At 35.0% G+C, this 101,295-nt stretch overlaps 18 protein-coding genes and 1 long non-coding RNA gene across 36 annotated transcripts; 7 read left to right on the top strand and 12 right to left on the bottom strand.

Annotated features, from left to right (window-relative positions):
* The first annotated feature begins 2,679 nt into the window (after window positions 1-2,679).
* On the top strand, window positions 2,680-9,720 carry LOC140835529 (probable WRKY transcription factor 14). The gene is made up of 3 exons (XM_073201018.1): window positions 2,680-3,523; window positions 8,942-9,082; window positions 9,402-9,720. The coding sequence occupies exons 1-3, from the start codon at window positions 2,952-2,954 to the stop codon at window positions 9,718-9,720; spliced, it is 1,032 nt and encodes a 343-aa protein (XP_073057119.1). The 5' UTR covers window positions 2,680-2,951.
* Window positions 9,721-19,162: 9,442 nt separating this feature from the next.
* LOC140834878 (patellin-4-like) lies at window positions 19,163-21,556 on the bottom strand. Its single transcript, XM_073200065.1, has 6 exons — window positions 21,540-21,556; window positions 21,176-21,491; window positions 20,159-21,095; window positions 19,946-20,070; window positions 19,724-19,853; window positions 19,163-19,647 (listed from the first exon to the last, which is right to left on the bottom strand). The coding sequence occupies exons 3-6, from the start codon at window positions 21,083-21,085 to the stop codon at window positions 19,387-19,389; spliced, it is 1,443 nt and encodes a 480-aa protein (XP_073056166.1). The 5' UTR covers window positions 21,086-21,095; window positions 21,176-21,491; window positions 21,540-21,556; the 3' UTR covers window positions 19,163-19,386.
* A 1,055-nt stretch (window positions 21,557-22,611) lies between these two features.
* On the top strand, window positions 22,612-24,832 carry LOC140834875 (monolignol oxidoreductase AtBBE-like 15). Its single transcript, XM_073200062.1, has one exon. The coding sequence runs from the start codon at window positions 23,008-23,010 to the stop codon at window positions 24,682-24,684; it is 1,677 nt and encodes a 558-aa protein (XP_073056163.1). The 5' UTR covers window positions 22,612-23,007; the 3' UTR covers window positions 24,685-24,832.
* Window positions 24,833-25,198: 366 nt separating this feature from the next.
* On the top strand, window positions 25,199-26,980 carry LOC140834876 (berberine bridge enzyme-like Cyn d 4). The gene has a single exon (XM_073200063.1). It carries the CDS (start codon window positions 25,274-25,276, stop codon window positions 26,870-26,872), a length of 1,599 nt encoding a protein of 532 aa, XP_073056164.1. The 5' UTR covers window positions 25,199-25,273; the 3' UTR covers window positions 26,873-26,980.
* A 521-nt stretch (window positions 26,981-27,501) lies between these two features.
* LOC140834877 (putative RING-H2 finger protein ATL21B) lies at window positions 27,502-28,930 on the bottom strand. Its single transcript, XM_073200064.1, has 2 exons — window positions 28,261-28,930; window positions 27,502-28,102 (listed from the first exon to the last, which is right to left on the bottom strand). The coding sequence occupies exons 1-2, from the start codon at window positions 28,895-28,897 to the stop codon at window positions 27,645-27,647; spliced, it is 1,095 nt and encodes a 364-aa protein (XP_073056165.1). The 5' UTR covers window positions 28,898-28,930; the 3' UTR covers window positions 27,502-27,644.
* LOC140835527 (putative germin-like protein 2-1) lies at window positions 28,904-30,543 on the top strand. Its single transcript, XM_073201016.1, has 3 exons — window positions 28,904-28,909; window positions 29,801-29,852; window positions 29,987-30,543. The coding sequence occupies exons 1-3, from the start codon at window positions 28,904-28,906 to the stop codon at window positions 30,541-30,543; spliced, it is 615 nt and encodes a 204-aa protein (XP_073057117.1).
* Window positions 30,544-31,367: 824 nt separating this feature from the next.
* LOC140834874 (probable receptor-like protein kinase At1g30570) lies at window positions 31,368-35,932 on the bottom strand. Its single transcript, XM_073200061.1, has 3 exons — window positions 35,793-35,932; window positions 34,563-35,148; window positions 31,368-34,420 (listed from the first exon to the last, which is right to left on the bottom strand). Exon 3 carries the CDS (start codon window positions 34,237-34,239, stop codon window positions 31,708-31,710), a length of 2,532 nt encoding a protein of 843 aa, XP_073056162.1. The 5' UTR covers window positions 34,240-34,420; window positions 34,563-35,148; window positions 35,793-35,932; the 3' UTR covers window positions 31,368-31,707.
* LOC140834873 (WPP domain-associated protein-like) lies at window positions 35,388-41,624 on the bottom strand. 6 transcript variants are annotated; one of them, XR_012118772.1, is made up of 7 exons: window positions 38,798-41,624; window positions 38,089-38,215; window positions 37,263-37,364; window positions 37,014-37,091; window positions 36,242-36,388; window positions 36,088-36,134; window positions 35,388-35,983 (listed from the first exon to the last, which is right to left on the bottom strand). XR_012118772.1 is itself a non-coding variant. In XM_073200060.1 (5 exons), the coding sequence occupies exons 1-4, from the start codon at window positions 41,233-41,235 to the stop codon at window positions 37,029-37,031; spliced, it is 2,730 nt and encodes a 909-aa protein (XP_073056161.1). In that variant the 5' UTR covers window positions 41,236-41,624; the 3' UTR covers window positions 35,388-36,388; window positions 37,001-37,028. The 6 variants fall into 6 exon arrangements, 3 of the variants coding, with proteins under 3 accessions (XP_073056161.1, XP_073056158.1, XP_073056160.1); XR_012118771.1 differs by having other exon boundaries at window positions 36,088-36,388; XR_012118773.1 differs by having other exon boundaries at window positions 36,106-36,388.
* Window positions 41,625-44,149: 2,525 nt separating this feature from the next.
* On the top strand, window positions 44,150-47,656 carry LOC140834868 (phosphoribosylformylglycinamidine cyclo-ligase, chloroplastic/mitochondrial). The gene is made up of 9 exons (XM_073200054.1): window positions 44,150-44,271; window positions 44,558-44,935; window positions 45,205-45,299; window positions 45,714-45,815; window positions 45,897-45,956; window positions 46,394-46,566; window positions 46,761-46,863; window positions 46,935-47,093; window positions 47,287-47,656. Exons 2-9 carry the CDS (start codon window positions 44,584-44,586, stop codon window positions 47,455-47,457), a joined length of 1,215 nt encoding a protein of 404 aa, XP_073056155.1. The 5' UTR covers window positions 44,150-44,271; window positions 44,558-44,583; the 3' UTR covers window positions 47,458-47,656.
* A 188-nt stretch (window positions 47,657-47,844) lies between these two features.
* LOC140834871 (two-component response regulator 24-like) lies at window positions 47,845-50,664 on the bottom strand. The gene is made up of 2 exons (XM_073200056.1): window positions 49,000-50,664; window positions 47,845-48,907 (listed from the first exon to the last, which is right to left on the bottom strand). Exons 1-2 carry the CDS (start codon window positions 49,252-49,254, stop codon window positions 48,731-48,733), a joined length of 432 nt encoding a protein of 143 aa, XP_073056157.1. The 5' UTR covers window positions 49,255-50,664; the 3' UTR covers window positions 47,845-48,730.
* A 188-nt stretch (window positions 50,665-50,852) lies between these two features.
* LOC140834869 (uncharacterized) lies at window positions 50,853-52,264 on the top strand. The gene is made up of 2 exons (XM_073200055.1): window positions 50,853-51,177; window positions 51,433-52,264. The coding sequence occupies exons 1-2, from the start codon at window positions 51,090-51,092 to the stop codon at window positions 52,254-52,256; spliced, it is 912 nt and encodes a 303-aa protein (XP_073056156.1). The 5' UTR covers window positions 50,853-51,089; the 3' UTR covers window positions 52,257-52,264.
* Window positions 52,265-53,309: 1,045 nt separating this feature from the next.
* Window positions 53,310-54,796, bottom strand: LOC140834872 (uncharacterized). The gene is made up of 3 exons (XR_012118770.1): window positions 54,667-54,796; window positions 54,233-54,295; window positions 53,310-53,530 (listed from the first exon to the last, which is right to left on the bottom strand). It is a non-coding gene; the product is annotated as an uncharacterized lncRNA (long non-coding RNA).
* A 3,418-nt stretch (window positions 54,797-58,214) lies between these two features.
* On the bottom strand, window positions 58,215-60,068 carry LOC140834867 (tyrosine decarboxylase-like). The gene has a single exon (XM_073200053.1). It carries the CDS (start codon window positions 59,905-59,907, stop codon window positions 58,375-58,377), a length of 1,533 nt encoding a protein of 510 aa, XP_073056154.1. The 5' UTR covers window positions 59,908-60,068; the 3' UTR covers window positions 58,215-58,374.
* Window positions 60,069-64,688: 4,620 nt separating this feature from the next.
* On the bottom strand, window positions 64,689-69,092 carry LOC140834866 (putative hydrolase C777.06c). Of its 4 annotated transcripts, none has more exons than XM_073200050.1 (10): window positions 68,797-69,092; window positions 68,442-68,577; window positions 67,776-67,903; window positions 67,223-67,370; window positions 67,043-67,148; window positions 66,546-66,604; window positions 65,862-65,897; window positions 65,669-65,778; window positions 65,126-65,187; window positions 64,689-65,042 (listed from the first exon to the last, which is right to left on the bottom strand). In XM_073200050.1, exons 1-9 carry the CDS (start codon window positions 68,994-68,996, stop codon window positions 65,130-65,132), a joined length of 981 nt encoding a protein of 326 aa, XP_073056151.1. In that variant the 5' UTR covers window positions 68,997-69,092; the 3' UTR covers window positions 64,689-65,042; window positions 65,126-65,129. The 4 variants fall into 4 exon arrangements, with proteins under 4 accessions (XP_073056151.1, XP_073056153.1, XP_073056150.1 ...); XM_073200052.1 differs by having other exon boundaries at window positions 64,689-65,037; XM_073200049.1 differs by having other exon boundaries at window positions 64,689-64,952.
* A 580-nt stretch (window positions 69,093-69,672) lies between these two features.
* Window positions 69,673-76,415, bottom strand: LOC140834865 (solanesyl diphosphate synthase 3, chloroplastic/mitochondrial-like). 7 transcript variants are annotated; one of them, XM_073200042.1, is made up of 13 exons: window positions 76,262-76,413; window positions 76,035-76,187; window positions 75,124-75,216; window positions 74,868-74,948; window positions 74,715-74,786; window positions 73,738-73,869; window positions 72,918-73,004; window positions 72,091-72,162; window positions 71,695-71,780; window positions 71,306-71,438; window positions 70,742-70,831; window positions 70,202-70,300; window positions 69,673-70,050 (listed from the first exon to the last, which is right to left on the bottom strand). In XM_073200042.1, exons 2-13 carry the CDS (start codon window positions 76,185-76,187, stop codon window positions 69,871-69,873), a joined length of 1,278 nt encoding a protein of 425 aa, XP_073056143.1. In that variant the 5' UTR covers window positions 76,262-76,413; the 3' UTR covers window positions 69,673-69,870. The 7 variants fall into 7 exon arrangements, with proteins under 7 accessions (XP_073056143.1, XP_073056145.1, XP_073056142.1 ...); XM_073200044.1 differs by having other exon boundaries at window positions 75,124-75,202; XM_073200041.1 differs by having other exon boundaries at window positions 76,035-76,415.
* A 1,013-nt stretch (window positions 76,416-77,428) lies between these two features.
* LOC140834864 (uncharacterized) lies at window positions 77,429-80,093 on the bottom strand. Its single transcript, XM_073200039.1, has 3 exons — window positions 79,401-80,093; window positions 78,800-79,097; window positions 77,429-78,075 (listed from the first exon to the last, which is right to left on the bottom strand). The coding sequence occupies exons 1-3, from the start codon at window positions 80,037-80,039 to the stop codon at window positions 78,065-78,067; spliced, it is 948 nt and encodes a 315-aa protein (XP_073056140.1). The 5' UTR covers window positions 80,040-80,093; the 3' UTR covers window positions 77,429-78,064.
* A 1,458-nt stretch (window positions 80,094-81,551) lies between these two features.
* Window positions 81,552-83,403, bottom strand: LOC140834863 (F-box protein At5g46170-like). The gene has a single exon (XM_073200038.1). The coding sequence runs from the start codon at window positions 83,157-83,159 to the stop codon at window positions 81,993-81,995; it is 1,167 nt and encodes a 388-aa protein (XP_073056139.1). The 5' UTR covers window positions 83,160-83,403; the 3' UTR covers window positions 81,552-81,992.
* Window positions 83,404-84,455: 1,052 nt separating this feature from the next.
* Window positions 84,456-89,053, top strand: LOC140834862 (glycolate oxidase 1-like). Of its 4 annotated transcripts, none has more exons than XM_073200034.1 (12): window positions 84,456-84,522; window positions 85,699-85,872; window positions 86,030-86,154; window positions 86,629-86,675; window positions 86,800-86,877; window positions 87,087-87,211; window positions 87,386-87,452; window positions 87,548-87,610; window positions 87,695-87,764; window positions 87,860-87,960; window positions 88,315-88,419; window positions 88,680-89,053. In XM_073200034.1, the coding sequence occupies exons 2-12, from the start codon at window positions 85,736-85,738 to the stop codon at window positions 88,863-88,865; spliced, it is 1,104 nt and encodes a 367-aa protein (XP_073056135.1). In that variant the 5' UTR covers window positions 84,456-84,522; window positions 85,699-85,735; the 3' UTR covers window positions 88,866-89,053. The 4 variants fall into 4 exon arrangements, with proteins under 4 accessions (XP_073056135.1, XP_073056136.1, XP_073056137.1 ...); XM_073200035.1 differs by lacking the exon at window positions 84,456-84,522 and adding an exon at window positions 84,830-85,046; XM_073200036.1 differs by lacking the exon at window positions 84,456-84,522 and adding an exon at window positions 85,104-85,291.
* A 7,481-nt stretch (window positions 89,054-96,534) lies between these two features.
* On the bottom strand, window positions 96,535-98,742 carry LOC140833584 (9-cis-epoxycarotenoid dioxygenase NCED2, chloroplastic-like). The gene has a single exon (XM_073197918.1). It carries the CDS (start codon window positions 98,651-98,653, stop codon window positions 96,839-96,841), a length of 1,815 nt encoding a protein of 604 aa, XP_073054019.1. The 5' UTR covers window positions 98,654-98,742; the 3' UTR covers window positions 96,535-96,838.
* Window positions 98,743-101,295: the final 2,553 nt, after the last annotated feature.

Here is a 101,295-nt window from a genome sequence, read left to right as displayed (position 1 = left end):
CCTTGGGCGCACATCTTCTACATGGATATATGAATCAAAACGTGAATTCCCACCATCAATTTATCCTTTTAATTTCACTCATGAACATTCACTAAGACTCGGTAATCAATCTGAAATACATATCTCGTGAGTTACTATCCGAAAAAATCATCCACTATATTGTTCGACGATCAAGATTTTTATCTTTCGATTTTTCTGTTTATCGATATATTCCGACAATTGGCTGTTTAATTTTTATGACTGATCAAAAGTTGCATCTTTCGAAAAGAGTTTTTTCTGGTTGAAGTTGTTCGAAACTTATGTCTGATCAACTTTGTCACAAAAAAGGATCAACTTTGTCACAAAAAAGACTAAATGTCTTGGCTATGTTATTGATAAAAAAAAATGATCCAGACAATTGATTATTCAAAATTAATTAATACTTTCGCTTCCAAAACTATGAAGTAAGCATTATTCACTTTCATATTTTGTTTTTATGATCTTGACTTTGTTAATATTTGCTTGTGGCATATTGTTTTAGATTACATATTTTGTCTATATTTTATTTTTAAAATTTCATGTTATTTATAATGTCATATTTATGGACGAAAAAATATATGAATATTAAGCTTAAAAAAAACTATTTTGTTCGTCTCATTCTCCTATTTGAATGATATCAATCCGGCATTGTTTTTGTTTTAACGAAATTTAAATTATTATTATTTTCATTTTATATATCATCCTCCCGCATGTAGTGAGAAGACTAAGGACATCAAAACTAAATCTCAACTATCGATCACCAGTTGTGTACAGTATGATCTTCGATCACCGCCTGTTAATCTTCTTAATTTTAAGTTAAAATTTATTTTATTTTATGTAAAATTTAAATATTTATTAACAGGAAAAAATTAAACAAAAAAAATAAACCTTAAAGACACCTAAATATCCTTTAATTGTTACTTTTAAAATAAATAATTTCTAAAATTTATATGTTTATTTTTAAATTTTTTTATGTTTACATGTTCTTTGATATATTGATTGACGTGATATAACTAAAATTATAGTAAAATTTAAAAAAAATTTCCACATTTAATTTCGTACTAAAAACGTTTAAGTTTATAAACCTTAAAACTTGGCATCTCCCCTTTATCACGCGTTTTAGAACCTTTTTTTTAGTAGGTCTTTTGTGAGACGGTATCACGAATCTTTATCCGTGAGATGGGTCAACCTATATTCATAATAAAAAGTAATTCATAGATGACCCAAATAAGAGATCTGTCTCACAAAATACGACCCGTGAGACCGTCTCAAACAAACTTGTACTTTTTTTATACCCTTACCTAGATCTTGCAGCGGGTATGAGACGATAAAGCATAAAAAATTGGATAAGGCCACGATCGGAAATGGTGTGTGAAATGGCTTGCTGGCGCTTAGGAAAAAAATATTGAAAAACAAACAATTTACATTTCAAATCGAAAGTAGCAAAGGGTTTCACAGGTTGAATCCACGGAAGAACTACATGTAGAATAGCAAATATGATGTTGGGATCCTTGCTCGTTTGGTTCATCATGCCATGATCAAGAACAGATTTTGAAACTTCGAGATGTCTTCCGGAATAAATTCTTCATGGAGATACATCCCTTTTATTGAAAATTTTGTAATTTTTATTATGTATGTATGTCTGCTAACTATTTTCGTATTACATCAATGTGACACTAATGCGGTGTTGATGTGATGCTAACATGTGTAACACATTAAATTTTTTATTTCGTATGTAAAATAAGAAAACATGTTCTAATTCTCTAAAATAAATTAATAAATTATACTCTCTTTGTCTCACTCATATATGCTTGTGTGTGTTTTCACACATATTAAGAAAGTGTTTGGTAAAGTAAATGTTATGAAATAAATTTCACGTAAATGAGAACATTTAACCAATAAAAATGGCGGGCTTTCAACATTAACTAATAAATATAATAATTAATACTTTTGCATTTTAAAATTAAATGAACAAATTGATAATTAGAAAAGCAATTTGAATAGGGATAGATTATTAAAAGAATAAGGAAAATAATATTAAAATAAAAACTAAATTAAATAATTGAGACGGATGAAAAAAAATGAAGCTTATCCTATCCTATAAATACAATAATTACATGGAAGGACCTTCTGATTCTCGTGTTTATTCTTAATGGGAACGCATTTGGAGTATTTTTTTCCGTAATAATTATTAGTTCTTAAATCACCGATATATATCTAACTTTTATAAAAATACGAAAGATTCACAATTATTTAATAATATTAAAATATATTTAAAAAAAAATTCTCTATATGAAATATATTAACCCGTTTACCCATAAGCAGCACAGCCCCGAGATACAACGTTTTGGAGCGTTTCTCCGAGAATTGCGGCTGCTTGCCCACCCTCTTTATTTTCCTATCACTGATTTCTCGAAACTGACCTTTTTTCTCTAGTTATGGTAATGCACTGCAACAGGAGACATGGCCAGAGAATGTTAGATTTAATATAAATAATAGTAAACAACAATAACCATTTAAAATAATGATATCTTAATTTATCAGCTACGTACTGTCGCACTGATTTGACCCTCTTAATTGTGTATATAAACAAGATGTTTACAATCATTAGAAAAATCAACAATGCTAGCTCAAACCCTAAAAGATGTTAGGGCCGGGAGTGCTGCTGATTAGTTTTATGTGTGTTTCTTTTCTTCAAATTTATCTTTTTTATTCTCTTCTTCTGGCCTATGTCGCAGACCTGTTAATACCAAAGTCAGCGCCTTTCTCTTATATCTTGATCAGGTTGTTTTTCATGGTCAACTTTGTTATCATAAAGGTTGTTAAAGAACAAAAATCATACACTATTTCGCCAATATATTTGAGAACTTACTTGGTCGAATGAGATCTCTGTGGTTTGATAAAGTCTATGCGGCTACTTTTCTTCGAGAGTGATGATGGAGAATTACCAAGGTGATTTAGCTGATATAGTCCGCGCCAGCGTCAGCGGAGGCAGCATAACTGGAAATTCGGCCGCCTTCACCTCCCTCACAGAAATGCAGTTTCCCAGCAACCAAATCGGCTGTTTTTCAAGAAACCACTGGGATGATTTCGATTACCCGTTCAATCAGTTGGGAGATCCGCTCCGCATCGATACACCAGTATCTGGATTTGTCCTCAACCCGAATACGATGAAGTCCGACAGTTCAACCAATGGAAGGTTTGAAGCTTTGGGAGGATCATATCGCAACCCTAGTGTAAATCTTGCTCATCATATGATTATGGATGATGAGATTACGAAAAGACCTTCTGATAATTTGTTCTCGAGGATGCTGCAAAACTCTTCGGATCCTAAGTTTCCTGCTGTATCTCCACGTGATCCCCTGGTGGTGGCTGCTGCTTCTTCCTCCATGTTACTATCAAATGATCAAGTATTGACTTTCCCAGATTGCTCCAAATTAGGTTGCTTTGTGGAGAGCCCAGGTTTGCAGATCTCGCCTCCGCGAAATACGGGGATTAAAAGGAGGTAGGTGTCGTCTCTCTTTCAACCGATCGATTCATATTATCTAATCAAAGTTTTAGCATAATTCCTATATTTTATGCAACTAATTATAAAGCTCGCACGTTCCTGGTTTATGGAGGAGGATCTCAATATAGAATTAGGTTTCCAAAATATGATCTTGAGTTGTTTTAATATGCACGCAAAGCAAGATTGCATTGCATTTTTTTAAATGTCACACTTATGTGGTTGAATAAGTATTTCGAAGTTGTATATATAGATTTGGGTTATTATCTCTCTTGAACTAGTTTTTGATATTGAGTTTGGTTTATTTATCAATCTCAGAGCCTTTGTAAACTTTACGCTCTTCATTCCTGGAAGTGTAATGGTGTGTTAAATATCACATCGACTATATTAAGCACTTCGTAGTTATATATATATATATATATATATATCTATATTAATATAAATATATGAATTGAATTGTGAATTTACATAAATATCCTTACTTTCATTTAATATTAATCATTAATATATATTTTCATATTAATCATTAATACATATTTTCTTTTTCTTTTTCTATTTCATAAAATTAAAATTAATTAATTAAAATCTATCTATATCTATATTATACTAATATAAATATGTGAATTGAATACATGTTTTCTTTTTCATTTTCTATTTCATAAAATTAAAATTAATTAATTAAAATTAAATTAATCTATCTATCTATACTAATCTATACTAATATCTATATATGAATGTGAATTGTGATTATATTGACATCAAATTCACACAAAATCACTTTATTTTTTTTCCCAAATTCACAGAAAATCACTTTATTTTTTTATATTACAATTTGTCATATTAATGGTGTTATTTAAGTCATTTTTTATTTTAGTTTAATAAGATCATTAATAGTGTATTTAACTCAATCAAACTAACTATTATTTTAATTTACTTTAAATTTAATTTTAAATACTTAAATTTATACATTGCCGTCAGATAATAATAAGAAGACAAAAGAGATGAGTCGGATTGAATAAAAATAAAGTATTAATAAATATTAAGGTCATACAAAATTTCTTTCTCTCATTTAGAATAAAAATATTTTCAGACTCCTCATGTGTCAATAGAAATATACGATTGAGAGAAATATTTTTCTGTAATAGATTTCAAACACTGTTTTTAAGTTATTTAGTCAATTTTTTTATAAATGGTGCTAAATAAATATTACTAAATAATATGCTCTATTTGATCATTTTTTGTTCTTGCAATGAGAGGTGTTTTTTTACCCTAGCGTTAACATGTTTGATTGTTATATGTCATTTGTATTGATCATGTAATTGTGTTTGGATTGTTTTTGTTATTTGTTTGTTTGCACAAAGAAAAGAGAAAACAAAATCAAATATCCAACAAAAATGATTATTTTTCAATTTTTAATTATTAAGATATTTTGTTATTTTTTAAACACATAATGCATGTTTTCTGTTTGCTTAGATTACTTAGTTTAAAGTGACTTAGAAAATATTAAAAAATTGAAATATTTCTTCGTTTTTACCTTTTGTCTCAGAATATCAAGAGATAATATCTTTTATTTATTGGGACAAATATATTTCCAAACTTCTGTATATAAATCAGTATTTAAATTTTTTACGACATTATTATATTATCTAATCAATTTTTTTACTTAGATTGATAGAAAGCATTTTAATTTGAGTTTTTATGTTCTTGTTTATATTATTTTTGTAATATTATTTATTATAAAAATAATAGGTGAACTACAAAAATTGGTAGGTCTAAGAGTCCTCTGGTAACGACAAATATGGATAAATTATTAAAATATATAATATCCAGTAGATTTTTGGCATGCGATTTTGTTCTAATTCAATGATTATGCATGATTCTAAATTTTAATTATATCATAAGTTAACGCATGTTTTGTTGTTGCTACATATATTTTATCAATAGTCTAATATTTTTCTATTGTTTAAGAAAAATTGTGTGACTTTGTATTATATTTTTACAGCTGTTTTTTTAAATGGTTTTATTATGATTTCAAGGCACCATTTTTCATTTGTGTTTTTTAAAGAAGTGGAATGAATATCTATAAAACGATGACATTAGTAAGACGTCTTCTCTTTATTTAAAAAAAATATTGGAAAATTTATACAAATTGTAAATAATATGGGTTAATATTTAATTTGAGAGTGATTTATGCTTTTTATTGCTCGTATATACTTCAATTTCTTTGTTATTGTACTAAATAAATTATTTTTGAACTTTGAGTTATCATTTTTTTTCTTATCGAGATTGTTTGTGTTATGATTTTTTTATTCGTTTTGGTTAGTATTGTTGGCGGTAATTGATTTGTCTGATATTATATGATGTGTCTTGTTGTTTATATAAAAATAAGTATGAGAGTACACCAATCAAACCACGTATTTTGGGTCTTCTGTTCTATGAAGAGAATAATAAATGGTTTCTGTGAATTATATAATTTCTTGGTTTTTCATATATATAGTCTACGAAATGCGTCAAATTTTGAACAAAAAAGTTTCAACAAACATAGTGGATGGAAAAAAAAGACATGTTAAATAAAAAAATATGTTGTGTATTACTATGTTGGGTGCGATAATTGTCCCTGTTTGGTAGAGCGGTCGAACCGTGATACTTGAGCTGCTGTGCAGTTTAACAGATTTGAGTTGCACAATTACTACTAGCTATAGTTTTTGGTAAAGCGACAAACTCTCAGTCTTACAATTGGTATCAGAGCCAAGGTCACGGGTTCGATTCTCATTGATTACAAGGAGTGCAATTATAGGAGGAAGATTGTTGGGTGCAATAATTGTCCCTACTTGGTTGAGCGGCCGAACCGTGGTGCTTGAGCTGTTGCGTGGTTTAAAAGATTTGAGTTGCACAATTACTACTAGCTATAACTTTTGGTAAAACGGTAAGTGCTCAGTCCTACATACTATGTCCTAATTTCTGTATGATATAATTCAAGCACATTTTTTTTATAGATATTTGAAATTAGGTCCAACTAAGTAACATGAAACATATACATATATATTAAATCATATTTAAAGCAAAATTTTAAGATCAAGAATGATTCAGATTTAAATTTCAACGAAGCACAATGAAGAAGAAATTGAAGAATTGTATGTGTGCATTAAGTGTTATAATGATTATGTTGCTACTTCATGGTTGTGCGACATATAAATGTCAATATTTTTCAATAAAATAGTTTTTCAAAAAGAAAAAATTCTTCATTCAGAAAAAAAATACATGAAAAACAAATTGTACATAATTTTCATTCTATTTATAATGGTATGAGAACAATTCTAAAACTTTGCTGACACAGTATAACAGATGAATTATGTTCATTTTATTGAGACATCGAGTCAATTTCACTTTATTTCCTCCAATATTATCTCGATATATTTCGAGGTGATACGAGATTGTTTTTGTCTCTTTTTTAAGTCAAAGTGTCTAACCAGCTAATTCATAACATATATGATGTAGCATAGAAAACTCCTTGTCAAGTAAATTCACTAATTAGCCAAATATTGAAATTCAAATAAAATTCTACAATATTTCATCAAATTAATTTTGACTATCGTAAAATGCTCATGAAATCTAAATGGTTATATTATTAGATGAGATATTGAATAAAACAAATACTTTGACATATATTAGAATGATATCTCATATGCATATCTTAATTACATAATTCGTATCTATTCTCAAGATTTTTAAAATACAATAAATAATTTTGTATGTCGTTCTACAAGATAAAATATTATAAAACAAAATATAAACTCGCTAGAAGAAAATTTGTTTTGTTTCAATGAATAATATAATATTATGTTATAAACGCAACAAATGAGATTGAAACTATATCATCCTCATGACATGATGCACGCAATCATTATTGCAAAGCTTCCAAAAAATGACGATCAAAGATGATTTTCTTGAATTGTGTCAAATTAAATGAGGACACAATTCTAAGATATAGTCATTTGAAGAGATTTCAAGTAATTTTTCTCACAGTGATTGAGAAATAGTTGTTGAAAATTTATTAATCTTATAGCTATAGACGATCAGATATTTGCTGAGCATACCAAAATAGTTATATGCATATAACAAACATAACAAACTACGACAAAGACAGGGGCGGATCCACTGTAGGGCCGGAGGGGGCCACGGTCCCCTTGAATTTTTTTAATTTTTTTTTACTATGTAAGATATATTTTATTATTTAGTATATATATTATTTGACCCATAAAAATTTTAAGTATCTATAATTAGTCTAATGGTTAAAGACTTTCGAGGTTTACACATATGGTCCATGTTTAATTCTTTTTATACGCTGTTTTTTGACATTGTTCTGTAATTTTTTTTTTGAAAACCTAAATAACGGGCTTTTACAAAGTCCCAACTTAAAACATTTATAGTTGGTTAATACAAACATAATCAAGAAAGCCATTTGAAATAATAACCTTTTGCAAAACATCTGCTATATTGTCGACTGACGAGTGAAATATTGTGGGACGCGAGTTCGGAGACACATCAGAAGGAAAGACAAGGATTCTTGGAATTTTTTCTACGTTCAGGAATTGAGGTAGACCGGCCCCCCAAACATATCGTTCTGGATCCGCCCCTGGACAAAGAGTTGTTGAGTTGTCAAAATCAACCAAGAAGCATATTGGAAAGTGTGTCAAGTGGATAAGATAATTTCTCTGATTCATATACCGTCTATGGTCATGATTTTTTATTTTTTATGGCTTAGTTTGTTTCATTTGATAAATGTTATTAACCATGTTTTAATTCATTTAAATATTATCAAAATTTCGTACATATATTTTCAGCAGTTTAGGTTTTTACGTGCAACGCACGTGCATTTTTCTAGTATATATATATATATATATATATATATATATATATATATATATATGTTTAGACAATCTTCATCTCTTGAATTAGTTTTTTTTATTGATTTAGGTCTAAATCTCAACCTTAGTTTATCTATCTATCACAAGATACAAAATCATTTTAGCTAAAATGAATCTTGATAAGATATAATCAGACGTAAAACGCAGATATTTATGCGGCCAGTGTACCTGTTTGAGGAATTCGCTTTCATGTTATGCCCATGTAATTTGAGCATACTGTATCTCGAAACCCACATGACAAAAGAGTTCTGTGGTTTCATCTGTTGAGTCCATTTCTCCATTACTTTCGGCTTTTTCAAAGAAAAAGCTACAAAAAGCTGGCATGCAGAAGCAGAACTGCTGATCGAGCAGCTCTGCACACCACTGGAAATGATGATCCTGGTGAATTGACTAGCTGCTCCATAGATAAAGAAATTAATCGCGCGGTTTCAGTACTCGATGATATTTATACGACCGAAGAATCTATTGTTTTGATGCAACTTCAATTCAGGAAAAACCAGGCGAAGAAGGTTGTTTGCATACCAGCTCCGGCGCCTGCAAACACCAGGCATACTGGAGAAGTTGTTCCTTCTGATCTTTGGGCTTGGAGAAAGTACGGTCAGAAGCCAATTAAGGGCTCCCCTTTTCCACGGTAATTAGCTTTATTTTGTTCCTCAAAGAGCAATCCTTAGCTTTGTGTAGTTATATATGTTACTGATTAGACCTCGGAGGGAATCATCGCCAAATTTCAGTTTATTCAGAATTTCTTTGATGATATCGAAATAAGTATTGATGATACTGAATACATTGAATTCAATATTGTGACTAATTATCATATACTTAGCTTGCTTAATTTCGTTTTCCTTTCTACTAATTAAATGATAAATTTTAATGAAGCTGGAGACCATTCAAATCCGATTTATCTTCCTAACTTTTCAGCTTTTATTTGTGTTGCATGTTCGAAAATCCAGGGGTTATTTTAGGTGCAGTAGTTCCAAGGGATGTTCAGCAAGAAAGCAAGTGGAACGGAGTAGAACCGACCCTAGTATGTTGGTAATAACCTACACTTCGGACCACAACCATCCATGGCCAACACAAAGAAATGCTCTCGCGGGCTCCACAAGATCGCATCCAATTAAAACTAATCATGCTGCAAGAAAATCACCGAATTCCCAGGCCCAAGAGCCCCCAAGCCCTGACGAAGAAAAGAGAGAAATCACTTCAAAAAATACAGCAGATTTTGGGAATTGTTCAATCTTGAAAGTGGAAAAGGATCCATATATAGACTGATAAGAATCAACACAAGGATGATCCCGTAATATCAGCCAAAGAATATGGAAAGATTTCAAATTTGAAAGATTGTCTCAATTATACACCTTAATATTAGGGATTGAACATATCACTCCTAATTGTCTAAATTTAGCTTTATGTACGTTAGTTTATTCATTATATAAACATTTGTATACTGTAGTAAATGTTGGGAAAAAGGAAATAATAAAAGAATCAACCTTGTTCATTGTTTCTCTTTTCTCAAAATTCAATATGGTATCAGAGCAAGGTTCAAAACCTTCGTTCAAAGAGCCAAACCTTTCTATTCAGTCCTTTCACCAATGCTCCAGTTTAATATCCATAAAACTCTCCATGACAAATTTTCTTCTTTGGAAATCCCAAATACTACCTCTGATTCGAAGTCTTGGATTGGAGCATCATATCAATGATTCAAAAAAACCAGCAGATGAACTTGTAGATTCTGCAGGTAATCATTGCGCAAATCCAGAAAATGTGCAATGGACTCTCAACGATGGTCTTCTCACAGCATGGCTTCTTGGAAATATGAAGGAAGAAGTGCTTAGCATGATTTACGGTGGGGATACGGCACACTCGATATGGCTATCTATCCATGAGCAGCTGTTGCCTGACACTGAAGATGGAGAAGCCCAATTGAAAAACAACTTGTATGGATTTTCAAAAGGCAATCTCTCACTCGAAGAGTACCTTCGGAAGTTCAAAGAAATCTGTGACCAACTTGCAGCCATAGGAAGGCCGCTCACAGATGTTGACAAAGTCTTTCAAGTTTCAAAAGGACTTGGAAAGAATTATAAAGATATCAAACTTGCTGTTTTGTCCAAACCACCGTATCCATCATTTAATCAATTTATCATGCTGCTAAAGAACTTTGAGCAGGAATATTGCACCGAAGAAAAACAGGAAATCGATCATAACCAGGCTTTCTTCAGCCAAAGAGGAAGAGAAAGAAACCATAATCGAGGAAGAGGAAACTTTAGGGGACGAGGCCCAAATTCCTTCAACTACAATCGTCCGAATACTCAACCTTCAAGTAGTCTCACTCCACTAAAGTCAAAAAGAGACATTGAGTGGAAAGGACAACCAAGCAAACAAAATTCAAACAAAGAAGCTTGTCAAATTTGTGGTCGAACTAATCATATTGCTCCTAAATGTTACTACAGGTACGACTATACCGAAGATGGTGGAAATACTCAAGAGGCTTTGGCTGCTATGAGTCTAAACAATGGTGATGATCCCAATTTTTACGTTGATTCCGGAGCAACGGCTCACATGACAAATCAAGGAGGTAACCTACAACATATAAAACCTTATTTTGGATCTAGCTCTATTTATGTAGGTAATGGGCAAGCTTTACCTATCACGCATATGGGTAATGCATTGCTCAATACCTCACAAGGTAAACTTGCTTTAAAAAATGTCCTTGTAGTACCCACACTCAAAAAAAATTTACTATCTGTCAGCCAACTTATTGATGATAACTCATGTACCTTTGAATTCAACTCTTGTGGTTTTGTTATTAAGGATCACAACCAACAGATCATGGCCAAAGGGCATAGACAGGGAAAACTCTACACTCTTGATGAAGGGCAACTTGAAGCACTCACTGCTATTAAATCTCAAGGAGCCTCCTCAAAAATCTGGCATGCTCGATTGGGGCATCCAAATCTTCAATTTTTAAAAATTTTAGATAATAATAAAGTTATTAATATTTCAAATTGGTTGTCTAAGGACGTGTTATGTGTTAGTTGCCAACTTGGGAAGCGATGTAAACTCTCTTTCAATAAATCAGACTTTATCTCTAAATTTCCCCTTGAAAAAATTCACAGTGATTTATGGGGTCCTGCCCCGTTTTTATCTTCGCAAAAATTCCAGTATTATGTAATCTTTATTGATGATTTTACTAGATATACATGGTTATATCCCTTGAAGAAGAAATCAGATTTTTATGAGTGCTTTTTAAAATTTCAAGCTTTTGTGGAGAATACTTTTGACAGAAAAATCAAGACTTTCCAAAGCGACGGAGGTGGTGAGTTTACTTCAAAAACCTTCACGAATCATCTTGCCAGGTATGGTATCAAGCAACAAATCTCCTGTCCACATACACCAGAACAGAATGGTTTAGCAGAGCGTAAACATAGGCACATTGTTGAGACAGGCTTAACACTTCTTTTTCATGCCAATGTTCCTCTTAAATTTTGGGTAGATGCTTTTCTAACTGCAGTTTATCTTATAAACAGATTGCCCATCTCCTCTACTGGTAAGAAAACTCCATATTTAAAATTATTTAACAAACAACCAGATTATTCGGGACTTAGAGTTTTTGGAGCTCAATGTTTTCCATATTTAAAAACACCTGGAATGCATAAATTTTCTCGAAAAACAATCCCCTGTGTTTTCTTAGGATATAGTACATTACATAAAGGTTATCGTTGTCTTGATCCTAATACTCATCGTATCTATATATCTCGTCACGTTGTTTTTAATGAAAACCTTTTGCCCTATTTATCCCAAAAAATTTCTGAAACTTCTACGTCTGAAAACTTATCTATTACCACTTTCCCTACTTTTGATGAGTGGCTCTCAAGAAATATGTCTGTCCTCTTGCCTACAGAGATACAATCCTCCAAACAATCTGTTACTTCACCATCCGATCACAATTCACCTTTTAAACAATCAAAATTTCTTACTTTCGATGAGGATCCACCGACCACAGCCCAAGAACCATCTGTCAACCACGAACCATCTACTATCACTACCAATATTTCAGATTTATCTCCCACAACTATATCAAATCCCACCACTCCAACTCAATCTCGAGACACCCATTCTCCATTACATCAAGATAATATACACTCGTCCACATCCTCTCCTTTTTCCCATGATATCCCAACAACTTCTCCTCCTATACGCCCTATTCGAGAAAAACGTATACCTTCCTACCTTAAGGATTATGTTTGCTCATCTACTCATCGAAATATAAACTTTCATGATGCACTTCTTGTTCACATCAGTGAACCAAAATCCTTAAAGTCAGCCCAAAAATTTGAAAATTGGAGAGCTGCCATGTTAGAAGAAGTTGAAGCTCTACATAAAAATCACACCTGGACACTTGTCTCTCGCCCCACCGATACTAATATTGTTGGAAGTAAATGGGTTTATCGCACAAAATTTAAGGAAGATGGTAGTGTGGATCGGTTCAAGGCCCGCCTTGTTGCCAAAGGTTACACTCAAATTCCAGGCTTAGACTTTGGTGAAACTTTCAGCCCCGTTGTAAAACATACAACAATTCGTGTCATTTTATCTCTTGCCGTCCACTTTCAATGGCCCCTTAGACAGTTAGACGTCCAAAATGCCTTCCTTCATGGGGTTCTCAATGAAAGAGTCTATATGGAGCAGCCACCTGGTTTTGTGGATCCACGATTTCCAAATCATGTCTGTCTTTTACACAAATCTCTCTATGGTCTTAAACAAGCACCTCGTGCTTGGTTTGCTCGATTATCTTATAGTTTGTTATCTCTTGGTTTCCGTTGTAGCAAAGCTGATTCATCATTATTTATTCATCATACTCACACTCAATTTATTCTTTTACTTGTCTATGTAGATGATGTTATCGTGACCGGCAATGATTCCGCATTTATCTCTCAACTCATATTACACCTGAATAAGGAGTTTAAACTCAAAGACTTAGGACGCCTTCACTATTTCTTAGGGATTGAAGTTAAGAATTTCTCTGGTGGTCTCATGCTTTCACAAACAAAATACGCTCGTGATCTTCTCACCAAAGCAACCATGTTGGAGTCCTCCAAAATTAGCACTCCTACTGCTCAAAAATCCAACCCTCTTTTGAATGATAATCAACTGACTGATCCTACCACCTATCGTCAACTATGTGGCTCTCTACAGTACCTCACCTTTACTCGACCTGACATCACACATGCAGTGAATCAAGTCTGTCAACATTTTCAATCTCCTACGATGAAGGATCTACGTTCTGTAAAACGAATTCTCCGCTACATCAAAGGAACTATTTCCTATGGTTTACGATATTTATCTCAAAGTGCTCTTGTTCTAAACTCTTTTTGTGATGCAGATTGGGCAGGTTGTCCGGAAACTCGACGAAGCACCACAGGCTATTGCATTTTTCTTGGTTCAAACCTTATTTCCTGGGCATCTAAAAAGCAACCGACTGTCTCTCGATCTAGTGCTGAATCTGAATATCGTGCCCTAGCCTCTAATGCTGCTGAAATTACATGGCTTCAACACCTTTTTCATGATATCGGGATCCAGTTTCATCGTCGTCCTTTGCTCCTTTGTGATAATAAGAGTGCAATATCCATGTCTCATAACCCGGTGTTCCATGCTCGTACCAAACACATTGAAATCGATTATCATTTCATTAGAGAAAAAGTCACTACTGGTGCTCTCCACATACGCTATTTACCGACTCACAAACAAATTGCTGATATTCTCACTAAAGCGCTTCCACGAGACGCATTTGAAGATTTTCGGTACAAGCTCGGTGTTCATTCACTTTCACTACCTACCTTGCAGGGGGGTGATAAGAATCAACACAAGGATGATCCCGTAATATCAGCCAAAGAATATGGAAAGATTTCAAATTTGAAAGATTGTCTCAATTATACACCTTAATATTAGGGATTGAACATATCACTCCTAATTGTCTAAATTTAGCTTTATGTACGTTAGTTTATTCATTATATAAACATTTGTATACTGTAGTAAATGTTGGGAAAAAGGAAATAATAAAAGAATCAACCTTGTTCATTGTTTCTCTTTTCTCAAAATTCAATATAGACAACCAGTTAGAGATGGACGGCCATTATGAAAACTTTTATGGAGATTTTGTAGAGATGGAGCCCGACCCATTAGATATTTTGTTGACGCGGAGATTTTCCTGTGATGAGGGATGTGAAAACAAGACTTTGGATCCTTTCAGCTTCTATGATTGTCCTGCAAACTACAATTATCCAGACACCAGAGCGCAGCAGCAGCAGCAGCAGCACCACCTACCCGGCCCCTAAAAGAGATTCACAAGTTGTCATTGGACATACGATTGAAGCCCAAACTCACTCAGTACAAACTACAAACGCAGAATCCCACAAACTTTTAATTACTTTTTGCTGATTTATTTTCAATTAATCACATGCAGTTGGCTCATGCAAAAACATGTGAATACTCCGTTATAATTACATCACTTTCACGTATACTTTTACAATGCCCGTTAAGAATTAATTAATTAGAATAAGTGGTTATTGAAATTGAATGCATGTGATGGGACGAGCATGGAGTGGCTTTGTAACGGGAATAACGTGGATGGGACAGAAAGTTGAGGAACAGAAGGATTGAACAGTTGAGAAGTACAGACAAGACTGGAAAACTCGATGAAGAGATTGATGTTCGATGGGACTCCTCCCATCTTTCAGAGTGGGATCGATATACATTTATTTTCATGATATGATCATTATTCATTGTTCATCTGGGGCTGGATTGCTTATACGACCAAAACAAATCTGTGCATCATAAAAACACGAAATAAATATTTTTTTATAAATAAATATTTTTGGTGATGTGCAACAGAAAAAGTATTACTTGAGAAAACATTAATGTTGTTATTAAAACCAGAAAAAAAAAATTATTTTCTTTTGAATGATGTGTTTGGCGGTGGTCTAAAAAAAATTAAATTGGAAAATTTGTTTAAATCATCATATAAAAAATTATATATAGTTATTGATTAAAACTTGTGTGAGACGGTCTCAAGAATCGTATTTTGTGATACAGATCTCTTATTTGGGTCATCCATGAAAAAATATTATTTTTTATGCTAAGAGTATTACTTTTTATCGTGAATATCAGAAGGGTTGACCAGTCTCATAGATAAAGATTCGTTAGATCATCTCACAAAAAACATACGCATAATTATTCGAATAAATAAGGGAATAAATAGATTGATTAAAAGTTATATATAAGTAAAAAGTTGCATGTAACGCGTGAACCCTAAGCTAGTAATTTAATGTAATGGTGCGTGGAACTGTTCAATTAATTCAAGTCATTATTTTGATTTTGATACGAAAAAACATCTTCCACGTACTATTTAGAGCCTTTAATTCGGAGACATTGGTTTAAGAACATGAAATCCTCAAATAACTACATTATCTACGTACAGTCTAAATAGTGTGTTTGGTTGAGTGAATTAAATAAAGATAGATTAATAGTCCAATATTTATCGTTAAAATTTTAAGTTGTTTTAACAATCATTTTGACCTGGTTTAAGATCCAATTTTATGGATAACTATTTGATTAATAAAATTGGATCTTAAATCGGGTCAAAATGATTATTAAAACATCTTAAAATTTTAATGATATATATTTGACTATTAATCTATCCTTATTTAATCCACTCAATCAAACACACCCTTAATTTTATTATTTTTATCCGAATAATAATTAAAAACCATAAAAATATATCAATCAACTCGATCTATTAATTATAATGATTCATATAAATAATTATAATTATTATTTTACACATGCACAAAGTGCTTTGTTCGTTAGTAATATAATGATGCGTGAAATGGTTCAATTAATTCAAATAAATATTTTGATGGAATCGCAATTTGCAAAAATATCTCCCACATCCTATTTATAGTCAGTAGGGACGGTGCACCATTCATTTTCAATTTTAAATTGAGTTATTTGTATTTATCTTTCCTATATTTTATTCATGTGAAAATAATTGTGTTTATCAATTATTTGCGCTATTGGAAATTTAGTATTTTCGTAAAAAGCGCTTGGCTTTTTTTGAACCTGCATTTACGAACTTTAAAGTTAGTGCGGTCAAAACGAGTTAGATTATTAACATTTTACTACTGAAAGAGAAACCCCGTGCATTTTCCACAATAGCCAATTAAATATTCAGACATCGATTTAAAAACTTGAATCTTTTATCGAAAACGCTTTTGGAACATTTTGTCAAAAAGGGGCTTAATTGGCACTTTTTAATACTGTATCCTCGGCCCATGAAAATGAATTGGAAGAGGGACCGGGGCTATAGCACTATATTTTATTTTTATTTTTTGAATTTTTTTCCATATTTTAATAAATGTTATTATTATTTTTGTATTATTTAAATAAATAAACTTTGGTTATTAGCATCTAGTTTTGCTTTGTATGCGGTCTATTACACACTTGTGATTTTATACAACAATATCAATAAAAATTCTTTTGGATACCATAATATTTTTATTTAAATTCTTTTGGATACCTTAATAGTGAACGTAAATATAGATTTATGCATGAAATTTCCACCCTTCAAATTTAAAAAGCCTCCAAATTTCTCCATATGGTTTATCGTCAGTTCATCGTGGCTCTACTGATGGAGGGCTTGCAGAAATTTTGTTATGCGAAGTGATCCATGTTTCATCAACTCCAACGAAGAAGAACACCTGTGACTTGTGACTGTTTTATCCAAATCGATATACGATCGAGATATCTCGCATTGGGAAACTCAAACATCACATATTTCGATAGAAATTAAAAGCGATCCTCCAGGCCCTCCTCTCTCTATTATCCGATCCTGCCATTCATTGATATTGCTTGCTCAACGTCCTCGGAAGTTTTAAAAGGCATCCAAGAATTGAAGAACTTTTGCTTCTCATTGTTCTTGGCCCTAGCGCTGGTTTACTGCTTTGCTCATTCGATCGATGCAGCAATCTCGTGCGGCACCGTGGACACGAAGGCCACCTCATGCATCACGTATGCCACGGGGAAAAACGCAAAACCCTCGAAAGAATGCTGCGCGGGGCTGCAGTCGCTTGCTCAAAGCGTGAAGACGGTTGCCGACAAGAAAGACATATGCAGGTGCCTCAAGGACGCTGTCAAGAACTTTGCAGGCGTGCAAGACAAGTTGGGCAAAATTCCTTCGGCTTGCAGCATCAAAGTTGGTTTCCCTGTCTCCATGAACACTGATTACGAAATAAAAACCTGTCTGCCGCACAAAGCCTCTTCGCCGCTCTAGGTATCCCAGATATCTGAATGGCAGTGTCCCAATTGTGAATTCCGTGAAGTTCAAGATATCTTGCTTGTTATAGTCGTCAATGCTAGCCATGAAGATGTTCGATTTAGAGGAATTCATGCTTAGGCCAGCCATGTTTCCGAATTGATGAAGGCATGGATACCCGGAAAATATCCTATATTCTTCCGGATCATAATCGGTTTTGAGCCCGGATAGCTGTGAGCTCCCGGGATATTACCAGCAATACCCCCGGGCAGCCAGGAAACTTGAGTAGCATGGGTCCGTTTGGGAGCTCGAGAGGATAGAACTCGGGTATTCCAGTACAGGGAACATAACGTAAGCCATAAACATGAGACATCATGGCTTGGTCATCATTAGACGATCCTTTAGTGTGTAAAGAGTGACCGAACTCCATCAAAACAAGCATGAGTATCAGACCCAACAGTGTCACTAAAAGCAGAAAGCATGGACAGTCATACCCTCAGTAGTAGTGGTTGTACACTTAAAACAAGGTCATCATTGATTTTTTTTACTATAAATATCAGGTTTGTTTAGTATTAAAGCTCTCATTCACTCACATATTGCCTACAACATTTATTACAAAATTCTCCCTATAACCGTTGACTGACTTGAGCATCGGAGTGATCACGCTGGAAAATCTTCCGACGCCCATTAACGTTTTTTCTCCCTTGAAAGTGCAGGTCAACTCGACCTGGTGCAATCGTCCACCAAACTTTTGCCCAATTCACCCGGTTTTCATCTTTATTATTGTATGTTTTTGTTTGATTCATCAAATTTTCAGGTTACACCGAGGTTTTCTTGGGAATCGATTAGAGCTTGTTAATGTGGAAGCTGTTTTGAATAAGACTGTAGTACTTTTTTGAGAAAATAAATGTTAGTGGGCTTCAATGGTTAAGGAGTTCAAGCTGTTCTTTATAGAGATTCAATTCTCTTTTTACTGTGTTCTGAGATTTTATCAACTGTCTGAGAACCGATGTTCTAGATAATTTAAGTAATTATTAATATGAATTCTTGGTCATTTAACTATGACGGAGAGACTATATTATTGATAATTTAATGTTGTGAACATAAAATTTGAATCCTCTGCTAATAATGACAAAGAATCATAAACACAAGTGAAGAAAACAAAAAATGCCCTTCTTCCCCGGCTAGGTGGAATCAACTGCTTGATATTTCTGAGATCAATGTGAGGGATGGTTTATTGTATTTAAAGATAACTCAATCTGATAACATTAACAAATACTTTTATACGTTATTTAATACTATGCAGGTGATTTTTTAATACAGTCCGACAATAGTGGAGGCTAGCTTCAATTATGCAGGAAGCCTTCTTTAAGTCAGATGGATTCTCAATATGCTGCCATTAGCATAAGGAGACAAACTGTTATTCGCACAAAAAGATTATTTCTTATTGCCTGAAAATATCATTCGAACAAAAGAATCTCAAACAATCATGCGACCAGCACATTTAGTCAGTAGAACGGGGTAAACCGAAAGGAATAAATAATAACGACTAAACTAATGTGAATCAAAGAAGGAATCTCGAAAAAAAAAAACATCTCAAGCCGCCATTCAAGCAAAAACACTTTGCAACATCACGAATTAGAGTTTTTCAAGATGTAGCTGTAGAAGTAGAACACCTTCTTTTTCTTCCCAGAAGTATTACCAATTGTGATGGCAATTTTGCCTGGTTCTTTATTCTTGAATGTCCCGTGAAATGGTGGCTCTTCCGAGCACATCTTCCTCTCTTTCTGGATAATCAGGGTATAAGAGTTTTCATTATCAGGCACAAATTCTACCGTGCAATTCACCTCCCAACCTAGAACTAAGATGTCCCAGGTGATTCCTGTTCCAGCCTGTAAATCATGAAACATTAAGCATCAATCTTCTGGAAAATTTCGAATAGCCCTTTCCATTAATCATTTTAAGTACCTCTGGTATGGGAATTTCAAAGCTTGTGGTCGATCCAACTCTGATCAGCAATTCAGAAACTTCATCATCAAGTTTACTTTCCCTCTTCATTCCACCATACTGGATAGGGATTTCTTGAATCGGAATATACCTGTCTCATCACAGATGCAGAGTTCTTCATCAACTTCTACTGACACAAATATTAGGAAACAATACACGTGGAAGTGGGTAAGTTCAACTCACTTGAGCAAGGTCTCAGTGACCTTAGACGGTCGAGCAAAGACCAATTTGCTCTTGCTTCTTTGAGTCAAGAAAGGAGATATCAGGGAATGGAATGCATAATACCAGAATGGAACATTAACAAAAATCTGCAAGAACGGGACCGCTCGTAATGAATTAACACAGAAAAATTTAGAATGCAGAAGAAAAACCAGACGAAATGAAGTAAAAACTCACACTTTTTGCGACAAATTCGGGGTAATTGTCCTGGAGAAGAGCAACTGTTTTTCTCACCACAGAGCGAACCTCCTTCTTGGATGGTCCAGGAGAGTTCTTGAGATCATTTAATTGAACAAAAGAACTCACGCCACCAGGCTTAAAATTAAGTTTTTGAATGCCTTTTTCCATAAGCTGGACCCTCCATCTCAAGAACTGTTCACGCTTCTCCTCTGTCGTGAGTGTCTTTTGATAGATCTCTTCATTGTCCAAGACCCCAAAAATGTTATAACAAATGGGATGACCCTGGCTATCAATGCCGCTCTGGTATGCAGCAGATGTAAGATCAGAGCCGAACTCTTCATCCAAGATCGAATCAATCTTAAATTCTATTCTCCATTGAAGCGTTTTCTGGAGCATCTGGAAGGCATCATCGACCTTGAAATCCCTGGCCCTCAAGAATTTCAAGAGAACTACATCAGTACGATCATCCCCTTTACTAGGCAACAGGGGTACTCCCCAAATGGAAATATCTTTAGCCACTTCAATATTTGCGTCACTTTCTGGAGTTTTGGCACATTCGTTGGGTTTTTCTTCAGTTCCCTCATAACCATTTTCCTTCTCTTCTTCACAATCTTCTTCATTTTCTCCTGAGGGCTTTTCCTTCTCCTGCAATTCTTCTCCAGTGGGTACGTCAGCCACTTTCTTTTCTCCTTCCTTATCAAAGAGCGTGCTCCCGGAAATCGCTTCTTCCAGTTTCGATTTCAGCTCATCCAACGCCTTCCTCTCATGCTGTTTCAAATCAGACATAAAATTGCTCTCTTCCCTGTAAGAATTAATCTTTTCCACCACCTTTGATTCGCAAGCACGATCCTTTTCATTGCAAACTTGTTCCACCACCTTCTCCTCCGCCATCTGCATTGTCTCAGCTTTCATCTCAACAGTCATGGCGATTTATCTAAAACCCAATAAACCTATCAGCATAAAAGTAGAATAAAAATCAAATTACACTAACAAGTTTGCAAGAATGATTTTTACCTCGAGCTTCTCCGAAACGAGCTCCCTCAAAGTTAACTAGCCGAGCCTTCGTCTTTTCTTTCGTCCGCACAAGGGGCGGCTTGTTTATATAGCCCTTTGAAGAGGGGCCCCGGAACGGTAAAGAATTTGTTGTCACCGCATGTTAGGAGCCGTTAAGATTCTCTTCGTTCGTACCAGCCTGGATTCCAGCGGAGTAGGATTGTCTGAATCAACTGCGTTTACTAAAGATTCCTTCGAGGTGTCCAATAATCATTGTGGAATGGGTCAAAATGGGTTTGTTGAAGGAATGGGGCTTGGGCCGATTTTTAATCGAGCCCTTTACAAATATTGTCTCATCCATGTTTGTTCGAAAGTTGCTAGAGACCCTTAAGTCCATATTTTATGTAAATGAAACAAAATTATTTTACCAATATTATCTTATTTTAAACTCCCACCATTTCAGTATCCAAAGTTAGGGGTGAGCAAAATTTCAGTTAAATCGAATTAACCGACCGAACCGAGACAATTCGGAAATTCGGTTCGGTTATTTCGGAAATTCGGTTTTCAAATTAAAAAAATTCGGTTATATCGATTAATTCGGTTCGGTTACAGTTTTCAAAATTTTTAAATCGGTTAACCGAATTAACCGATATAATAAATATTATTATTTAATAAAAAAATTTATTTATCAATTTTTATAAATATTTTAATTTTTAATTTTAAAATTGATATAATATGTATTAATTATGTTCAAATAAAACTTATACATTTGTGATGTGTGTGATTTTATGTTTTTATGATTTGTGTAAACTATAGTGTTAAAAAAATACATATATAATTAAAGTTAAATCACAATTTTTTTTAAACTAATCGGTTAAGGTGACCGAATTAACCAATTTTAATTCGGTTCGGTTATAGCTAATTCGGTTCGGTCGGTAACCGAATTAACCGAATGCTCACCCCTATCCAAGGCCCAAACATCAAAGAATAATCATCCACGAAACTTTATGATTTCCTCCATGTAAAACACACGATCTTGGGCAGAAACAACAAGATAGCCTTATAATCAGTAGGTAGGTCATATTTACTACAAAGTAACCAAGTTAATCAGTACTGCCGCCAATCATGCCGGTTCAAATACACCATGGTAAAAACTTGTGTGAGTCGGTCTCACGGGTCATATTTATGAAACGGATCTCTTATTTGGGTTATCCATGAAAAAGTATTACTTTTTATACTAAGATTATTACTTTTTATCGTGAATATGGGTAGGGTTGATCCGTCTCACATATTAAGATCCATGAGACGGTCTCACATGAGATCCACTCATGCACCATAGCGCATCGGCCAATTAGAAATTTTATCCATAAAGATTCCATTTACTTTACTTTAAAGGTTTATCCTTGGCCACTGTATTCAAGTTTAACTTAATGAGCAAGGAGTTAAATCACCCAAGTGCAATATTTTGGGATTTACAGCATAATAGAATAATGAAAACCAGCTTTTTTTGTTTTTCTACTTAGAACTGTTTGCAGGATGTTAATAGAGTTGTTTTCCCATTCAATAGAGTGTGTTATTTTCCTCACTTTAGACATCCTTAAAGCAAAAAATAACATTAATTTGTAGTTTAGAAGGCAAGAATGAATATTCGGGCAGAAAACCTCAATTATGTAGTCAAAAAGTGATCAGATACTTGGAAATTCATTAAGCATAAAATAAGGATGATTTTCTTACCTCATCATTACATTTCTAATCACCCACCTAACAAGTATTGAACCATAGACATTCGCATTATATCATCTAGGCTCGTCAAGAACCCACAAAGTCCATAAATACCTCAGTCCCCCCTTCACATGAAACACACAACTAAAAAATTGCATCACATCAGTGAAAAAAACTCGATCATGGGATCCTCAACCTCTTTATTTCTTACATTGAACACGATTCTGCTCTTTTCTTCATTGGTTGCTTCACAACCAATTCTTGAAAAACTCTACCAGTGCATTTCTCTAAATTCCGACCTCTCTATCCCTTTTTCAACAGCTTTCTTTGCCCCGGACAATGCTTCATTCAACTCTATCCTACAATCTTCTGCGCAAAACTTGAGGTACTTGCTTCCTTCTGTACCTAAACCTCAGTTGATCTTCACTCCGTTGACAGAAAATCATGTTCAAGCAGCTGTTATTTGCGCGAAAGAGCTTGATATCCAGTTCAGAGTGCGAAGCGGAGGCCATGATTATGAAGGCCTTTCTTACATGTCAGAAATGGAGCAACCATTCATAGTTGTAGACCTTTCAAAACTTCGATCTATTGCTGTAGATATCCAGGATAACAGTGCATGGGTTCAGGCTGGTGCAACAAACGGTGAACTTTATTACAGAATTTCACAGAAAAGCAAGACTCACGCTTTCCCTGCCGGACTTTGCCCCAGCTTAGGAATTGGAGGGCACATAACTGGAGGAGCATATGGTACCTTGATGAGGAAATATGGGCTAGGAGCGGATAATGTGATCGATGCACGAATAGTCGATGCCAGTGGCAGGATTCTTGAGAGGGATTCTATGGGGGAAGACCTTTTCTGGGCTATTAGAGGAGGCGGTGGAGCTAGTTTCGGGGTGATTCTTGCATGGAAGGTTAGACTTGTTCCTGTACCAGCAACTGTCACGGTTTTCACCATTCCGAAGACCTTGGAACAGAACGCAACAAAAATTCTCTACAAGTGGCAACTGGTAGCTGAGAATATTGATGAAGATCTCTTCATCAGAGTCATTATACAAGCTATAGATGCTGCGAAGAAAGGTGAAAGAACTATCCAAACTGCTTATAATGCTATGTTTATTGGAAGAACAGAGAGGCTTCTCCAGGTGATGGATGAAAGCTTCCCTGAACTGGGATTGACCCGAAAAGATTGCACCGAAATGAGTTGGATTCAATCAGTGCTTTACATTGCTGGTTATCCAAAAAATACGCCACCCGAGGTTTTGCTCCAGGGCAAGTCGTTATTTAAGAACTACTTCAAAGCCAAATCAGACTTTATCAGAGAGCCAATACCAGAGACCGGGCTTGAAGGGTTGTGGAAAAGGATACTCGAAGAAGATTCACCATTGATCATATGGAATCCGTATGGTGGAATGATGAGTAAGATATCAGAATCCGAAATCCCTTTCCCACACAGAAAAGGGGTTCTTTTCATGATACAATATCTCACCCTTTGGAATGATGAAAAGCCCGAATCCGAAGCCAAGCACATGGACTGGATAAGGATGCTTTATAATTACATGGCCTCTTATGCTTCCATGTTTCCAAGAGAAGCCTATGTGAATTATAGAGATCTTGATTTGGGAGTGAACAAGAATTGTACAAGTTTCATAACATCGATTTCATGGGGTAGCAAGTATTTTAAGAACAATTTTATCAGACTATTGAAGGTAAAGACTAAGGTTGATCCCGATAATTTATTCAGACATGAACAGAGCATTCCAACTCTTCCATTGATGAATCAGAGAACGGGAAAGATAATGATTCACTAACAAAATAGTTTGTTATATATATTCAGGCTACGACTTAAGCTATGCTTTAACTGATGTCCATTTTCACAATCTATTTTGTGTTCTATTTGCAGTTTGATTGTCCTAAAAGTTTTATATTCCACTTCTTGTAATTGGATTTTCGGTAATATCCCAGCTAGTACTTTAAAAACATGTTACATGATTTCAGATAATTTCTTTTCCTCAAATTCTTTAGATTTTGATTCTTATTTTGATTACGGAATTGCATATTTTAAGAACATTTTCATCTGTTTGTTTAGTTTACCTCTTAAAATTCATGAATACATGGAGAAATGGACCAAAAAATATGAAGTTTTGGAGTGCATAAAAAGCAGCTATATTCGCTATTATGTACGTTATGAATGCTGTGACATTTAAGCATAAATTTACTCTACATTAATATTCTTTAAAATCAATCCATACTTATTTATCATTTACTATTACCACTTTCAGTTACCGCACAAGGACTTGGATTAAAACCGTTTCATCATGGAAGCTTTACATGTTACACAACGCATATTAATACACATTTCGGTTTGGAAAACACATTTTTACAGAACAGTGGATTGAAATGTTCCCTCCAGTGTCATTAATACTTGTCTTGTTTTGTTTTCCTTCAATAGTTGTATCTAAAGCCGTCCATGACCACCATGAAAGCTTCGAAAATTGCCTGTGGAACAAGTCTGGCTGTCTCTCCAAACAGCAGCCACCTATCCTCCACAGCATTTTCTCGAAGTCTTATTGGCCTATTCTCCTATCAACTATGCGAAATCTTAGATTCAATTTCACCAACACTCGTAAGCCTTTCTACATAATCACGCCAGAAAATTATGATCAAGTAAAAAGGGCTGTCGTGTGCACGAAAAAATACAACATTGAGATAAGAACCCGGAGTGGTGGCCATGACTATGAAGGCCAGTCGCTGACCGGTCCAAGACCATTCGTCCTTCTTGATTTACAGAATCTGAGAAAAGTGGATGTAAATGTGAAAGATCAAACGGCATGGGTTCAAGCCGGTGCAACATTGGGTGAACTCTACTATTACATTGCTCAGAAGAGTAAAACCCTTGGTTTTCCAGCTGGGGTTTGTCCTACCGTTGGTGTAGGCGGTCACATAAGTGGAGGAGGACAAGGTACCTTGTCAAGAAAATACGGTTTAGCAGCGGACAATGTTGTTGATGCACTAATAGTTGATGTCAAAGGGAGACTTCTTGACAAAAAAAAGATGGGTAAGGATGTGTTTTGGGCTATTCGAGGCGGTGGAGCGGCGAATTTTGGAGTTGTCGTTGCTTGGAAGATCAAATTGGTTGAAGTCCCACAAAAAGTGACAGTTTTTACCGTACGCAGTTCCTTAGAAGAAGGTGCCACCCAGCTTGTTGCAAAATGGCAAAAAATAGCATACCGGTTGCCTGAAGATCTCTTCGTAAGATTACACTTCGGTCCATACAAGAACAAGAAAGGCGATGCATCAATGCTAATTGCATTTAGGGGGCTTTACTTGGGTACAGTTCGGCAACTTCTACCAGTGATGAAAAAACAATTCCCTGAGATGGGGTTGAAGGCTAGTCATTGCCAAGAAACAACCTGGATTGGTTCTGTGTTATATTTCGCGAAAGGGGTCATAAAAGAAAACTCCACGAAAGAGTTGTTAAATTGGAAAGAAACAAATCCTGTGTTTCAAAAACCAAAATCAGATATTATGACAAAGCTCATGCCAGAAAGTGCTCTGAAGAAACTATGGCGAGTCTACTTGAAGGGGATTCCAGGGGTGCTGATCATGACACCCTATGGTGGGAAAATGAGCAGTATTCCAGAGCATGCAACGCCATTTCCTCACAGGGCTGGAACTTTGTTCAGCATATTGTACTTGTCAGATTGGAACAGAACCTCGATGGAGGTAGCGAAGGAGAAATATGGGTGGCTTCAAGGGATTTACAAATTCATGGGAGATTATGCTTCTAAGCCAAGAACCTCGTATCTGAATTATAAAGATTTGGACTTGGGAAAGGATTACGAAGGAATTGCCAATTACACACAGGCTTCCACCTGGGGTCAAATGTATTTCAAAAATAATTTCAAGAAACTGGCTGAGGTGAAATATCGGTTTGATCCGGAGAATTATTTCAAAAATGAGCAAAGTATTCCACCACTGGAACCATACTCAGATTAGTGTGTCAAATTCCTTTGGTTTGTTTGCTTCTTTTCTTATCCTCATTATCAGTACCCTTGCTTAATTTCTTGTTACAAATCATGTTTGAATCGCTTTGCTAGTCTTGGATTAAAGAATAACTTTATCATCAGTATACAGTTAAGGATTGAGGTTTTAATATACCTTCCATTTTATCAAATGTTTTTCTTTTGTATATGTTACTTAATTTAATAAAAATCCAGAAACTAATTTTGCTTTTATAAAAGTGATTCGAATAAAAAGTTAATATTAAAATAATTTATTTATCAAACTTTATTTACTTCTCAATTTCAGTTTTTTTTTTGTTTTCAAATATAATAATCGTTTTTTTCATAATTTATAAATTTAATCACTAATTTAAAAACATAATTAGGAAATTTAGAATAAAAAACACGATGTTGATGGTTTACAATTTTTCTCTCGTGTATGGGAAATTATTGGTGATAATTAATGAACGAAATAAATGTGATGTTGCAAAACTCTTTTTTTTTTTTTTAATCAGTTACTAATTTTAAATTTATTATTATATAAATTTTATCACAAAAATTTATCAACTGCGGGATTGATACCGAGTAAAATTGAACAAAATGTGTTAATGTTTACCCTCGGGTCACCCTGTTTTTTGAAGTTTTTATTGGGATCATCGAGGGCATCGTGTTATGTACGTATGTAAACAAGACCGAAACATTTACAACAAAAAAGAAGGAAAAATGGAAAGATAAATCAACAGTGTAGGATTCGTAGTCCAGTGAGTTCAAACAGTAGCATTTCTGCAAACTGGGCATGAACTGTGAGTCCTCAGCCACTGGTCTATGCAGCTGTGGTGGAAGCAATGCCCACACTGAATAATGCTCTTCAGAGTCTCTGTGGGATTGTATTCTTCCAAACATATTGGACAAGTTGTGCCATTAGGCCCGGGGATTCGTCGACTTTCTCCGAGGAGGATTGTTTTGAACCTATTTGCGGCAGCATTAGTACCAGAGCCTGCAGTCACATTGGAGGGTGGGGGCGGCGGTGCTCTCCGAACAGGAAAGCGTCTTTGATTTCTGTTTCGAACAGCTCGAGCTAGGCAAGAAACTCGGTCAGCTATCCATCTTATAATATTCCTTATCCAGCGTATGAAATGGATTAATGCCACAAACAATACATACAGCAGAAACACAAATACGTTCGGTAGAACAAGGCTTAAGAAAACTATCAGCACAACATAACCTGTAAACAAAAATACACCGGTTATCAAGGACGGACATATTACATTCTAAATATTTAAGTTTTTTCTTACTACGGTTTAATTTCCATGTACATGATGAAACTAGGGAAATTGGGCACATCAAGGATCAAGAAACTGATAAATATCGACTTTTTTTTACCTGCCCCGCGACGTTTTTTCTTGACACAAGCTTCGCAAGTCGTCACATTCCATTTCAAAATAAGATCATCGTCGAATCCATTGAATTCATACTGAAGGGGCGACGAAACTGGGATAGGCACAGTTACCATCACACTGCATCCTAAAGAATTGATCTCTTCTGCACGTGATATAGATGAAGTTGCCAATACAGAGAATGTGGAGTTGCTCAGGCAACCGATAGCAGTGAAATTGCTTGAACTTAAATTCCCTCGGGGACAGCTGAAAAACGTGTAGTTCTGATAGCTCACAGCGCTGAGAGGGGAATACGAAATGCCTGTACTCAAGAACCGGCTGGCGAGGCAATTATAAGTATTTGTAGGATAGAGTTGTATTACATTGGCTGAATAGTTGATATTCCTTGCATATAAATCCCCGAAAGAAGGAAGATTCAGAAGGGGAACACCTAATTGGGCATCGCTGCACGTTAAATTTAAGGCAATATAGTTGCAATCCTTCTGGTTTTGGCCCTGTAACTGAAAAGGGTACCGTATAGGCAAGGTTTTGTTTCCACAAAATGAATCGGAACAACCTTTCTTGGAATGAACAATGGGGAAGATGAAGAAAAGAAGAAAAGGGGTTGCCGAAATCTTATGCATTGAATGATGCAAGTATGAAGACTCGAAACTATTACCGGGCCGGATGTGCATTCTGTTGAATTATTAGCGCTTAAATCTGGTGAAGTCAACGGTTTTTGAGGCAAAGTTGTCGTTGACTTCGGAGGGTATTTGTAGGAAGAGGTAAGTTCAAGGTATACGTAGGGAAAGTGACCTCTGAATGAGCCTTTGATTTGTTCAAATGATGTTTTAAGGAAAGACCATTTGCACAAGGGCAAAGTAAAGTTCGATTATACTTTTTTATGTTCCAAGGAGAGAGAGTTTTTGAGCTATACACTTAAATTTTTTGAAGAATTTTCTGCTTTTTAAAAATTTACTAAATTTAATGATATATAGATTATAACTTGGGATCAAATTTGGTTCCTACATTTTTTTTATTTTCTATGAGTTCGACTTTTCACATTGTTTACTCAATCTGGCGTGCATTGCGCCTGGCAAATCACAAATTTGGAGCAAACATGTACGTAGACGGAAAAATAGATTTATACATATATAGCTTATAAAAATCAAGAATGACATATCATTCCAAAAGTTATAACGCGGCTAATACGAATAATTAATATTTGTATTCAGTATAGCGATCAATATATATCATTTCACTAAACTATATAAAATGGCGGGTCTTACCGAATAAATGGGCTTCAAATTAATATTAAAAAATGGTTTTACATCTAAGTCGCCCATTTTTTGATAAATAGATATATGATTAGTCTAACGTTTCAAAATATGACAATCGCCTGCAATTTGCCTTGTTGTCTCGAATCCATGCATGCCCCAGTTAACATTGTAGCCATTTGTTTCGTTTTCTCCAGGAAATATTCTCGACGCGTCTTAATTTTTAAACCCAAAAATCTTTGGGTTTAGCGTTAGTCTTCTTCTTGTAAGATTGAACCTAGCCCTCTTCAAGATTTTTGTGTTGCAGACTTCAATGGCACGGGTCATTATGATTATTAGAACTCGTTGTGATTCTGCGTACTTCATATATATATATAACTTTGCTAAACTTGATATGTATATTTATATGTGTGTCGAAATAATGGTTTTCTTGTGTATCTGTACCGTGGCATGCAGTGAGGGTGAATGGGTTTGCTTGCCTAGACCCCAAGCAAGTAACAACCGATCACTTCCTTTTCAGAGGCATCCACATACTAGGAAACACATCAAACCCATTAGGCTCCTTCGTAAACCGGCTGACTGTGTTCCAAATCCCCGGCCTCAACACCCTCGGCATCTCCACCGTCCGTGTCGACTATGCCCCGGGAGGGGTCGTCCCACCGCACCAACACCCACGAGCCTCCGAAATACTGACGGTGCTGGAAGGTACGGTGTTTGTGGGCTTCGTCACCTCAGACCCGGAAAACAGGTTCATTTCGAAAACACTACACAAGAGACATGTGTTTGTTTTTCCTTTTGGACTGGTTCACTTCCAACAAAACGTTGGCCAAGGGAATGCTGTTACAATGGCGTTCTTGAGCAGCCAGAACCTCGGTGTTATCGCCATCGCCAATACTGTTTTCGGGTCGAAACCTGCTTTCAACGATCAGCTATTGGCCACGGCTTTCCGGGTTGATAAGTCGACCATCCATCAGCTTCAGCTCCACAAAATTAAGATTTTAGTTTGGTTATAGGTGATCCGTGATTCTTTAATACCTCTCTCTTTTAAACTTAATCAGAGAATATGTGTGAATTATTAATAAGAAATAGAGAATGCTAAGGTTGTAGATCAATTCCTCTCCATTAATGTTAGATAAAATACACCTTTAATTTATAAAATGACAAGTTACATGAGTAATGTCAAAACTTATGAATTTACGTGAGTAATAATACTTTTCCCAAAATACTAAGTATTTATTTGTGTTCTTAAATATAATTTCCTAAAGAGTAGACATCTTGTGAGACTATCTCATATTTTTTTATTCGTTAGACGAATCTACTCTGCACATATTTAAAATAAAATTAATATTTTTTATTAATGGCCTAAATAGAATATTCGTCTTACAAAATTAAACGGATCTTGTGTGGGCTTCCGGCTTCTAGGTTGTTTTGGACTGAATTATGTTGATTACAAAGATAAACATCTGACAAGATATCCAAAACATTCTGCCAAATGGTTCAAGGGATTTCTTGAAAGCCCCCTCAAGAATCTCGGATCAATGATCCCGTAAAAAATTGTCACGAGGATATATATTCCTAAAGTCAACATCATGTACGGAATAAGGATTGACTGCTTAATTACGAAACGCAAGATGAAATATAGCTCGAAAGCTCGAAATATTTTCATTACGCAGAAACTTGTACAGAAAAATGAAAATCTTAAACAGTAATCACTGCATAAATGATGAAGCATGAGAGAGTACAGTTAGAGCCGGTGATGTGCATAAAGAGTTGCACACAGAAAGCACGAATTGAGGGGGAAAAAAGATCAGCACATCAAAGTAAAAACAGGCGTAGATAGACCAAATAGAAAGGATATACTTAAGTGTTGCTCACTTCCTGATATGTCATAGGCATGATAATACCTTTCTAAACCGACATGACAGCTTTCCAAACAACACCAAGAGACGAGAATAAAAGAATTGAACCTTGCGAATGAAAATAAACAAAGTAAATTTAAGACTTGAAAGCCAGCAGCTATACTACAACTACTTCACTTTTTTCATCTCCGCCTCCTTTCGCTACTTATGCTATGTTGATAATGAACAAAGATTCCACAATCCTATTATATTTGGGTGCACACGAAAAAATGAAAAGAAAGAATTCCAGAAATTACAATACCAAATATAGCTTATGACCTATTGTGTAGGAGTGCCAGTATCTGAATTTTCTTCTGCCCGTGCTTCCTCGGATTTTGAATAATCAAAAGGCCTCAAATAATGAGTGCTAGAAACTGAGTGTTCTCCAGCATTGCTGTGCAACCAAGCATCTTGAAGCTGTAAAACATATTCCAAGTGCCACAGAACTTCCCCCATTGTCGGCCTGCTCTTCCCCTCATCTGCAAGACATTTCTCGGCGATCTCTCCAAATCTCATCAATGATTCTGGAGAATACTTTCCTTTGAGTTGTTCATCGAGAATGCTCTCAAGTGATCCCTCTCTTTGGCAACGCAAAGCGCATTCTGCAAGATTTATTTGATCTTTTGGTAACGTGGGATTAATAACCGCTCGGGCACAAACAACTTCAAAAAGGACCACACCAAACGAGTAAACATCAGATTTCTCAGTCAAATGTTGCCGCCTGAAATATTCGGGATCAAGATAGCCGAAGCTTCCCTTTACTGCAGTGCTCACATGTGTGTGCTCAAATGAAGGACCAGTTTTGGACAGCCCAAAATCAGCCATTTTTGCGATAAAGTTCTCATCTAACAAAATGTTGGTTGTCTTGACGTCCCTGTGGATTATTCCCCTCTCTGATCCTGTATGAAGGTAGTGCAACCCTCTGGCAGCGCCAATACACACTTCCAATCGTTGCTTCCAACTTAATGGTGGTAAGTCGCTCCCAAAAAGATGATTCCTCAGAGTTCCATTTGCCATATATTCGTACACCAAAATCATTTCATTCTGCTCATCGCAGAATCCAATAAGAGGGACAAGATGCCGGTGCCTTAGTTTTGACAGCATCTCAATTTCTGTCTCAAATTCTGCTAATCCCTGCTGAGATTGTGGATTGGATCGCTTAATTGCAACCAGGGTCGAATCATCAATCTCTCCTTTGTACACCTTACCAAATCCTCCCACTCCGATCACCAAACTTTCATCAAAATTATGTGTTGCTGCTCTAATCTCTGTTAGCATAAAGCGCCTCCCCGACCTGACAGAGCCAAATTGTCCATTTGGACTCTGACAACTCATCGATCCTTTTGCATTGGCAGTGCTGTTCCAAATTGATCCATGGAGGAACAAAGGCCGCCAGCCAGGAGAGGTCTTCTTGGTACCATTTTCTTCACTCTTCTTCTTACAGAAGCAGATGGTCAGCATACATACAGCTGCAAGAATGACAATAGAAGCAATACCAGCTCCAACTCCAACCCAAAGGATTAGCTTTCTTGAACTTTTTTTTATTTCTGGATCACTATACTTCTGTACATAAGCAAGATTTCCATTCCGACTTAGCTTGAAAACCTCTAAACCACTCAAAAGAGCATCGGTTCCAGCAGAACCAGTACTTGTATCGGGACCTAATTGTATCCAAAGAGTCTTGGTTTTAGAAGAAATTGAATCCAGGTAGTCCTCGTGATATGCCTTGTTTGTTCCTCCAGCTCGAACAAAAATGTCAAAGTTTTCTGCAGCAGTTTTGTTGTCAATGTATATTCTGAATATCCTCTGATTAGGCTTATCATACAGCAGCTCACAGAAGTGCAGCCGGACTAGATAATCAAAATCTGGATCGACCTCCAATTTCCATGACATGTTGAATCTCTTCTCCAATACTTCTGTATTCGTCAAAGTTCTTGCTGTTTCATAGACAAGAAGAGGCGCCACCGTTGTATCATTTGGAGTAGCATAAGTAATGTCTGATTTGTTATGGATTTCTGATCCAGCATCAGAATTTATCATGTAACCTGAATCAGTTTCCCAAGTTCTCGAGAAAAAAGAATCTTGTGCAGGTTTGATGGATGAACCTCCAACATTCAATCTATACATGGTTTCGACCCCCCGTTTGTTTAAATTCAAAGAGCTAAAGCCACCACTTATGCCCACTCTCCTCACCGAGTCAATGAACATCTTATTGCCTTCTGGAATCATTTCTATTGCATTCACGAAACCAAATGAGCCTTTTGAGGGAACAAAATTAACAACTGTTTCACTAGCTTCAACACTAAGGAAATATTCCTTCACCAAATATGGTAAGCTAGAATTAACTCTTGAACCTGGAAATTTTGAGTTTTTATACAAAATCTCACCAGGAACATTGAATTCAGAAAGTAGCTTCAAACCATTCACTTCAACGGAAAAGTAAGAGTCATTGGCATTGTAATTTTCAAATGTCAATGAGTAGAAATGAAGCCTAAAAAAATAATTCCCCATTGTTCCTTGAAAACTATAATTCATGCGGTCTGTAAAAATTCTGGCAGTTCTATAAAGTGGCTCGTAAACTGGATCGCCGTTGAACATAGTGCTGGAGGCTTCAATACCAGGAGCAATGAGGGTGAAATTGTTGCCTGAAACTCTGTCACCAATCCATCTCCTACCATCTACGTTGACACTCGAATTCGACCCACAATTTATCAGAAAGGACTGAATCTGGGATTCCACCGTTCTTGCAAGCACAAATATAATCACCAGAAACAATATACTCCAGATTCTCATGCCTTGAACCTTCATCATTCACCACTTGTAAAACAAACAAGATTTCCTATTTTTATTTTAATTTTCCCCCAGTTGCTCTAATATGGTTTCTCCCCACGGAATTCAAAATCCAATCCAAGCACCAGTAAATAGCACCCAAGGACAGAGTTACATCAAATAAAAATTAAAAACCATAGGCTTGAACCAAACGAACTGTTACCTGCAAATACAATGACAATTTACCTCTCCTGTGCACATATTTTTCTACAGCATACTCACTCACTCTCCAGCCAATATATTTTTCTTAAATGAAGAAACTCCAAAAAATAAAAACAAAACAATTAGCTAAAACATCAAGTTACCTTCATCACAGAAATCATGACTGAAAGCCACCAAGAACTGTTGAATCAAACAATCAGCTAGCAGATCTGGGCCAGGAACCAGTAAGGAAAGGAGGGATTTCAAATGGCTACGGAAAAACAGTACAAGAAAGGAAAGATGCTATCTTTTTCCCCCCGTTGAGCCTAAACACAGAGAAAAAGGAAAAAAAAATCCCGAAAAGAGGAAAAATGAAGTTTTTGAAAAATGTGGAGGAAGAAGACGCAAGACTTAGGTTCAAAACAGACTGGAAAACATTCACGTCATTATTTAGTAATATTTCTTGTTTCCTTTGAAAAAGAGTTGAGAATCCTGCATATATGTACATGTGTGTGTGTGTATATATATATATATGGCAAACTTTATTGCATTTAAGTTGTAACTGCTTTACTGCAGTCATCTTTTTATTTTTATTTTCCGAAGAAAACAAAAAATGATTATGAAATTTCTCCGATTTTAACGTTTAGTGTTGATGAACAGAAAACGTAGGGTGGGGCGAGTGGCAGATGAGTGTTTGGTTGGCGGAGTATGAACGGACCTCCATTATTCGTCATCCTCACATGCATTTGTCTGCAAGATTGATCAATGCGCGATTTAATACAAGATAATATGTTAAAAAAACAATTATGTTTATAATCCACTTTTCAATATAGAGACCAAATCGGCGGGCAGCGTAAGCACAAATTCTAATTATTTTTTTTAATTTCCTTTCAATTAAAAGACCATTCTTGTTCATTTGACAGGAAACCATGCTGCTTTCGGGAGTTGCATAATTTTCAACCATTCGAGCTGATTTCATTAAATATCTCTAAATATGGCTGTGCAAATCTTTATTTAATGTGAAAAGTTATTTATTTATTTTTTTTAATGAAATACTAATAATATTAAACCAAATCATGAAGAATCACATTTTGAAATACATGTGGCTAAATGTAAACTCGGTCTACTAGACCATACAAATAAACAACCACCCTAACACCAGCATGATTCGCTGATCACTAACAAAAACAAATGATATAGATTGGAAATCCCATGCTTGTATTTTGCAATCTTCCAAAATAAGCCCAACTGAAGAAGAATCTGGAATCAAGGAATTTAATCCATGAAAAATTGATAGAGCATCAGATTAAATAATGACATTAGAGGCAAATCTTTGATCCAACTAAAGGCTTCCCTAATTCCTAGTGCTTCGGCCACTGAAGGATTTCGAATACCTTGCAAAATCCCATGAATAGCTCCAAGAACATATCCGAGATGATTCCTTATAATACAACCATATCCAGCATGACCCCGACATGAAAAAATTGCTGCAGGAATGTTTTAACTGTTCTGTTGAGGGTGGCAATCGGTGTCGTATCATCAGCAGGAACGAACTTTTGCAACGAAAATTCAACTGAGTAGCGTGCTACATAGATGGTAAGAATGAACAAATTAATGTAGTCTATACACAGGTCAGATGAACATCCATCTCCAGAAAATGAAAGATATCCTCTGTTAGAGCAAGCTTACCTTTTCATTTAATCTAACTAGCGAGTAGATAAATTGTATGTGGTCATCTGCATGGGAAAAATGCAACTCAGGGAAGAACAAATATCACTTGAAGCTCAGATGTACATGGGGGGAAATCGACTTCTTGCCTTGGTCACCAGATCTATCAACTTACTTGGCTTCCTTTTCTCCCATGAAAGACCAACTCCTCTTGATATCACGGGCATGGGCATTTGTTCCATCCAACTGCAGCAAATCGATCAGTATGGTAGCTCAGTTAATGTAATTGGGTTGGTCCGAAGTAGCAACTGGTCCCTTAAATCTGCATTCGTCCAAAAAATACACAAAATTAGATATGAAGTTAACTCTTGCACATACATGAAAAATAATACAATCTAGTTAGCTATATTCATAATGGTGATAACATATAGGCCTATGATCGCAGCCCATTTGGACTTTGTACTATGATGGTGGACAGTGAAGACAAGGCTTTGCACCATTTTTTATATAGCCATCTCAAATCAAATCCATATTAACCATCCTGTCCCATCCCAACAATGAAATGTCAACATATACAAGTATTTTGGACTTGTTTCTGTTCTATTTTCATTTTTTCCCTTGCCATGAAAATGAAGGTGGATATATAATTAAATTAGGCCATGCATGCCTCAAAACACATTCTTTTTTTGCACAAAACCTTTAATTGAACTAGTTTCCGAGTATCAGTTTCCCTTCCCTTTCTCCTTTTACTAATTCCCAATTAGCTGACACTTTGCCCATTGCAACGTAGAATTGTAGATGAGCATTCAAGGTAGGGCAGCAAATGTATAACCATTGACAATTCATGGCAGCAAACTTCCGTTAATAAAAGCAATAATCAAAGAGAATAAATGCCAAAAACTGAGAAAATAATTTAACAAAGGTCTTTACGTACAGCGATCTCCTACCGTACATGCAGTTTACTACAACGGCTTGATGGATTCCCCACTCAATTCCCTTCGGACCAATTCCAGGATCTCAATAATCTGCAATAAAGTAACTAGACTTGTAGTATTTGCTCTTATTCTGATAGCTAAGGAGATAACTCAAAATTTAGGGATGAATCAGTTACCATGGAAGAAGGTATATCTGCATGAACTACAAAGACACTGAAGGTAACAGAAAACTAAGACACTTGAAACTTATACTCAGCTTACCCCAGGATAATGCTTTAAAACTGGTGAATAATGATCCAGTGCGTTATATATCTTCTCAAGTAATCTCAAAAGAGCATCCACTTCATCTCCTAAAAGATCCACCTGCAGCAAACACAAAAATGCTTACAATCAGATAAGCAAGCCAATGAAACTCAGCCTGCTGATTGCAAAAAGGAAGAAGGGAAAAAAATAGCAATCCAAATTGTTTAATATTATTATTGACTTCAATATGAACGTCTAGCTATCTGATGTTTATAACATTATTATTGATTTTAATATGAAAATTCAGCAACCTAAGCCACAAACCTGTCATGCTAGACTTCATACGAGTTTCACCATGGCATGCATAATTATTCGTCTTGTATTCATGGTGTCGACTTAAGATTATTAAGCATACAAAGCAGAGACACAAGTATAAATCCTTACAGATATTTTGGTCACGTCATCCAGGATGCCATGGAGTGAAGCATAGGAAAAAAGGATTCAAAAACAGAATCAATTATTTTTTGCCCAAATCATGGTTTTTTTATTAGTCAGAACAAAAATTTCTTGTTCATACGAATAGATTTCATCTGAGAGAACACAGCGCAATATAGCACGTGCCTAAACTAAAAAGTTCATAATTTACTTTGCATCTTACATATTGCTGATACAAATCGGTTATTCTCTCCAATCTGTTAACTCTATATAAACCTGTGCTATTTATAATTCCATAATCAATATATCTGCATGCTATAAAGAAATATTTGCTCATAATCACTGACAAATAACCATGCCATCCTAGTGCAAGGCTTAGACATCCATAAGCATAAAGTCAAGTCCTTACCTCAGCCTCAGCCTTCTGGAGATCAGAACATCTTCTCTCCAGGTTATATCTGTATGTCAGCCCTGATCTTCTGAATTCATCAGCGATCTTGGTCAGAGATCTGAGATGAGAACTCACATCTTCCAGCCTGCCAATAACAAAGACGAGCCTGAAAACCATTAATACAACAAATCTTCAAAGTAAATCTCATCTTTCAACCAGATATTACAACCAGATATAGGAATTTGATTCCAATGGATTTCGAGGAAGCCAAAAACGTAAAAACAATTGCTGTGTTCAAGAAACAGTACTGAATGTCTGAAATTCAGTTCACAATTCACATCAATCTCCCATAGAAGCCTCGATAATCCACAGCCAACATCTGACACACAAAAACGGTGTAAACTAACAGGAAACGGACTTTGATCACAATAAAAAAGAGAACTTTTCCAAATTGATACTTAGAAAGCATTTTCATGAAATTTTTACAGAATAAGCATTTAAATTCACAGAATTTTGTATAAGATCCCTTTTAGATGGTGGCTAACCATTCTTGGTTCAAAGAGTATGAATGTCACATCTGGAAACAGCAAGCAGAAAATTAGTTAAATATAAAAGAAGGTAAATAGCAGCAAAACCCGATGTTGAAACCAAAAATAAATATAAAAGAAGGTAAATAGCAGCAATTCCTTAGCTTATAAGGAATTTAAGAAAAATATTTTCAATGTACCTTAAATTGTTCTTTTTTATCATCCCCAATATTCTGCATTCAAAATCATCAAGCTTTTTGGACATTCCATTTACGACAACAGTTGCAGCTTCAATTACCTTATTTTGTTTCTCTCCACTAGCTTCCCTCAAAATTAACATATCATGCCTTTCTTGAGCAAGAGCAAGGGTTGTGTTTCTAATTTCTATGGCTTCTGTTAAGTCCTTTTTTGTTTGGTCGAGCTTTTGTGTCAGATTGTGTATTTCAGCTTTATCAAGATCAATCTTCTGCATTGCCTCCATAAGCTGAGCCTTCACATTGTTGCTAGCATTTTCCAATATTGGCTGTTGATCTATATGTTCTTTAAGCTTTCTTACCTCTTGCAAGGCTAGCTCAAACTGCTCCCTTTCTTTTGACAACAAAATCGACAAATCCATCGCTGACCTTTTCCTATGTTCCATTTCTTTGTCCAAATTTAGTATGTGCTCCTTTAATTTTTCCTTTTCGTCAACCTCCCATTTTACTTCACTTTCCATTTGAAGAACATTTATTTGTAGAGATTTTTTAATTTCCTTCTCAGATGACAATTCTTGATACAGGTCTTTGAGTTTTTCCATTGCATCCTTAACCGCATCCTTGAATAACATTCCACTCAATTCTTGCAGTATCAGTGGTTCAATATCTGAATCATCAAGTTCACATCTACTAGAAGTTTCAATAGGAAGAGAAGCTTCCATGAGAAGATTATCGTAAACTTTTCGCATTACAGCAAGCTCCATAATCGAATTTTCAGAGTTGCTTCTAATATGTCCAATAAGCTGTTTCATGGCACATTTATGTACTTCTTCGGTTAGCGAAGCTTCCACACATAAATCTTCCACTGATGAATTCAGACTTGCAACAAGCTTCAGCATATTTACCTCATTTGAAGATTGCTGCATCAATTTCCCAGCAATGTCTGCAACCTGCACTTCCAGGCACTTCAATTCACTTTCCTTGTTGGCAAGGGAGTGTCTGAGCTGGCAATTATCAGAATGAAGGCTTTCAAGTTCACCTTTCAATTTCACCACACTTTCAGCATTATTTATCATTGCAGGAAACTTCTTATTTTCTAAAAGAAAGCGGTCCAATTTTGTAATTACTTCAGGTATCTTTTTCCTAAGCACGTCAAATTCCTCATCTTTTCGGTGAGTCACATATGATCTCCTTTCATTAAGATAATCCCGCTTTAAACTAAAATATTCTTCAGTTCTCTGTTGTATAGCAGACTCATGATCCCTTCGTATCCCAGTTATGATGCCATTAAAATACTTCACCATGTCTTCCTTAGAAAGATGCTTCAGCTGCTGAAAATCGTAGCTCTCGTGGAAGTTAACTTTAAATGCCTCAAGCTGTCCATTCCCTTCACTAAGAGATGTTGCCAGGCTAACTTGATTGCTGGAGGTTTTGCGGTGCAAATGGTCCAAATCATGAGATCCATGAGAAACTAACCCTGTCTCTGTGATTGAGAGAGACTTCACGATTGCATCTAGCTGAATTCGTAAACTAGATATCTCATTGAACTTTTCAATACGTTTCCAATCACAGTTTCCATAAACTCGAGTATGTTGTTCCCACAAATTATCCTTATACTCCTCGTGAAGACTTTTAATTACACTTTGCATCACTGTATCCTCTAGTTGCCCTAATACATCTCGCTCCTGCTGCCACTCACAAAGAGATATCTTCGAATACTGTAAAATATCATCGATCAGTATGAAAACAGTGTCCACATTTGTCTTCAGCTGCTTCAAAATCTGATTGATGTCCTGAAAGTTTTCACACTCCTTTTCCTGTAAAATCCCACCAAACCCCATCAACCCAACATCCAAACCACTCTTCTTGATTGAATTATATCCTCTAATATAACTAATCTCCTTCTTGATCTGCATGAATTGCTCCTTTGCAGCATTCCTGAAACCATTTAAAGCCTCCCTCATTTTAACGTTCTTCACACATGCATCAATAGAACTTGATAGCTTCTCACTAGCTTCAAATGAGCTACAATCGACATCACGGGATTGCAGGCACTCCTTCAAATTGGCCACTTCTAGTTCTTTAGTCGCGACCCTTTCTGCAGCCTCTTGCTCCACTGCAGTCACCATCCCCTTAATAACAGAATCACTAACCATTCGTGAAATCATCAACCGGTCATTTATATCTTCCCAATACTCCTCTAAATCCTCCAGAACCTCATCTGCTAAATTCCTTTTTCCTGTTTCAAACCCAGTTAAATCCGATATCCCATTCCCATACCTCCCCTGCTCAAGCCCACTTAATTGCTTACACCCATTTCCGCAGCTCTCCTGTTCAAACCCATTTTTAACATTCACTTGCTCCAACCCACCACCACTTTCAGATGAAAGAATAAGATCCTCGTTCGAAACACCAAAATCTTTGAATACCTCTTGACTCTCCATAACACATACGTATACCTAACTTTTAGTCAAAAAAAGTCAAATCCACTAAAATTATCCAGCTGAAACAAATGCAATAAATTCAACCACCCACCAGTAATTTGGATATCAATAAATCACATGCAAGAAGCCCATAGCTAAAGTAGAAGAAAAAGGCGGAGTTGGAAAAAAACTCGCAATTTTGTGCAAATTTGCTTAATCTTTGGAACAGAAACCCTGAAAATTCATACTTGGCTGGTCAAATTATTTCAAGAACCCTTCAGAAAAAGTGATTGATACTCTTTCTTCAATATCAAGTCTCCTTGGTCCTCCTACACGTTTTTCACTTCTTTTGATGATACTTACTATGTTTCTAGGGTTTCTGAGAGGGTGCTAGAGTTGAATTGAGGCAAATAGAGGCGGGAGCGAACTTATGCATTGAGTTACAAAAATAGGCCCAATTTCCTATATAATTTACGTAAAATGCCATCCGTCCACCTCGACCCCTGTTATTGCGGCGTATGTGGAATTTGTTGGATAGAAGAGATGCTATCTATATGAGATGGCTTTCATATTATTTTAATGGATAAAATTTTGTGACACATATAATTTAAAAAAAATATGAGTCTTATATATATATATGATCAAATCTTGATCATCTATCATATATATGCATGGCCAATGATTCTTCGGCATTTGCTACTTTTTCGCTTTTTACGATAAAAATAAATTAAATCTTTTAAAAAGGCCAACGTTCATCAATTTTATTAAATGGATTTTTAACCTATTCGGTTTATGGAAAAAAAATTGTCGTCTTATCTTTCTTTATAATTATGAATATTGTCGATCTGTTTCACAAATATAGATATATGAAACTTTCTTACATGAAAATTACTCTTTAAAAAAAAGTTTGCTCCATTGTAATTATTTTAGGAGTGGGTCTTATGTGAGACCGTCTCACGGATCTTAATCTGTAAGACGGGTCAACCTTACCCATTCACAATAAAAAGTAATACTCTTAGCATAAAAAATAATATTTTTCATGGATGACCCAAATAAGATATTCGTCTCACAAATATGACCCATAAGACCGTCTCACACAAGTTTTTGCCTTATTTTAGACTAATTTGTCTTTAAATCTCAAAATCTATGTTTAGGTTGAGGTCAGTCTCTATAAAATAAATTTTTTTTATCAAATACTTGCATTCCATGTGCCTGCATATCTTTTAAATGATTAAAACTGATACAAAACATTGAAAAACAATGATTAATGCATGATATTGAATATTAATTATTTATGATCTAATTAAAAAAAATGTGAGCATAAAATGGTACTGATTTAAGAAATTTTAGGTACAAAAATATTAAATCAACATATTAATTTATATCTATGTGGCATCGATTGACTGATATGAGTATAAAATCGTGATTTACTTCTTTCAGTGTTAGAGAGATATAATGTAAAACTCGTGCATGTCAAATATTTGTAAACATCAAACACAATTTTTTGTATCAAATCTAAAATTTTTAGTACTGAAAACTCATATATTTATATTACACTCGATTTTTTATTTATTTTCAACATCATATAGGATATGTGAGCTCATGTAAAAACATTTTCATTATAATCTCAAATCAAATTTGAATTTGAAATTTTAAAAACATTTACTCTTGATTTTATTTTAATTTTTTCAAATTTATAAATATGACTAGCTAGATCTATTTATTATTCAATATAGTATTTTCTTCACATACTTATCGTAAATATTTGAAAATAAATTAACTCGATCGTCCATTATTATACTTCAACGCTTGACCGAACTAATTGGCCAGCTATACTAAAGTGATGTTTAATTAGCGCCGGCCGGAGATTTGTTGTATTTTTTAGACATAATTAATAAATAATAATAATGATAATAATAAATGCTTGTTGATCATAAACTATATGCAATAGTTTATTATATAAAGTGATTACGTGATTTTATTTCATTCTTTTTGTTTCAAGTTCTATCCATTATTGGAATTTTACATCATTTTGTTATACACCATCCATATATCATCCATCATTTTCACCATAATATAATTAAAATTTTAATTCTAAATATTTAAATGTGTATATAAATAATAAAAGATATATTTACCAAAGTTTAAATATAAACAACATATATAATATCAAATATAAATACATATATATATATTTTTTAAACAAGAAAATCAAATAAATTATAGTACAACTAGTAATATCTTGTCAAATTCAAAATCTCAATAATCATATATAACAAAAAAATATAAGAAATAATTACGTTGTTAAAAAAAAAATCGATTCAAATGGATTATAGCTGATTTAGCGGTTCATTAACGATTTGACTGATAAATTTTTTTTTGAGTGTGGGTAAAACCAGTCTGTGATGGTCTCATCAAACCAGCGAGTACATCCCGATTCGAATGATAATCTTTTGATATAAACTATATGACTTAAACGATGAAAAAAAAAATTCATTAATTTTTGTCTAAAATAAAAGACAAATAAAGAGAATATCGATTATTATCATCATCATATTAATGTAGTATTTACAAAAACTTACAAAACTTGATTAAAGATTTTTCCTTTATAAATTAGAAAAAAATTGGTTGCAAAATAAAACTTCATGAATATTTTTTAAACATTTATAAATACTATCTTGAAAATGTCAGTTAATCGTTTTAACTATTAAAAAAATATTATATTTTGTTAATAAAGATGATAATAATCATCAGCTCTAAACGACGCTTATTAATTGGCTTATACGTGGCATATTTTTTAATTAATTAATAAAAATATATAAAAAATTTATTCGAGAAAATAATATAAAATAAAATAACGTGAAAAAAGAGTAAAATCTGGGCCGGCCCAAATGAACGTTAAAATTCATTACTGGACCAAAATTATCATTCACATGAATTATGATCCATACAATTTGACTCGTCAAATATCCGAGTTTTCGTCTCTTTCGTAGCTGCGCCACTCTGCTCCGAGCTTCGCCGCTCTAATTCGAACTCCGCCGTCGACCAAGCTTCAAGGTTTTCTTCAATTCTATGCACTTTTTAACTTTTCTAGTTAGTCGAAAAAATCAATTCAAATATAATGGTGTCTTTATATTTGTCGTCCAGTGACAAGTGCTGGCTGAGTTGTAAACTGTACTGTAGGGTGAGCAGAAACCGAACAATCCGGTTTAGCTCACCACGAGTAAAATGTACTCTTTAATGATTTTCTTGAAAACGGATTCATGGATTGCTAACTTTATTTATCTCTTGATTATCTTGGTTGCGAACTGACTCGACTGTCGTTCTTATTTCGTTCTTGAAGGACTTGTGAATTTCTTCAAGAAAAGTATGAATACATCATGTAAAGGAAACGCAGAAGTGTCACGCTGTGTTGTGAAATTTTTGCACCAAAATTCGCATGCAGGAGAGTTTGGTTGTGGTCATTCCACAAAAAGTTTTTTGCCATTGTCCAATATATGCAAGAAAGAAGCCAGAGATAGAAGTAGTAGGAGAGACAGTGTTGTATATTCAATGTCGAGCGGCCATATGAAAAATCATGTAAAAGCTGTTGCTGGGGATAAGGGCGAGGGACTTACCTACAAGGTTTCTGGTGTTGATATAGACGCTGGTTCAGAGCTTGTCCGAAGGATTGCAAAGATGGCTCCTGGTATTGGAGGATTTGGAGGGCTCTTTCCATTGGGTATGATTTTCTATTTCTCTTTCTTGGTTATGATGATAGCACAAAGCGGTCTAGTGTTAAGATCTTGTTTATTAATCATGATAAATGACTCTGCTATATGAGTTCCATGCCTTTGCATAATAATAAATTTTTGTTACTGTGTGATTCAAGATGAAATTTGTTCGTTCATCAACAGATTTTTTGTCCATCTACTATTAATTTTAGTTAGAAAGTACAGAAATGAACTTGCTTCCCCATTCCCCTTACTGTTGAGTCTCTATTGTTTGCAGGAGATTCCTATCTCGTGGCTGGTACAGATGGCGTTGGAACAAAACTGAAACTTGCTTTTGAGACTGGGATCCACGAGACTATTGGTATTGATTTGGTAAGTATCAATCGGTCTCTTGTGGAGCCCATATGCCGATTGTGTAAAAATTCAAAACAACTGGTGTCAGTGAATCAGAATAAAGTAAATTGAAGTTGAACAAAACACTCCCTCGACAAGTACTACAAGCCTACTCTTCCCCATTTTTCCCTCTTACTTTCTATTTCTGTTTTTAAGGATCTTACCGGTTCTCGTAGATTTTTTTCATCGTATCTAACTATATTGAATTTGGCATTTTTTTTGTACTTGATAGCTCATTAGATTTTTCTCGTAGACTAGCTTTACTTTCTTGTACCACCTATAATTTCTATATATCATTCTCTTTTGTCCCTTTTTTTTATCATTGAGATATAAATTATTCTTATAATTTTACTTCATTACCTGTGGTATAAACATCCATTTTCTATTCATCAGGTGGCAATGAGTGTGAATGACATAGTCACCTCCGGTGCAAAGCCATTATTTTTCCTTGATTACTTTGCTACAAGCAGGCTCGACGTTGATCTTGCAGAAAAGGTACGATTTGACTAACCTTATCTTTCAAGTGTGAGATATTTTTTTTTATATTTCTTTTCTTACGGGAAACACAATTTTCAGGTCATAAAAGGCATAGTTGATGGTTGCCAGCAATCTGACTGTGCTCTTCTTGGAGGAGAGGTACTTGTCTTTCTCTTTAATCATGTGTGCTTGCTACAGGGATAATTCGTGTTGATAAACATTCTTATCAGCTCTGGTGATGGTGCGAGTGGATTGTGCATCTAGGATGTTGGGCCCTTGTTCTTTTCCTTAACATGATTTAGTTCTTCATTGGTCTTGCTAATTATGGAGCTATTTTGAATTTATATTTGTTATCGAAATGGTTGATAACTTGTTTTTGTCGCACTGTTGGAAGATATTTAATCTAATCTATTCTGCACCAAAATTTTATGTGCTTACACCTTTTATTTAAGTAACTCATTATCCTTCGCCATGGATTTGTTATGCCACACTCGAGTTAGCATGAAGTTGAGAGACTCTTGAGGTTGTGTTGCTGGTATTTACGATTAACCAAAACTTGTTCTACCTAAACTTGATAAACTGCTTTTGTATTTCAGACAGCAGAGATGCCTGATTTCTATGCAGAAGGTGAGTATGATTTGAGTGGTTTTGCTGTGGGCATTGTTAAGAAGGAATCAGTTATCGATGGGAAAAACATAGTGGTTGGTGATGTCCTCATTGGTCTACCATCAAGTGGAGTTCATTCAAATGGATTTTCTCTTGTCAGGAGGTCTAACTTTTCCTTCGAAGAAATTGGTCATTTGGTCCTTAATATTTGTCATAGAAAAACTATTCTCTTCCTGTACCTGTAAATATACGATTCATTGGACTGATCGTTTCTGTAGTATTTCAATGTCAATATTTACTCCATATCTTGTACTATCATTCCTCTGATTAAATGGCAATTCTGCCATGTCAATTCAGGGTTCTCGAGCGGAGTGGTCTCTCTTTAAAGGACAACCTACCAGGTTCATCCATCCTTTTAGGTGAAGCTCTAATGGCACCTACTGTTATTTATGTTAAGCAGGTAATTCCTAAAACCATTGGTTGTGCAACTTCTGCTTAAAGGCCTTGAGTGTTTGTTACATTTTGGAACAGGTTCTTGACATCATCAGTAAAGGTGGTGTGAAAGGGATAGCTCATATCACCGGTGGTGGTTTTACTGATAATATACCCCGTGTGTTTCCGCAAGGATTGGGAGCTGCCATATACAAGGACTCTTGGGCTGTCCCTCCTGTTTTCAAATGGATCCAAGAGGTACGAGTAATATTTATTTAGACTTTACTTGTGATATCAGATTTAATCTTGATTTAGGCACTGATCATGTTTTATGTTTCTGTGTTTTCTACTCTCCACTGTGTTATTGTATGGCATGCACTCTCACTTCTTTCCATTCACGAAACCTTAGTGAACTGTACTTTTAATAATGCTTCAAAAATAAATTTACCAGGCTGGGAAAATAGAAGATGTTGAAATGAGACGAACTTTTAATATGGGGATTGGGATGGTTCTGGTTGTCAACCAGGAGGCCGCTCGTAGAATACTTGGGGCAGAACATGGTGCAAATATAGCGTTTCTCATTGGTGAAGTTATAAAAGGTGACGGAGTGAGTTTCAAATAACAGACGGTAGATTATATGCCCCCTAGTTTCATCTTTAACGATTTTTCCCAACTGTGATACCGTAGATGTCATATTTTCATTTTATTATCGGTCTCAAATGCTGTTCACCTTTAACAATTTTCTCTGTGTCATGCAAATGAGTGAGATGATCTGACGATGTATATTTGGCGTAATGTGAAAGTATGAGTATTTGATTTTATTCTCTTGCCCAATTGTACCCTGTCATTGTCATTGGCAGTCAGATGGTATGAATGTGCCAGCCGAAGTTCAATTTTTATATCAAATCCTCCTTGGTCATTTCTTGGCTCATTTGTGCATGTCAGAAGTTCTGGGCACAGTTGTAACGAACAAAATTATGTACGATGATCGTAAGACGGAAGACATGACTGATAAAGCTTAAGGAAATGTATTTAAAATTTATACGGTGAGAGATGTTTCTTCCTTTCTTCATTCTCTCATGATATAAAGAGAAAGCTTTCATGATCTAATGGATAAACTTATTACTACCTCCCTGCATAAAACTGCTAGATTCCATTCTTCCTAATTTTTACAGAACATCTAAAACGAAAGACAACTTCAATTTGTACTCATTCAAAAATCCGATAGAGCTTTGATGGGTTTACTTGTTATTTGTTACCTCCATCGAAGGAAAAATAATAACTAGTTAGGTATTGATATTTTTGTCAAATATTGAAACACGACTCATGCCAACTGATAAATTTTATATGATGTATTCTCACCACTTTCTGAATTGAAGGAGAAATTTCTTACGCCAATGGAGGATACACATGCAAGGAATTGAAAATATCTCCTAGCTAATTAATAATCTATATATTGATTGATTTCCTCTAGAAGGACCCGATATTTACTTCTCATGGATACGGTCATACAGAGTAATCTCACTCAATTTTTTTTTTTTGCCTTAATTCGGTACAAGGTATTATGATTTGTGCATGCTTCTCGTCATCATGTCTCCAACCTTTCATCCCAACCCAATTGAGGTTGGCTGAATGAATCTCTTTTGCACTATGTTCTGTTTGAAATTAAAGTATTTGATATCTGAATTTCATTTGATTTGTGCTTTGTAACTTCTACATTTGGCATTCATTTCTGTTCTTCTAAGTCTAAGTTGATAAGTAAAGTTAGATTGATGAAGTATAACATGGATTCTTGGTACTTTTTATGATTTTTATTATATTTGCAAAGTCATAACTTCAGTATCCTTTTATTGCAGAATGATATAGTTTACCCCCTTTATTAGTTGTACAAGTGTCTAGAGTTTCTTGACGAGGTCATTCATCATATTGTTAACTGCATCAATGCTTAAAGGTTTCTTGATACAACCATCGAGACCAGCCTGAATAAATGCCTGCTTCTCTGATTCCAAACTGCAAGAAGTTACTCCAACAATCATATTAGTCACCCCCATGGCTCGGAGTTCCTTGGTAGCCTGTCAATCACAGGGAGATTAACTTTAACTCAGTAGTTGATTAACATATAATCAAGACAGATCTCCAAACGTTTAGAAGAGTTATGTATGACCGTAAGCCCATCCATGATAGGCATCTCCATGTCCATAAGAACAAGGTCAAAACTTTTTCCAGACTGACACAGATCAACAGCTTCTTTGCCATTTTCCACTGCTTCAGTTTTCAATCCTAATTTCCTCAGTAGCTTCATGTGAATTTTTCGAACGATTGAATCATCATCCACTACAAGTGCTCTTACCATTTTCTCCTCTTGCAACGAACCCTTGCTTGCGACAAAGTGCTTGCTCTTAGAACTTTCTAAATCCATGTTTCCTGCCAAGAATAGATTTTGTGTTAAAACCTACCTGTAATCATTAATGAACATTTCAAGAGTGTGAAGTCTTGACTGCAAGCTTCTGGTTGTACTTCTTAGAATCACAGAATTTTGCGGAGAATATCTTTATAGCATTCATGTAATAGAATAAATATAGCCGGTCGGTAATTGTTGTCGTTTAATTGGAAAAATATAGGGAAAATTGCTGAATTATTATTGAATTTTACACAATGGTAAAAAAAAAAAGCTAAACTTGCTGAAAACTTAGACTTAACAAAATGTTAATCACCTCTTGCGAAGCTAAGAACAATAGTCTATGAAAACTGAGGGATGATGATATCTCTTGCCAGTTGCCACACCAGGCATGCAAATAAGTTGAAGAGGAAATTTCCTCGAGAGAACTTTGAAAAAGTGGGTCAATTCAAGGATTGAATAACGGAGCTGCAACCTGGATTTTCTACTTTGTAGTCAGATTTTTCATTTGTCTTTAGTTTCTTTTAATTTGATGAATCACTTAAAGTTGCTGGGGAATTTTCCCTGGATATTAATGTTTTATTCCAAATTCATAGATTTTCTTTTCCTCTTTAAGAATAGAGTATCATGAATGGAGATTGTGCATATCTAAGTGGTTCAAAATTTGGACATTGTCATTGATATGTTCACTTGGCTGACATTGGTGTAAGATATGATGTTTTTACTCACAGAATCCGTTTGTTAGATTTGCTTTATTCACGTACAAAGTTAACACCAAAGCAAACATAACAAATTAATAGACTGTGATGAATGTACCATCTTCTGTTATTTATTTACTTAAGCAATTAATCTTAACTCGAGACCTTTTTAGCGACGCATCTGTGATAACTGTTATTTGATTTGGTTTTCGCTACAATTTTTGTGTTTTGTTGGTTTTTTAAACAAGCCAGCTTTCACACAAGAAAGTTCATATCAGCAGCATATGCACATCATTTATTGAAATCATTTCATATTTCAAATTACGACCATATCTTAACTCAATATGTGAATGTATCATGTATGTATATGCATTTCACATGTAAAATTTATTAGTGAATATCTGTCTTTACTGATTGAAACAAGCATGAAATAGAACTCCTTGGGACTGTTTAGTTCCAATTTTATATGGGTTGGACTTAATTTTTGTATGTTGTGACAGTAAATTCTCAACTAATCCACATAGAACCCTATCAAAGGAGGGAAGATTGATGAAATTTTGAGTGTGAAAACATGAATGTAACGAGTAAAAATAGTTAATGTTACATTTAGTTTTCTAAAAGGGGGCAAAAAAAAAAATACATCAAAAGCTGTTTTCGTTTCACCCATCGGAGGAATGTGTGTGTGTGTGTGTATATGTACGAAATTGTAACATTCATTAATATTAAGTGGGTGTGGAGCAGTTGGGCACATGCCAGCCAGCCAACTTTTTGTCACACAATGTCAAATCTAACTACAGCCAAAGAAACATTCAGGCATTACCAATGATTGCGCAAAAAATAACTGTCACGCAGCGAACAATCCTCTCATTAGCTAACACAAAACAATGACAACATTATCATTATTATTGTTGTTATTACAACAAACCAAAAAGGCAAATAATATTAAGAAAAAAGAGAGAGGAGAGGAAATGTAAAACAACCTCTCTTCTTTGGATCTCTCAAAATTTCCAAATTATTTAAGCAAATATTTGACTCGGCCTCTTCTCGATATTTGCTCATTCTCGGTTTCTTGGAAATTTATACGTAAAACATTAAAGTAGTCATTAGTTGTTCTTGAATTCTCCATTTTCTTTCTGGGTTATTGTTCTTAAGGAAATTATGAATAAGGTTCGTGCCAATTCGTCTCCTGAGTTAGTTCCTCCGCCATTAAACATGGAACAACAATATGACGATTCTGCACTAGAAGGTACCCAAGCATCTCAGTATTATCCTATTTAGTTACCAGTTAATTATGTTTTTGTTTTGAAATAGATCATAAGATATTGTGAATCTGTTGGACGATCAACGTTTTAAACCTTAAATCATCGTTCTTCGTGAATGAATTATTCGTCCCTTCGGTAGAAAGATCCATACACCGTTGAGCTTTGTCTGTTGTTTTTGTCCCTTAAATGTTGCAAGATTGCCATCCAAATTCTTCGTAAATGTCGATTTTTGTATTCAGGGGTGGCAGCAAACGTGAAGTTATTGTTAAAACTAATCCAAGATCACAAAAATGCTTGCGATAAAGACAAAAACGACAGCCGGAGAATGCTGAGGGTGGCCACTATGATGACCATTCTTGATAGTGTTCGAAGCAGAATCCAAAAATGCCAATCCTTTGGAAACAAAAAATCAGAGGCGGAGCTTCGGCGTTGCAACACTGATCTGAGGCGGAACAACATCCCAAGGGACCGAAAAAATGGAAACGAGTCTCTGGACGACGAAAAAGAGAGGCTAAAACGAGAACTGAATTCATGTTTAGCCACACAAAAGAGCCTGAGTGTTATGTGCTCTAGTTTAGGGAAAGAAAGGGAGATTATGGCTACACAGCTTTCACTCAAGGTTCACGAACTGAGCGAAATGGAGGATCTCATTAATGGCCTCAAAAAGCAGAACGACAAGTTGCTAGACAAAGTAAGGGAATGTGCCTCAGAGCACAAGGAGAAAAGGTTCAATGGTGTGGGGAGAGGAGAGTCACAAGGGAACGTAGCATTGCAAGAGAGAAACAAGGAACTCTCTGAGCAACTCTTGAAGTCCCTAGATGGATACCGATCCATGAAAAGAAAGCTCAGAGAAGCACATGAAGAGAACATAGTGATGCACAACACCATTGATGAAATGGGAGCGAAAGTTATCACTAGCTTCGAGAAAGTTCGAGGTTTTAAGGAACGTATATCGTTATCTTCCAGAGACGATGTTCCTAACGACATCCGGGAGGAGATCGTGGCGTTGGAGGGCATGTTTGACTACTTCCAAGAATGTGTGAAGCTAAAGGGTCTTGCATGAGAAGAAGTAACTTAGGATGCATTATTTGACTCCCATTTTGGCTTTAGATTATTCTAGTTTGTTAATTATGTTATGTCGAGGTATATATTCGTCGTTGGCAACGTTGTACGTTCTTGTCTGCGTGCAACTAGTTGATGATTTATGTAGCTTATAAGAATTTGAATTCCTTCATTAAATTTTCTCAGTAGCTTTTGTTGTGTATTTTGTATCCTTGTTTATACAAATTTTTGGATTAATTTTCATGGCTTCTCATCATTAATTGATTTAGTAGGTCGCGGTCTCATAAAAACCAGTAAATCAAGGAACACATATTAGATTTCCCCCCCTCTTTTATCTATTTAATACAACACTTATTAAAATTTTCCAAAAAAAAAAATCATTTTTTCAACCATTTAGATAAAAATAAAAGATTTTGGTTTTCATATATTTATTATATGAATTTACGAAAATAGTTTATTTTTATACGTTATTATGTATATTTATTTTATCAAAAAAATTCATATTGTATTTGTATTATGTCCCTAGTATGAGTCATGCTTAGATGTACACTGAATTGAAGTTACACTTAAGGGTAATAAAAGAATAAATAAAATAAAATAGATGTAATTTAATCCAAGTATATTTTTGTAATTTATGATTAAACAATAACAAATAATTTATAAAAGATATTATATATATATATATATATATATATATATATATATATATATTTCATGTAAAAAAAAAGTATTTACATGGTAACATACCAACATATTGCGCCGATTGAACTTCCTTGGATGAAATGTTTTTTACTTGTCATGTACTGATAGAAAAACTGAAATGCTGGAAAAATATAAAAAGAAGATCGACCTGCTGCATAATAGAACAGGGCATTGCCTAAGCAATTCTACATGAACACTTCACAGAGATGGATTTGGTAAGCTAATATCGTAAACCGCTACTTGATGGTTCTTCTAAATGGTTAGCCTTTGCACTACCACCACCATTGTGGGGTCCGGACGCTAATCAAGTTCTTAATTATCATTGGGACTAATTAATCAATTATAAAACAGGGTCTAAATTTTTTTTTTAAATTGCGGAACGTAGTGAAATCAAACTCATATACATATCAGTATAAAATACAATACAAGTCCTGTACTGCATGCATTCAACTAAACTAAGGTTTAACAACTAATGTCAAGTGTTCCAACCCTATTATACATCATAATCAAAGTCCGGAGCCTCCATTCTAATCACGATCTCTCCTCATCTCCTGGACCCTGATCATGTCCCACCTGTTGTCATGCACACATACAAACAAGACAACAGCCGGATAATTCCGGTGAGAATATAATCCAGTATAAATCAACGAACATGCAGTCATATATACGAATATAAAGCATGTAACAGGTAGCAGAATTATGTATCAAAATCTGAAACATAAACAATCATAGACTGTCGACAATGTTCGTAAATCTATATTTTAGACTAGACTCAATCCTAGCCTAGGGATCCCGGTTTCCAGATGTGGTATTCCTATATCGAATTCCGTAATAGAAGGAACGGTAAATCTATTACTCGATATAACTCATATCCGGTATTCCTATATCGAATTCCGTAATAGAAGAAATTTCAATTCCATTTACTCGATATAACCAAACATCCGGTGTCCTGACCTAACCGTCATGGACTGTAGCTCTATCGCTAATATCCTATCTTGAGACATCGTGCAATGTGCCCGTGGCGATCCCGCCACTATCAGGCACTTCCGTCCCAAGAGTTCTATCCTATCTTGTGACATCGTGCAATGTGCCCGTGGAGATCCCGCAACTATCAGGTACTTCTGTCACAAGATTACTCGTCTGATACCTGCTATCTATAATTCAAGAAAACAAGTACATCAATCAAATCAATGCAATAAAGTAAAGTGTGTGATTTAGGGAAACTCAAGTCTAAACCGACTCAAGTCGATCTTCCAGTACCACATTGACTTATACCTTTCGTTTATAGTCTCGGTCTAAAGCAATCGAAGTTCTGAACTCCAGACTGTCTCTGTAAATCTGAAACGATATATCAAGAATCATAATATCAATATTTTATTCTCAATTCAACTCTGAATCTGATTAATCTGAATTAACTCAAATTAGCGGCATAACGGCACAATCTCAGTATTCCCGTCAATACCATATCACCAGATATTAATTACAAATCATAACCCATATCCATTACAATTTGTAATCAATCCATAACTCAAATCTATTCAATTCCCAATCAATATAATCAGAAAATCATAATAATTCCAGAATCAATCCCTTCTTCATTCTGACTTCGATTCTACGGTGTCTAGTATATCAAGAACACTATATATGAAATATATTCAATTCCATCAACATCATAATTTCAAATAATAATAAAACTCAATGAAACTTACGTCCAGTTGTAGCTCGTGTCGAGAGGAGTACGGTACCGTGTCCGGATTTAAATTCTGATAGACGGATTTGCCAAAATCACAAATCTATGGTACGAAAAAACTTGAGGAAACTTTGCTCTGGAATTCTCGGTTCTTGTTCTGAATTTGAAGGAATCAAAGTGTCCCCATGCATGGTGAAGACAAGTGTCCCACTCAAATTTCCATATTTACACTTTAGTCCCTCAACTTTTCACTATTTGCAAATCGGCCCCTCTTCAATCTTTTCGATTCAATTTCAATCCTAAATAAGTTCAAACATCTTGGAATATTATTCAACACTCCATAATTCTCTAATTCAATAATCTCGGTTTAAAATAATATCATTTCTATAATCTCGGACCTTACAACCATTCTACCCCTTTCCAAAGGAAAAATAGAGACAATTTGATAGCTATCATTTTTTTCATGTGAATGCGCTGCGCTTTGTTCTATTTCACTTGTTGCTTACATTTTTATTTAGTCTATGTTTGCATTTGATTAACTGATGTCAAGATAAGGATTTGACAAGGTAATGATTGATGATAATGATCGAAGTTTCACATTTTGGATTCTTTGAATTTGCAGATTTCAGTTCTAATTCAACTTCTTCATATTTTTGCATTCTTGAGGTTGCTCGTGATTAACTTTTAAAATTTATTATGGCATTTTTTCTGGACAACAGCACCTATAAAGGTGGATCACAAGCTTGTCTTCTTAGAGCAATTATGGTTGCTTTGGTTGAATGACTCTCTAACCAGGTTGATCATGAAGGAAAGAACAGGAAATATAAGAGCAAATAACTCTTTCTAATCACTGTTCTTGAGTACAAGAGAGAGAGACGGGGAAGCAGATTAGGACTCATTTTGTTACACTTTTAAAAGGCACTGTTAATTTTTTAATATACACTAACACACAATTTTTCTTTATTATGTTTAAATTTAGTAGTATACGGTCAACTTTGCTCATATTTACAATAATAATTAATAATTTTGATGTAAAAAGTAATATATTTTCATGAGTACCTCAAATAAGAGATTCGTCTCAAAAAATTAACTCATAAGACCGTTTCACAAAAGTTTTTGTGTAAGATTAATTCACCGAATATTTTAAAAATAAAGGAAATATTTTTTTAAAATAATTTTTTTTCCAAAAATAATTGAAAAAAATTGGACCGGGCATACATAGTGAAAAATATTAGGAATAGGACTCTTTTATGTTTTTTTTTTAAAAATAATTTTAAAATAAATTAATTGCAAAATAAAGTGATTGACTGATTTCCTTGAATTTTTAAAAATAATGAAAAAAGTCCATCTTAATACATCGAAGGATGCTACAAATTAATTAATTAATGAAATGTCCACCAATCACATTGGTGCACAGAATACAAAGTCGGAGGCTTAGAATAACCAAATTTAGGATAGTCAAAATTATAATTAATGTTAATAACACTATACTTATCTATTCAGTTCAATTCTAGATAAGATTATCCTTCATAATTACTTTCTTTATATTTATCTTAAAAAAAACTAGTTTATATTTATCTTTAAAAAAATCAAGTACTATATAACTGTTCATCAACAACTAATGTAAGATAGTCTCATGAGTCAATTTTGTGATATTAATATTTTATTTAGATCACTCATAAAAAAATATTATTTTTTTATATTAAAATATTATTAACTCGGCTCATCAAAAAAGATAGAAAATATTAAGAAATATAATAAGAAAAATATTCAATAAAAGTTGACATTGTCAATTTATAATACAAAAATTGTCGTTGTATATATAATTAATGCAGTGTCCTCCAATGTCAAATCGCAACGCCCTACCATTCCAAGAAATCACCTTAGTTTTAAAAATTCTCCCATTTTATTTTTTAATATATATATATATATATATATATATATATATATATATATATATAACGCACTTTATTGCTGTATATTAAATTAAAAAACCATTAATGGTGAATTTTAATAGCGCGAGTACTGGGACTGAATAATATGGTAGGTGGGTGGGGAAGTAAATTTTTTTTTAAAAAATAAATCTAATATAAATAAATAAATAATTGAGCAGATGATTTTAAAATTGTTTAATTATTATATTCGAAAAAGTATCACATCTATCGTTTGTAATTGTTTGAAAAAATGAGCCTTGCTTGCTGTATTCAAACGTAGAAACTAATTTATTTATTTGAACAATAATTAGATTTGAAATATGAAATAACTTGTAACATCGAATTAAAAACTATAGTGGATGATAATTGTACCAAACAATAACTAATAATAACGATAATACTCAAATATTTTAAACGATATAACAACTCAAAAGTCACATTTCGATTGCTCTCTCATAATGTACAATTATTACATCTCTAAAATCTATATACAATCACAACACTCATGGCAATCAATTAGAATTGAACTCGTGATATTATATCTTATATCAATTTTATGACCGAATGTTTGTCGCTATAAAAAAATTATAGCTGGTGGTAACGATTAAAATCAAATCTTTTAAATTATACAACAGTTTCAATCACACTATTAATATAAACAATTATTGTACGAAAACATGAATAATGCCAACAAATTTATGGTTGTGTATAAATTTTTAATATCGTGGATCACAAGTAATATAAAATAAATAAATACTGTAAAATATGTATGTATACATTCATCCATGGGGAAGGTGGCAGGCTCGTAGGACTAAAGGCACTAAAAAGCACGTGGTTGTATCGTAGCTGCACCAAACATTCAAACTTGACCATTAGGTGAAGGATGGAATAGAGACGATGTAGCTAGGTGTTGCCTATTTTTATTTTTCACTTTTTAAATTAATATTTTTGTAATTTTTTTTTACTTGTAATTGACATTGTCTTATTTATGAACATTATTTTTACTTCTTATGAGGAGATATAATTGAAAGTTATATACAGTTACTACAAAAATTTTGAATGTCGGTCATTTCTATATATATATAGCTGGCATCGTACAACAAATGAAATTTAGGTTGGTAAAATCTTCAATGATTTGTTGGAAAATATAATGAAATTCACTCCCAACTGCCTGGGGGTGGTAGGTAAGGCACATGTCCACACGAATTAATTATAATAAATTGAGTTGAATTGTACATCTTGACTAATTGCTGCCTGGCTAATGTGAAAAATCTATACATATTTTATTTTTAAAATTCAAGCTTTATATAAGTTAGGTGTTATAAAAAAAAGTTTTATGTCTGATTTTTTTTAAAATACAATTAATTAAATCCATATGGTAATTAAAACCAATGTATGATTTTCAAAGTTGATGTCACACAATTCGATGTAATGGTAATTCACCAAAAAAAGAGGGTTTTGAAACGTATAAGATGATCCATCGGATTAAAATTCAAAAACAAGATCCAAATATTTCTTGTTTCCAAAGAAGTAGGTATAATGGCTATGTATGGAACTTAAAATTCAAAACAAGGTTTCCAGTTTTGATGGACGCTAGAAATGTCGATTTCATGAGGAGTCATTGTCGCAGCTATTTCAGAGAATGAAATGATAATTCCCAAATCACGTACAATAATGTAATATATACACTAGGAATCAAACAATATTACATTATTCAATTTCACAAGCTGATGTTCTTGCCCGAAGATAAAAGAAAAGCGAAGGGAAAATTCGTACTTTGGTTGATACATCGATCAGGACATGGTTAACAACGCGTTTGCATGTTCTTGCACGACTTTCCAGGCCAGGATTACGTGCCTGTTTTCAGTGAGACTCGCCCCTACAGCGAATCGCATAACATATTCCCCACCAATCACGGCGTGTGTCATGTAAATCTTCCCGGATTCGTTAATGGATTCCAGCAGTTTGGCGTTGAAATTGTTGGCCGCTTCCTCCTTCGACACGATGTGGTGCTGTGGCAGTATTGCACCGATTTCGATTGGCGAGATGCGGAAGCATACGGTGGCAAAGTTCCGGGGGACCACCACTTCGAACCTCTTGTCCATTCCTATCAACCCTTCGAAATTCTTTGCCATTTTTATGTGGCTTCGCAGGAATTTTCTAAGATTTGAGACGCCGTAGCTGCGGAGGACGAGCCACAGTTTCAGGGACCTGAAGCGGCGGCTTAGTGTGATTTGCCAATCTTTGTAATCAACCACCTGCTTCGTTTCGGAGGCTTTGTTTCTCAGATACTCGGGATATGTCGACAGGGCTTTTATCAGGGCGCTGGGATCTTTCACCCAGAGGCAGCAGCAATCCAACGTTGTTAGGAACCATTTGTGCGCGTTAAAACTGAATGAGTCAGCGTTTTCTACTCCATTCAGAAAATGGCGGTACTCCGGGCAGATGCATGCGCTCCCGGCGTATGCTGCATCCACGTGAACCCATATCCCGAACTCCTTCGCTACCTCGCACAGTGGCCCCAGCGTATCAACCGCCGTCGACGATGTTGTCCCGATGGTGGCGCACAGGAACAGAGGCACCAGGCCCGCTTCAATGTCGGATTCAACGGTCGCGCGGAATGCTTCAGCTGTCAGCCCGAATTCGGTGGTTTTTGTGGTAGCAACTGCCCGGAAATTATTGGGGTTGATGCCAGCTATCTGAGCTGCCTTCTGCAGAGCAGAGTGGGTTTGATCCGATCCATATACCACAAGCTTGTTGATATTCTCCCTCCCAATTTTCTTCAGCACTTGATCCCTGGCACCGACAACAGTGCAAAGTATCGCCTCGCAGGTGGTTCCCTGCAAAACGCCGCCTCCCCCGCCGGAGAAGAGGAAATCCGATGGGAGATCAAGCATTTTCCCCATCCAATCCATGACGATGCTCTCAAGTTCTGTGGCAGCGGGAGATGACATCCAGTTGAACCCAACAATATTGAATCCAGTGCTCAGCATTTCTCCAAGAAATCCAGCAATACTTCCGCTGGATGGGAAATATGCATAATAATTAGGACTTTGCCAATGAGTGATCCCTGGGACAATGTCCTTCTGCACGTCAAGAAGGATCTCTTCAATGGGTTCTGGATCACTAGGAGCAGCTTCGGGTAACCTCTTCCTTAGATAACCTGGCTCCACCTGGCTACGAACAGGATACTTCTCAACGTTCTTGTAATAGTCAGCAATAAAATCTATGACCATGTGACCTTGCCTCCTGAACTCCTCCGGGTCCATAGGCTTAATAGTTCCAGAGAATCCATTTTCGAGTTTTTGATTCTGAACACTCCCCATTTTACTTGATCTAGATCTTGATAAATAAAAAAAAAAACTGGTAAATTCTCTTCTCGGCTAATCGTGAAAGGAATTCTTTCACTATTTAGCACAAGAAAGAATATGAGAAGGCAAGAGTATTAGATTTCTTGTTAATGTTTACGAGGGGGGAGACAGCTATATATATATATATATATATATATATATATATATATATATATATATATATATAGAAAGAGTCGACCTACGGAGGTGGTAGATGGGAAGAAGGTTTCCAGTATTTTTATGAGAGTGGGTAGTTGTTGGGCAATGTACCAAAGCGTTTTGGTCTTCACACCTGTTCAAACATAGACAGCGCCCGCCCATTACTAAAATGAATGGATTTTATGAGTTTATTTAAATTTATCATTTCTTTTGTCCATCGATAATTTGTCAATTTGGCTATTTTTTTTTTAATATCAAGTGGGAACGTGTTATCACTATTTTTATAGTGTGTGTTGGATATTTAAATGATATTAAATGAGATTTTAATTATCTCAAAATTGAATATTAAATTGTATTGATTACTCTCTAGTTGGACTCGATCCTTTGCTTTAATTTTGATTGAGGATTTCAACTTCTTTGCAAATCAGATGTCAACAAACAGTAAAGGAACTTGTTGGTTTGGGATTCTTTTTCAACATCTTGGTGGGATTAGCAATCTAAACATGTTAATGCTAAAAATTAATGCTAGTAAATTTGAAGTGGGAGCAAGATAAAACTTTATTTCTTTAAGACGAAATTACTCTGTCTAAGATATTTACGGAATATGATAATAGTCTACCAAGCTATAACGACTTTTAACTTATGATAGTAGCACTACAAATCACAAGTTTCATAACCATAAAATCAAGTAAACTCTCTTTTGAAAAGAAAGAAGAAGAATATCAAAATAAATGCAAAATGCTCTTATTTTGATCGATTATCTCAGAGTTTAAGTAAAGTTGTCTCCCCTCCTTATGTTATTTCATTATGATGAATTGATATATAAGTCAAAAATCTAAAAAAACGTGACTAAGAGCCATTTTTTGACAATAATCAATGAAAACTCGCAACTTTTGGTAAACAACGCTTCCAGATACCTAGACACTCCTTCTCTTCTATGGAATTTCAAAGGCAGCAAAGAAAGTGCTGAGACGCTTTTTTATAGGCGCCTAAGCACCTGCTCCCTCTCTGTCCCGAAATTTGGTCGCTTTTTCTTTTTCTTAAATTGCTGCTTGAGAAAAATTTTCGCATATTTTAAGACGCACATTTGAACATTTTTGTTTGGTCGCCTTTTCTTTTTCTTAATTTCACTTCATTAAGCTCAAACATTCAAATAATCCCTCACATGAATATACGGAAAATCATCGCATCAAGAGAGATGACTTTTGATTTTGAACCTTATCACCTTCATTTGAACTACAACATCAAGATAACTAAACTCATGAAGATATAAGATGAAGAAGACAATCAATATGAATACAAGTGTGAACGAAAAATTTGATGATCAAAAGTTGTTTTCTCAAAAAATTGTTTTCATGTTGTCTTTGATATAGATTTTAATCATTAAGGACATTTTGTTATCTAAGAAATTTTTTTCATCCAAAAGTTTGTGAAAAACGATAATGGACACCATTTGAATATAAGATATCATGCAAAGTCGCAATCTTTTCCAAATGTGCTCCGTCGAGCGTCTAGGCACCTCCATCTCTAACCTGAAAAGTAGTTTCTTTTACCTCAATCAATACTTGAATTCAAAACTTCACGGCTTAAGTACGTAGATTCTTAGAGTGATGTACCTATTGAAATTTGTCACAACGTATAAAACACGTTATATATAATTGATATCATTCTTGTCTCTATAAGACGCCACTAAAATTTCAACTCATTGTTCATAATTTATAATCCTTGTATTCTGCACAGAAAAATAAACATATTCATAGTTTTTCAATGAAATGATTTTAAAGAATATCAAATTTAAAGATTATTACAAAAAGAAAAAAATTAAAATTTCAACATAATATTTGAAATTCAGCGGTTCACAAGTCGTCATATTATCACGACACTACATAATTTGAAGTCGTTCATTGTCATACATCTTCAAAATTGCAAACCAAACAAGAAAGAATCCAAATAGGTTTAATTTTGTCTTATGATTGTTGGTGAAAATTCTCTTTAACAATCATAAGACGAACTTTGCTAACATATATTCATAGATTTAGTTATTTTCATGTTGCTGTCATATGTGAACGAAGTAATTATCTGGAATGAGTCAATAAATGGGTTTGATTTGGATATCGTGACAAGGTGGGTAGACACAGATCATAATTTATACAAAATAAAACAAAGGAAATATAGATAAAATATAGATAAAAAAAGTCATTTATTATTCATAGATCTAGTAATTTATTTCAATATTTTTCTTAAAAAAAAAAAAAGCACACACAATGCATATGCTTTAGATTCTACATATATTTTATGTAAAAATAAGCACATTGCATGTATCTAAACACAACGTTAAAAACGTAAAATTATATAAAATTCCAACATGATTTTTCGTTATTTTTTGAATTATTAAGGTCTGCGATTGTCAATAATTGGTGGAAAATCATTCCAATAACGCGAAAGAAGATAAAGAAGCATGTAATATTTATAAACTACTCTTTGCATGACATATAAACTATTTGGAATTCTGAGGTAAAAAAATATTTTAATTTATTTATTTTTTAAGGAAAAAAATGGTTTATTTGTAAAATACACATATATATAATTCCGGAATCTGATTAGTCAGTTGAACAACAACAACAAATCATGATATATGAGAAATAATTCGTGTTGCATGCTCGATGTTATTTATATTTATTTATTCTTGATAAAATATTATGTATAATTATTTCTAGTGTGATCGCTTTCCCGTTGCTACTGCACGTGTTGTCAGATCTAATAATAATAAATTAATCTTAAACAAGATTTCTCTGTAATATTGATTAATTAATTAATTTTCTAGAATTATTGGTGTGTGTGTGTGCGCTACCAAATAAATTCATGGTAATAGAAATGAGATATATGACACTTTTAAAAAAAGTAGATAGATGAGCTAGAATTGTTTGATGTCTCTTAATTAATATTCTTGAGATCCCAATAATTCTAGAAAATTAATTAGTTAATCAATATTACATAGAAGAGTGTGTGTGTGTAACACAAGCATATTCATTACAATGTGCTATATATGATCCACATCATATTCGATCCACCAATAAAGTATATATGAAATTATAATAAGTGTATCGTGAAATGAGTCAATCATATTCATATTTACCATAATAAATAATATTTTTGACATAAAAACTATTAATTTTTCATGGGTGATTCTAGGAATGTAAATGAGCCGAGTCGGCCGAACAGTATCAAGCTCGGGCTCGGCTCGTTAAACTATTTTCTCGGCTCAGGCTCGGGCTCATTACGATCCTTTGGTTTGAAGCTCGGGCTCGGCTCGTTCGAAAGTTATGAAGCTCGGGCTCGGCTCGTTAATGGCTTGTTTATCTTGTTTAAGGAGCCTGGCTCGGGTTCGGCTCGTTAAACAAGCTCGTTAAACGAGCTCGTTTCTGCTCCGAATCCAACTCCAAACCACAAAGTTATGCAGAAGCGGCATTCAATGAAAGAATCTTCAAATCTACGTTCATCTCCAATTCAATACTACCATTATTACAATACAGCAGAAAGGCCTTATTTGAAGAAGAGTTCCAGCAGATCATATGTCAATGGTGTTAGAATTAGTCCCGTTTTGAATATTCCTCCTACTTACATTGCTAAAGGTACAGTAATAAGTTTTTTTGGGATCGGTTCTTTTTTCTAATGATCAAATAAAAAAAAAACAACTTAATTAAACCCAACAACCAAATAGGAATTCAACATGATAAAACATAAAAGAATTACCAGAGCATGAATGAGCTTGCTGTTCTTGCCTTGCTCCCTCGTGAACCCAACTTCAACAACCTAATTTTTAATTTATTTATCATACATAATTATTTTAATATTATAACTCATTAATTATCTCAAATTCGAGCTCATGATCTACCTAAACGAGCCGAGCTCGAGCTCGGGCCCGAGCTCGTGAACCACTTAAACGAGCCGAGCTCGAGCTCACGAGCCAGCTAAACGAGCCGAGCTCAATTTTGAGCTCACGAACCTATTATCGAACATGTTCACGAGCTAACGAGCCGAACATCATTAATCTCAAGCTCGGCTCAACAAAATTGTCGAGCCCAAAATAAGGCTCGGGCTCGGCTCGATAAGCTTAACGAACGAGCCCGAACGAGCCGAGATCCGAAAAGCTCGCGAACAGTTCGATTCATTTACATTCCTAGGTGATCCAAATAAAAGACATGTCTCATAAAATTGACTCGTAAAACCGTCTCACAAAAACTTTTCTAATGAGAGAATCATGCGACGTGATTCATGAAGACAACATACATACATGTTATTTGATGCAACATTTATATCTTTTTAAATATTTTTAATATTATTAATTCCACAAACCTTTCTCATTTTTAACACTGGCTGCAAATTTCCTTCTTCTAAAATAATTGTTGCCCCAAGAATATTATAATAACACTTGCGATTACACCCGATAATTATTAATTAAAGTTGCTTGTAGAAGTCAATTATTTTTAATAATTTCATTTAAAACGTGATTTTATGCATCAACCTCCAGTTAGCTCGCCATCCACTCTCCGCATCTAATTAAATGGTTGTAACATAATTTAAGTGATCCATAGAAATTAACTGAAGACATTTCTTAATCATTACATTTTAAATGGAACATAGAGTATGTTTTAGCAATACATTGTCTTTAAATGACAGCATAATGAAGTTCCCTACAAAAGGAACAATGATACATATTCTACAGTATATCTCTCCCAACAGTAGGAAGAAACAAAACTTAGATTGAATTTCTACGCATATGATATAAGTATTTCTATTCCCCTTCTGCCATATGGGGAACCAAGTAGTAAAACAATCTGCAAATTGCTTTTATTTCATTCCTGCAAAAAAAACCATTCGAATTGCTAGTACCACAAAATAATATACGGCCTTCTTAGCACAATGCGTTTCAAAGGTTTCCCAGAACTGATCTAAAATAAATAAGATCAAGTCAGTTTTCGATTTTTATCAAGCAAGTTCTGATCCTATACAAGATATACATTGAACACATCACCTCATCAAAGGGCTATAGGGATTCTCATCCCATCATGTGCAAGCTGGACCGGTATTCCTTCTCTGGAATGAATGAGAATGGTTTAAATTCTAGAATTTAATGTTTTAGAATCGCAAAATAAACCTCACACTACTCTATTCCATGTTGGCATGCTAAGACTTGCTTAAATTTGAAGGCAGTGACCGAGAGAGAGCATGAATTGAATAACACAGACTAAGGCCAAAAATCAACACACAAAATTCAGTAGCACTATATTCATCAACAATTTTTCATGGAAAAAGATCACTCCAAGAAAAAGGATTCATAGTTGGAGGTTGGAATGTGGAGAGGAGAATAGACTTTGATTTCCCTATAATCTGATAGAAATGAGCAAAATAAATTTGAGTCACTATTGAATTCAGAACATGAGCTCGAAGCTTTTCATAAATGGAGTAAATAAGTATAGTATTATGGTGAGTAAGCCCCGCCTACTATTCTCTCTTGATCCTATTTTGGGCGGTTTACTTTCAAAACATTACACAAGAACACATAATCAAACCGTACCTTCTAGACCATTCCATAAGAAATTCATTGTCTTTGTGGTGATCAAACTCGTGGGTCATTCCAATTAACAAAGCTTTCTTTGGACATATCCTCTTCACTGCATCAAGAGTCTAAAAACAGCAAACTTAAGAAAATATAATGAAAGTAGCAACTTCCACTTGAATGTATCACGTAAAATCTACGAAGGAGAAACCTGAGGGAAGCAAAAGTGAGTATTGTGGGAACCTTTCTGCGATCAAGAAGGAACAGGTTGAACAAACAATAAGAAGTAAAACCTGGGTATAAAGTATAATAAGAAATGTGGACCAGGAGGAACTAGGATCTGAAAAAGTCTCCCCAAAAGAGTAAACACAAATACAGAAGAAAAGTTCAGGTTTACAAAATTAACAATTGAGCAAGCCAGAGTGAATCAAAAAGCTGAAACTTGTAGTCAAGAATTTCTCGAGCAATCATCATTTTGTATTCTACAGAATTCTTAATCGCCAGCCTCATATCTAATCAACGAATTGAATATTCATAAATACACTAGGTGAATGACAACAGGGGTTAAAAAGTAGTGTTTTATTGTGATTGTGATTGGTGTAACAACACAACATACAACCGCAGCTTCATTTCATAGTAATCACACAAGTATGAGTTATAATATCTAGTGTTAATCGATCTTCTTATACAGACTGAGATGCACAATACATAGACAAAGACTTTGCATCTCTAAGTAATCAAATAATTAACAGAATCACCATATCAAATAACAAAAGTAAGTATGGCACTACTTCTACAAAATTGCCTAATGACTAGAGTGTGTATGAGCTAAAAGAGGTAAATTTCACAGAAAAAGGAAAAAAAGGAACTTTTTGTTGGGGCTAACCATCAGTACCTTGTAAAGAGTGTCCAGAATAAGAAGATCCAACTGTCCACCTCCATGCTTGGAAATAACTAAAAAGGCAAATTAATTGTCACAAAAGGGCGAAATAACTACAAAAATAAATTGGTTGTCACAAAAGGTAATTAGAACCTACACAGAAACAGGCCATAAAATGCGTATCTTTAGTTTCTGTATAATTCGTTACTCATTCAATAAATTATAGTTGAACTTATCATGCTACATCAAGTTCTTCATAACCAATAGTTTTTTTGACCGATCACTTGCACAAGCCTTTCGGCTCATGCTTTACTGGATAATTGATAACTTCAGAAAAGTAAATATCAGATATAAATTTCAGAAAAAATTCAGGAATAGAAGCCGTTGATGCTTGTGTGCGTGTGTTTACAGAAAGAGAGAGAGAGAGAGAACACCAATTAGTTCATGATCTGAAGTGATCAGGTAGAAACCTATAAACACCAGACTACAAAGGAATAAAGGAGTGTGCTCACGGTATTCTGTGGGAGGAAGAAAGCGTGAAACATCTGATATATATGCTACTCTGGATCTTTCACCAAATAGAAAACCTAAACATACATAGTCTTCACCATGCATCACCTATTAATAACGAGAGACAAATAAGGAACGAGCGGATTCTGAAAATAAAACAAAATGCAAAGGAGGAAACTAACAGGTAGAGGAAAAAATTGCAGTCCGGAAGCTACAAATGTCTTTGAGCAGTCATTATCGATAATCCTCCAGTCAAGTTGCGCCACACGTCTAACTTCCTGCCCAGGCTTAAGTTTTTGTTTAGCCAAGTAAGGGAATTTCACTGCAATGCTGTTCAGAACCAAACAAACTTAATTGCACAGAGCATCAGTCGTAAATTTTTTTAAATATTCTACTTGCTGAATTCATTTGTGCTATCACACTGGGCATTATGTTTTCATCGACAAATTTTTCTCCGCCTACTCTGGTCATAACTGGTAGCATACATTTCTGACAAAAGAACAAAAAATAAATTTTGTGTGTACAGACAAAAAATAAATTTGAATATTCAGAATGCCAATTTTTATTTTTTATGGTGGTTAATAGAAGCAGAACCACCACCAAAATTGCAGTGATACTGCAGCTACACATAGTAATTATGGTTTATGTTCTTAATATTGATGTCAGAAAAATCATCATAATTTTAAGTTTTAACTCATAGAATGTGCAAAACACAACCCTAGAAGCGCAAAATACCTCTCCATTGCATGTTGGGAAAGGTAGATAGGAGTTGGATCAATGTCATTTGTCGGACTAAAAGGTTGCACGGTACGTATATCATCCAAACCAAGAACCGCATCAGCATGCTCATGAGTTAATATAATCTGAATGAGCCAAAAAAAAAAGAAGCTCCCAATGCTTGCTTCAATAATAAATAAAAAGATAAAATTAAACAGAAGTTAGAGAGGTTGCATAATGGTTGTTAGACTTCTTGAGCCCGTTTAATATTTGTCAACTTTGCCTAATTGGACAGATTTAAAGGATGGAGAATATTTTTTCCCTAAATGTACCCAAACATGGAAACAAAGAAGCAACCATAAAAAACCAGAACATTGAGCACTAGATTTCCAAAAATAAAGAGTTAAAAAAGGCCAAGAAAGAAACTTATCAGTTAGGTATGTCCAAACAAAATTTAACAAGACATTCATAGAGCCCACTGAGTAAGATTTTTAATGACCAAATGGATATTTGCAATCAAGCAAAGTACTCAATTAATATGAGGTGGATCTCTTTATAAAATATCTTAACCCGTCTCCCCTACTAGCTCTTTAAGATGTGAAACATCATGTTACAAAAATTTGGGCATGCTAGTTTTATAAATTGCAAACAGAAAATGAAAAGAGAACGAAATAGTAAACTCACACAGTCAACTAGGGGAATTTTGTGAAAAGTGAACCATCTGAGTACTTGTTCCCTAAAAGTCTTGCCAACATCAATTAATATATATTTATGTTCACCCTCATCACCGCAATAATCGATTAGAAGCGACGTGTTGCACCTAACCAACCATCAGCACCAAAAAACACTTGTCAAAACTTAAAGAAAACTTGTCTCCTGTTCGGATCCAAGAAACAATTAGTGCCAGATTCAATCTGCATCACTTTTCTCCACATAGTTGTATGAATGTACATTATGAACAATTTCGTTTGAGATTTTCTCAGATTCTTGATAAATAATTAAATAATTTGAAACTGGCAATAATTCTCCAAAGAAAAACCTGTAATTAGGGTTTCCCTCCGGTGGTAAGGATAAAGATTGGGAACACACAGGGCAGGGAGGATCGGAAGGTTGGATCAAGCACATTGCATTGGGGACAGCACTGGAACAACCGGTTCCCAGAAATATCAGAGCCGATTGCGACGTCTCCGCACTGCCGTTTGGTGTTACATTGCCGGCGGCGTCGGACGCGGCGGCCATCAGGTTCTGGGCGTGAGAGAGAGAGGACGGGATGGCGAGTGGATGTCTCAGATATCCGTCGTCACCGTCACTGTATTACAACACGAATAAACGAATTTAGCTTTGGCATTTATACATGCCATTAACAAGACTAATGGCTGTTACTTTTTCCTTCATTCATTTTTTTCCAACTTAAAATAAATAAATAAACAAATATATATTAATACATCGACATACGTGTCATATCGATTTTCTGTAATTAATTTTATTTATATTAAATAATAAGTAGTGCCATATTTGTAAAATTAATGAGAATATTATAATTATATTTATATTAAATAATAAGTAGTGACATATTTGTAAAATTAGTGAGAATATTATAATTTAAAATTATAATATAATGAAAAAAAGACAAAAAAAGGAATACCAATACACTATATTTGTCTATATATATATATATATATATATATATATATATATATATATATATATAATATATATTGAGTGGAAAAAACAGTAAAATCCAAAAAACCTGACAAAGCAAACTCATAAAAGAGTACTTTCATTTCATCAACCAATTTAGAATCAATCGGTGAAACCACCACTCGACCGCGAGAGAGAGTGTGCGTGAAAGCATGGGTGACAGGACTGATCTCCTTGTTTGATGTTTTAAACAACTATACAACCTATAAAATCCTGGAACGATAAACATAATCCTGCATGTTGAAGCACAAGAAAATGGTGTGCGTATTACAAGTCACAATGCTTATTGATAAAAGCATGGTATAAGAATTGATGAAAATAATGATGGACGCAACACTTGGAATCCTGTCCACTGTACGTTCTACAGGACTACTTGTAGACGAAATTTAGTTTGACTGAAAGTTACAGTGCCTTATTTTCTTCGCACGATGACTCGGTGCGTCAATTCTACAAGTGCCCGCCTTGATTTCTGAACATCCTCATCATTATTCTCAGGAAGGGAATCAATTGCAGCAGAGGCAAGGTTGGCGTGCTTTGCTGCTAGCTCTCTAGTCCTCTCAATGCCCCGACTCTTTCCAAGGTACTCTAGAGCCTGCAGTACGAATAAAGAATAATTTTCAATCACTCAAGTTTCTCTTAAATGCATGTTTCAGAAATATAAATTCATAAAATAAACTCATTAATGTAGCTAGAATAATGCTGACTGAGTGATGAGCACAAGGTTGATTCAACAAAAAACTTACACGATCCACATTTGCAGTATTGTCGAATCCCTGATCAACAATGGTCCGAAGCTCAGGAAACTCCTCCATTGCAAACAATATGGGAGCAGTAATAATACCCTGAAATAATTTCAGCAATATTTCGAGTGTTATAGATAGGGGTGTATTACTAGCCAACCACTACACTAGATTGTAGTTTGCTAAACATCAATCAAATTGAAAACAGTTGCAAGCACACAGATAAAATAGAACACAGGAACTGCAGTTTAGTGATTTGGATTAGAGGAGTAGTACTTATAAGTTGTAAAATTATTTCATAATATTACAAGTAGGCAACCATTACTTGACGTGCCAGAGGCAGGATTTACTAGAGACATTTTTCTGGTCAGCCTCTCTCAGAAATAGTAGAAAATCTGGAACTACAGCTCTCACACGAGGTGAGTGCGTTGACAAACATATTGTTAAACAGCAAAGTGAGCACATGCTAACAAACATACAACACAGACAGGCAATTCTTCAACAAGATACATAGAAAATCCAGCAAAAAAGGGGGAAGAGTACATGACGAATGTCAGACAAAGAGCCTTTGCCAAGGGAACTTGATGTGCCAGTGAAGTCAAGAACATCATCTATTAATTGAAACGCCAGCCCCTGTAAATTTGGATGCAAATTTTAACAATAGCTGCTAAATGAAAGAAAAAATAAATAAATGCGAAGACAATAAGCATTTCATAAGATAGACATACAGCATGTCAGATAATACATGTTACAACAGATTTTTAGGAAAATCTAAACAGAATTCACCCACTTGCACCAAAAATTGATAGGCTGATATATAATTGGGAAAGTCATTAATGAAAGTAATTACTGAAACCATCACTAATGGAGCTGATAAACCGATGGACAAAACCACTATACGGGGTTTAAGAGATACCAGAAAATTTGAACTAAACTAGCACGTGTAAAGAACAAGTCGAGTCAGGACATGAATGGTATATGAATTTAAAACTCCTCATCCTCTTTATATCCTCCATCAAGAGGATGAAAAATATCAGACTAAATTCGACAATGGACATCTAATCTAATTAAATGCAAAACAAACGAAGTAGGAAAAAATGTACAGACCAGATTTTTTCCATACTCGTATGCCAATATTGAAGCTTCAGCTGTCTGGCCAGCAAGAAGGGCAATGGCCTTGCAGCTATTTGAGATTAATGAGGCAGTTTTATAGTACGTTTTCTGCATATAATATTCCATGCTGCAAAGAGAAATAGGGACGTGATTTTGAGCTGAAGAGAACGGCTCAACTGGAAACAAGGTATCCTTAAAATAGAACTGCTCGCAATTATTAAATAACTAAATGATAAATAACAAGTTCTTTTTCTCTGAAAGCTTTCAAATTACAGATTTAAATCAAATTCTATGACATGCAAATGCATCACGCCTTTCTGTGGCACACTAAACAACTCCAAGCAATGCCTATAAAGTATAAACCAAAAAATTCAGCATTGCACCTGCATCGCTGATCAGAACTAGTCGTCATTTGCATTGTCTCGCCAGTAACAAGATGCTCAACAACCATAGCCAAGAGTGATACAACCTGTAAAAACAGCAAAATCAGGAAACACATTAGTTAATAAATAAATGACAGCTCCAGTCAGCAAAAATTAAGCAGAGAGCTACAGCTAATTATTGACCAAATATCGAGTGTTAGAGACAGCTTGACAACAAACTTCAACATTTAGCAAAAATAGTAATAATTGTTTATACCTTATATATATCCATATGGATTTGGATTACCATTTATACTCTCTTTGTTCAACTAATGCACATGCAACAATAAATGATAGAATAAAAAGACATGGATCAACTATAATTAAGGAAAGGAAAAGACAAGGAACAAAGAGTACCTCGGTGTTTTTTAAAGAAGCAAGTGCCACACAAGCTCTGGAAAGCAAGAAATCTCCAGCCAGTACAGCTAACTGCAATATCATGGAGACCACCACTAAGATATATGCAATTAAAAGAGCAACTAAAGTCAAATAAGCTCTGCAAGTTGATAGTTCTCATTTATTCATCTTGTATCTAGTCTCTGTAAGCATTTTTCCATTCCATGAGTATATTTGTACTTGTATTTTTAGAAGACTGGTGTCTCTTGAAAAAATAAATCAAAATGCATAGATCTTGTTGTTAGTCTGTACACCCATTATTTTAGTGGGTTCTTTTGCTGAATGCTGGGTTCACTACCTAAGTTTTTAAAAAACCCATATCATAGACAGAGAAAACAAATAAAACAAATAGATAAAAGACCTGTTTTCTTCTGAAAAAAATAGTTTATAGGAATACCTATATCTACTAAATTTTAAGCAATGAGGAACCGACACTCAATATCTCAATTCTTTGTGACTACCCAGTCGAAAGCAGTGATTAGCATCTCAGCATAAATTTTAATTACAAAACTTAATGCATGAAAAAGAGGGAAGTGAGAGCACACTAACAATCATTAAAAACTAAAATGAAAAATCAGTTATCAAAAAGATGCCAAAACAAAAAATAATTCAAAAACTTTTCATCATCTTAGCAAAAGTGAGAAGACAGTCATCAGGTGATACAATTGATTGCAATTATCAATTTCAAGTTTTTCTGCCAATTTTCTTCCTTTCAAATTTTTACGAGGTTTACTAATAAATTTTTCCGGAGGTGGAAATGAGCAAAAATTAACGAAATTCGTAGGTACCTTGTTACCCATTACAAAATTCAATGAACCAATCCCACGCCTTGTGTCAGCATCATCCAACACGTCATCATGGAGGAGGCTGGCAACCTAAAAAATTTAATACGAAGTTGTAAGACAGATGAGATAATGTTGATCAAAGCTACAAAGTACAAACAAAGCAATTATACAAAACTATGCATTCAAAACTCCTATATTTGAGACACTACATAATTTATGACAAGAATTCACACATCAAACAACTAAAATGAAGACAACTTCAAATATACTACCATTTGAAGAAAGAGAGATTTTTATCATGGAAAAAGCTCAGATTATTCAAATCAAAATAAAGGATCTTACAGATACTCATTTTTTCATTTTGTAATGTTATTCTTATCCAGAAAAGGAGCCAAACAGAAATCTTAAATATGTTCAGACTTGAAAGGAAGCGAAAGAACATGACAATAATATCAGAATATAATGTTCCAATCTGAAGAACTCAAAGAAAACTAGCCACTTCTTTCCAATACAAAACCAATTCCACCATACTGCCATCATCTGCTTCTATTAAATCCACAGACAGAAAAGATCTACACTTCGTGAGGTCAAGCAGCAGACGATGAAACCTGGGTAAATAGTAGGTTATCTTAAAATAAACCAAAACTAAAGAATATAATAGTCTCTCTCACTGGTCCAACTAAACTGCATGCCTAGTCTAACCAAAGTTCATCGAGAAAGTTTGAAAATGTTGGATGCGTGACTATTATCTTCTTTGGGCAGTAGGGATGCATAGGAATGTAAAAACTAGAGTTATTGGCTTCTGGAGAAAAAAACCACTGACATGGATCATCTCTGTGATCTCAGCAATACAACGCTGTCTTGAACGCAATTCCAAGGACAAAGGATCGCCAGCAGCATCAGAAGCTGGTCTCGGCATTGGAATATTTAAAGCTGTGGCCATCAGCAACAGAACCTACATTGTGTACTACTCAGGTAAATAATACTAAAAACAGACCAAAACCACTTCTGTTAGAATGCAGTTCATTCAAATTAAACCGCATATGATCAAGAGAATAATAACACAACACGATTGCAAAATTCACGTTCTTTTTACATCTATGTAATTCAGTACAAATAAATAGACAATTACAGGTATATAATAAGTAACATTTCATGATGCAAACGTAGAAATAGAATAAAAGTATGTAGAGTTAGTACAAAAAGATGGCAAATTTATCATATGCGGCAATTTTCAATATAAGTCATTACATTTAGTCAGTATGGATATTAAAAAAGTGAAAAATATAATGAGCTCTCAGCACTTAAAAGGTGTATAGCTATGGTAAATTGGTACAAGATGCTAAATTGATTCATTTGGTTGAGAAGATTGATGCCAGAAAGTTTGATGGAACCAGTCTTTTCTTTTTCCATAGCACTTGCAATCTGCCATCAATATTTTAAAATGGCAATCTCAACAAATTTTAGGGGCGGCGGATCACAGAGAGTACGAATTTCATTATGTTTTATCAGTCCAACACTCCAACCAAAAACACATTCACAAGGGTTGGTTAAGAACTAAACTGGCACACGCTATTGAGGAATGTCTTTTCAACTCATGTTTTTCGTTAAATTGAATCCATTTGGCATCCTTTTCGCTGTCAGATTAGTTTTTACAGCATGCAACATGTTTTTCACCACATTCAACATTGCTGTAATGAGTCATGAATACGATTTTCTCATTAGAAAATATCAACAATGACTTGAGTGCTATCGCTGTCATAAAAAGGAATGGAATCAAATTGCAGGTGAGGAACTTACTGTGGGTCGAAATCTTTTTCCTTCGACTCCCATTTTAAAAAAATATTCTGCAGCAGAGGCAAGCTTGGGAACCTAGAAGATTAAAGGAATGCAACCTCTCCATCATCATGATCGATCTGTTAGCTGACAAAATATAGAAGTAGATGTCAATACCTTTGCAATTACCATGGACCTCAAGCTATTTGCCACAATGGACAGTTCATCAGCAACGAGAGAAAATGGATCTAATTGCTCCTGAGATATAAATTAAGAATGAAGTATTAAAACTTTCTTCATAAACGCCAACAACGGAGCAAATATAACCGGTAAAGAAACCAAATATGAGGAGACAACTTCATTAGAATTTATGTTACATGCACAATTAAAAGAGCTCGTCAACAAGTAGCAAGAAGATGATTATTTCACTAACCTCAACAACATAGGTTCCCTGATGTTGAGATTGTTTTCCAATAGTACTTATGGCACTTGAAACCCAAGAATAAATAATTCTGCAACCCAAAACCTACTAATCACCAGCAACAATAGAAGGCATAGCACAAAAAATTTAGAAATTTGTTTAATGCCAAACAACAATAACTAAGTGACACAATCAAGATGATCAACAGTGACAACATAAATTCCTACAAATGAAATTTAAACATATATAACTAAAGGAAACTGTAGCCTAGCTAATTATATTTTCTAAATAATGATTGGATGATTATCAAGCTTCTATCCAACGATTGATCATCCTAAATTAGGAAAATGAGAGTACATGAAGTAAAAATTGAGGTGCAATCAATGACTTAAAAGTATTCCAGTCATCAATCTCGTCAAATTCAGATACTCATTCCTCCATAATGCATACTACATACAATAATCGGCTTCTATTTTTTGTTTTTAAATATCTCGACAAAAGGTTCAGCTAAAATCACCAGACAGTAGTACCTTGTTAGAAAAGCAACTCGTCAGTTAGCATAAAGCACCATTCTCTGGGTACTTGGATAGTCAGTGCCCAGAAATCCAGCAGAAAATTCAAAAAAGCCAACTGACGTCCACCACTTGATCGACAGAATTTCCACAAGAAAATTCTCGCATCGTTAAGTCGGCCCACAATCAAAAAGTACAAAAAAAGTAATTTCCCGGTCATTGTAATTTATTTGCTCCAAATACATATCCAGGTACAAAAGATCAATCTCAACACATAACACTCCATTGCATCTATATTCAAAGATTTAACTTGCAACAGCAAAAGCAACTTCCTACATTCTCCGTGACAAGATCATTACAAACTGTGATATCAAGTTACAAAACTCAACAAGAGCGAGTATATTTATTTACCTCTTGGGAATAATGATCAGGAAAGCGAAACTGGGTGCAGGGCTGAGGTAAATGACGCTGACGCTGGCCATCACCAAGTAATGAAGAGTATACCCATCGATATCTGTTGCAACCCGTCCTCGTAACCCGGGTCAGCCCCCTTACAAATAACATCTCCAACGGGGAAAAGGTGGTTCAATATTGGACGGAAGGTCGACAATGAAAAGGCAAAAACGAAGAAAGATTACTTGTCAATGGCGCCGATGAAGAATATATTAGTAAACAGAAATTCGACTGGGACTCAGCTCCGCGGCCACCGTCAACAGCTTATTTGCTAACATCTTTCGGAGAATATGCAACAGGCTGCCATGTGATTCGGTTTCCTTCCAAGTCCCAAATCCCAATGATGGGATCGGCTGCCTTGCAATTGGGCCAATAATGGGCTTATTCTCTTTAAGGGTCAATTAAGTTTAATTTTGGTCCAACAGTGGGGATCAAAAGGCCCAAATGTATTTGGGATTTTGGGACCCACATTTTTATTCCTGGGTGAACTTGGAGGGGTTTGGCAAACTTTTCTAAACCAACCAGTATGTAAGAAGTAGTGCATTTTTTAAAAGAAATAAATTACGACGAATTATTTAATGCCATAAGATGAATGTAAATCAATGTGCACTAATCACAATATTTTATATAGGAAAATTAAAAAGGCTATAAAGATCCCGTTTGATACTAAGAATTAAGCCCTTTAAATTAAATAATAAAAGAAGAATGTCGAGAAAAACTGATAAGGGTGTTCATGTCCTTTGCTTATCAGGGTATAAAGAGTAGAGTCGAGCTCGAGTATCACACTGCTCGAACTCAAATTGGTTTATTTTCTGTCTATATCGAGTTTCAGCTCGACTCGTGTATATATCGAGTTACTCGAGCTCACTACTCTGAATTCTTGCTTTTAAATATTGAGCTTGAGTTTGGATATATATACATACAAAAATATTCTTTATTTTTTATTCTTCTAAATAATTATATATATATATATATATATATATATATATATATATATATATATATACACACACATTAATAGTAGCTGCTCGAGCATAAATAATAGAAACTTGACTCAAAAAAATATTCGAGCTAATCGAACACGACTCGAGCTCCAATCGAGTTTTGACCGAATTGTTCATGAGCTACTCACAAATATAGCTTGTCTCAAAAATAACTTGACTCACTTACACCTCTACCGATTGCGTCGTCGGTAGCCTTCGACGTCAATGGCATTGTGCGTGTGGTTAAATGACATTAATTCTCGCTCTATCCAATCATTCGTCACTAATTCTACCATTTCAACCAACATGCGTTCGAATAATGTTATGAGGACGGGACCAGCTTTGTGGTTCCCAAGTTTATGTTTAAAATTAAAATGAATCGCATCTCCTTTGATTTAAGCCCGGAAATTTAATATGGGAGTGTATCGTCGAAAAATATTCAAATTTATAAGCAAGTTTTCTCAACGCAAATTTCACATTCTCAGAGTATATTCAGCTGTCCTTGCCAGAAACTTAGAGACCACTGCTGAAATGGCCACTTTCCAGGCTTCCTCCCTTTCACCTCTCCGGCCTACTCAGTTGACCTCGAACCCTCAAATTCTTTTCTGTTTAGTGTTTAGCAGAATACAACAAAATAGATTTTTCATCAAGCAGAATTTATTTTTAGAAAACTTTGATCAAGGCGCACAAATTCAGAGTAGAATAGAAAATATAATCGTAGAATGTAGTTTTCAAGAAATAGAAAATGGAATACTCGCGCGTTTGTGAAGGAATATTTTAGAAGAAATGGATAGATACAATTTAAATGCCACGATATAAATGTAAATTAAAATTTATCTTCTCGAAAGCTTGAACACAGAACTTCACACAATTCAAAAACGGATTTGCCATTTATAAGTTGACTTCAAATTCCATGAAAGCTGGATTCGAGTTGGGGAATGTCTTCAAAATTCTGAGACTCCTTGGTAGCTCAACTTCGTTTTATCCAGATGCCTGGAATTGTGATCATCTGAAGGCTGAAAGAAGGAAAATAACATAATTACAATCACGGCTTAACAGACACCAACCGACTAGAGTAATGATGTGAATCACACATGATGCTAAATCAGCAGTAACCTTATTCTCCAAAGCTCCACGACAAGTCCAAACCAAATTACAAGCCACGACCTAAATTTTGCTAGCAATTTCCACAGCTAGGTTTAATATACGACTTTAAATACCAGCAATTCAAGTAAAGACAGGCAAGTCAGGTGATGTCGGTTATGAGTTGAATAAATAGGTCAGAAAGAATATCGAACAACTTTTAAGGGAAATTCTTCCATGAATCCAAGCTTCCGGCGATAGGGGAAGTCTGCAGCAAGCTACGCACACAAGGCCAATTGTGACTTAACCTGAGAAAGCCATTTCTCAACTAAAATCTGAAACAAAGATCAGCTGACCAATTTAATTATGGCTTCATAGTTCACAATCTTAAATTATTAGTCTCTCCCGATGTTATGATCATTTTGATCTCCAAATTTAGACTCAAGTGTTTTATATTGGACCTAAAAACAATTGAATATCATGATTCATAAACCCACAGGCCTAGAAGGTAGAATAGAGCAAAAATCAGGCATAGATTATCCACCCGAATAATGTAAGATTGACACAGTGATAGGGCAGTGCAACTCCAGTATCCACACAATCTAGCATCAACGTCAAAATTCTGAAATCAAATCATTCAACAACATCCAGACTCACATTTGATGGACGATCCAGCAAGGCAAGTGAGCCTGGACTTGGTATTGGCCTCAGCTACAGGAAGTGACTTCCCTTCATTAATCATCCGCACATCCCATATTCGTATAACTCCATCTGATGATGCAGAGGCCACTATAATCGGATCATCCTCTCCAGAATCATCACCATTCTTTGATAACACAACAATGCCTTTCACACGAGCCGTGTGGGCACCATCGATGCTGTAAGCCACTTTCCCACTGCCTGCATCCCATGCCTTTATGCCCCTATCTTCTCCACCCGTAAACAAAATCCCATTCTGGTAAAAATAAAGGAAAGCAAAACAAATTCAATCACCACTGAATAAAGGACAATTATCAAATGTACACCCAAAAATTACAATCATGATATGGAATTTGAACAAAGTAAATAAATAGCACAAACATAGCTACCAGAAACATCTATTAATTGTTGCAACCCATCCCTTCTCTTTCTTTCAGTAAACTAAGCAATTTCCATAGTTTTTAATATCGTATTAATTAATCATTATCATATTTATGCTATCATTTTTCATTTTCCTCGGTTAAACCACACACAAGGTAAAAGTGAGAGACAGACATACGGCGCCAGGGGCAGCACAGAGGACTTTCTTTCCATTATCCAACTCAGAAACTAACTTTGCTTCCTCTGATTCGTGGACCGTGATTTTCTCATCGACCACCATGAAGAATTTGTCTCCAGTTCTATCAAATTGTACGATGGAGGAGACTTTGTTCAGCCTGCAGTAAAAGCTCCGCCTCCCTCGAACCAAATTGACCATGGCCAAGCAATCGTCATGGCCTACCGTCAACGCCAGCTTCCCCGAGGGGTGGATGGAAAGAGAATTGACACCCTTCTTGTGAACTTTCACGGTTTTGAGGTGAATAAAGGGATCAGCGTCGTAGATTGAGACAAAGCCGTCGGCATCTGCGGAGACGAGATTCCTGGGGAATGAGAGGGAAGGATGGGTGTAGAACGAAAGGCAGGAAACCGCGGAGGAGTGGTGAAGGGAACCGATCTCGGAGGAGGTGGAGAGGTCGTAGATTTTGATGGTATCATCGTTGCCGCCAGAGACAGCGGCGGAGCCCGAAACGTCGACGGACTTGATGGTGGAGAGATGGGAAGGGAAGGAGAAGAGCGGGGTTAGGGTGAAGGAGGAGGGGGATTTCTTCAGGCTGTAGCCCCATATGAAACGCTCGTATGATCCCGCCACCAAACTCATCCTTAAACCTTTTGCTCAAACCCTCCAAGTCTGCGTTTAGGAAAATAAGACATATTTTATGCAATCATATCATAAATAATAATATTTACAGCAAAACCTAACCTATATATATATTTAGTTTTATGAGTTATAAAATTCTTATGAAATTATCTCTCGAGTCAATTAAAATGTTTTGAAATAATACAACGGCGTCATTTGGGCACTTGGATCGATCACAATATTATCGTTTAGCTTTATTTTTACTTATGTTTTCAAATATCTCCATGGAGTGTGATAGAACTAAAGAAACAACACATTCTTACATATTGCATTAGCATGAAATATATCTTTAATTATTCACAAAATAAAATTATACATGATGAGGCGAAGCTAAATTAGCTAATCAAGTATGTATAATTCCAGAAATGGCCGTACTAGAAAACCAGAGCAGATTTCACTGTTGATGCGTGGGGAATTCAATTAGCAGAAGTTGGCAATGGTTGTTTCGACATTTTATTGCAGTCTGTGTTACTATTTGGATGGGAGATTACAACGTGACAATAACAACGTAGAATTATATTCACAGAGATGTAAAATGGGGCAGCACTTTCTGGCCCACCAATTTGATCGGATGGGAAATCTCAACCCATGAACAGCCATATACATGCAATATATGCATATATGGCAACAAAAGAACTCATCATATCTTAATTATGCTCAATTCTCAAAGTAGAAACTTTTCTATCGCCTACCTCAAATGAATACTACGTAATCAAACTTATGGTTGAGACCGTAGAGAAAATAAAGCTCATATGTGAAGTGGAAAAAATAAAAGTCACGCGGATAGATAGATAGATATATAAATGAACAGATTGTAAGTTCACATTTGAGATTTTTCTACATAAAGCATTGGCATCCACCTCCTATGACCATGTTCTATTCATTTGAATAAAATAAAATTTGTTTTTAGGAGAGATGTTAGATACCCCCGGTCTTGAAAACTGGTTTAAACGTATACATATTTCAAAATTCATCAACTATACATAAATCATTATAAATATTTCAAAATTAATCAATTGTACATAAACAACGTAAAAACTCTTATGAGACCATCTCATATATCAATTTTTTGAGACATGTATCTGGTCTGACCAAACTAATGAAAAATTATTATTATTTATGTTAAAAGTATTACTTTGTACGGTGGGTAAGGATTTGGTCGATTCGTCTCACGAATATAGATATGTGAGACTATATCACAAGAAATCTACTCCATAAACTATTATAAATAATACAAATATTTCTAAATTTATCAACCATATATAAACTAGCGATTTGTGACACACGCAATGCCCATGATCCATAAAAAAAACAAAAAAATTAAAATAAAATTTATCAATTTTGAAGTTGAAATGATTGAATCAATTTTTTAAATTGAAATAGTAGTAGATAATAGATAAGACGAAAAAATATTTGTTTGTAAAAGATAATATAGTAAATTCATGCTTAGTTTGATAAGATAATAATATTTTAGAGAAACCCAAAATATAGCATTTAAACTAAACTTGTCATGATAAAATCAGGACACATATTTGAGGCACACCCAAAGCTAAACTTGTCATAACATTCGCATTTATCAATCAGTGGACAGTGAGTACTCCAATAACCGGTGATTTCGTGTCATCACTCTCTATCTTCACAGTAAAAAGGAACTGAGTTCACCATTCAGATGCGCGAGAGCATAATTGAGGTACACCAGAACCTCATGAAACACGTGACTGCATAAAACATACCCAATTTCGATGCCTAGGAAAAAAGGAGAGAGATAACAATGACAGAAAACATTATATTCTCCCATCCCCCAAATTTCACCGAGAATCCAAATTAGTTTATTCCAAAGCTCGTAATCAATAAGCCACTCGCGCAAGGATATGCAAATTAGTCCATTCCTCTGCGCCTTATTCACACCTCATCTCAAAAGGAGTTCATTTCTAGACAATAAGCCCTTCTCTTTAATAACATTTTTGCGGCAGTATCAAGTGGTTCCTCAAGCGCAGAGGACACCCAGTTCAATTCTGAACCCAAGATCTCCTTCTTCGGGTGCTCACTAGGTCTAATCGCCACCAAGGTTGCACCTTCCAACACCATCCCACAGGGCAATTCCAAACGAGGGGCATACCACAACCACATATTCAGAGCTGGAACGAGAGTCCTTTTAGATGCTGATGATGCCAACAAAGGCTTCATCCTCAGCTCACGCAGCTGCTCTTTATTCATAGACAACACTCCTTGGCCATCAGCATCCGTTAAAAACAAGCTCTCCAATGTCTCATGCTCGGCAATTATAGGCTGAAGAAGATAATGCCTTGCTGAGGCTGCAACCAAAGAGCTTATCGTCCAGACAACACGCAACTTTAAGCCCCCATTCGTGTAAAAAGATTCAGGAATGCTGCCACGATCGATCTCGCCAACTCTATTGTTGTTCCCAATGTCGGCTTCAGAAACAACATAAGCACCTGAATGATTGTGAATCATATTATTGGCAGTTCGAATCATGTTTGAAGCTCCAAAAATGACGCAGCTATCAAGAGTGGACCCAAAATCTGCCTTCCACTTCAGCAGAACACCCTCATCAATCCCGAGCTCGCCACTCGGTAATTCAATTCTGAGGAGCTTAATTTCGTTAAAATTCCTCAAGACTTGACTAGGGGAATGGTGCGTGACGTTATTTTGTTCAGAGTCACATTCGAAATCTTGGGACAGAGAAGTATTTCGAGAAGCGGAGGAAGGAACGATGAGCTGAGTAATAAGCGAGTGCAGGGGTTTGACGAGCCCAAAAAAGAATAGCCTGAAGAGAGAGACAATGGGATAGCTGGACTTGTCTAAAACCGAGACAGATGAGGAGGTGGCAGACGAAGATGAATCGTCGTCCGAGATGACGCAATCGACGCGGACGATGACGTCATCCACCTGAATGACAAGAGCGCGAAAACGCCGGGAAACAACGCAGCATCGGCCCAATGCTTTGACGTCGCCGATCCTGTTAAAGATAAGGAGGAGAATGGAGTCCGGCAGCCGGTCGAAGTGATCAATCTGTTCGGGGTGGAGTCTGCTGCCCAGATCTAATCTCCTTGAGCACATTTCGTGTAGCTTCAGTGAATAGTAATGAGTGGATAATTGTGGGGAAGATCAAGAACACGGGATCGACACATGAATTACGGGATGGGAAGATAAAGAAAGAAAGATTCTAGCTCCTGCCGTCGTTCACATAAGTAGAATTGGGGCGTAGCCTCTCTCCGCACGTACAGATTACTTGACAATCCACGGGTTAATTTATACAAGGTCCCCAGTGCAAGAGAAGATTTTATTCCCCCATTTAAGTATTTTAGCCACAAAATTTCCTCAAATATTAATTTAAAATAAATAACCTGCTCCCTAAATTTTTATAATAAAAACAAAAAGAGCTCACCAACATAATTTCTCACGGCACTCTGAAAGAATAATTTCGTTCTCAAGTGATTTACGTTGTACTCATACGTCACGGCATGGATGTGTTGTTCGTTTATGGTGATGTCCTGGATATACACCTGGCCACCAAAATCCAGACCAAGCAAGATATCACAATGAGCAGAGCTCTATGAGTCGCAGGACGGGGGCTTGCTTGCCTCAGATAAATATTATGTGTTCTCGTTCGAAAACCAATTTGATTATGGTTATATTTCTTACATATTGCATTTATATTCTCCAGAGTTTTTTCTGTTTCGTGAGCCAATTATTAACTTGAGTATTGGATTGAATGCGATGGAAAACTCTTAAGTTTGTTTGTGATGATTTTTCATCCGAAAAGACAAATATGTAATTAATTTCAATACTTGTTATATATATTTGAGCAATTAATCATATATTAATATCAGATTTGAAACGTCTTATTCTCAAATATCACATATTAATATCATATATTTATTTCCGAAAAAATAGGTGAAATTCAGTGAATACATGAACATTTTTTATAAATCAAGAATAAAAATATATAATTATTCTGACAAAAATTGAATATAAATGTAAGAATTTAATGCAAATTTATTCCTAAAATGGGATCACATCGAAAGAGTAGGATTAAATATTTATTTGTAGACAGCCAACTTGGAATTTTACCCATCAGCCTGTCATTATTATTTATATATACTAGTTATTTTACATACGAGGTATGTGTGTGTACGATTTTGTTTATAATTATAAAGAGATTAAAGTGAAATTTAACAAATTATCGAAAGATTAAAGTATTATTTGAATGGTTGAAATTTTAAAAAAATAAAAATAAAAGTTTTTTTTAAAATAAAAAAAAATAAAAAACAAAATGTAATATTGGTATTAGACAAAATTGGAAAAAAAAAATTGTGACAATTTTGTCTTTATTAGCTCATCCTTAATATATAGTATAGAAATGATCTGTGTTTGCGTAGCAAATTCTAGTTCTCTGTCCGCGGTCGATCAGCATTGTGAGGTTTGCACCGAAATTTTCTCTCTTCATCATCGTTTATGTTTATTCGATTTCTTCATTCTTTTGAGTTACTTTTATCGTAGTTTTCCGTATCCGTACTTATGAACTTTAGTTGTAGTCTAATTTCTTCGCAGTTTATTTGGTTGTTTCTTGCGAAAGCTGGAATTTACAGATCTATTGATCAGCGTCTGCTTGGTTTTTTCTTTTCTTTTTTCCCATGTTTGTCAGGGGAGTGATAATCTGCGATGATTTTGATCTGTAATTGTTATTTTGTATTGTAATGATATGGTAATGGCATTAAATAGGTCAGACTCGACATAAATCAATTTTATGCCGATTAGGCGGGTCTACTGCAGTAAGTTATTGATTTTTTGAAGATACGGATATTGGCTGGAAAAGTTGTAGTGTGTAGGGTGGGTCTATGCCAGTGAATCATTGAAGTAATTCAAAGTTGTCACAAGCAATAAATAAGAGCAGTGTGTGTGTATAAGAGCTTATTTTTGTACGAAAGCTTATCATTCATTAATGTATAAAAAGAACAGGTACCGACACTCTATGCTTTTACTTAAGAAAAAGATGTGTCGGTTATCACATCATATGAGCATGTCGGCGAGTCCATTAATGTTTGTGCTCTTTTTTCTAATGACGGTTTAGGAAGGATTTTATGAATTTCATTGATGATAAACTATTATTTTAATGGTTTAGGCACTTAATTTTATGTCCATTACTGAAAGAATATATGGTGTATGGCATAAGAATTCATCATTGCGTGGTAAGATTCTGTAATTCCTCTCACATATAAGAATTCAGGTGGTGAGGGGCTTATAAGCTCAGACAATTCGTCGTGATGTATCGAGTTAGTGTCACAGGACTTTTAGATTCAATTTGCATATATTATAGGATTTCAACAGGTGCTTCAGCACTCTTTTTTGTAGATAACAACTGTAATATTGTTCATGGAATATGGTAAACTGATAATATCTTCTCACCCACAACTACATTCATGTGAAAAATATGTAAAATGCATTGTTTTTCTACCTGTACAACAATTTAACGAGCAAGAACGGATCTTTAACAGCGGTTCTACAAGTACGGGGTCCTTAGAATGTGTATTTCCTTATTCCAAAATGTCTCCTGATTTTTCTCTATGATTATTCACTGGTTTTGAATTATATCCAGAGCTTCTTGGCGCGTCGTAGGGGAGACATTCGAGCAAATGGAGATTACAAATGTTATGGAGTACGAAGCCCTTGCCAGGGAGAAATTACCAAAAATGGTTTATGACTATTATGCCTCTGGTGCCGAGGACCAGTGGACTCTCAAAGAAAACCGAAATGCTTTTTCTAAGATTAAGTAAAGTGCCTCAGTAGTTCCTTTAGAATGCTTGCTGTATGCATTATCTTTTTTCTAGAGATTCATTAATTTTCCTAGTATAAGGAATAAAGCAAATATCATTTATCTGGACTGGCTTTGTTGCCAAAAACTAAAAAAAGCTCTATTTGTTGTATAGATTCTGCCCCCGTATATTAGTGGATGTTAGCAAGATTGATACAGACACATCTGTCTTGGGCTTCAAAATCTCAAGTCCCATAATGATTGCTCCTACGGCTATGCAGAAAATGGCACATCCAGAAGGTATTAAGTATAAACAGCTTGGTAGCCAGATTTTCACTTATCTTGAGTTAACAATCATGTATGAGAAACATTTTCAAACGCATGATTGTATGATATGTTATTGTAAATTTGTTGTTAATATGTAGAAAGTAAAATTTGTGCACGCAACTTCTTAGGTAGTGTTTGCAAATGCTTGAAAAAAAGTGATTATTAACTTTTTTTTAACAAATTTGCAAAATTTTGTAAAGGAAAAGTCCATAATCAATTTTTTTTAAAACATTTGCAAATACGACCTTAATAATGTACTTTCTCTATAGCATTTCTGATGCTGATTGATGCAAAACTTAAATTTATGGTTTTCGACAAAGTATATGATCATGTTTCAAAGATTTTTCTAGGACCCTTAAATCTAAAAAGCATATTTTGACATATATTTCATCCTTTATATGCATTCCCAAGTGCTTGAAATAGTTTTTAAATAGTTGCTTGATGCAGGAGAGCTCGCAACAGCAAGAGCGGCATCGTCGGCGGGCACCATCATGGTTCGGATTTTCATCACCTCTATTTTCTTTCTCAATGTTAAAGTTTCATCTTAGTCTTTGCCTGCAACACTGAATGAAACGTTTTATTGTGTTGCTACTGATCGATGATTGATGTGCTATATAGACGTTATCCTCATGGGCCACCTCCAGCATTGAAGAGGTTGCATCCACGGGACCTGGAATTCGATTTTTTCAGCTTTATGTAAGTCCAAAAATCATCATCCACTTCTACTTGTTGGCCATTCTGCTGATTCTCTCCTTGTTATTTTCCATGATAATATAATATTCTCCCTCGTACCTAATTACTACCTCACAGAATGAGCAATTGGAATCCATTAATACTAGCCATGTTACAGATCCTTATTTAAAATCGTAGCCTCAGAGATGAGAGATATTTCTCTTTAAATTTAGGTTACCAAAGACAGAAGCATTGTAACTCATCTCGTGAAAAGGGCTGAAAATGCTGGTTACAAGGCAATTGCCCTGACTGTGGACACTCCAAGACTTGGGCGCAGGGAAGCTGATATTAAGAACAGGTCACATCTTTACTAAATATTTTCCTCTCTTGAAGAGATTCAAATTCTAATGTTAGGTTTGTTAATTGATCTCCCCGTTTGTTTGACTGAGAAATTTTATTTAACATGTATGTGTCTGTGTTTCCCCTTCGTTAGTTTTGTCTGTTCATTGATATTTTATTTTTGTGTAAGCAGATTCGCTTTGCCATATAACTTGACACTGAAGAATTACGAAAAATTGAATCTTGCCACGATAGATAAGGTAAATATGCTAAAATACCTCTCATTGAATAAATTTAGTTCAGTGATCTTGTATTTTAATCCCACCATCCTACCAACTATTTGTCGCTGTTTTAGACAAATGACTCAGGACTAGCTTCATTTGTCGCCAACCAAATCGACCGATCTCTTAGCTGGAAGGTAGGAACATCATTTTCACCTGATGAATCTAGCGAAATTGCAGGAAAATCAGTTTTATGTTTTCTTCTTGATAAAACCCGACAGGATGTGAAGTGGCTCCAGACAATCACTAACTTGCCGATCCTGGTGAAGGGTGTGTTAACTGCTGACGATGGTATGCCCTTTACTTCGGTAAATTTAATTTTTTTTCAATGTTTCTTTACCTTATATTGGTGCCCCTCGTTGATGTCTTATTTGAATGTATTTCAGCCGCCCTAGCTATACAAGCTGGAGCAGCTGGAATCATCGTATCCAATCACGGAGCTCGACAACTTGATTATGTTCCTGCGACCATAATGGCCTTGGAAGAGGTTATATTTACTTGTTTCGGTTATTGCAATTCCCTACTAAGTTTGTTCCTCTAGGACAGTGGCTCAAGGGAGGGGGAGACTAGCAACCGCGGTTGCCTCCATTTCTCTTTACCTTTTTAATACATGCATGTATTTTGTAGACAATACAGAACACTCCTTAAATTATGAATTTTGGCTCTGCAATGCCTTTGGAAGTTGTTTAATATGCAAACTGTTGTTAATCGAACATACGATAGTGTTTAGCAAGTTATATAATGATTCCAAACTTGAGAAAATGCTTCTTGTTTACACAGCCTTCTCCGGTATACTTTATAGCCAATCCAGGTTCAGACATTTTAGTTTGGAAACTTGCAGGTTGCAAGAGCAGCACAGGGCAGAGTTCCCGTTTTTCTTGATGGTGGGATTAGGCGAGGAACAGATGTCTTTAAAGCATTAGCCCTTGGAGCATCTGGTGTATTCGTAAGTATTAATGAAGACCCGGCTTCTACGTATGACACCGTCAAACATAGTGTTTGATTCACAAGTTCTCCTTCACTTATACTTCCTACTTCTGATTAGAACTTAAAACTTCGTGTTGTACATACTACATATACATGACCAGAATAAATTTACATGGAATCCGCATTAAATCCAATATTATTTAAAGTTAACAACCATTGTCGTTGAGTCTTACAATAAGCTAACGAACTTTTTTTTCCCGTCGGCAATGGATACTACAGATTGGAAGGCCAGTTGTTTTCTCATTAGCAGTTGATGGGGAGGCAGGTGTACGAAAAGTTCTTCAGATGCTGCGCGATGAGTTCGAGCTTACCATGGCATTATGTGGTTGTCGCTCGATCAAGGAGATCACCCGTTCTCATATTCAGGTGCCAGGTGACCCGCCTCGTGTTACCTCTAGATTGTGAAGTCTGAGTTTGTGGTGGAAGTACGTACCGTACCAGTCATTATTAAAAATACCAGTTTGCTGATTAATAATTCCATCTTTGTTATAAATCATTTATTCGTCATTTAATGGTTCGCGGTATTCAAGTGCGGTTTGGACCGGCTTTGAGTTTGCTAGGATTAATGCAATAGGCTTGTAACCAAGAAATGATATATATATATATATATATATATATATATATATATATATATATATATATATATATATATATATATATATATATATATATATATAGGCTGTATATTTGAAATGTGGGCTATATCAAGCATTTGAAATATTTCTGGCTAGGATTAATGCTATAGGCTTGTAACCAAGAAATGAACAAAAATCAAGAAACGAATTTAGATTATAGAGTGTATATTGTCGAAGAATCAAGAAACATGGAATTCCCCGATCTGGCTCCATTTATTTCCGACATTCAAATGATTCATAGCATTCAAGAAATCATTCTTTTTAATTGAGAAATAACAAATAAATTATCATGCAGTTTTACATTAATTCAGGCCATGAAATAATGTTAGATGCTCTTGATTATTAAAATACTAGCAAAAGATACACACATGTTGCATGTGTTATTATTATTTTTAATGTGACCAAATAATACTAAATCATTAACATGAAATTATTTTCTATTTAGAAGAGTTAAAAGGAAGTTTTATTTAGATTTTTTTTCTATGTAAAATATGGAATGACTTGAGAATGTTTTTAGTAAAATAAGACGGATAATTATGAAATTAAATATTTTGATGTCCTAAAAAATAGTTAATCTAAGAGTCTCACACTTAATAATATAGTATAGATAACAAATGTATTTTCATACACAAATTTGAGAAATGTATTGCATGCAGTTGCAAAAAAAAGGAGGATGTGGTTGTTAGTCCGATAAATTGATATGTTTAAAGTTTTAATTTCGCAACTTATTAAAATAAAGTTTTGTTTTCATATATTAACTTGGATTTGTTTTAGTGTTGATAAAATTTTTTTCCGGAAACCATTAAATACATCAAACATGTGACGAAATATTAAACATATTAAAATTCATAAATATTTATATTAGTATATGTTGTGTGATATTTTTGAAAAGTGAAATTTCGTCATCTTATACATAATAATGTCTAAAAAAATCACTTTTCAAGCAATATTCGAGACTGATTCAATTCTCACAGTTAATAATTGAAGTACGAGATTTAAAATTTTAATATTGTAAATTTTTTTCCATATTTAATAGATAAATCTAGACATACAATTAAGTTTGATCCTTTTTACTGCTCTAAAATTATGATAATTCTCGTTCTATATTTTTTTTATTAGTCGAGATATACAGATAGATATATCTTTTCGACTCAATAAATAATACATAGCACAATCAATATCCTTTGTATAAAATAATAAATATTGTCCTATTTTTTTGGACTCTAGTTTGTGTTCCAAAACCCATTGATATTTTGGCCCACGTGAATTTCACGTGCATATGTTCTTGCTTGCGTAAAACTCGAAAATTTAAATTCTGTGCCGAATCCTCGTATGTCGTTTTGCAATAAATTTAACAAAAAGAAGAAAAAGAAATTGAAAAGATAGTTGAAGAAGAATACTTACGGATATGTTTGATTGGGAAATTTCTTGGAACTAACAAATTTTCTTGCCAGTGTTCAACTTGATGAAAACAAGGTGGACTCTCGGAGATGGCGACCGGAAAGTCATGGTGATCTTCTCAACAAGTTCAGCATACAAAATTGTTTAAAGTAATCGAAGCCACACAAATAAATGTACAGCTAAATCTTTGCAAATTCATTTGGGCTAAAGGAATTCCTTCCAACATTCAATGTTTGCTTGAAGCAAGTCGAAGAAGAAAATCAGGAGCACGTTTGAGGATGGTGATGAAGCCCCGTTGTCACGTCCCAAGACCGGGATTAATTGACACCGACGTTGTCTCACAATCACATAATTGCAAAACAACAAGCCTTGTAGTAAATCACAATAATTAGTCTTTTTCATAACAAGTAATCGTCTTTACCATGCGATAGAAATAAAATGCGGAAGCGAAATACATGATGATAAAATTAAAAGACAGAAGAAATTCGACTGGTCTCGAATTAGATTTACTTCATCACCATTCCCAAAAGTAATCTTGCTCTTCATCCTCGATTTGTTCCTCGTTTTTATCTGGGTGGGAATGTGAGGAGCAAGTATTTTAGAAAATACTCAGTAAATAGGGGCCGATCATGCATAACAAGTGTCGAGGATATACATACGAATAAATTATTGAAATTTCAATATTAAGCATGTTGAATCAAATATTAACACAAATACGAATATAGCACTGAAAATCATCTCATTTTCTATGGTTGTACTGATCAGTCCCTTATATGTTACTCTTCTAAGAGGCGAGGCCAAAGAAAAAGTTATTATAACCCACCGCATCAGGGCCTAAACAAAGCATATCAAAGTTCGGAATTTCCTTACCATTTCTAAATCAAATCATTACAGTGCATTTCAAATACTCAACATGATTTCAAATATTATAACTGATATCAAACAACGAATAATTCAGAGGATTTCATACCAAATGGAAACAAATATATCATGCCGATCGAATTTTCAAAGTCATATTTAATTTATTTCCGAAATATATCAGGCTCACTTAAAAAAAAATAAGTGTGCCAAATCTTTTATATAATAACATATATTCAAAAGTCCACTTAAAAATAATTAAATAAATGGACCATATTTATTAAAAGAATATAAATTTCAAGTGCCACTTAAAATAAACATAAATGTGCAGTTTTATATAATAATAGCAAAAACCTACTTACTTGAGAATTTGTTCCGAAAATCTTGAAATGAACAATTTGGAGTTTGACACAAAAAACCATTCACTTTGAAAAAGATGTTTGCGCATAGTTGAACCGTTGGATCGATCTGAATTTTAATATGTTGCTCACAACACGTGTAGGTGTATTCTGAACGGTGAGGATCAAATTTTGATGTTAAAACAACGAGAAAAACTTTCTGGATTTGGGCAGAATTTATGCACTTGAAAACTGATGGAAACTTTGAGTGATTTATGTGTTCAATTGGTGCCCTTTTATAGACAATTGGTAAGGCACCCAACTACTCCATGATCTCATGTCTCAAACCAATACTCCATGATCCTATGTCTCAAACCACTACTCCATGATTCTATGTCTCAAACCAATACTTCATGATCACATGTCTCAAGCCACTACTCCATGATCATTCAACCACTAAACCATGTTTTCATGTCACTAATTCATGTTTAATTAACCACTAAGCCATGTGGAATTCAAGGTCTTCACACCCACTCAATCTAGACAATCTTTATAACTATGTCATCATATTATATTTCAAGTTGTATGTTTCTACATTCGTCTTTTAGGATCTCATTCGATTTACAGACGATTATGATCTATTTTATTAAGTAGACTGGTTTTTTATATTTGATTACTATGCGATTTGTTGTTTTACGATTTTATAAATGTTAAACAACGTCAGGTGTCAACACGCTTCGGTCTCGGAGCGCGACAGATGTGACATTTGGCAATACACGGTCTAGAGTATTTGGAATCTAAGAGAAGGTATTATCTTCCAATCTTTGGAACTTGCTGAGCTCCATTATTTTCCAATCCTTTGGAACCAATCTTTGAAAAATCATTCCAAGAAATTCAAGTCAGATCGTACTCTTGGATGCTAGCAAATTCAATTGGAGGAAACTTCTCATTCAATGATTGAGTATTAAATCCAAATTTCATCATTGAGCTAGTTGTGTCGAGCTTGAACCTTTGTTTTGGTTGTTTTTTTATTCAATTTGGTTGAGATTTTTTTTTTCTCATAATCGTGTGGGGCTTTGTTCTGTTTTTATGCTAAATTGAGTTTGTGAAATTGGACGAAAGGGCTGGAGTACCTCTTGTACTCTCTTATTAATATAATTTTCCTATAAAAAAATTAAGTGTTTTAAATGACTCATATGATTGAGTGCATCAATACATCTAGTTGTTTTTCGTAAGTGTACTACTCGATATATATATCAACATACTTGTTTTTCGTAAATATGTCCACAATTGTTTAAAGATACACTATGTAAGTTTTCTTGAAATTCGATCGACATTATATATTCGTTCATATTTGTTATGAAAACCTTTGGACAATGTGTTGTTTGATATTAGTTGTATCACTCGAAAATATGTTTGAAATCTTTGAAATGCACTGTAATGACTCGAATTAGAAATGACAAGGAAATTCTGATATTTTATATGTTTTGACCCTGATGCGGTGACATATAATAACCGTTCATTTGACATCGTCTCTTAGAAGAGTAACATATAGGGGACTGATCAGTAAACCATGAAAATGAGATGATTTTCAGTGTTATGTTTGTACTTTGTTAATATTCGATTCAACATGCTTACTTTTTGAAATTATGATAATATATTCGTATAATTATCACCTTGATATTCGTTAAGTCTGGTCGACCCCCATTTACAGAGTATTTTCTAAATACTCACCCCTTACATTCTCATCCCAAATAAGAACGAGAAACAAATCGAAGATAAAGAACAAGAATACTTTGGGGATGGTGATCCGATTCAAGACCGGTCTTGTTATTCTATCTTTAGTTAGATTATCGTATTTTACACTTCCGTATTTCGTTTCAATCACATTGTAATGACGATTATTGATTTATGTAATAGACTGGCTTTTGATTATTTGATTTACTACGTGGCTCAATGTTATATGATTTTAAATTGTTAAACAAACGCCAATGGCACGTCTCGGTTTCGGAACGTGATATGATATGTGGAATCAGCAGCCGAATGTTTAAATAGTTGGTTCATCGGAGGATTGTCTCGTCCTTGTGACTTTTTTATGCAAAAAACAAGATGGCCTTGAAAACCTCATGTCAGGAAACAATGTGCGGAGTTCTTAACTCCTAATCGTTATTACATCACAATCTGATTAGGGTTAGTTAATTACAGCAAAAAACGAGTTTAAATTTTCATTACGATGAGCCCAAAATATCTTAATTGAATACTAAAAATAGTTTTTCATCCCATATCATAAAATATGCCCACACATAAACAAACCAACCATATATAAACAAATCATATGTTCGGGACATGCCCCGGTATATAGATACATATACATATATACTGGGAAAGACCACGAAACCTCAAATCAACTCAGATATAACTCCCTTCAGAAGTACCATATCCGGTCTCCTGATATCCTGGAGTACCTGTCATTATCAACATACAAAGACAACAACCCCCTCTGGGGTGAGCAAAGCTCAGTCTGAAGCAACCACAATATATACCACAGATATGACATGTGCCACTGGATGGGTATTTGACCTAATACCTCCACGACATACATGCATTGCATATCAAGGTATCCAAGGATCATAGCTCAACATGTATGTCATGTATGTCACATCAAATCAATAAATAAAGCATATAGACATGTCATCTCCATCCAATCAATCAAACATATATCATACAATAGAGATACATGTCGTATGTTACACGGTCGCAACATACCTTAATTCTTCGTTTCCAGTCCACTGTAGCTTTAGATTTCAGTATAATAATCTATCTACATCAATAACATATTCATTTCAATCAATAACATAATTCAAAATCAATAATATAAGTTTCAAATATATTTTGAAATTTCAAAAATTCATATCAAATTCAAATCATAACATAATTCAATTCCGACTTCGAATATGAGTTTCTTGTCGATTATTCTATAGCATATATGGATCTCGACTTCAAATACATGTTATTACAGCACTTCAATAATTAAAGATGCTGAAATTAGAAGAAACTTACCTCAAAAAAAAGCTCTCGACGCGAGCATTCCGAATATATAATTTATTCTGAGTTTGGACAACATTTCAATATAATTTTGAGGGTTAGAACTTGAATTTCTCTCTTTTCATTATTTGTTCTTCTCGTTTCTCTCTATTCTTATTCTTATTCTTATTATATTATTATTATTATTATTATACTAATATTAATCCACATTCACGTGGATTCAATTGAAATTCTACTAAGCTTTGCCATTGTGTTGACACATGGACATTACATTTCACTAATTACCATTTTATCATTAAATTTAATTCAAATATTTTTCAAACTATTTACAGAATTGCCACCAAATATTTACACATTTGTCATCAAATTTTAATGTAATATTTTTCAATTTATTTACCAATTTGCCATCAAAATAAATTGAGTATTTTTCAATTTATAGGTCTCTTCTTGACTTCTTGAGATCAATTCGAGACTGGTCTTACTTTAGTTTGATTGTTCTGTCTGAGTCAAAAGATGACGTAGAAACTTTCCAAGACAACATTAATATATACCTTTCCCCCTCCAAGTGGTGGAGGAGCAAGGCGGTGGAACGGTGGGCGCTGGCATCACACTGGGTCAATTACATATATATACATATATATATACATACATATATATATATATATATATATATATATATGTATGCATGGACGTGCACGAGTACAACCGTCCATGGATCACAATGGAATTTACGAGAGCACACTTAAATATTCCAAGGAAAAGCTAAGGATGCTCACAAATTAAAGATTTTTTCTGTTTTGACATTTAACACGTACGCTAAAAAGTGTGTATCTTTTTCAATAAATACACCTCAACCCCACCATACATACATACATATATACATACATATATATATATGTATATATATGTGTATGTATATATATATATATATATATATATATATATATATATATATATTAAGTAATCAGTGACGATTGATCAATAGACTACGTACTTGATTACTTTTAATTTGTAATTAAGGATATATAGTCATACGTATGCTTTGTTAACAACTATTGTAGAATTTTTGGTTCACTTGCTGAGTATATATATATATATATATATATATATATATATATATATATATATATATATATATATATATATGACACTACTATTAAAAATAACTTTAACCAACTAAACATCCTTATTAAACTCGGAACACAGTCAAAAACTACGTAAAATCTTGTCCAAATATTTTAACTTTAACAATTTTTCATGGTAATACTGACAAGACACTAGAAATTAATGATTTAAAACATTTAAAAATAACGATGTGTTGCAAAAATTACATAGATTCATAGGTCAAATCAGAGTTTCATTGAAAAACAAAAAAAATGATATAAATAGCAAATTGATAATAAAAAAATATAAATCAATGGACTAAGATCATAAATACGATTAGATAGATAAATTAATGAACCAAAAATACCTTTTTAAATATCCAAACGAAATTCTAAATTATCCTTTCCCATCTTTAATTATTGCATTCAAATTTATAAACGTAGTTGCAAATAAGAGTGAGTCTCATGTGAGACCGTCTCACAGGGTCATAATCCGTGAGACGGGTCAACCCTACCCATATTCACAATAAAAAATAATACTCTTAGCATAAAAAGTGATACTTTTGTATGTGATGACCCAAATAAGAGATCCGTCTCACAAATAAGACTCGTAAGACCGTCTCACACAAGTTTTTTCCTGCAAATAATGCTTTGACAAGAAGACTTGAGCAAAAAAAAAAATTTGCATTGGGGAATCGAAAATAAGCATGGAACAAAAGAAACAGAAACCAGCTGAGTTCCAATATTACCTACAGCAGAAAGCTACAAGCCTGGCAGCGGAAAAAGATAGTGTAAAACCAAAATTTATCCTAACAAAACAACTGCCAAAATCATAATCAAAGACTAGCAGAGAAATCCGGGGACGCTGCTCTAAATCTACCAATCCCTCTGGCACTGCCGTCGACTGCACGTATATACATACGAACTGCTATGCTATGCATATATATACACTTAATTCTTCCAGTACATCATACTACTGCAAGGTGTCGCAGCGTCATTTATGCTTGATTTTCCAAGTCTTTTGAGCTCACGAAGGTCCCGTGAAATCCGTACGGGACAGTAGATGGAAGCTTGACGCAGGCTTCCAATTCTAACGTCATGGCATTTATGATCTGCAGCTCTGATTCCCACGCATTTTCGTCGTGTACGAATGTGAGAATATAACCATCATCTTCTCTTTCTGAATTTGTGTCATTTGGGACGAAAAACGGCTCGCCTCCGTATTTACAATCGCCGTAGATGGATTTTTCAACTTTTCCGGTGTAGAGGTCCACTTTTGCGAAGCCTGAGACCTTGGGCCAGGGCTCCGCAATAGCAAGATAAGCGTGCCTGGTTTTCCGACCGAGACGGTTCCGGTTAACCATTCCGGCTTCTAGATTGATTTGCTCCGAGGAGTTGATGATTGCCCGCTTTTTGGACTCGCCGGTTTTCAGATTCAGTCGGATTTCAGATAAAATGATTTTCAACTTTTCGTCGCATTCGTTAAAAATGGAGTCGGGTGGAGTCATGCATGACCCGATCACCACGATCTCATCAGTCTCCGGCTCCTCCCAAGCATTCCATAAGTGAAAACAAAAGGTTTCGGGACACTCGGTCCATATGATATCATCCGCATTTTTAGCATTTTTGGACAAAATTCCAAACCTGGAAATCTTATTCCTGTCGTATATCACAGGGGAGCCTCCTTTAATCATCTCTTGAAGCTTGAAAACCACTTGCTGATCAGGGATCACCACGAAATTCTCTGTTATGGCGAAATCGTGTATCATTGTTGGAACATCAAGTGGTATTTCGACATCGGGTGATTTGATGCCCTCATTGGAGAATTTGAAGAATTTAAGATAAGGCTTTTGAAGAATATTGTAGCTCAAAGTAAATAGCTCCCCAGACACTGGATCAATCTTTGGATGGGCAATCATGTTACTTTTCAATTCCCCGGAGAAATCATACCTCGCAACTGTTTCGAGATCGCCTGATGGGGTGACTCGAACTTGATAGGGAAGATCGTCTTCAGACATGGCTAGTAGCCTTTGATTGAAGTATACTAACCCGGCGTTTGCCACCCCTGTGCCTTGGCTGTGGTCCAGTATCCCGAATAAGCCTCGGGCGTAGAAGAGCATCAACCTGGCTATGCCCGAATGCCCATGGAGCTCGCCAATGGCTTTAGGAAAAACGGGCCTGACCAATTTACGTTCCTGAGTCAGCCTTTGCGTCTCCGTGTACCGGCAAGCGTAGCTGACGGACTTGCCTCCATCGATGGTCACGGCGTGGATCATGCCGTCACCATCGAATAAGTGGTGGCCCGCTACTGGGTCGTGTAAAGGGTTGGCGCCGTTACGCAAGTAAACGCCGTTAATGCAGGAGGGAATTTTACCCGTCACCTGAAGGTTATTCTGCACCGGTTGCTCTGGAACCGGTGCGAAGTTTCCGGAAATCTGGACTCGTGGGTCAGCAGTCTTGGGGAGTGGGTGTTGGCGCTCGTGTGAAACCAATAGACCCTCCACCGCGTCCAAGGTTTGGGCTGCCACCTTTTTTAGTATGTTCCACTGAGGCGGTGGCGCCGGAGAATCAGATCTCTCGGGTGGCATATCTGTTCCAAGTGTTGTGGATGATTCAAAGGGAAGCTTGGGTAAAGCGGAAATTGAAGGTAAATGCAAAACACAGTTGATGCTATTTCTTTTCGAATGCTCATTCGTCATCGAGACAGAGTTTGATCGAAATCCCCCCTCGACAAACGAGAACCATGGGCAAGAAACTTTGCATCCTGCCCAACAACTTGAATTTGTGTCTAATATAGGAGGAGATGAAGCCATATGTTTGATTTGTGTATGCGTTAATTATGTCAAGTGTGAAATGGGACAAAAATTGGTGTGGAAAAGAAAAGTTGAAATGGCTTTGTTATTAAGATGCCAAAGGGGAGTGAGGGGAAGAAAGAGGGATGAAGAATGAGGGGTTTAAATAGATCAGTATAGTATTATTTTCATATTTTTGGAATTAGCGACGTGAACCAAACATGAAACGAGAAAATGCCATTAATGAAACGTCAATTGTCAAATATTAGCCTTACAATTGAACTCCGCACGTAAAATGGATCGACGGCCCCCCTATGGGCTATGCCATACCATTTCTTTAATTGTATGGTGTTCCCTACACAACGTAACAATGACACAAGTCTCTAACTATAATTTCCACTAAAATTGACCACATGACTTTCATGCCATAAACATACATTTACTAAATGCAGAAACATATTTGGGCAAAATAAAACGTCGTGCGAGCAGATCAGTTTGTTTTTGTCATCTCTTCAAATTTAAATATGCATGCTTTCCGATGGTTTTTGTCCCTTGGAAATAAAGATCGTTACGCTAACTTCCCGACCGACCTGATAAATATCTTGTGTCGCTTTACAGAAAATGTCTAAGCTAAATATCTCGAGACACTTCACAGAAAGTGTTTGATTTAGTCCACTTCATGTAATTGTGGAGGTAATATATACCACATTCAATCATGTTTTCCGTGTCCTTGTATGATATTTTTCATCCACATACATATATATCTGTTTAATTTATGCGATTTTGAGTACTTTTTTAACATTAGAGACACTAATAATTGAGTAAGTATCTCGTGAAACAGTATAATATCATATATGTATTATCATTAATTAACCAAGTTATTGACCGCTTTCAAATTAAATCAATTCACTGTATTACAATCTCATTTTAAAATTTATTATGTATTGCAAAACCTTCTGCACCGGTTGCTCTGGAACCGGTGCGAAGTTTCCGGAAATCTGGACTCGTGGGTCAGCAGTCTTGGGGAGTGGGTGTTGGCGCTCGTGTGAAACCAATAGACCCTCCACCGCGTCCAAGGTTTGGGCTGCCACCTTTTTTAGTATGTTCCACTGAGGCGGTGGCGCCGGAGAATCAGATCTCTCGGGTGGCATATCTGTTCCAAGTGTTGTGGATGATTCAAAGGGAAGCTTGGGTAAAGCGGAAATTGAAGGTAAATGCAAAACACAGTTGATGCTATTTCTTTTCGAATGCTCATTCGTCATCGAGACAGAGTTTGATCGAAATCCCCCCTCGACAAACGAGAACCATGGGCAAGAAACTTTGCATCCTGCCCAACAACTTGAATTTGTGTCTAATATAGGAGGAGATGAAGCCATATGTTTGATTTGTGTATGCGTTAATTATGTCAAGTGTGAAATGGGACAAAAATTGGTGTGGAAAAGAAAAGTTGAAATGGCTTTGTTATTAAGATGCCAAAGGGGAGTGAGGGGAAGAAAGAGGGATGAAGAATGAGGGGTTTAAATAGATCAGTATAGTATTATTTTCATATTTTCGGAATTAGCGACGTGAACCAATTAACATGAAACTAGAAAATGCCATTAATGAAACGTCGATTGTCAAATATTAGCCTTACAATTGAACTCCGCACGTAAAATGGCTCGACGGCCCCCCTATGGGCTATGCCATACCATTTCTTTAATTGTATGGTGTTCCCTACACAACGTAACAATGACACAAGTCTCTAACTATAATTTCCACTAAAATTGACCACATGACTTTCATGCCATAAACATACATTTACTAAATGCAGAAACATATTTGGGCAAAATAAAACGTCGTGCGAGCAGATCAGTTTGTTTTTGTCATCTCTTCAAATTTAAATATGCATGCTTTCCGATGGTTTTTGTCCCTTGGAAATAAAGATCGTTACGCTAACTTCCCGACCGACCTGATAAATATCTTGTGTCGCTTTACAGAAAATGTCTAAGCTAAATATCTCGAGACACTTCACAGAAAGTGTTTGATTTAGTCCACTTCATGTAATTGTGGAGGTAATATATACCACATTCAATCATGTTTTCCGTGTCCTTGTATGATATTTTTCATCCACATACATATATATCTGTTTAATTTATGCGATTTTGAGTACTTTTTTAACATTAGAGACACTAATAATTGAGTAAGTATCTCGTGAAACAGTATAATATCATATATGTATTATCATTAATTAACCAAGTTATTGACCGCTTTCAAATTAAATCAATTCACTGTATTACAATCTCATTTTAAAATTTATTATGTATTGCAATACCATATGGTTCAATCCACTTGATGAAGTGACATTTTATCGCCCAGGTAGACAAATATTTTGTCACGAGACAAATCATCACCTATTGGCTTAATCTTTACACAACTCTAGAAATAAATTAAATCCACACATTAAAACAATAATTGGAGTGAGTCACATGTAGTCGGCATGCAAGTTAATCGAATGTTATTTATTTACCGCGTTTTGGGCCATTAACTCGACAATTATTTCAATCATTATTCAAATCGATCGCATAAAAATAATAAGTTTAATATTAATTTCCAGTTGAATTTGTCCAAGTGAGGCATTAATAAATAAATAAACTGTTAAGATTGGAACTTGAACCTAACTCAAC

Source organism: Primulina eburnea, chromosome 6 (genome assembly GCF_022965805.1).
Source record: "Primulina eburnea isolate SZY01 chromosome 6, ASM2296580v1, whole genome shotgun sequence".
Lineage (NCBI taxonomy): Eukaryota > Viridiplantae > Streptophyta > Magnoliopsida > Lamiales > Gesneriaceae > Primulina > Primulina eburnea.
Note: the sequence above shows the minus strand (reverse complement) of the source record. Positions and strands in the feature narration are given on the sequence as shown.

What these genes read in the sequence shown, in the direction of transcription:
- LOC140834875 (XM_073200062.1), top strand. Translation starts at nt 23,008, where the DNA reads ATGAAACACACAACTAAAAAATTGCATCACATCAGTGAAAAAAACTCG.
- LOC140834864 (XM_073200039.1), bottom strand. Translation starts at nt 80,039, where the DNA reads ATGAGTTTGGTGGCGGGATCATACGAGCGTTTCATATGGGGCTACAGC. An exon ending in TCTGTGCTGCCCCTGGCGCC is followed by an intron (nt 79,098 to 79,400) that starts GTATGTCTGTCT and finishes TATTTTTACCAG; the next exon opens with AATGGGATTTTGTTTACGGG.
- LOC140834876 (XM_073200063.1), top strand. Translation starts at nt 25,274, where the DNA reads ATGTTCCCTCCAGTGTCATTAATACTTGTCTTGTTTTGTTTTCCTTCA.
- LOC140834871 (XM_073200056.1), bottom strand. Translation starts at nt 49,254, where the DNA reads ATGGATTTAGAAAGTTCTAAGAGCAAGCACTTTGTCGCAAGCAAGGGT. An exon ending in CTATCATGGATGGGCTTACG is followed by an intron (nt 48,908 to 48,999) that starts GTCATACATAAC and finishes TGTGATTGACAG; the next exon opens with GCTACCAAGGAACTCCGAGC.
- LOC140834863 (XM_073200038.1), bottom strand. Translation starts at nt 83,159, where the DNA reads ATGTGCTCAAGGAGATTAGATCTGGGCAGCAGACTCCACCCCGAACAG.
- LOC140834869 (XM_073200055.1), top strand. Translation starts at nt 51,090, where the DNA reads ATGAATAAGGTTCGTGCCAATTCGTCTCCTGAGTTAGTTCCTCCGCCA. An exon ending in TGACGATTCTGCACTAGAAG is followed by an intron (nt 51,178 to 51,432) that starts GTACCCAAGCAT and finishes TTTTGTATTCAG; the next exon opens with GGGTGGCAGCAAACGTGAAG.
- LOC140834862 (XM_073200034.1), top strand. Translation starts at nt 85,736, where the DNA reads ATGGAGATTACAAATGTTATGGAGTACGAAGCCCTTGCCAGGGAGAAA. An exon ending in TTCGATTTTTTCAGCTTTAT is followed by an intron (nt 86,878 to 87,086) that starts GTAAGTCCAAAA and finishes CTTTAAATTTAG; the next exon opens with GTTACCAAAGACAGAAGCAT. An exon ending in CCATAATGGCCTTGGAAGAG is followed by an intron (nt 87,961 to 88,314) that starts GTTATATTTACT and finishes GGAAACTTGCAG; the next exon opens with GTTGCAAGAGCAGCACAGGG.
- LOC140834874 (XM_073200061.1), bottom strand. Translation starts at nt 34,239, where the DNA reads ATGATGAAGGTTCAAGGCATGAGAATCTGGAGTATATTGTTTCTGGTG.
- LOC140834878 (XM_073200065.1), bottom strand. Translation starts at nt 21,085, where the DNA reads ATGACTGTTGAGATGAAAGCTGAGACAATGCAGATGGCGGAGGAGAAG. An exon ending in GTCACTGAGACCTTGCTCAA is followed by an intron (nt 19,854 to 19,945) that starts GTGAGTTGAACT and finishes GTGATGAGACAG; the next exon opens with GTATATTCCGATTCAAGAAA. An exon ending in TTGAAATTCCCATACCAGAG is followed by an intron (nt 19,648 to 19,723) that starts GTACTTAAAATG and finishes CATGATTTACAG; the next exon opens with GCTGGAACAGGAATCACCTG.
- LOC140834865 (XM_073200041.1), bottom strand. Translation starts at nt 76,187, where the DNA reads ATGTTATTTGTAAGGGGGCTGACCCGGGTTACGAGGACGGGTTGCAAC. An exon ending in AGGGAACCTATGTTGTTGAG is followed by an intron (nt 74,949 to 75,123) that starts GTTAGTGAAATA and finishes TTTATATCTCAG; the next exon opens with GAGCAATTAGATCCATTTTC. An exon ending in ATTTTGTAATGGGTAACAAG is followed by an intron (nt 72,163 to 72,917) that starts GTACCTACGAAT and finishes ATGATATTGCAG; the next exon opens with TTAGCTGTACTGGCTGGAGA.
- LOC140834877 (XM_073200064.1), bottom strand. Translation starts at nt 28,897, where the DNA reads ATGCATAAGATTTCGGCAACCCCTTTTCTTCTTTTCTTCATCTTCCCC. An exon ending in GAAAAAACGTCGCGGGGCAG is followed by an intron (nt 28,103 to 28,260) that starts GTAAAAAAAAGT and finishes TTTTGTTTACAG; the next exon opens with GTTATGTTGTGCTGATAGTT.
- LOC140834867 (XM_073200053.1), bottom strand. Translation starts at nt 59,907, where the DNA reads ATGGGGAGTGTTCAGAATCAAAAACTCGAAAATGGATTCTCTGGAACT.
- LOC140834866 (XM_073200048.1), bottom strand. Translation starts at nt 68,996, where the DNA reads ATGGCCGCCGCGTCCGACGCCGCCGGCAATGTAACACCAAACGGCAGT. An exon ending in GAGGGAAACCCTAATTACAG is followed by an intron (nt 68,578 to 68,796) that starts GTTTTTCTTTGG and finishes ATGGTTGGTTAG; the next exon opens with GTGCAACACGTCGCTTCTAA. An exon ending in CTTATGGAATGGTCTAGAAG is followed by an intron (nt 65,188 to 65,668) that starts GTACGGTTTGAT and finishes CATTCATTCCAG; the next exon opens with AGAAGGAATACCGGTCCAGC.
- LOC140833584 (XM_073197918.1), bottom strand. Translation starts at nt 98,653, where the DNA reads ATGGCTTCATCTCCTCCTATATTAGACACAAATTCAAGTTGTTGGGCA.
- LOC140834873 (XM_073200060.1), bottom strand. Translation starts at nt 41,235, where the DNA reads ATGGAGAGTCAAGAGGTATTCAAAGATTTTGGTGTTTCGAACGAGGAT. An exon ending in TCCAGAAGGCTGAGGCTGAG is followed by an intron (nt 37,365 to 38,088) that starts GTAAGGACTTGA and finishes TGTTTGCTGCAG; the next exon opens with GTGGATCTTTTAGGAGATGA. An exon ending in TTTTAAAGCATTATCCTGGG is followed by an intron (nt 37,092 to 37,262) that starts GTAAGCTGAGTA and finishes ACTTTATTGCAG; the next exon opens with ATTATTGAGATCCTGGAATT.
- LOC140835529 (XM_073201018.1), top strand. Translation starts at nt 2,952, where the DNA reads ATGATGGAGAATTACCAAGGTGATTTAGCTGATATAGTCCGCGCCAGC. An exon ending in AATACGGGGATTAAAAGGAG is followed by an intron (nt 3,524 to 8,941) that starts GTAGGTGTCGTC and finishes ACTTCAATTCAG; the next exon opens with GAAAAACCAGGCGAAGAAGG. An exon ending in AAGGGCTCCCCTTTTCCACG is followed by an intron (nt 9,083 to 9,401) that starts GTAATTAGCTTT and finishes TCGAAAATCCAG; the next exon opens with GGGTTATTTTAGGTGCAGTA.
- LOC140834868 (XM_073200054.1), top strand. Translation starts at nt 44,584, where the DNA reads ATGAATACATCATGTAAAGGAAACGCAGAAGTGTCACGCTGTGTTGTG. An exon ending in GGATTTTCTCTTGTCAGGAG is followed by an intron (nt 46,567 to 46,760) that starts GTCTAACTTTTC and finishes ATGTCAATTCAG; the next exon opens with GGTTCTCGAGCGGAGTGGTC. An exon ending in CTGTTATTTATGTTAAGCAG is followed by an intron (nt 46,864 to 46,934) that starts GTAATTCCTAAA and finishes ATTTTGGAACAG; the next exon opens with GTTCTTGACATCATCAGTAA.
- LOC140835527 (XM_073201016.1), top strand. An exon ending in TGCAGACTTCAATGGCACGG is followed by an intron (nt 29,853 to 29,986) that starts GTCATTATGATT and finishes CGTGGCATGCAG; the next exon opens with TGAGGGTGAATGGGTTTGCT.